This window comes from Budorcas taxicolor, chromosome 9 (genome assembly GCF_023091745.1).
Source record: "Budorcas taxicolor isolate Tak-1 chromosome 9, Takin1.1, whole genome shotgun sequence".
NCBI classification, from domain to species: domain Eukaryota; kingdom Metazoa; phylum Chordata; class Mammalia; order Artiodactyla; family Bovidae; genus Budorcas; species Budorcas taxicolor.
Genome location: NC_068918.1, coordinates 95,044,559 through 95,187,013, shown reverse-complemented (window position 1 = coordinate 95,187,013; position 142,455 = coordinate 95,044,559). Strand labels below are relative to the sequence as shown.

At 50.8% G+C, this 142,455-nt stretch overlaps 2 protein-coding genes across 8 annotated transcripts; one reads left to right on the top strand and one right to left on the bottom strand.

The window, feature by feature from the left end:
• Positions 1 to 44,235: 44,235 nt before the first annotated feature.
• FAM120B (family with sequence similarity 120B) lies at positions 44,236 to 112,470 on the bottom strand. Of its 6 annotated transcripts, none has more exons than XR_008199908.1 (12): positions 112,400 to 112,470; positions 94,090 to 95,307; positions 88,678 to 88,858; positions 75,612 to 75,713; positions 72,667 to 72,839; positions 67,336 to 67,428; positions 58,666 to 58,872; positions 57,332 to 57,440; positions 54,785 to 54,877; positions 53,748 to 53,974; positions 48,679 to 48,730; positions 46,669 to 48,512 (listed from the first exon to the last, which is right to left on the bottom strand). XR_008199908.1 is itself a non-coding variant. In XM_052645758.1 (11 exons), exons 2-10 carry the CDS (start codon positions 95,284 to 95,286, stop codon positions 48,690 to 48,692), a joined length of 2,196 nt encoding a protein of 731 aa, XP_052501718.1. In that variant the 5' UTR covers positions 95,287 to 95,307; positions 112,400 to 112,470; the 3' UTR covers positions 44,236 to 44,541; positions 48,679 to 48,689. The 6 variants fall into 6 exon arrangements, 3 of the variants coding, with proteins under 3 accessions (XP_052501718.1, XP_052501717.1, XP_052501719.1); XR_008199909.1 differs by lacking the exon at positions 112,400 to 112,470 and adding an exon at positions 111,642 to 111,680; XM_052645758.1 differs by lacking the exons at positions 46,669 to 48,512; positions 53,748 to 53,974 and adding an exon at positions 44,236 to 44,541.
• A 12,707-nt stretch (positions 112,471 to 125,177) lies between these two features.
• DLL1 (delta like canonical Notch ligand 1) lies at positions 125,178 to 133,241 on the top strand. Of its 2 annotated transcripts, XM_052645603.1 has the most exons (11): positions 125,206 to 125,271; positions 125,457 to 125,753; positions 126,406 to 126,466; positions 126,697 to 126,954; positions 128,637 to 128,697; positions 129,479 to 129,609; positions 129,706 to 129,875; positions 129,990 to 130,206; positions 131,282 to 132,077; positions 132,651 to 132,768; positions 132,861 to 133,241. In XM_052645603.1, exons 1-11 carry the CDS (start codon positions 125,218 to 125,220, stop codon positions 132,864 to 132,866), a joined length of 2,169 nt encoding a protein of 722 aa, XP_052501563.1. In that variant the 5' UTR covers positions 125,206 to 125,217; the 3' UTR covers positions 132,867 to 133,241. The 2 variants fall into 2 exon arrangements, with proteins under 2 accessions (XP_052501564.1, XP_052501563.1); XM_052645604.1 differs by lacking the exon at positions 125,457 to 125,753 and having other exon boundaries at positions 125,178 to 125,271.
• Positions 133,242 to 142,455: the final 9,214 nt, after the last annotated feature.

The window sequence follows — 142,455 nt, the reverse complement described above, 5'->3', positions numbered from 1 at the left end:
ATAGGAAAAGGACTACGTCAAGGCTGTATATAGTCACCCTGCTTATTTAACTTATATGCAGAGTACATCATGAGAAACGCTGAGCTGGAGGAAGCACAAGCTGGAATCAAGATTGCCGGGAGAAATATCAATAACCTCAGATATGCAGATGACACCACCCTTATGGCAGAAAGTGAAGAGGAACTAAAAAGCCTCTTGATGAAAGTGAAAGAGGAGAGTGAAAAAGTTGGCTTAAAACTCAACATTCAGAAAATGAAGATCCTGGCATCTGGTCCCATCACTTCATGGGAAATAGATGGGGAAACAGTGTCAGACTTTATTTTTTGGGCTCCAAAATCACTGCAGATGGTGATTGCAGCCATGATATTAAAAGACACTTACTCCTTGGAAGAAAAGTTATGACCAACCTAGATAGTATATTCAAAAGCAGAGACATTACTTTGCTGGCTAAGGTCCGTCTAGTCAAGGATATGGTTTTTCCTGTGATCATGTATGGATGTGAGTGTTGGTCTATAAAGAAAGCTGAGCACCAAAGAATTGATGCTTTTGAACTGTGGTGTTGGAGTAGACTCTTGAGAGTCCCTTGGACTGCAAGGAGATCCACCCAGTCCATCCTAAAGGAGATCAGTCCTGGGTGTTCATTGGAAGGACTGATGTTGAATCTGAAACTCATACCTTGGCCACCTCATGCGAAGAGCTGCCTCATTGGAAAAGACCCTGATGCTGGGAAAGATTGAGGGCGGGAGGAGAAGGGGACGACAGAGGATGAGATGGTTGCATGGCATCACCAACTCGATAGACATGGGTTTGGGTGGACTCTGGGAGTTGGTGATGGACAGGGAGGCCTGGCGTGCTGCAGTCCTTACGGTCGCAAAGAGTCGGACACAACTGAGGGACTGAACTGAACTGAAAAGATAATGATCATATTTTAAAATATAATTACAGTTTCATAATCATATTTTAAAAGATTAAATATAATTTCTTTAAACACTTTTTTTCCTTTTGGCTGTCCTGGGTCTTCGTTGCCTGCGCGCGCTTCCTCTCGCCGTGGTGAGCTCACCGCGGTGCTGGGGCTGCGCGCTGTGGCGGCCCCTCCCCTGGAGCACAGGCTCTGGGCCCTCGGCTTCAGGAGCCTCTGGGCCCTCGGCTTCAGGAGCCTCTGGGCCCTCGGCTTCAGGAGCCTCTGGGCCCTCGGCTTCAGGAGCCTCTGGGCCCTCGGCTTCAGGAGCCTCTGGGCCCTCGGCTTCAGGAGCCTCTGGGCCCTCGGCTTCAGGAGCCTCTGGGCCCTCGGCTTCAGGAGCCTCTGGGCCCTCGGCTTCAGGAGCCTCTGGGCCCTCGGCTTCAGGAGCCTCTGGGCCCTCGGCTTCAGGAGCCTCTGGGCCCTCGGCTTCAGGAGCCTCTGGGCCCTCGGCTTCAGGAGCCTCTGGGCCCTCGGCTTCAGGAGCCTCTGGGCCCTCGGCTTCAGGAGCCTCTGGGCCCTCGGCTTCAGGAGCCTCTGGGCCCTCGGCTTCAGGAGCCTCTGGGCCCTCGGCTTCAGGAGCCTCTGGGCCCTCGGCTTCAGGAGCCTCTGGGCCCTCGGCTTCAGGAGCCTCTGGGCCCTCGGCTTCAGGAGCCTCTGGGCCCTCGGCTTCAGGAGCCGCAGCGCAGACACGCGGACGCGGCAATTGCGGCTCGGGGGCTCTAGAGGGCGGGCTCCATGTTGGTGGCCCACAAACCCAGCTGCTCTGTGGCAGGTGGAATTTTCCCAGATCAGAGACGGAACCCAGGACCCCTGCTTTGGCAGGTGTATTCTTATCCACTGCTCCACCTGGGAATTCTCTTAAGTATAACTTCTCAGCCAAATTTCCAGTCTATGTTCAAATTTCCTCAATAGTTCTATGTTCAAAATAGCTCATTCAAATCTGGAACCAATCTCTCCATCTTCCTCTCTCGACGACGTCTCTCTCTGGGCATCAACCTCTCTCGGTCTCTTTCTCAGCTTCTTGAAACTCAGTTGTCCAGAAACTGGGTGATCTGTACAGCAGAGTTCCCCGCTTCCTGGTGATTGCTGACTGAATTCCTATAGTTTATGTTTTTGTCTTTTCCTATAAATTGGCATTGAGATTTAGAAGCTTGATCACATTCAGTTCAATTTTTCATCAACAGAGTAATCTATTGATAAGTTTATATATCTTACCATTGCTTAGATCGGCACTTATTATTTAAATAGTAATCTACTCTGATGAAATATCTGAGTGTCACTGACAGCTCTTGTTTATGCCATTAGAAGATAAACTTTGGTTTCTAAAAAAGCCACAGCCTTCTTTCAATCATAGGTCTCAAACTCAGACTGGGCAGAGCTTCCAAAGCCTTCTGCTGTGCAGGTCAGATGTTTCTTTCCACCTGCCCTGGGGTGGAGGGTACCTGGTCTCTGCACAAACTGCTCCAGCAATGGGGGTTCATCCACCCAGCCTGGCCCCTGGGCCACAGGAAGCGCCATCACAACATCTCAATTTCTCCTTCAGGGCAGTGCATTTTCTTCCAAGGTTTTTTTGTTGGTTCTTTGTTTTTAAACAGGCTTTTCTCATGTTACCCTGCTCTGCGTTAGTAATGTAAATATCACTTGCTTGTGGAACAAACTTCCCAGACTGTTCCCTGGACAGTCAGTCCCCTGGACTGAGGGTGCTTTGCTCGCTCTTGTGAATCTCCTTACAGCTCAGCCCCTGCGTCCACACTCTGCCCCCATGCCTGCCTGTGGGCACCAGCTTCGTTTGCACGTTATTCTGTGGGTGACAGAATGGCCCCCCTCTGCCTTGACCTTCACTGCTCCTGTTGGGCTGTTTGGGGAGCGGGCCTCAGGAAACCTGCCATCAGGGTGTCTGTTTCGGCCCATGAAGACAACTCCTCCGGGCGCGGGGGTAGATAGTCCATGTGGCTGGTACCCCTTATGGGAGGCCCAGGGGATAAGGTTCCTTTTAGAAACTTACAGTGAAAGTGAAAGTGAAGTCGCTCAGTCGTGTCCGACTCTGGGACCCCATGGACTGTAGCCACCAGACTTCTCTGTCCATGGGATTTTCCCAGCAAGGGTACTGGAGTGGGTTGCCGGTTCCTTCTCCAGGGGATCTTCCTAGCCCAGGTATTGAACCTGGGCCTCCCACATTGTGGGCAGATGCTTCACCTGCTGAGCCACCAGGGAAGAAACTTGAGACCAGCTGATGGCAGTGGTGAGTCCTTGAGCTCCAGCTGGCCGCCTGCTCCTTGATGGCAGGGCTCAGGTCCCTCGTGGGCTTAAAAGGAGGGTCAGGCAGTGGGCTGCACAGGCGGCTTCTCTCTGAAAGCGCCAAGGGGCTATGGTCTGAGAGAGTGAGAGGGTGCCTCCCAGAGCCTGGCCTCGAAATAGCCTGGTCGTCTTGAGCTTCCCTTAATAGCCAGCCATGAGTCAGGCATCCACAGTCTTTGTAAAGCCATTGCAAACCTGTTTGTATTTGTTTGTGCCCCTCTGAAGAGCAATTAAATTCAAACAATTACCTGATTATTCTCTCTTATTTTCCTTAAACTAAAACCATCTCTAAGTTTCGAGAGTGTCCTCTTTTCTCTCTGATCTGGAATTGGGTGGCAGGTGGCATGTCACACCCAGTTGGGATTGTGCCTCAGGGAAGCCCCGTGACACCAGCTCATTGCCACCTCCACCTTCAGATGGAATCCTCTGGGGGATTGCGTGTTGCCCAAGTGACATCAGTTTCTGGGCAGAAACGAAGTGTCTTGCCTTCTGGAGTCGATTCCATCGCTTCCCAGCCATGTGGCTCAGACATCCTTACCTGTGAAATGTGTGAAATGTCGGTGCTTCCTCCCAAGGAGGAGCAGGTGACGTAAGTACTCAGCCCAGAGCCTGCTGCACAGCAAGCCCTCAGTGAATCGCAGTTGTGACTGAGCCTCAGGCTGCTCCCTTTCTCCGGAGGGCCCACAGCCCCACCCCGTCTATCTGCCTAGAAACTCTCACTTGTCCTCCTTTAAACCCTCCGGATTCCAGCTCAGGGTGCCTCTGGGAAGCCGCCTGGCCTTGCTCCAGCCTCCTCCCTCCCCTCATCTCCCTCCATCTCCCCCTGCACCGTAGCTCTGCTCTGTGAGGGGTACCTGCTCACTGCGTGGTGACCTCTGGCTGCTGCCCTGGAGGGCAGAAACCTCACCCCTTTGCACTCTGTCTCTCCATCCATGTCTATCACTACTGCTGAATAAATACTTGTTAAAATAATTAATTAAACTAACTCAGGGCTTTCTTGCATAAAACTTTCACTGGAAGCTATAAATGTCTTTGATTCCTGAAGAATTCTTTGTTACTAAATGCAACTTTGTAAGGAAAAAACTCAACATAGGGTGTTGGGGGGATGGGGGTCAATGGGGGGATGGGGTGGAAAGATAAAAAGAATTCTTGGTGGTAGGAAGTCGGAGAAGCTGCTGCACCGGCCTCTCCTCCAATCCCACTGGGAGCTTGACTCCAAACCGAGCGCTTGTTTCTGAGCTTAGGCGGCAGCAGCTTCTGTGCAAGGTTAGGGTGCAGGGCTTTGCAGCTGGCCAGGGCCTTCTGTCGAGCCCGTCCTCTCTGCCGGGCGTGTGCCCCTGCTGGCCTCCTGAGGGCTGGCCTGCCGTCCCCGGACACTCTCCAAGGTACCTTGGGGTCAATTTGCTGTAAATGGCCCTCAGATTTGGGGCCAGCTCCTCTCACTTCTGCTGCTTGGTAGCTCATACCCTGCAAAATCTTATGAATAACCTGGCGTGATACGGTAACTATGTTTTCAGACCCTCAAACTGAGTTGTCAACCTAAGATTTATTTCAGCTTTGTGAACTGTTTTATACAAGAAGGCTTATAAAGTTACAAATATTAAATCATATTTTATGATGGTTTCTTTTCTTTTTTTTTTTTTAATGCGGGCTATCTGAAGAAGACTCTTGAGAGTCCCTTGGAGAACAAGGAGATCAAACCAGTCAATCTTGAAGGAAATCAACCCTGACAGTTAACTAGAAGGACTGGACAAGAGCTGGCTCACTGGGAAACAGCCCGGTGCTGGGAAAGGTTGAAGGCAGGAGGAGGAGGGGCGACAGAGGATGGGATGGTTAGACAGCATCCCCGACTCAACGGACATGCGTTTCAGCAAGCTCTGGGAAATAGTGAAGGACAGGAAGCCTGGCGTGCTGTAGTCCATGCGGTCACAAAGAACTGGACACGACTGAGTGACCGAAAAAGGAAGGAAAAAAGTCCCACTATCAACATCAACTTTCAGTATTTTTATTCACTTCTCTTCGGATTTCTGTATGTGTATTGTTTGCTTGTATGTTTTATATTTTTACAAAACTCAAACCAAACTTTCCATCTTCACTTCAAGTTTAAAATTTCATAGTGATTACGAGGCAGCAAGTCAGAAGAGCTCCCACTTATAATAAGAGTTTGTGCAGGAATCCCTGGCAGTCTAGTGGTTAGGACTCAGGGCTTTCATAGCTGGGGCCCAGGTTCCCAGAGTCAATCAAGAGATCCCCCCCCAAAAAGGACAGAGTGTGAATTTGTGACTCTGAGTTCCTAAAACTTGAACATCTGCGGACCTGATTTTATCTGTGGGCCTGTATTTTTGTGACTCTGAGTTCCTAAATCTTGAACATCTGCAGACCTGACTTTATCTGTGGGCCTGTATTTTTGTGACTCTGAGTCCCTAAAGCTTGAGCATCTGCGGGCCTGACTTTATCTCTGGGCCTGTGTTTGGATATCCCGTTTTGGTTCTACCTTCATATCATTATTGTTGCTTAGTCGTGTCCGACTCTTTGTGACCCCATGGACTGTAGCACGCCAGGCTTCCCTGTCCCTCACCATTTCCCAGAGCTTGCTCAAATTCACGTCCATCGAGGCAGTGAGGCCATCCAGCCATCCCATTCTCTGTCATCACCTTCTTCTCCTGCCTTCAACCTTTCCCAGCATCTGTGTCTCTTGCGATGAGTCAGCTCTTCCCATCAGGTGGCCAAAGTATTGGAGCTTCAGCTTCAGCATCAGTCCTTCCAATGAGTATTCAGGACTGATTTCCTATAGGACTGACTGGTTTAATCTCCTTGCTGCCCAAGGGATTCTCAAGCATCTTCTCTAGCGCCATAGTTTGAAGGCGTCAGTTCTTTGGCACTCGGACTTTTTTATTGCCCAGCTCTCACATCTGTGAATGACCACTGGAAAAACCATAGTTTTGACTATATGGACCTTTGTTGGCCAAGAAATGTGTCTGCTTTTTACTACCCTGTCTAGGTTTGTCATTGCTTTCCTTGCAAGAGGCAAGTGTCTTTTAATTTCATGGCTGCAGTTACCATCTGCAGTGATTTGGGAGCCCAAGAAAAGAAAGTCTGTCACTGTTTCCATTGTTTCCCCATCTATTTGCCATGAAGTGATGGGACCAGATGCCATGACCTCCATTTTTAGAATGTTGAATTTTAAGTCAGCTTTTTCACTCCCCTCTTTCCCTTTCACCAAGGGGCTATTTAGCTCCTCTTCAGTTTCTTCCAATAGGGTGTTATCATCTGTATACCTGAGGCTGTTGATATTTCTCTAGGCAACTTTGATTCCAGCTTATGCTTCATCCAGCCTGGCATCTCACATGATGTACTCTGCATAAAATTTAAGTACTCCTTTCACAAGTTTGAACCAGTCTGTTGTTCCATGTCTGGTTCTAACTGTTGCTTCTTGACCTGCATACAGGTTTCTCAGGAGGCAGGTCAGGTGGTCTGGTATTCCCATCTCTTTCAGAATTTTCCACAGTTTGTTGTGGTTTACATAGTCAAAGGCTTTAACGTAGTCAATAAAGCAGGTGTTTTTCTGGAACTCTCTTGCTTTTTCAATGATCCAACAGATGTTGGCAATCTGATCTCTGGTTCCTCTGCCTTTTCTAAATCCAGCTTGAACATCTGGAAGTTTCAGTTCACATACTGTTGAAGCCTCGCTGGGAGAATTTTGAGCATTACTTTACTAGTGTGTGAGATGAGTGCAATTGTACGATAGTCTGAGCATTCTTTGGCATTGCCTTTCTTTGGGATCGGAATGTAAACTGACCTTTTCCAGTCCTGTGGCCACTGCTGAGTTTTCCAAAGGTGCTGGCATATTGATTGCAGCACTTTAACAGCATCATCTTTTAAGATTTGGAATAGCTCAGCTGGAATTCCATCACCTCCACTAGCTTTGTTTGTAGCAATGCTTCCTAAAGCTCATTTGACTTCATACACCAGGATGTCAGGCTCTAGGTGAGTGATCACACCATCATGGCTATCCAGGTCATTAAAATCTTTTCTGTATAGTTCTTCTGTATATTCTTGCCACCTTTTCTTAATATCTTCTGCTTCTGTTAGGTCCATACCATTTCTTTCCTTTATTGTGCCTATCTTTGCATGAAATGTTCCCTTGATACCTCTAATTTTCTTGATGAGATCTCTAGTCTTTCCCATTCTATTGTTTTCCCCTATTTCTTTGCATTGTTCACTTCAGAAGTCTTTCTTATCTCCCCTCGCTGTTGTCTGGAACTCTGAATTCGGATGGATGTATCTTTCCTTTTCTCCTTTGCCTTTAGATTCTCTTCTTTTCTCAGCTATTTGTAAGGCCTCCTCAGACAACCATTTTGGTTTTTTGCATTTCTTTTTCTTGGGGATGGTTTTGATCACCGCCTCCTGTACAGTGTCACGAACCTCCGTCCATAGCTCTTCAGGCATCTGTCTGTCAAATCTATTCCCTTGAATCTATTTGTCACTTTCACTGTATAATCATAAGGGAATCAAGTTAGGTCATACCTGAATGGTGTAATGGTTTTCCATACTTTCTTCAATTTAAGTCTAAATTTTGCAATACGGATTTCATGATCTGAGCCACAGTCAGCTCCCAATCTTGTTTTTGCTGACTGTATAGAGATTCTCCATCTTTGGCTACAAAGAATATAATCAATCTGATCTTAGTATTGACCATCTGGTGACGTCCATGTGTAGAGTCATCTCTTGTGTTGTTGGAAGAGGATGATTGCTATGACCAATGTGTTCTCTTGGCAAAACTCTGTTAGCCTTTGCCCTGCTTCATTTTGTACTCCAAGACCAAACTTGCCCATTACTCCAGTTATCTCTTAACTTCCTACTTTTGCATTTCAGGCCCCTATGGTGAAAAGGACGCCTTTCGGGGGTGTTAGTTCTAGAAGGTCTTGTAGGTCTTCATAGAACCGTTGAGCTTCAGCTTCTTTGGCAGTGCTCGTCAGGGTGTAGGCTTGGATTGCTGTGATGCTGAATGGCTTCCCTTGGAAACTAACAGTGATCGTGCAGTTGTCTTTAAGCGTGCACCCAAGCACTGAACTTTGGAGTCTGGGTGACTATGAGGACTACTCCATTTCTTCCAAGGGATTCTTGCCCACAGTAGTAGATATAAGGGTCATCTGAATGAAATTTGCCCGTTCCTGTCCATTTTAGTTCACTGATTCCTAAAATGTTGATGTTCATTCTTGCCATCTCCTGTTTGACCACTTCCAATTTACCTTGATTCATAGACCTAACATTCCAGGCTCCTATGCAATATTATTCTTTACAGCATTGGACTTACTTTCCTAACCAGACACACCCACAACTGGGTCTTGTTTCCACTTTAGCTCAGCCTCTTCGTCCCTTCTGGAGCTATTTCTCTGCTCTTCTCCAGTAGCATTTTGGACACCTGCCGACCTGCGGGGTCCATCTTCCAGTGTCATATCTTTTTGCCTTTTCATGCTGGTCATGGGGCTCTCAAGGCAAGAACGATAAAGAGGGTTAACACTCCCTTCTCTGGTGGAGCGCTCTCCAGCATGACCCGTCTGTCTTGGGTGGCCCTTACACAGCATGGCGCATAGTTTCACTGAGTTAGGCAAGGCTGTGGTCCATATGATCAGTTTAGTTAGTTTTCTGTGATTGCGGTTTTCATTCTGTCTGTCCTCTGACGGATGAGGATCAGGGTCTTGTGCAAACTTCCTCATGGGAGGTACTGGCTGTGGGCAAGGCCATGCTCCGTGAGTCTTTAACCCAATATTGTGGATGGGCAGGGCTCTGCTCCTCCCAGCAGCTGGGCCTGTGTTCAGTCTTAGTAGTTGCAGCACAAGCTAATTGCTCGCTGGCGAGTGAAGTCATGGCTCCCCGAGCAGGGACCGAGCCCGTGCTGCTTGCATTGCAAGGCAGACTCTCACCCACTGGACCACTAGGGGGTCCCTCCTTCTTGCTAATCCGTACTAATGTGTAAGTGAGCAAAGACATTAAGAAAGATAAATGAAGTGAAGTGAAGTGAAGTCGCTCAGTCGTGTCTTGAATGGTGTCTGCAGCATTAGTTCTGGATGATACTGGGACCTGCAGCCACGTTGCAAAGCACTGGTGTCTTCAGTTTCTTGCCTCTTGACTCTTCTCCATGTCTTTTCTCGGAGCCCTTCTGATGTTCTCTCTGCAGAATGCACAGCGCTAGCTGGTCTTGCCCGAGTGCTCAGATTCCCAAGTCCACACTGGACAGCGAGTGCCCCCGTCCTCCCATGAGTCCTTCATGGGCCCTCCTGAGAGTCAGCCAAGACTTGCTGTGTGTGAAGACTGTGCGGCATTTTCACCCTGAAAAGGCACTTGCCTCTGTGAAGGGCCCTACCCTCTGAGGAAGGAGCTTGGGTGATGCTGCTGTGTGGCCCTGCTAACTTCACCGTGCCTTCCTCCAGGTTGCAGACGGAGGCTCTGGCTTCAGGACAGCTCAGGGGAAGTCCTCCCTCTTAGACCCAATTCCAAAGTGGATAAAAAATTTCTAGCCAAGTTTTCGCAAAGATGGAGGGCTGGAAGGCATAGTATATTAATCTTAGTGGTTGAGTCCCTCCCATATTCCACATCTTTCTATTATTTCTTACCCATTTCAAGTTCCCCACCAGTTAACTTGTAATTAAAGATTTTAATGAAAAAAAATATTTTCATTGGTACTTAATATCCTTGCATTTAAATGATAAAATCCTATTCTGCATCTCATAAAGTCAATTTTTCCCAAGCACATGGCTTTTTATATTCTGATTGGCTGGATGGGAGAATTCACACAACACACACACACACACACACACACACACACACACACACTTCTATGGAAAAAAATCTATTTTCTTGGAAAGACCACATCTATCTCTCTATTCTCAGTCCTAAAATAATCATAAGATTTATTAAAACTGCTTTCTCTTCCCTAGATCCAGCGAAACTTAATTTACAGTTCCTGCTTGTCTTGAACCTGGACGACTCCTGGGGCCTCTGCGCCACTCTCTGGGCCCCTGCGTCCTCCCTGGTCCTTTCCACCCTCCACAGACAACAGACGTAATCTTCCTATAATGCAGTTCTGACCATGCCAGTTCTGTCCTTATATTATTTATTGCTTTTTGCTTTTTATTCACTTTAAGAATATTTATAATCGATAAACAAAAGTAACTTGTGGGATATAAATTAGAAGATAACTTGGGATTAACAGATACACACTATTACACATGAAATAGGTGAAGAGCTAGGCCCTACCGTATAGCGCAGGGAGTGTAACAGGATATTAGATTATGTCACAATATAACCAATCCAGTGTGATAACCTGAAGGGAAAGAGTCTGGAAGAATACATACGTATATTCACGCATAGCTGAATCACTCTGCCACATACCTGAACCCAGCATCACACTGTAAATCGACTACGCCTCAGCAACAGAGCAAGACAGACAAGGCGCAGGCCGTCAGGCGCAGGTCTCTGTATCCTGACAAGCGGGCACAGCTGGCAACTGCCCCCGCCACAGCCCAGGTGTGGACTGCCGCTCCAACTCCCCACCCCCGACTCCCCTGTGAATCTGGCAACCACTGGTCTGTTTTGGGTTCCTTTAATTTTGCTTTTTCCAGAATATCATATAAATGAAGGCGACTTCCCAGGTGGCTCAGACAGTAAAGCATCTGCCTACAATGCGGGAGACCCAGGTTCAACACCTGGGTCGGGAAGATCTCCTGGAGAAGGGACTGGCAACCCACTCCAGTGTTCTTGCCCCCCTCCCCCCAAAAACGGGGTTCAAAGAAGTATTGTAAGGGCTTCCCTGGGGGCTCAGAGGTTAAAGCGTCTCCCTGCAATGTGGGAGACTCGGGTTCGATCCCTGGGTTGGGAAGATCCCCTGGAGAAGGAAATGGCAGCCCACTCCAGTGTTCTTGCCTGGAGAATCCCATGGACAGAGGAGCCTGGTGGGCTACAGTCCACGGGGTCGCAAAGAGTCGGACACGACTGAGCGACTTCACTCTCACTTTCACAGTATAGTAGCCTTATTTTGTAATTAAACTTTTTACTCTGAGGTAATCATAGACTCAACGCAGTTGAAGGGAACGACACAGAGGTCTCTGGACACTGGCCCTGCTGTGCTTCCAGCCCCAGCTTCCGTGCGGGCGCTGCCTGCTGGCCTCACGCACACTGGCATGGAAGCGCACTGTAGGGTCCCAGTCCCTATTCCCAGTCTGTGCTCCCGCCTGAACCTTCCTCTCGTCACCACATCCAGATAGAGCTGCAGAAGGTCTTCCCTCCTAACAAAGGGCAGTTATTTCACAGGCATTTCCGCCATCGCCTCTCACTGTCCAGGCTTCTCTCCTCCCATCACGCCTCTTCCATCCTGAACTACGGACCATCGCGCAGCACTTGGTTGTCCTCATGGCTGAACAGCTGTGCTGCAGGGTCCCCGTGTAGAGAAACGGGGAAGCTCCCCAGCCTCCCCCTGTCCAGCTACTGTCCCATTATCCTGGGTCTCTTTACAGCCACGTCGCCCCAAGCACGCTCTGTCAACACTGCTCGAGCCTTCCTTCCGTGTGCCCTCCTGCGTGCTGACATGCCGGAACGCTCCTGTCACGGCACCACGAATGCTCTTGGGCCAGATCCAGCAGAGGCCCCTTGCTTGGAACACTTCCTTTCGCCTGTCTGTGCTTTGTGACGCTGAGCTCTCCGGGCTTTCTCCTGTTTCATTCGTTGCTTGTTGGCTCTTGGACCCCTGGATCCTTTCTCATTCTCTATCCAAGTTCTGGCTGTGGGTGTTTCTTGGGGCTCTTGGAGGCCACTCTTAAGAAGGGTGGGTGTGCTTTTCTTATTTAAGATTTTTGTGATTATACCATGCTACATGGATATATCTTTTAATTTAAAATCCACCATTACATAAAGAGTCAGAATTCCACTGAGTACTCACACCAGCCCCATTCTCCTCCAGAACTAACCACATCCCAGGCCTGGGGTTCCGCCAGCCCCTCCAGCCTTCCCCCTCCCCACACAGATGCCTTCACGCTGTTAGGAAGAGCTTCCCTCAGCTCCCTAGGAGTTGGCTGTCATCTCTGTCATCTACCGAGTATTTATTCTTTTTCAGAGCAAACTGATTACTTTGTCCCTAGTAACTAGCGTAGTCTGCGATTGTCTATTGACCTCTCTAAGAGGGCAATCTTCCTCAGTCTTGGCTGTGAGAACAGACCCTCTGGAGGCAGCAACTATGAGCCTTCCAGCGTTTCAGTCCCAGTGCTTGGAGGGCACAGGGCACACGGAAGCAGCACAAAGCACACTGACAACTCCAGCGCAGCCTGTGCTTGATGCCCATCTCACACGCACACCCCAGGACTACAGGTATGTGCACATATGTGTACAGTCACTCATCACCCGTGGATTTCGTACTTGTGAATTTGTCCACTTGCTCAAAAGTTCCAAGGGAGGAGAAGATCGGAGATGCACACCCTCCCAGAGACAAAGGCAAGCGAGAAAAGCGACGCAGCACAGCACAACGAACCCACCACTGCCGCCATGGCCTGAGGCGCCCGAGCGGGAGCCCCGCTGCGCTCTGTTCCCCACGGTTGCTGTTGTTCAGTCGCTCAGTCGTGTCCGACTCTTTCCAGCCATGTGGACTGCAGCCCGCCAGGCCCCCCTATCCTTCACCATCTCCCAGAGCTGGCTCAAACTCATGTCCATTGAGTCAGTGATGCCATCCAACCATCTCATCCTCTGTCATCCCCTTCTCCTGCCTTCAAGCTTTCCCAGCATCAGGGGCTTTTCTAATGAGTTGGCTCTTTGCATCAGATGCCAGAGTATTGGAGCTTCAGCTTCAGGATCAGCCCTTCCAATGAATATTCAGGACTGATTTCCTTTAGGATTGACTGGTTTGATCTCCTGGCAATCCAAGGGACTCTCAAGAGTTTTCTCCAACACCACAGTTCAATACCATCAATTCTTCAATGCTCAGCCTTTATAGTCCAACTCTCACATCCATACATGACTATGGAAAAACCATAGCTTTGGCTAGACAGACTTTGTTGGCAAAGTAATGTCTCTAATTTTTAATATGCTGTCTAGGTTGGTCATAGCTTTTCTTCCAAGGAGCAAGCATCTTTTAATTTCATGGCTGCAGTCACCATCTGCAGTGATTTTGAAACCCAATAAAATAAAGACTGTCACTGTTTCCATTGTTTCCCCATCTATTTGCCATGAAGTAACAGGACCAGATGCCATGACCTTCATTTTATGAATGTTGAGTTTTAAGCCAGCTTTTTCATTCTCCTCTTTCACTTTCATCAAGAGGCACTTTAGTTTCTTTTTGCTTTTTGCCATGAGGGTGGTGTCATCCACATATCTGAGTTTATCTCTCAGCAATCTTGATTCCAGCTTACACTTCATCCAGCCCAGCATTTTGTGTGATATACTTTATACTCTGCATATAACTGAAATAAGCAGTGTGACAATATACAGCCTTGACGGACTCCTTTCCCAAGTTTGAACCAGTCTGTTGTTCCATCTCCAGTGCTAACTGTTGCTTCTTGACCTACATACAGGTTTCTCAGGAGGTAGGTAAAGTGATCTGGTATTCCCATCTCTTGAAGAATTTTCCAGTTTGTTGTGGTCTACACAATCAAAGGATTTAACACAATGAAGCAGATGTTTTTCTGGAACTCTCTTGCTGTTTCTATGATCCAATGGATGTTGCCAATTTGATCTCTGGTTCCTCTGCCTTTTCTAAATCCAGCTTGAACATCCGGAAGTTCTCAGTTCATGTATTGCTGAAGCCTGGCTTGGAGAATTTTGAGCATTACTTCGCTAACATGTTAGGTGAGTAATTGTGTGGTAGTTCAAGCATCCTTTGGCATCGCCTTTCTTTGGGATTGGAATGAAAACACCTTTTCCAGTCCTGTGGCCAGTGCTGGGTTTTCCAAATTTGCTAGCGTGTTGAGTGCAGCACTTTAACAGCATCATCTTTTAAGGTTTGAAATAGCCTAGTTAGAATTCCATCACCTCCACTAGCTTTTTTTGCAGTGATGCTTCCTAAGGTCCACCTGACTTCGCACTCCAAGATGTCGGGCTCTAGGTGAGTGATCACACCGTGGGTCATTAAGATTTCCCACGATAGACAGCCCCAAAGCCTTTCCACATGAAGAAACCTTCATTTCTTTTAGTTTCAACAGGCCATGTGTCCAGAACTTTTTGGTGTCTTTTATATTCTTTAACAGTCTTATTTTTATTTATTTTTGGCTGTGCTGGGTTTTTGTTGCTGTTCACAGGCTTTCTCTAGCTGTGGTGGGTGGGGACTACTCTTTGTTGGGTGCACAGGCTCTGGGGCACTCGGAGCTCAGTGGTTGTCACACATGGGCCTAGTTGGCCCATTCCCCAAGGCATGTGGAATATTCCCAGACCAGGTATCAAACCAGTGTCCCCTGCACCGCAAGGCGGCTTCTTACCCACCGGGTCACCAGAGAAGCCCTAGACTCACCTCTTTTAAGCTAAGCTAAGTCGCTCAGTCGTGCCCGACTCTGTGCAACCCCACAGACAGCAGCCCACCAGGCTCCCCCGTCCCTGGGATTCTCCAGGCAAGCACACTGGAGTGGGTTGCCATTTCCTTCAGAGGGAAAAAAAAACTGTGCCTAAGAACCCAGCTACTAGAGATCTAAGCCAGTGACATGTTTTCCTGGAATCTAGATCTTCACAAATGTGGCAACGATAGTGACGAAAGGCACAAAAAAACCTGAAGATAAGGTCGGGGGGCGGGGGTTACTGCCCTCTCCCTTTCTGGGGCCCCTGTGTCTCCCCAGGGGCAATGGGGGAAGCTCTCAGAAGACACTTTTGGAAACTGACACACTCTCTGTGGCATGCAGACTAGAGGACTGTTCCAGACATCATCGTTCCCACTGAGCGTTCTGTCCAGAGCGCCTGCCAGGCTCCAGGCCCTGTCCCCCTTCCGGGAGGAGACTGGGCCTTTTCCTGCTCTGTTGTGAACAGCAGGCACTCAGCGAGCCTGGGCTAGAAATACAGAAGAGGCTTCACACTCAGCAGGCTGGGGGAGTGGGGAGCCCGGCTCCTGCAGACAGGTTGGAAACTGCAATGCCCTGTGTGTGCTGCTGGCTTGGAAACGAGGGTCCCCCATCTCTTTCCAGAGCACCAGCCCTCTGCCCTTGTTTCCTGCTGTGGCGCCTTTGCAGTGTCTGCGGGTCATAATCTTGTCCCCTTACTGACTGCAGCCAAAAGGTAAAGCTTCACCTGTCTTGCTCGCTTAGGTGGGTGCCTGGCACTCAGGGTGCTCAGCAAGTACTTTTGGTGAACGAGTGGGTCCAGACACTGGACAGTGTGGAGGCAGGAGGGTGGCGTCCAAGGGGACAAGGGCCCCCAGAGGGTTAGGGTTCTCACAGTCCCTCGTCAACTCCTCTTAGCCTGGAGCCTCAGCACTGACTGGAGGGCCTATCTTCTGTGAAGATTCACTCCATTTATCCTGAAGGCAGCCCGTGCTTTGTCACATAGAGAAGCCTGGGACTCAGAGGACTTAAATCCTTCTCCAGAGTCATGGCAGCTGGTAATGGAAAGAGGTCCGAGCTGAGTCCAAAGCCTAAAAGTTTACAGATGTCTTAGCTCCAGACAGTTCCCTGAAAACCACGAAGGACAACGGTTGTTGGGAGCTCTGGCTCTGGGGTGAGGACGCAGGGCAGACGCCTGTCTGTGCCTCAGTTTCCACGTCTGTGAAACGATGGGGATGGTGATAGCGTCTGTGCATGGAGCCACGGGCACTAAACTGAAAACCACCTGATATGTAACCAGGAACCAAGAAGCATCAGATAGCACTGTTGTTAGTACACTCACAAAGCTATTATTAATACAATCAGGACACAAGCTGCTTTTCCTGGGTCTCCTCGGACTCTGTTCCAGATGAAAAATCGGTGTGGGCAAGGTGCTCAGCGGTCAGTGCCCGTCACCCGTGCCAGTCCGGGGTCCCCGCTTACCAGCCTCCGGGCGGAGGGAGTGAGGCAGCAGCGGGGTCATACCCATCACTGCTTCCAGCAGCACCTCATTTCTCTCAAGTTTGGGGATAAACTCATCAAGTTAATTTGTGCAGCCACTTTGAAGAAGTGAAAAGGACTTGTTCAGGACTGATTTCCTTTAGGATGGACCGGTTTGATCTCCTTGCAGTCCAAGGGACTCTCAAGAATCTTCTCCAACACCACAGTTCAAAAGCATCAATTCTTCAGCACTCAGCTTTCTTTATAGTCCAACTCTCACACCCATACTTGACTACTGGAAAAACCATAGCTTTGACTAGACAGCCCTTTCTTGGCAAAGTAATGTCTCTGCTTTTTACTATGCTGTCTAAGTTGGTCATAACTTTCCTTCCAAGGAGTAAGCATCTTTTAATTTCATGGCTGCGGTCACCATCTGCAGTGATTTTGGAGCCCAAGAAAATAAAGTCTGACACTCTTTCCATTGTTTCCCTATCTGTTTGTCATGAAGTGATGGGACCAGATGCCATGAATTCGTTTTCTGAATGTTGAGTTTTAAGCCAACTTTTCACTCTCCTCCTCTTTCATTTTCATCAAGAGGTTCTTTAGTTCTTCTTCACTTTCTGCCATAAAGGTGGTGTCATCTGCATATCTGAGGTTATTGATATTTCTCCCGGCAATCTTGATTCCAGCTTGTGCTTCATCCAGCCCAGGATTTTGCATGATGTACTCTGCATATAAGTTAAATAAGCAGGGTGACAATATACAGCCTTGACGTAGTCCTTTTCCTATTTGGAACCAGTCTGTTGTTCCATGTCCAGTTCTAACTGTTGCTTCTTGACCTGCACACAGATTTCTCAAGAGTTGGGTCAGGTGGTCTGGTATTCTCATCTCTTGAAGAATTTTCCACAGTTTGTTGTGATCCACACAGTCAAAGGCTTTGGCATAGTCAATAAAGCAGAAATAGATGTTTTTCTGGAACTCGCTTGCTTTTTCCATGATCCAGTGGATATTGGCAATTTGATCTCTGGTTCCTCTGCCTTTTCCAAAACCAGCTTGAACATCAGGAAGTTCATGGTTCACGTATTGCTGAAGCCTGGCTTGGAGAATTTTGAGCATTACTTTACTAGCATGTGAAATGAGTGCATTTGTGCAGTAGTTTGAACATTCTTTGGCATTGCCTTTCTTTGGGATTGGAATGAAAACTGACCTTTTCCAGTCCTGTGGCCACTGCTGAGTTTTCCAAATTTGCTGGCATATTGAGTGCAGCACTTTCACAGCATCATCTCTTAGGACCTGAAATAGCTCAACTGGAATTCCACCACCTCCACTAGCTTTGTTCATAGTGATGCTTCCTAAGGCCCACTTGACTTCACATTCCAGGATGTCTGGCTGTAGATGAGTGATCACACCATTGTGATTATCTGGGTCATACAGATCAGATCTTTTTGTATAGTTCTTCTGTGTATTCTTGCCACCTCTTCTTAATATCTTCTGCTTCTGTTAGATCCATACCATTTCTGTCCTTTATCGAGCCCATCTTTGCATGAAATGTTCCCTTGGTATCTCTAATTTTCTTGACGAGATCTCTGGTCTTTCCCATCCTATTGTTTTCCTCTATTTCTTTGCATTGATCACTGAGGAAGGCTTTCACATGTCTCCTTGCTACTCTCTGGAACTCTGCATTTAAATGGGTATATTTTTCTTTTCTCCTTTGCCTTTAGAGTCTCTTCTTTTCTCAGCTATTTGTAAGGCCTCCTCAGACAACCACTTTACCTTTTTGCATTTCTTTTTCCCAACCAAGGGAGTTTGGGAATCTTTTTGCTGGAGTTCAGCTACAGATATCTGGATCTATTTGAGCCAGTTTAAGAAGACTTAACCCAGGAGATGGTACTTCCAGAGTAGTCGGCACAAGCAGAGAGCAGGCTCTAAGCTGTGTTTCCAAAACAGCCCCTGCCTCACCCTTCTGGATGGGCCTGGTGAGACCGCTGGTGCCTCTGCTTCCAGCAGTGGCCCAGCCACGCCCGGCTTCGTGGTCAGAATCCAAGAACATCACATGACAGTGGGCACACAGACCTCAGGAGAGGGCGCTGGTAGTTCTGGCTTCTGGACAAGGCCTGTGTCCAGGGCTCTCCGGGCCCCACCCTCCTTGTTCTTTAAACAAAGAAGAGTGACTCTGGGACTCAGAGCTCCTCTGCTAAGTGACAGCAGCAGAGTCTGCACGATGGGACCAGAAACCCCAAGTCTGACCCTGGACACTCGCTCTGTGGCCGCTGTGCCTGCGTGAAGGTCTCCGTGCCAGGGCCGCCTTCTGAGCCGCCCTCAGCCATGAGCGCATGTGTGGTGTGTGCACACTTGAGCGTAGACCTGGGTTTGGATTATGGCTTGGAACTGTAACCCACCACTTGTTAGCTGTGTCATTTTGGTCAAAGGACCAGCTTCTCAGACCTCAGTCTACTCACTTGGGAAGCAGTGTCTGCCAGTTCACCACGGCACCAGGCAGCCGGAACAGGAGTCTGGGAATTTCCCAGGAATTGGGAGAAGCCGTTGGGGTCTCCGAAAGGCCTCTGGCAAAGAGCCCTCTTCTGCATCTGGTTCGACCAGGATGAGACACCCCCCTGGGTCCTGGGCCATTATGGGCTGTGAGCAGCTCCAGCCACACCAGTGCCACCCTCTGTGAAAAGACAAACCACATCTTGTGGAGAACCATGCTCAGACTCACAGACACAGGCTCTGCCACAGGGCTCCCGTGAACACAAAGGACACGGAAACGCAAGGGCCGAGCGGATGTGAGTTGTGTAGGGCTCAGTGACTCTCCCTGCGGGACTTGGGAGGCCGTTCACCGGGGAGGAACTGACTACAGCGCCAACCAAGGGGGCGTAGACGCCCCCGCCTCGCTGCCGAGACTGCCTTCCTCCCCTCCCCGTGGTTTCCTGAGTGCTGGGGTCATCTCTTCCAAGCACATCCCCGGGACACGCCCCGCCAGGTGGCCAAGGCGGGCTCTCATTCAACCTTTCTTCCAGTGCACCACTGACTGTGTTGCGGACTTCAGCTGAAGCTTGGGGCTGACCAGTGAGGCCTCACCTGCCAGCAGCGTGGGTGGGGGTAAGCGCTATTCCTGACTTCCCTTTCTCACTCTCTGGGGTCACCTGGAATGCCTCACCTTGCCGGATCACCACGCAGCCTCCTCTGAATGTTTCTGAGCGGGATGAGAGGCCAGAGCAAATGGTCCTCTTCCTTTTTCGCTGCCCCAGCAACTGGTCACTGACCAGCAGGACAGCTGCACCCCAGGTGGGCCTGGCTGGCGGGGGAGATGAAAGAGGGGTTGACATCCCTGAAACTGGCCTGCAGCTTCCATGACTGAAGATCACAGTGCATATTCAGGCATGGTCACTCGAGAGAAGAAAAGAAAAACAAGACAAGACAAAATGAATAAGCTAAAACAATTAAAAGGTAAAAGAAAAAACACCAGAGTCAATTATCTACTTTTCTTTCTCTCAAGTTGTCAAATAAAGGTCATTCCCCCACCATGTTTTGAAAAACCAAGAAAAAGACTCCTCTGAATTATGAGCGTTTGTAGCAAATTATCTAATATATGAAAAGTCGCCACGCGAGTGTGTCACTACCGTCACTAAAGCCCGTGTCCTATGCGATCCACTCAAGGACGTCCACATCCCTTCCCACTGATTCCATGGTGATGCTTGCAGCAAAGGTTGCTGGATGAGCCATCAGCTTTTTAAAATGAGGAGACTGAGAGGACTCATGATTTGTCAAGGTCTCTTTAAGGAACTTCAGCACATCTGTGGAGCCCATGAGTCCTTACAGAAACAGGGTGCAGACAGTGAGGAGAGGCAGGGACGCGGCTGGGGGTGCGGGTGCGAGGTGAACCCCGGGGTGAGAGCTGGGGTGTCAGCTGCGGCACTGGCAGGGGCTCCCTGAGAGGGAGGAGCCGTGTCCTTGCGTTGGAAGAGGGCTCCAAGGGGCAGAGGCGCTAAGGAGTTTGTCCAAGGGCACACAGCCAGCCCGGCTCACGCCAAGCCCTGTGCACTCCTCTGCCCTCCCCTTGTCCCTGCCCCAGGAAGGGCCAGAGTGCGACTGGGATCACGAGCCCAAGAAGCTGGTAGAACGTCGGGGACGAGGGCCTCTGGGGTCACCCAACCCTCGTCTCAGTCCTTTCTCCTGCCTGGTGGGCTGTGAAGGGAACCCCTGAGCCCCTGCCCACATCTTGGCCTGAATCACCAAGGAGCCCTGGTGTCCAGTCAGGCAGCTCAGACCAACCTCCACTGGCAGGAGGGGCCTTGGCCCCACGGGCTCCGGTCCACTCACGCGGTCTGTGGTCCTCCTGGCTGGGAGGGAAGGACAGAAGACACACCTTCAGATTCAGGTTTCTACTCATAACCAAGTCCTCACAGAAGAAGGAAGAGGGAATCAGATAGCGCTGGGAACTAGTAACAGGATAGGGAGCTTTGAACCTGTACAGACCACCTGTTGGAATCTGGCCAGCCAGCCTGACAGCTGCTTGCTGAGGGGGGGTCTCACCTGGGGCGGAGGGCAGCAGTATCTGGTGCCCACCGTTAGCTGGTACCTCTGCTGAGAAGCAGCCGAGGGCCGGGGTGCAAGCTGCCAGCCCACGCACGTCGGTTCTGTTCCTGAGTCAGAGGAGCAGCTAATGAACACCGGCCAGAGCGAAGCTGCCTCCCCGGGCAGAGGCAAGAGCCTGCAGCCTGTCCGGAGGGGGACCTGGCCCGGGATGAGGCGGGGGCCCGGAGGGAATGGCTCAGATACACAGTTGCTCCGTCCACTGCTAAAGGAGGGCTTGTTTGGAACTCTGTCCACTTGGCCTTCAAATTACTAAGGCCGCCTTTGACAAGCAAAGATCAAGTGTGAACAGTGTAGCTGTGAGTCAGGCTTCAGAAAAAATGTCAGAAACAAGTAATCTTGTGTAGGTATTTTTCAGGTTGGCAAATTTTGAATAGAAAATTGTCTGTTCTAGGAAGGGTTTTCTGTTGACAACTATCTCACTAGCCAATGGTGAGACACTTCTCATAGACAAAGATCAAGTTCTTTCTGAAACAGTATTTTTGCAGGATTTGGGCCACAGGGCTCAGGTGAACTACAGTTGTCTGCTGTTTGCTGGTTCTGGGAAAACTGCTCGAACATCTGTGGGGGCAAAGAGCCCAGATCCCTAGGTGACGCTGCAGGAGAGTGATGGGAATGAGCAGAAACAACTAGCACATGTTTGGAGCGTTTCTGGTAAATTTCTGTTCCAAGAGAGGCTAATCCCCAGGAAGGCCAAGCATCAGGTCGTCCGTTCAGCGAGCACTCATTGAGCACTGAGTGTGTGCGAGCGATCCTAAGAGGGCAGTCGCCCTACAGGAACAGGCACCCCAGCCCCACGCCCTGGGCACCTCTGAGAGGCGGTTTTGAGTGACTGTGCTCACGACTCCGGGGCTGCGGCGACACACTCCATGGCCGGTTCTTGGTTTCCCAACTGAACGGGAAACCTTCAGCGAGCCCGGCCACACAAACAAGTCCAGGCGCGTCCACCCCAGCCGCTGGATTAAGTTTCCACGTGTCCATGCAGCCGGGGCATCCACAGCTCTCCCTCCCAATGTGTCCTCCTCTTCCTCTTTATCCTTCAAGTCCTGGCTCCTTCTGGCAGAGTCTCATCAGTCAGCCCTCTTGGCTGGCTGGGGAGGGCGGCCAGGGGGGCAGTGTGTGAAAAGGATTAGAAGCGTCAAGCCGAGCACCTGTGAGGCAGGCCCGCTGCAGGGCAGACCCCACAAAAACCTTCTGTGCAGGAAGGCCCTCTCACCCTGGGAGTGGCTCCTGAAGGCCACTTCTGAAAGCTCAGACTCGTTCGCCTTTTCAGTGGTGCCTCTCTGCCATGGGGCCAGCCCCAGGCAGCGGTGAATACCCATCTGGGGGCGGCTCCTCTGATCTCAGACCCTCTTCAGGGTCATTTGTGCACTGAGATGGGGCCGCCTCACTTCTCAGCCTGCTGTTGATGGCTTAGTTCCCAGAGGTGTGGCAGCCCCAGAAGCCGAGAGCAGCCAGGCCCCGGCGTTAGCGCTCACAGTGGGAGGCAGGCGAAGGCTGAAGCTTCCGTTTGACACCTTCCTCCCCAGAGCTGCCTCCTGTTTCAAAACTTTCCACTTCACACCAGTCAGAATGGCTGCGATCCAAAAATCTGCAAGCAATAAATGCTGGAGAGGGTGTGGAGAAAAGGGAACCCTCCTACACTGTTGGTGGGAATGCAAACTAGTACAGCCACTATGGAGAACAGTGTGGAGATTCCTTAAAAAACTGCAAATAGAACTCCCTTATGACCCAGCAATCCCACTGCTGGGCATATACACCGAGGAAACCAGAATTGAAAGAGACACATGTACCCCAATGTTCATCGCAGCACTGATTATAATAGCCAGGACATGGAAACAACCTAGATGTCCCTCAGCAGATGAATGGATAAGAAAGCTGTGGTACATATACACAATGGAGTATTACTCAGCCGTTAAAAAGAATTCATTTGAATCAGTTCTGATGAGATGGACGAAACTGGAGCCGATTATACAGAGTGAAGTAAGCCAGAAAGAAAAACACCAATACAGTATACTAACGCATATATATGGAATTTAGAAAGATGGCAATGACGACCCTGTATGCAAGACAGGAAAAAAGACGCAGCTGTCTATAACAGACTTTTGGACTCAGAGGGAGAGGGAGAGGGTGGGATGATCTGGGAGAATGGCATTCTATCATGTATACTATCATGTAAGAATTGAATCGCTAGTCTATGTCTGACGCAGGATACAGCATGCTTGGGGCTGGTGCATGGGGATGACCCACAGAGATGTTATGGGGAGGGAGGTGGGAGGGGGGTTCATGTTTGGGAACACATGTAAGAATTAAAGATTTTAAAATTAGAAAAATAAAATAAAAAAAAAAAAAAACAAAACTTTCTCTGGCTCCAGGGCACAGACTTCTGGGGCTTGTGAGGGAAGCAACCTCAAAAGCTCATTCGATCCACCCCTCTGCTTCAGGAGGGACCACACGCGGGAGCATCGGGGACAGGCTGTGGAGGGGCAGCCCAGCTTGGTGGCCAGCCCTGCCGTGCTGGGTGGGGTGGCAGCTTTAGGCTCCTGCTGGCCCCTCGGTGCAGACCTGTGCTGGTGACAACCACGCCCAGGCTTTGGGCCCTGGTGACGGCTTCGGGCCTACAAGCAAAGCCATCCAAAAACGTCTCCTTTCCTCTTGCAGGTTTAAAAAGAAAGCATGCACAGTGGCGAGGGCCCTTCCCTCCTGCCCTGAAGCCTTGTCCCCAGAGGCCTGCTGAGGGTCCTCTGCGGCGTGGACACCGCTGCTGTCCTCACCTCCCTCTGTGAGCATGTTGCCCACAGAGGCAGCCCCCTGGCTGATCCTGGTTTTGCTTTTAATACAAGTTTTGCCTGTAGAGCAATATAATTTGACATCTGTACACACTACGGCATGCTCACCACCTCAAATACCATTTGCAGCCATCATGATACAGATGAGAACCTATGAGCTTGTTTTTTTGTTTACTTTTCAGATTCCACATATTAGTAAAATCACACAGTTTGTCTTTCCCCGTCTGACTTATTTCACTCAGCATAATCCTTTCATGGTCCGTCCATGTCGCAAACGGCAAATTCCCTTCTTTTTTATGGCTGAGTGGTATTATTCCATTTCATGTACGTGCCGCTCCATCTTTATCCACTCTTCTATTGATGGGCCCTTAGGTTGCTTCCATGTCTTGGCTATAAGGACAGACGCAGGGCTCTACAAAAACAGCTCTGACGAACACAGAGGCACATGTACACTTCTGAGTTCCTGTTTCTGTTTTCTTCAGATAAATACCCAGGACCAGATTTTCTAGAATATATGGCAGCTCTGTTCTTAGTTTTTTGAGGAACTTTCATACTGTTTTCCACGGCAGTTGTGCCAATTCACATTCCCACCAACAGTGGAGCAGGGCTCCCTTCTCTCCACAGCCTCTCCAACACTTGCTATCTCTTGCTGTTTTGATAGTAGCTCCCAGGCTGATTCTTGACTCCATTTCTGTAAGAATGTGGGGCACGGGGGAGGTAACTACCCCAGCCCCTTCTCCCCGAGTCCTCCTCCCAGTCCGGCTACGACACCAGCATCTGCCCCTCTTCAGGGCACACTGAGGGGACCCGTGGGCACAGGCGCTGCAATACTGTCCCCACGGCGCCAGGGAAGCCACTGTGAGCCTAAGTGACATTTCTGGGGTCTGGTCTCTTTCTCCCACACCATTCCTCTTCAGCCCTGAAGAGGCCCTGGCTGACTGGGTTGGGGGCCACCTCTGTTTATGGGCAGGATACCCCTACCTTCTATGTCAGGCTCCCAGGTCGACTCCAACAGCTCCCAGTTGCAGGCAGCCAGGGGACAGTTTAGCAGCAGAGAGAGAGGAGATCCTGTTACTGGTGGTGACGTTTTGCATGGCATATTATGTGTGGTTTTTCTCAGAAAATGACGCAGCATTTCTCAGGGGCTGCTGCGGGTGCTGCTCTGTGCCAGGGCCGTGGGAGATACACACACGGACAGCCACCGGGCTGCTTGTGGCATAAACAAGGAGGAGACGTGGACACACCTGTGACCGTTCTCAGTGACCACCCAGCAGGTTCAGCCTCTGTGGATGGGGCCCCTGAGCCCAGACTGCCCCGGGCCCGGGTCAGGTCCCCAGGACAGTGAGGGGGCCGGCGTGAGGCGCAGGATCTCTGGAGGGAAAGGCCCTCCCGGATGGCCTGTGACCAGAGGATCTGGGCCCGTGACGGGGGCTCACAGAACCACTGAGCATTCTGGGGTCACAGCCACCCCAAGCCAGCTCCTCACACCTGTGTCCACGGATCTGAGTCTCAGGTGCGGACTCTGGTGGCCACAACGCTGGGCTCCAAGCTCCGCTTGGCAGGACTGTTTGGTGGGCAGGTGACCGCACCCCTATCTGTGAGTGAGGCAACACAGCCACAAGCGACCACACTGTGTGACCGAACCTGTGGACTAACCCACAGAAACAGAATTCTGAAGGACTTGACCAAATTTTCTTCCATTCAGAAAGGATGGATTTTGCATTAGTACCAAAGGCACAGGCGAGCCCCCTGCCCTTAGCATGACTGAGGGGAACACGGTCACTCAGGAAGTTTTATGAGAAAAGCTGGGCATCTTCTCATGTGTTTATGGGCAACACACATCTCTAGCTCAGGTGGGCTCTTTGCCTCCTTTTCCTGATTGACCTATTAGTCTCTTTTTTATTGATTTATACAACAGAGCAACTATTCTTTGTTTCTGATATGCCTCATAAATATTTTTTACAGCTTACCATTATCTTCTGACTGGCTCATGGTGATGATTCTGACTAACACACCATCTTTTTCATTCTCACATAGTTTTTCTCTAACATTATGCCTCTTGGGTTCCGGCTGTATGTAGGCCTTCCACTGCTGCTCAGTTGCTAAGTGGGGTCCAGTTCCTTGCGACTGCATGGACTGCAGCATGCCAGGCTCCTCCGTCCACTGTTTCCCAGAGTTTGCTCAAATTCATGTCTACTGAGTAGGCGATGCTATCCAACCATCTCATCCTCGGTTGCATCTGCCTTCAATCTTTCCCAGCATCAGGGTCTTTTCCAGTGAGTCAGCTCTTCACGTCACATGGCCAGAGTATTAGCGCTTCAGCTTCAGTCCTTCCAATGCATATTCAGGATTGATCTCCTTTAAGACTGACTGGTTTGATCTTGCAGTCCAAGGGACTCTCAAGAGTCTTCTCCAACACCACAGTTCAAAAGCATCAATTCTTTGGCGCTCAGCCTTCTTTACGGTCCAAATCTCACATCCATACATGACTACTGGAAAAACCATAGCTTTGACTATACAGATCTTTCTTGGCAAAGTGATGTCTCTGCTTTTTAATATGCTGTCTAGGTTTGTCAAAGCTTTTCTTCCAAGGAGCAAGTGTCTTTTTCATTTCATGGTTGCAGTCATCGTCTGCAGTAATTTCGGAGCCCAAGAAAAGAAAATATGTTACTGCTTCTACTTTTTCCCTTCTCTTTGCCATGAAGTGAGGGGACCTGATGCCATGATCTTAGTTTTTTGAATATTGAATTTCAAGTCAGTTTTTTCACTGTCCTCTTTCACCCTCATCAAGAGGGTCTTGAGTTCCTCTTCACTCTCTGACATTAGGGTGGTCTCATCTGCATACATAAGGTTGCTGATATTTCTCCTGGCAGTCTTAATTCCTGTTTGTGATTCATCCAGCCCGGCATTTCACATGATGCACTCTGCATAGAAGTTAAATAAGCAGGGTGATGAACAGAGTGACAGGTACAGCCTTGTCGTCCTCCTTTCCCAAATTTGAACCAGTCCATTGCTCCATGTCCAGTTCTAACTGTTGCTTCTTGGCCTGCATACAGGTTTCTCAGGAGGCAGGTAACGTGGTCTGGTATTCCCATCTCTTTAAGAATTTTCCAGTTTGTTGTGCTCACACTGTCAAAGGCTTTTGTGTACTCAGTGAAGAAATAAACATTTTCCTGAAATTCCCTTGCTTTTCTATGATCCAACTGATGTTGGCAATTTAATCTCTGGTTCCTCTGCCTCTTCAAAATCCAGCTTGTACATCTGGAAGTTCTCAGTTCGTGTACTGCTGAAACCTAGCTTGAATGGTTTTGAGCATAACCTTGCTGGCATGTGGAATGAGTACAATTGTATAGTAGCTGGAACATTCCTTGGCACTGCCCTTCTTCGGGACTGGAATGAAAACTGGCCTTTTCCAGTCCTGTGGCCCCTGCTGAGTTTTCTAAATTTGATGGCATACTGAGTGCAGCACTCTAACAGCATCATCTTTTAGGATTTGAAACAGCTCAGCTGGAATTCCATCAGCTCCACTAGCTTTGTTCACAGTGATGCTTCCTAAGGCCCGCTTGACTTCATGCTCCAGGATGTCTGGCTCTAGGGGAGTGATCACACCATCGTGGTCACCCAGATCATTAAGACCTTTTTGTATAGTTCCGTGTATTCTTGCCAACTCTTCTTAATATCTTCTGTTTCTGTTAGGTCCTTGCCATTTCTGTCCTTTATCATGCCCATCTTTGCACGAAATGCTCCCTTGACATCTCCAATTTTCTTGAAGAGATCTCCAGTCTTTCCCATCCTATTGTTTTCCTCTATTTCTTTTCATCGTACCCTTAAGAAGGCTTTCTTTTCTTTCCTTCCTGTTTTCTGGAACTGCATCCAGCTGAGCATGTCTTTCCCTTTCTCCCTTGCCTTTCACCTCTCTTCTCAGCTATTTCTAAAGCTTCCTCGGCCAGCCACTTTGCCTTCTGGCATTTCTGTTCCTTGGGATGGTTTTGGTCACCACCTCCTGTACAGTGTTACCAACCTCCACCCATGGTTCTTCAGGCACTCTGTCTTCCAGATCTAATCCCTTAAATTGATTAATCACCTCCACTGCATAATCATTAGAAAGGAAAGGGAAGTCGATCAGTCATGTCTGACTCTTTGCAACCCCATGGGCTGTAGCTTTCCAGGCTCCTCCATCCATGGAATTTTCCAGGCAAGAGTACTGGAGTGGATTGCCATTTCCTTCTCCAGGGGATCTTCCTGACCCAGGGACCGAACCCGGGTCTCCCGCGCTGCAGGCAGACGCGTTTCTATCTGAGCCACCGGGGAAGCCCTGGCGTAAATGATTAGGGATTTGATTTAGGTCGTATCTGAATGGCCTAGTGGTTGTCCCTGTGTTTTTCAATTTAAGCCTGAATTTTGCAATAAGGAGCTCATGATCTGAGCCACAGCCAGCTCTGTCTCGTTTTTGCTAACTGTATAGAGCTTCTCCATCTTCAGCTGCAAAGAATGTAATCAATCTGATCTCGGTGTTGACCGTCTAGTGACGTCATGTGTAGAGTTGTCTCCTGAGTTTGGAAAAGGGTGTTTGCTATGACTAGCGTGTTATCTTGACAAAACTCTGTTAGCCTTTGCCTTGCTTTATTTTGCACTCCAAGGCCAAACTTGCCTGTTTTTTTGGGTATCTCCTAACTTCCTATTTTTGCATTTCAATCCCTTATGATGAAAGGGGAATCTTTGTGTGTGTGTCAATTCTAGGTGTTACAGGTCTTCATAAAACCGTTCAACTTCACATTCTTCAGCATCAGCAGCTGGGGCATAGACTTGGAGTATTGTGATGTGGAATGGTTTGCCCTGGAAATGGTCTGAGAGGACCATTCTGTTGTTTTTGAGATTGCACCCGAGCACCGCATTTCAGACTCTTTTGCTGACTATGAGGGCTACTCCATTTCTTCTCAGGAACTCTTACCCACAGTAGTAGATATGATGGTATCTGAATTAAATCTGCCCATTTCTGTCCATTTTGTTCACTGATTCCTAAAATGTCAATGTTCAGTCTGGCCATCTTCTGCTTGCTGCTGCTGCTGCTAAGTCACTTCAGTCGTGTCCAACTCTGTGCAACCCCATAGATGGCAGCCCACCAGGCTCCTCTGTCCCTGGGATTCTTCAGGCAAGAATAATGGCGTGGGTTGCCATTTCCTTCTCCAATGCATGCACGCATGCTAAGTTGCTTCAGTCGTGTCCGACTCTGTGCGACCCTACGGACAGCAGCCCACCAGGCTCCTCTGTCCATGGGATTCTCTAGGCAAGAATACTGGAGTGGGTTGCCATTTCCTTCTCTGCCATCTTCTGCTTCATCACATCCAATTTACCTTAATTCATGGACCTAACATTCCAGGTTCCTATGCAATATTGTTCTTTACAGCACTGGACTTTCTTTCACCACCAGTTACATCCACAACTAAGCATTCTTTCCGTTTTGGTCCGGCCACTTCGTTTTTTCTGAAGCTGTTAATAAGTGCCCTCCGCTCTTCCCCAGAAGCATACTGGACCCTTTCCAACCCGGGGGGTACATCTTCCAGTGTCAGGCCTTTTGGCCTTTTCATATTGTGCACAGCGTTCTCAAGGCAAGAATCCTGGACTGAGCTGCCATTTCTTCCTCCAGCGGATGAGGTTTTATCAGAACTCTTCACTATGACCTATCTGTCTTGAGTGGCCCTGCAAGGCATGGCTCAGAGCTTTAACCCTTTGCCACAAGGCTGTGATTCATGAAGGGGAGGCCTTCCATACTTCAACAGAAGAAAATCCTCCGGTGGTGGTTTCTTTCTGTACATGTCTGTTTCTCTTTTGCATTTAGACTGTTGATCTTTCTGGAATTTACTTTGATGAGGTATGGGCCTAACTTTTCAGTTTTCCATGATGTTTGCCCACATGACATCATTATAGGAAAATCATGTTGCCCAACGATTCAAACATTTTTATCATAAATTACATGTATTTGGGTCTGTTTTTTGGACTTCCTAATTATCCATTTGCCAGTAACAGAAGTTTAAAATGCAACTTCATAATGTGTTTTAATATCTGATGGGACTAATTCCTCCGTTATTTGTTTTTTCTTTTAGGTTTGTCCTGCCTACTTCTATTTTTTCATACAAATTTAGATTTAACCTGTCTAGTTAAAAAGGGTCAGCCCTTCAGTTGGGAGCGCACGGTGTGTACAGATTAACTTGCAGCAACTGGCCTTTCCACAGCACGCGCTCTAGCCCACGCGCACAGGCACTGCTCTCTCTGTCCCTGTGTTTCTCATCTCTTCCTAACCACAGCATCAGATAGTTCATCTTCTTTTTTTTTTTGATGCTGTGATAAAGGCAACCTTTTTTTCTATCATATTTCCTAGTGGTTTCCAGACAGGAAGGCTGCTGACTAATTACTTTGTCAAATTCTCTTTTATTTTGTACATTTTTTTCCCAGCTGCTTCTCTATGGTTTTCCAGATATTCAATGAAATAATGTGTAAGAAATCACTTTATCTCATCCTTTCCCATTGTGGTACTTTCGACTAAACTGCACGAGCTGGAGCCGCCAGAACAGTGTGAAGGGGGCCGCCGGATTCTGAGGGCCTGTCTTCTTTCTGATATTGGCAGGGGGGTGGGGTGGGGGGGGGGGGGTGGAGGGCTGTTTCCAGGGTCCCCAGGGTGCGAGCTTGCAGGCTAAGACAGCATTGATGACACTAAAGGCATACTCATCAACCTCTATTTCATTAGGAGCATTTTAAAAGGACAGTGTGTGTGAATTTCATTCAACATTTGTCAGCATCTACAGAGACGTTGTTTTTATCTTTTGCTCCACTAAATGGCGATTTATATCTAAAGACCTAGTTTTGACCCATTCCTACTTCATTGGAAAAAACGCTGAGTCACTCACTAGTATATAATCCTCTTAACACACTGCTGGATTCTGTTCTCTGATTCTTTATTTAGGATTTTCACACTGCTACTTATACATTAGACTAGCTGACAGCTTTCCTTTTGCCGATCTCTTTGGTGTCAATGCTATGTTTGCTCTCTTCCTATGTCTGCGATGGCTTAAACACTGTTGGAACAGACGGGCAAGCGGCACGGTGGGAGTTAGCCTTTTCCACCCTGTATCCAAGTAATCTGGAAATGGGTCTTCTATGTGCAGCTTTTAGACATTAGAAGGTATACAAGCTATGACAAAGAAATTTCTATTTTTAAAAGCAGGTGAGATAATAAAGTCTAAATAGGAGTTTTGTTTTTGGTAAAATTTCACGTTTGACTTGCTCATAAGGCCATTTGGTATCTAGCAATACTTGTTGGTTAATTTGGAAGCCCAGATTTTAATTTTATTTAAATAACACTATGCTCTCAAGCTGCAATGGTGAATGGCCAAGAAAAACATAATTTATAAGCAGCCAAGCACCTGCTTTCCTGTGTCCAGAAAGCGGCAGGACTTGCCTGCTGTCGCACACCAGGCAGTTGCTGCGGGCTTCGGGGAAGTCGGGTGACCAGAGGCTGAAAGGAGGCAGCTGGGGGCCGGGTCAGAGCATGGCTGGTGAGCCCTGGGCAGCGTGATGGGGAGGCCAGGCTGAAGAAACGACCGAGGACTGAGACCTCGCAGTGACTGAGCGCCTGGGTCTCAGAGGATGCCACATCCTAGAGCCACAAGTGAAACTTTACAGCAGATTCTGTGCAACTCTGGGGGCCCTGCCCCCAGCTACTGGTGCACACCAGACAGCCCAGGGCTCAATGCTGGGCAGGCACTTTGGGAGGGGCTTGGGGATGAGGCTGGCCATGGAATCACTCATCCCACAGGTGGCTTCTTCTTAGCCTGCATGGACTCTCTTGGGGGCCCTGACTTCCCAGTGACCCACAAGATGCCCCAGGTCTTGCCTAGGCATCCACTCCTTCTCACACCAGGTCCGGCCACACAAAGCACTGAAGGCCCCCAGAAATCCCAGGGTGGACCTCGTGCAGCCCTTCGGCCTGGTCCCGGCTCTGAGTGCTTGCATCAACACAGAGGATATGAGGGAGGGGCTGCCACGCTCTGCCCTCTTCTGATAAGTCTGGGGGGTGGGCTCCACGTGCAGGTCTGAGCAGGGCCAGTGGCAGCACCTTGGCCACACATGCCCGCCCCGACGGACACAAGCAGCTGGAGGCCAGAGCTGGTCCCTGAAGAGAGCCAGGGGGAGAAACAATCGACTCAGTGTCCTTCAGTTCTCAGGGCTCAAAAAATAAAGTAACTGTTAGTAGACAGGGTGGGCTTCCCAGGTGGCACTGCTGGTAAAGAGCCCTCTTGCTTATGCAGGCAGATGTGAGAGATGCGGGTTCGATCCCCGGGTCGGGAAGATCCCCTGGAGAAGCAAATGGCAGCCCGCTCCAGTACTCTTGCTTGGAGAATCCCACAGACAGAGGGGCCTGGTGGGCTATAGTCCATGGGGTCACTAAGAGTCAGACACGACTGAAGTGATTTATAAGGCAGGGATCCCAGGAGAAAGAACCAGGCATGGCTTTCTCACATAAGAAGCCATTTTTGGTGCAGATCTTTTGTGATCTGAGCCTGGACACAGTGCCTGCCTTCAAACAGGTCTCGGTATTTAATGATGTTCATGAAGGTGGGGAACGTAAGAACAAAGGGAAAGCAGCCAAGAAGCAACAGTCCAGCAATAAAACAGCCCATTCCTCCCGCGAGGTGTACGGGACAACCTGATGCAGGCTTCGAACTGCTCTGCAGGGACTGAGGCCCCAGCCCGGAGCACCGAGGGACGATGCTGACCCTCCCGCCTCCAGTCGGCTGAAGCCCAGCTTCTGTCCACCCTCGTCCCAGGGCTGTGCTGGACTCCCCTCCGCTCAAGGTGCGTCACAAAGGTGCGGGCTCTTAGCTTGAAGCTCCCCGATTCTGCTGCTTTGGGAAGGTCCCTGGTGTTCTCCTGACTTGTTGCAAGTAAGAAATCCTTCCTTCTCTTCTGGCACAATGCTCACCAGGAAAGGAACCCAGTTTGGGGGACTTAACAGAGGTCTAGTTTTGCCTCAGACCCCTCCTTCCCGCTGGGGGCTCTCGTCCCGGCCCCGACACCCGGGTGGAGGAGGGCCGAGCCTCCTGTGGGGGCTGGGACCCCCGCATTCCCTTCAGCAGGGTCTCAGTCCCACCTGAAGCACCGCAGCTGTGCCCCCAGGGAACCTCCGCTGGCGGGACGTGGCCCCCACGACAGGGCCTATGCAATGGTCCTGCTAACGGCTGACGGAGCCCACCCATTTGTTCCATTAAACCAGCTCCCTTAACCGCACGGGTGGCAGACGTTCCCTGGCCGAGGGGCAGTGTCCCGGCAGCTGGCGCTGTCCCTGCGGGCAGAGACGCACCCTGACACCGGCCTGAAATATGCGGAACGGTCCACTCTGGAGTCACCTGCCAGGTGCCAGGGGAACAGAAACTCACCGCCACCCAGCTCTCAGGTTCGTTAACTCCCAACTGTAGCTGCTCCGCACGAGGTGGGGGGTGGGGGGTAGGCCAGGCCAGAGTTGGGGGGGAGCACTGAGGGAGGGGGCCGAAGGCTGGGAGGCAGCCTGACCCCTCGCAGCCCCATTCCAGAGCACAGATAAAAGTGAAACCTGAGCCGGGAGTGTTTGTGTTGCCACCGCCAATCAAGGCCTCTGTCGTCATGGTAACAGGGACACTTCGGCAGCTCGAGCAGATGGTCAGTGAGCAACAGGCGGCATATGCTCCTCAAGCCCAGCCGCGGCACAGATGGAGGCTGGGGGGGCGCTCCTCGGTGACCGGACGTTTCCTCCTCTGCTCCCCGTCACGGGGATTAGCGCCGTGTGTGCAGTTGGGCCTCGGTTAGCAGAGCTGGCCGCAGGACAGCCAGGGCCCAGAGCCTTGTTAATAGTCCTGCCCATCCTGGGCTGGTTCCTGCAGCCTTTACAGGAGCAACATACTTCCCTTCGGGATGGGGTGGGGGACGGATTAAACACCTCTTGAAGCATTTCCAGGGTGGCGGTGGGGCAGAAACAGGTCCTTGTGGGGACGTTTTAAACTCAAGATTGGGACATACGTGGTCAGCCACTTGGCCACTAGCTAGTGTGTGACCCTGAGATTCTCTGTCTTCTGCTGTTTGTAAACATTCACCGCATTTGGTTATTGAACCTCCTTTCTGGGCAGTTTAATTATCAGCCTCCACTCTGGCCTACAGAAACCCGTGTGGGGAGAAGGGGCCTCAGAATGGCTGGTGATGACCAACAGCGTTACAGCAATTGCCCTTCAGGGTGCACTGGCTACACCCAGACACTGGAGACACCTCGGGCCACCTGAGGCAGAGGCGAAGCTGGGATGGCCATGTGGGCCCCAGAGCTTAGGGTTACGGGGCCCCTCTCCACCAGGCCTGGGCAGCAGTCACACTGTCACCTGGCCCCGGGTCTCGTCTCCTGCAGCCCCTGCACGGGTCACACAGTAGTTGCTCATCTGTTGTTGAAGTGTGACCCTGCAACCCCACGGACTGCAGCCTGTCAGGTTTCTCTGTCCATGAGATTCTCCCAGCAAGAACACTGGAGTGGGGCTGCCATTTCCTTCTCCAGGGATCAAACCCACGTCTCCTACAGCGGCAGGCATTATCAGTGAATGAACAAGTGACCATCCTCAGGGTTCCTAAAGCTAAGCTTCAGGTAAAATTCGTGCAGATGATACTGAATTGGAAATGACTATCACCAAGAGAGACATTCTGGACTGAAGTAAAAGTTCTGGAAGCAGACATATCTCAGGCATCCTGGCCACCACGGTGAACCCACCGGGACTGGGATCCTGCATGGGCCAGAGGCAGGGGAAGAACAGCTGTCAGAAGGCCTGAGAGCTGCCAGCTAGAAAAATAAACAATAACATTTATTACAGGTAAAGAGGAGGCTTGTGTAGTCCCCGCGGAGAGGGAGACTCAAACAGACAGAGACAGGAGGCAGGAGGGAGCTGAACACCCACCAGGCAATCAGGGAGGGTCCATCAACACATGCTTGTGATACGCCTCAGCGTCAGTGACTTCAGTAAACTCCATCACGTTTACTAAAGCTTGACTTTAAAAGCCTGCTATAAGCTACTATATACTGGATGATAAACAAGGCCCTACCGTATAGCACAGTGACCTATATTCAATATCCTGTGGTAAAGCACAACGGAGAATGTGAAAAAAAAATGTACATAAACATGCAACAGTCACTTTGCTGTGCACCAGAAACTAACAACACTGTAAACTACACTACACTTAGATTAAAAAAGATAAAAGCAGCATGTGTCGCTTTCTTACTGGTTTGTTTTAGATGGCTATTAGGCTTTGCAAAAAAAAAAAAAGAAAAAAAAAGAGCCCACAAAAGTTTACTAATATCCATCCCTAGTAAAAATGATGCAAACAGAATGCTTTGAACTCAGCAGCATGCGGGAGGAAGCAGTCTTGGTGTGGCCTGCACTGAGGCGGGAGGCAGACCATCTCCCAGCTGCCGCGGGGCCCGCGTGGAGGCGTGCAGCGCCCTCCACAACCAGACAGCATACCTGCGCGAGAGCGAGCTCTCCAAGCAGAAGTGAGGCCCGGGCAGGGCAGCAAAACCAGGTGGATCTAAGGGCTGGGCTGCCATGGCTGGGCTGCCTTCTTAGCAACAACCCGACCTGCATAACAGTCTGAAGCCAGAGGCGGTTCTGAGTCGGCTGCCCCGGGTCTCCCATGTAACCTGAGCCACCTCACAGCCCATCAGAGGCCCCTGAGCTCAGGCTGCCATTTGCTCCCACTCGACGTGACCGTGAGACAGAGGGAGCCGCGGCACAGGACAGTCCCCTTCTGAGAAGAGACCAGAGTCCTGCCCCACTCCCTTCCTCGGCTCCTGGGGTTGAGGCCGCTGCTGGCGAGGTCTCAGGATGCCTTCTGTCTCCTCCGCAGGGAACTGCTTGCTCCTCCCTCGCCCTCAGTTCTGATGCTTTCTGTCCAGAGAAGTCAGGCCGTGGGGGCTCTGACCACAGGCCACGGAATGGACTCACGCGGTGTGGGCATGTCGGGGCCGAAGGGAAAGAGCCAACACCACATAGCGGCCCCACAACAGCACACGGCCTCTGCAGACATGGCCCCTGGCAGAGTCACCAACTCCTACAGGCCCTGCCGAGTCTGCCCAGCGGCTGACGAGCCTTGAGTGCAGAGGGGGCGCACGGCCCCAGGCCAGGCTCAGAGGCAAGTTCCCTGGCAACTCCTGGTGGCCCCAGCACCTGCCGGGCGAGCGGAGATAAAACCTGACCCCAGCAGCCCCACCTCAAGGGCCTCCAACACCTTTGCTTCTCAGACAGCGTTTCTAAGACTCAGCTCTCCTGAGAAACTCTAGACAGCTGGGGAGCCCAGGTCTCAAGCGTCAGGGCTCCAAGGCCAGGTGTCAGCAGCCACCCTTCCCAAAGGCGCCCCAGAAGCAGAACACACCACACGTTCCTCTGTTCCACTTACTCTGAGCCCCAAGTCGGACACTCTCTTCCCCTGGGCTACCTGGCTCAGAAGCAGCTTTGCACAGACAGGAGAGTCAAGTCTTACCTGGACCCGGGGGACAGAGTCTCCCACACAAGTGTCACGTCTGCCTGTCTGCCCACAGAACGGCTGCATCATGCATGTGCCCACCCCCTCCCACCCCCACTGCGGTCCTGCACCCTGGGGCTCCGACCCCTCTATCCAGCCTCCTCCAGGCTGCCCTGCATGAACTTTTGGACCTTCTGTTACAACTTACACAACTCTTTCCATATTCCATCTCTAGAGGTGCTAAAGTTGTCATCTCAGGAAAGCAATACAAAAACAGTTTTGTTGCCAACGATGAAATTTGAGATTTCAAACAAAAATCAGAGCTCGGAGTCCTGTGAGAGCTACAGCTGCCGGAAGTTGTCTACACAGAAGAGACCTCCGATGGGGCTGCCGACAACGTGGCCAGTGTCTCTCGTGAGGGAGCGTGCTGGCGTTCGGAGCTGCAGGGCTCAGCAAGCCGTGTTTTCTACATGACCAAGCAGGTCACACACCTGCGCACCCAGAGGGCAGGGCAGACCGCCGGCTATCACACACACCCGCTGAGGTCACTGAGGGGGTTTGGGTTCTATGGCAGCTGCCTTCAGAGAATTCCCACCTGCGGAGTTTGGGGTCGTTTCCAGAAGACTGTCCACACATCTCTGAAGAGGCCACGAGGGCCACCTGTCCTTGAGCCACAGGCCCGTGGCTGGCCCTCCCCTCAGAGAGCAGCGCGCTCCTGCAGACGGGTGGCCGTCTTTCCTAAACCCGGACACTAAGTGCGTCTGCAAAAGAGCGACTGCTGCTCTTCTGACTTTGGGGGGCAATGCAGGGGTTCCACTGGGAATAAAAAATGTTCTCGTGTAGTTGGTGTATTGTTATTTTAAATGAATTAATAAATACACATTTAAACTTTTTATCGTTTTAAATTTCTAATACAGTAACTGAGAGTCCTCCGGTTTCCAGATGTAAAGGGGCCTAAGACCAGCAAGAACTGTCCCTAAGGGGATGACAGGCACGTTTTCCATGATCTCCATGCACTTGCTGGGGTCCAGCAAGCCTGGGAGCCCACCGCGACGACAGCTGCTACTCCGTGTATGAGAAAGCTGTCAGTATCCGAACATAAGGACACTCCTGACACCTGTCCACACGAGCTCAGAAATACTGACAGCCAGCTCTTTATAATGTGCTGTGAGCACGTTCATGAGAGTCAAAGGCTGAACCTCACTACCTACCAGCCTGGATAAAAACAACTTTAAATCAGTTTTAAGACTTGGAAAGGTCCAATTTTCAGAAGGAAGTATGCTGAAACCTAGAATATCAGAAAAGAGCAAAGAAGAGAAGGATATTTGAGGGGAGTAAAAGGGTATGACTCTCTGGGGAAGACTTTTCAGGATGAAATAAAATTCTGTAACCTTAAGTTGGTGATTGTCCTTTAGGACGTAAAAAATACTGCTGAGTCACAGCCCCTTCAGCACTGGAGCACTGTCTTCTCAGAGGCAGCTTGTTTCGGGGCTAACGCCAAAGCTTCTAAAGAATTCCCTTCTTTGGAGGCGAACGTGCACTCCCCTCCCCTGAGCACACATGACCTGTCTTACCACGCTGCACCGGGGACAGGAAGGTTGGGGTCACACCAGATGCAATTCAGTGGCTCAGACTGTCTCAATCTCTCTTCACAATTGAAAGGCTTTTATCTTCATTTGGATCTGATGTTAAGGGCTGTGGCTTGATTCAATAGACAGATTGGTGGCCTAATCACATTATCTGCTTTTCCTGTATCCTAACAACTACACAGATCAGAAAAGGAGAGTATACCTCATGCCACTTTACACAAACATGAGTCAGCTGCTAACAGAGGGCTGACAGGATGAGTCAGACCAAGAAACGGGCCTTGGACAGTGTTTCACTCTCGATGCTCGATGTGCCTCAAAGAGCTCAGGTTTAGAAGACAGCAGCCAGTGAGAAAGCCTATGGCCATCAAACCTTACTGGACTGAGTTTTACTAAATTCAGTGGATCTAGTGGAGACCAGGGCCTGCATGTGAGGCTGCGGCCTGGGGCCCGCCCCTTCCCCTCACGCCCCCTTGCCTCCAGCTCCCATCTCCAGGCAGAGGTGGGCTCCAAGCTGCTGTCCGTGGAGGCTGGTGGTCAGCACTGGCACGTGGGCCCCTCATGACCACCCCGTGTCTGGCCTGCCTGTGACCTAGATCTCCAGGAGAGCAGCTCTCCAGGAACCATGAACATGGAGACCAATCTGGTTGGCAGAGGTCGCTGCTTCTCCTTCTTTTTAGAAGAGATGACTTGCCCAACAGAGAAGGCTCAAGGTAATTCTTTCATCTAACCTCTAATAAAGCTGGTTTTCACTATGTGCTTTCTCACTGAGAACTATACACGTCCTGCAGACCAGGACTGTTTCCACAGGAGGCAGGCTTAGCTGGAAGCTGCTTGGCCTGGCCTGGGCCCTGGGGACAAGGCACGAATCACCGTCTGGAGTGTAACCAGAAACTGGGAGTCACTTTTCTAACACAGGACCTCCTTGTGCAGGTGGCTAATGTGAGGGAACGTTTGCCAACTGTAGGCTACGTCACCTTCGTGTGATGAGACCAACTCTGCAGAGCCAGCCTCCAGCCCTTAATGCTTCCCAAACGGCTCCTGGAACGTTTGGGAGACGAAGCCATAGAAGAAAAAACATGAGTCAGCTTTTGCTAGAGTAACAAGGAGGCAGCCAGCTTGGCTGTGGGTCATGTTGGCATCAAATAGGAGGAGGTTACTGCCAGGCGCCCAAACACACCTGGCGGGCAGGCCGGGTCCCCTCTGCCCACATGGAGCTGCAGCTTTCCCAGGGATGCAGTTCCTCGTCTGACATCACAGTCTGCACGGCCTTGAGCCTGCTCGTCCCCAAGCCAGCAGGATGGGTTGAGTGAGGAACCCACCGGGCGCCAAGCCACGCTGACACTGCAGACCTGGTGAGGCTGTCTGGCCACCTGCATGTTGCCTGCTGAAGCTCCGGCACCACAGACAAAACACAGCCTCGCTTCACACGTGCTTTGTTTTCCTTCTGCAATTTTTTTTTCTTTCTTTTTTCTGTGAATCAGGAAATATTGGTTTCTATTTATTTTTCTTCCTAAGTAGTGACAGAGGCCTGGAAGAGCTTTAAACAAGTTCAAAGAATGGGAAAAAAGTGAACATAACCAAGTTTCGGTTCTGAAACCTGAAATCAGATTTATTAAACCCAAATAATGAGTACTTTGGGTTTCTCTGGTGGCTCAGCAGGGAAAGAATCCACCTGCAATGCAGGAGGCGAAGAGATGTGGTTGGATTCTGGGGTCAGGAAGATGCCCTGGAAGAGGAAATGGCAACCCACTCCAGTATTCTTGCCCGGAGAATCCCATGGACAGGGAAGCCTAGCGGGCTACATGGGGTCACAAAGAATCAAGACATGACGGAGGGACACCACCATGATGAGTACTTTAGAAACACACACTTTAACTGAAGACAGACACAGCGTCCCAGCCCCTCAGGTTCCACACGCACCTGCCGCAGAGGCTTTTGCTGCATGGCTCCGGCAGGAGCTCTTCTGAAACCCAGGCCCCAAGCGCTCCAGTTCAAGGAAGCAGCGGCGAGGCTGCAGCCCGGGTGCTGAGGGGGTGAAGTGAGGATGGCTCCGCACCCCAGTCGCAGGGTGCGCGGCCAGCCCAGGCCCCGTCCGGGTACCATGGCCAAGCCTTGCTCCCTGCAAGGCCCTGATGCCCCGGTGCAGTGCCTGCCTGGGGCCGCCCACGCCATCCCATCAAAGCCCGCCTCTGAGCACGGCCCACAGGGAGCCGCTGAGGCCGTGACATCGCCTGCTTTGTAGCTCAGTTTCCTTCCGCACACAGGACGCCTTAGATGGGAAGCTGTGTGAAGGAAGAGCTGCTAAGCTTAAGGAGCCTAACATGTGTCTGCAAGTATTCAAATAACGTTAGAACAATAAATTGGCACAGGGAAGCACCTTTTTCCGCTTAAGAACACATGACTTACAATTCTTTCCAACGGTGACAGAAGAGGCAGGTGTTGACTGGACTGCCTGGACCACAAGCCAAGTGAGCCTCCCTGGCACCTGCACTTTCTGGGGCTGCCGGCCCTTCCTGCCAGGACCTGATGGCTTCCTAAGCGGGAGGGCCTGGGTGTGCAGGGGGTGGGCAGGACAGGAGGGACAGGAGGGTAAGCTGCAGCTCCTCCTTGGGGAGCTTCACACCCTCAGGTGTGAGCCGCCTGTGTGCTGCACGAGTCTGTGTGCTGTGCACATCTGTTTCACATGTCTGTGCATGTGCTGTGCACGTCTCCACGTGTGCTGCATGTCTGTACACGTGCTGTGCAGTCTGCATGTACGCTGCACGTCTATGTGTGCTACACACCTGTGCATGTGGTATGCAAGTGTCTTTGTGTACTGCACACGTCTGTGCACGTGTCTGCGTGTCCAGGTGGACAGACGCACGCCCGCACCCTCCTACTCCGCATCTTCCGACATCACTCTCCTCCCATGAATTGTAGAATGTAGCACTTTCATCATTTCTAAAAGTTATTGTGATTTTTATTTCCTCAATAAAAATGTGCTTGCCCTTCAAAGAGTGTGTGTGTGCACAGAATGTACAGCAAGCAGAGCTGTCACCTGTGCCTGGGGATCAGGGAGCGTGGGGAGCTAAGCAGAGAGGCCTGGGAGACCATGTGGCTGGTGGGGCCTGGGGCCGAGTTCCTTGAGGCTGGTGAGCACTGAGTGCGCGGCAGGGCTGGCAAAGGCCACAGAAAGGGAGCACGAGGGATCAGCATCAGGCTGCTGGAGGAACTATCGAGTCAAGGCTGCTCAAATCATCCCAAGAGGCGTGCTGGGAAGACTGAGCCAGGAGCCCCCATCTGGAGAATCGGAAGGACAGCAGGAAGCGTGGTGGTGGGTACACGGCACGAGAGCTGAAGGTCATGGTTTTTATGGCGGGGGGGACGCTCTGTTCAGGAGACGGTTCCCACAAAGGGTCGCAGCGCTACGCCTGCCTCCTATGCTCTTGCAGACCCCACTCCTCCCACTGAGAGGGAAGTCTACCTCATCTCCGCCTGACGCTGGACGCCTTCCTGGCTCCCTTATGGCAGAGCCCGGCAAAAAAGCATGACTTACTAGGCTATAAAAGGTGACGTGGCTTCTGCCTGGTTCTTTAGCTCGAGGGGCACTTACCTTGGTATCCAGCTGCCATGCCGCAAAGAAGCCCAAACAAGCCCCTGCGTGTGCACACATCTGTGTGCTGCCTGTGTCTGTGTGCTGCACGTGTGCCGTGTCTGCCTGTGTGCCGTGCACGTGTCTCCGTGTGCTGTACGTGTCTGCATGTGTGCCGTGCATGTGTGCTGAAGCATCACTTCACATAGTTCTCATTTGCGTGTGTGTGTGTGTGGAGTGAGAACATTCTATTAGCAAATTTCAAGTATACATTATATTATTATCAACACAGTTGCCATGCTACACATCACATCCCAGGAACTCATTCATCTCATAACTGAAAGTTTGTTCATTTTGACACGTATCTTCCCATTTCCCCAACCTTCCAGCCCCTGGCAACCACCACTCTATTCTCTTTACTAGCTCAACTTTTTTAGATTCTACATGTAAGTGGTATCATGTAGTATTTGTCTTTTTGTGTTTGGCTTATTTCACTTAGCGTAATGACCTATAAGTTTATCAACACTGCTGCAAATAAAATTTTTTTTTAAAAAAAACTGGATAATATTCCTTTCATACATATATACACCATAATTTCTTTATTCATTCATCAAATGAGTGAATAAAGGATGACCAGGGTATTTCCATAGCCTAGTTCTTGTGAACAGTGTGGAAATGAACACTGGAATGCAGATGTCTCTCTGCGATACTGATTTAGTTTCCTTTGGATATGAATAGATAATTGGGACTGCCGGATCATATGGTCGCTCTATTCTTAATTTTTTGAGGAAACCTCTAGTTTTCTACAGTAGCTGTGCCATTTTACATTCACAGCAGTATACAAGGGTTCCTCTCTCTCCACATCTTCACTGACCTTTGTTGTCTCGTCTTTTTGATGATAGCCATTCCAACAACTGTAAGGTGGTATCTCCTCGTGGATTTGATCTGCATTTCCCTGATATCAATAACACTGAACATCTTTTCATGTACCTGTTGTCCATTTGTATGTCTTCTTTTGATAATAGTCTATTCAATTCCTTTGTCCATTTTTTCAATTATCTGCTTCCTTGCTAATGAGTTACAAGAGTTCCTTACATATTTTGGATATCACCTCCTTATTAGGTATGGTTTGCAAATACTCTGAACCATTCTGGAGGCTGGCTCTCCATCTTCTTCAGTCTTCCTTGTGCCTTTGTTTGATGTACTTCCACTTGTTTATTTTTACTTTTGCTGCCTGTGCTTTTCGGTGTCATATCCAAAAGAAAAAAACTACTGCCAAGATGAATGTCGTTATTACCTACATTTTCTTCTAAGAATTTCAAAAATTCAGGTTATTTAAGTCTTTAATCCATTTTGAATTCACTTTTGTGTATGCTGTAAGGGTTCAACTTCATTGTTATGTGACTATCCAGTTTTCCCAACATCATTTATTGATGAGACTTTTTGGAGACCTTGTGGAAGATTAGCTGATCATGTATGAGGGTTTATTTGGGGGCTTTTTATTCTGTTCTACTGATCTGTATGTCAGCTTTTATACCCAAACCGTAGTTTTGGTTACTTTACTGTGGAATATAGTTTGAAATCAGGAAATGTGACCCCCCAAGCTTTATTCTCATTTCTCAATATTGCTTTGGCTCTTTGGGGTATTTTGTGGTTCCATGCAAATTTTAGGATTGTTTGTTCTACTTCTGTAAAATGCCATTGGAATTTTGTTAGAGACTGTATTGAATCTGTAAATCACCCAGGGAAGAATGGACATTTTAATAATATTAATTCTTCTAATCCATGAACATGGGATATCTTTCCATTTGTTTGTGTCCTCTTCAATTTCTTTCATCACTGTTTTTTAAGTTTCAGTAAACAGATCTGCTACCTCTTGGTTAAACTTACTTCTAAGTACTTCATTCTTTTTGATGCTATTATAAATGGAACTGTTTTCTGAACTTCTTTTTTTGATACTCCGCTGTTGTTGATCAGTTGATAAGTCGTGTCCAACTCTTTGCAACCCCATGGACTGCAGCATATCAGGCTCCTCTGTCCTCCTCCACTATCTCCCAGAGTTTGCGCAAATTTGCCCATTGAGTCACTGATGCCATCAACCATTTTATTCTCTGCCGCCCCCTTCTCCTTTTGTCTTCAATCTTTCCAATCATGAGGGTCTTTTCCAATAAGTCAGTTCTTCACATCAGGTGACCAAAGTATTGGAGCTTCAGCTCCAGCATCAGTCCTTCTAATGAATATTTAGGGCTGATTTCCTTTAGGATTGACTGGTTTGATCTCCATGCAGTCCAAAAGACTCTTTCGAGTCCTCTCCAGCACCACGATTTGAAAGCGTCAATTGCTTGGCCCTCGGCATTCTTTACGGTCCAACTCTGTTAAGTCAGTGTACAGAAATCCGACTGCTGTTTTGGACGCTGATTTTATATCCTACAATCGTTTACTAGTTCTAACGCTTCTTCAGTGGCGTCTTTAAGGTTTTCTATATATGAGATCATGACATCTGCAAACAGGCTTCACTTCTTCCTTTCCAATGTAGGTGTCTTTTATTTCTTTTTCTTGCCTAGCTACCCTGGCTAGAGTACTATGTTGCACAGAAATAGTGACAGTGGACACCCTTGTCACATTCCTGGTCTTGGAGGAAAAGCCTTCAGCCATTCACCATTACGTATGGCGTTAGCTGTGGGTTTGTCATATACGGCCTTTATTATGTTGAGGTACATTCTTTTTATACTTAATTTGTTGAAAGTTTTTATCATGAAAGGATGTTAAAATGGACATATATAAATAAGTATAAATGTAAATACATAAGGAAAATATTAAAACTAAAATATTAAAACTAAAGAGAGGACAGATAGCAATGTAATAATATCGTAATATTAGTACTGACAATAATAATTGCTTTTAACAATGGGTAGTAGAATCATCCTGGAAGAAAATCAATAAACACTGAACTAGAACTGTTTTATATCAAGTGGGCTTAACAGACATATGTAGCACATTTCCATCCAATAGCAGAATATACAGTCTTCTTAGGTAAAAACAACATAATATTCTCTAGGACTGGTATGTTAGTCCACAAAATAAATCTTAAAAATTTAAGGCTAATGTGACATTAAGTGTATTTTCTGATAACAATGGTGGTTGTTGCTCAGTCACTAAATCACGTCCGACTCTTCGTAATTCCATGGACTGTAGCACACCAGGCTTCCCTCTCCCTCACCAGCTCCTGGAATTTGCCCAAGGATAACAATGCTATGAAACTAGAAATCAGTAAGAGGAGGAAAACTGGAAAATTCACCAATCTGTGGAAATTAACACATTCTTGACCAAACAATAAGTCAAGGGAGAAATCAAAAGGAAAATCAAAATGTATCTTCAGGCAAGCAAAAATGGAAATACAACATACAAAAACTTAATGCAATAAACGCAGTTCTAAGAGTGAAGTTTATAGCAGTAAATCCGTATATTAAGAAAGATCTCAAACCATGTAACGTTACATTTGAAAGAACTAGGAAAAGAAGATACCAAGTCCAAAGACAGCAGGGAGTGTGTGTGTGTGTTGCTTCAGTCTTGTCTGACTCTGCGCAACCCCATGGACTGCAGCCTGCCAGGCTCCTCTGTCTACGGGATTCTCTAGGACAACACCAGAGTGGGTTGCCATGCCCTCCTCCAGGGGATCTTCCAGACCCAGGGATCGAACACATGTCTCTTATGTCTCCTGCATTGGCAGGCCGGTTCTTTAACACTAGCACCACCTGGGAAGCCCCAACTTACCAAGACTGAATTACAATGAGACAGACAATCAGAACAGACCAATGAGTCAGTAACTAAAAACATTCCAACAAAAGCTCAGGACCAGATGGCTTCACTGGTGAATTCTATTAAACATTTTTTAGAAAGAATTAATGCTAATCCTTCTTAGACTCTTTCAAAAAACTGAAGGGAAAGGAATACTTCCAATCTCATTTTACAAGGATAGCATCACCCTAATACTGAAAACAGCCAAGGATACCACAAGAAAAGAAAATCACAGGCCAATATCCCTAATGACTACTGATGCAAAAATCCTCAACAAAGCTGTGTGTATGCTCAGTCACACAATCATGTCCAACTCTTTGCAACTCTATGGAATGGACAGTGCAGTGGCGGTGCAAGAAGCTGTGCAAAGGAGACAAGAGCCCTGAAGATGAGGAGCGCGAGGGCCGGCCACTGGGAGCTGGCCATGGCCCGCTGAAAGCCACCACTGAAGGGGACCTTCTTACAACTACATAAGCAGTTGCTGAAGAACTCATCGACCATTCCACAGTCATTTGGCATTCAGCAAACGGGGATGGTGAAAAACACAATAAATGGGTGCCTCTTGAGCTGACCAAAAATTAAAAACTCGTCGTTTTGAAGTGTCACCTTCTCTTATTCTGCACCACAATGAACCACTGCTTGGACTGTGACATGTGATGAAAAGCAGATTTTACACCACAGCTGGTGATGTGCTTCCCAAAGCCAAACCTGCACCAAAAAAAGGCCATGGTGACTGTGGGCAGCATTTACCATGGTGGTCTGCTGCTGGTCTGATCCACTACAGTTTTCTGAATCCCGCTAAAACCATTATATCTGAGAAGCACGCTCAGCAAATTGATGAGATGCACCGAAAACTGCCACGCCTGCAGCCCACACTGATCAGCAAGGGCCCAGTTCTTCTCCATGACAATGCCCAGCTGCATACTGCACAAGCACCACTTCAGAGCTGGAGGGACCGGGTTATGGAGCTCTGCTCACCCGCCACGGTCACAGCAGGCGGGTGCCAGCCAGCGACCACTTCCTCACGCATCTCAACCCAGTTTCGCAAGGGAAACACTTCCACAGCCAGGAGGCGGCAGAAAATGCTTTCCAAGAGTTCATAAAATCCCAAAGCATGGATTTCTATGCTACAGAAATGAGCTTATTTCTCACTGGGAGAAGTGTATTGATTGTAATGGCTCTTATTTTGATTAATAAAGATGTGTCTGAGCCTAGTTACAATGATTTAAAATTCACAGTCCAAAACCGCAGTTACTTTTTCCATCAACTTTATATTAGCAAACTGAATTCAATAGTACATTAAAAAGACTGTACACCTTGAGCACCTGGAACTTATCCCAGGGATGCAAGGATGGTTCAACATTCCCAAATCAATCAATGTGATATACCACAATAACAAAATGAAAATGAAAAATTATATGATTATCTCAATAGATGCAGAAAAGGCATCTGACAAAATTTAACATCCTTTTTCTTCACAAAGATCCCAATATACTGGATGGTAAAATGTCTTCCAAATAATTTTTAAAAAGTGAAATTACATTTCATTATGAATAATAATACTTTTATTTTCATTTTAAAACTGATATATGGAACCTTCATCAGAAGACTTAACTGCAGAGATAATATAACACCACCAAAATTACCAAAAAAAAATCACAGCACTGGTTTTCCAAACGTAGTAAAGATTTTATCAATTCACTTATGAAAGGGGAGATGACATTCATGGGGGTCTACTCTTCTAGTCTAAGGAGTGAGAGATTTATTTCAAAGTTATACAAATAAGCAACAAAGAAATGAAATTTCTAGAAGCAGTAGTGGTATCAAATTAGCAAAAACAAAATGAACAGAATGTTAAAATTTTAGACAGGAAACCTACATATAAAAAAATTCTATTTCTGAAATTGGGAAATAAGGCTATAGGTCCTACATGACTACATAAAAAGTGACTAGACATGCAGATGTCCTAAAGAAGGACCTGCAGGAAATGAATAGGAGACTATATTTCTTTTTGGTGAAAGTGAAAGTGAAGTCACTCAGTCGTGTCCGACTCTTTGCGACCCCATGGACTGTAGCCTACCAGGCTTCTCCATCCATGGGATTCTCCAGGCAGGAATACTGGAGTGGGTTGCCATTTCCTTCTCCAGGAGATCTTCCCAACCCAGGGATTGAACCCGGGTCTCCCACATTGTAGGCAGACACTTAACCATCTGAGCCACACATATTACCAAATGAGATTCTAAAACAAAGTAAGGAGCCTGCACACACAGCTGTCAGTCAGGCTAAAGCATCAAGAGCTAAGATACAAAGTGCACTATGATTTGTTTAGGGTTTATTTTGTTTTGATGACATCAGCTGAAGGACATGTCTTGTGAGCGCAGGCAAGCACGACTCAGAGGCTCTCCTGGGTGCGGGTGCAGCCTGGAAGGTGGGTTGGTAGTCACACCAGCTCCAGGCCAAAGGGAGACAGCTGCTAACCTAATCCCTAATCTAGATTATTTTCAATTGTCAAAATACCCAGGGGCTGAGGTCAGGACAATCTGGGGCTTAAAATTTCAATTCTTAGATTATGTGAAAATTCTTTCATGAATAGAATGTCTCTGAAATTGGATTCATTTAGAATATTTTTTAACAAGAGCCCTTCAGGGCTCACAGATGAAGAGCAACAGATGTCCCACTTGTTAGCGGCATCATAAATCAGGCGTCCTGACACTCAACTACTGCTTCTCCCTACATGGTTTGCAGGCTTCCTGTCTGATGCCTAGCGTGTGCTGAATCCAGGTGTCTTCACAGGCACAGGCTCTGGGCTGGAGCAAATTCTAAATAAAAGGGTGAAACAACTGAAACAGACCCATGCGTCACAGGCAATGTCAAGACCGTGCAGTCACCTCTCCCACCAAAAAGGTGAGAAGGAAGCTGGTACATCTTTCTCTGTGAAGGTACAGCTGGAAACTTTACTTCTGGTTACAATTTATGATTAGTAAATAATTTCTGGAAAATGATACAGCTTATTAGACATCATGTCTTAAAAGATAAGATCATCTGGGAAATATCCTCACAACTTTAATCCTCTAGTATTAAAGTTAAAAAAAAGTGGGATATCATAAGATTTCAATTCATTAAAAGAATCAACAGATGCAGACCGGCATGAAGACGTTAACCATGGCTGTTTGGGGACGTGGAGTCAGGATGACATCTACAAGTAAGCCCACAAAGGCGTTCTAAAGTTGAATGAGGAAGAAGGCTGACATAGACGCTTTTCCTCTTGTGACTCTGGGTCTGGAAGCCCCGGTGAGCCTCTCCTCAGATGACTTCACTCTGAAGGAGGGCCCAGAGGATCCAGAGGCTTCACTCTGGTTTGACAGCCAGATTCTGCAGCTTCTTCTGTGCACACTTTTTCTAGAGAAAGCAAACTTACCTTGAAACCAAGTTGGGAGGTTTTAACATCTGAATTCTTTTAAAAGTTTGGTACTTGATATGAAAGATTTATGGTATAAAGACAGATATTTTACTTCAATCTTTGATAGAACTGATTTATTCTGAAGATGTTGAGTGGTGGACTTACCCAGAAGATGACTAATATCTTCTCCACTGGTCAGGCTCATACTGTCTACTTCCTGTACCAAACAGATAACAAAACAAAAAATAAGAATTAAATTTCTCTAAAAATCAAACAGAAAAAATTGACACATTTCTAAGTATGTACAAAAACATCTGAGCTGTATTTGGGCCAGAACTTTATTGTCTTTTTAGCTGTGGCCACCTGTCATTAAAATTTTGTTCCATAATTATTCATTAAAGTAGGAAGCAATTAATTAAGAGGCAGTCCTGTTGGTGGAAGGAAGCACTGTCAGAACTGTTCCCCTCAACTCCAGGGCCACCGTCTGCAAGGCATCTACGCAGCCACTGCTGCCAGGGATGTTTGCAAACGGCCCTTCCCATGCAGATGGCACCTGGGATGTTCTGCCAAGAGCAGGAAAGCACCAGGGTGGCTCCCTCCGCAGTAGAGCTCAAGGCTTCCCCACCCCTGCCCTCGGGGCTGCTGCCCACTCTCTGGCATCGCTAGGGGCAGAAAAGAACCATTCTGCAAGTAAAACAGGTGATGGCTTTTCACATTTAAAATGTAACACTTTTCCAGCAAAAGTGATGGGCAGCCTTGTCACCTGCACCCCTCAGGAGGGTGACAAGAGAGGGTCACAGCAGTGGCCAGAATGAGGTTTCCAGGCAGCATCCTTGTTATCACAGATGATCAGAGGCAGCTTTACAACAGCCCAGGCCTCCTAGGAATCACCACTGAGAAGTGAAAATCTGAAGAAATCACAGGCAAATTTGTAGCTACCAACTGTGGAATTTAACACATCATTTCTCACCAACAGCATGAAGAGGTTAAACGTTCTCACTTTAGCTGCCGGCTAGCATTTTAAAAGTTCCGAAAGCTTTGATGTCCACCCCTTGGTGAATAGAGGTTCACACCTCTGCAGGTCCCAGGTCCCCACCCTTGTCTCATTGGCTCCCAGCCCAGAAAGGCTCCCAGCCCTCAGTTCTCACCTCTCTGCCCAGCCCAAATGGAGCAGCTCAGCTCTCATCAGGTCAGGGGCCCTAGGGGCAGCCATGGGAAACCTGCTTGTTAACTCTGTCCTGAAAACAGTGACAACTTTCTGCTTGGACTGCTTGAGTATCTCCAAAAAATACTATAAAAAGGGCTCAAAAGTAGATAAAACACAGCAAAAAATGTGCTGGCTAAGTGAAGACGACTCATTCAACCACATTAAGGAGGTGAAAAAATGGATTACCTCACCTGAAAACACGTGTTCCTGTTCTAATAAAAGACCGAATGCACACATGTGTGTGTGTATAAAACACATTGTGTGTGGAAACATACGTGCACTGCAAACATTTTTTGAGCACCTTCCGTATCGGGCAACGTGCAAGGACACAGTCTGCTTGCTTGTATGTGTCCAGTCAGACGTTCCAGTTTCTCCCCCAACCCCAACTCCTAAACTGCCAAGTCTGATACCGAAGCAGCACTCACCACCTCCTCTGCCTCCAACCTGAGGCCCCCAGAGAAGTGTTTCAGCCAAAACCCTCTGGCACTACCACCCCTGGACTTTGGTGGGGCTCCTGCAGCACCCACAGAGCAGGGGTTTCCTCAGAGGCCACCTGGCAACCGTCTGCCCTGAGCCTGCAGGGAAAGCACCCCAGGGTGGCGGGCCAGCGCGGGAACCACCGGCACCCGACCTCCGGCTTCGCTCGCAGAGCTGATGGTCCCTCAGGTCCACAAGTCGACCTGGGCCCGAGACCTACAGGAGGTTCGGCAGTGGGACCCGCAGGGCCCAGAGCGCAGGTCACCAGCAGAGTGGAAGGACCGGGGAGACAGCACATCCCCCCCAGGGCCTCTGCTCTGCCAATGTGCTCGATGCCCACAGGCGGGCTGGACGACTCACCAGACACATAGGCCTTGCTGGCATGCGTCCTCGAACCCTCTTGTCAGCCCAAAGTGGTGACAGCCCTGGCCTTGTGCTCCGGCAGGTGACACCTCCTTCCCTGGCCTCCCAGACCTACCCCTTCCCAGAACCTCAGACCCTGCCAGACCGACGGGGGAGATCGGCAGGCACCAGCTTCCCGTCTGTCCTCTGGTCCAGGCCCAGAGGGACACCAGGCCCTCAGCGCGACCTGCCCACTCTCTGACCCGCATCACCGACAGCACTCAGCCTGACCTCAGCCTCCACGGGGCCGTCCATACACGCAGGGCACGGTACATGGGCAGCTCCCTGGGGCTGCCCCCAAGACCCCTGCCGTTTAGTTACGAGGGCACCGAGAGAAGACCCTTGCCGTCTAGTCGCGAGGGCTACTAGCGAAGACCCCTGCCATCTAGTCATGAGGGCTCTCAGGAAAAGATCCCTGCCCAGGGCACCAGGGCTGACGTGAGGGTCTGCTCTTCCACCCTAAGGAAGTCTGTTTTCCAATCTGCATGAGGAGGGATTCCTAGACACCACTGTCTGCCAACACAATCTGGAGAGACTGTTCACTGTAGAGCCAAGGAAAGCAGTTCCTCCTTTGATGTTAACATGCCCTGACAGCTCTGGGAAGTAAAGAGGAAGCCAATATTCCCACCTCCCCTGGCCAGTGACCAGAGGAAACGCTGATCAGGCCAAGGGCAAGGGCCTGGGGAGGGCTTGGTGTTTAAGCGATGGCTTCTGGTCGCGTGCTTAGTGATGGCTGAAACCACACAGGCCAAGCCTGCAGTCAGTGTGCTTTGTTTCCTTGCTTTACTTTGTGATTAAAAAACAGCTGTAACTGAGGTATAATTGACTTTTCTTTTTAACAGAAAAAAACTCTAACAGGACAGGTCAATGTACAAATATTAAGAGAAACTCTACAGTCAATGCAGGAGAAGAGCAAGATCAAGAAGAGACCACTCTGACACGTGGAGGCCCGGGATATCAGTCTCTTCCCTCCAGGTCAGAGGTCAGGGAGAGCCCTGGGGGCACTGCCTTTGCAGGATTTCAGGCAGCGTCTACTTGGCTGGACCCGAGTGAAGTAAGAAAAGAAAGGCTGTAGCCTGTACTGTTCTGCAGGCTTCAAATTCAAGGCCCACCGGGTCCAAGTTCCCCAGTGCGGGCAGCACAAGGCCTGCTCCTGACGGTGTGTCCCCAGGACACGGCCCGCCCCCTGCACTCACCCCGCAGGCTGTCCCGACGCAAAACAGCAGCAGCAAAGACCTTGGGGCTCGGAGCAGAAGGACGCCAGGGCACCAGGCTGACGCCCCTGAGGCGGCGCAGGGAGGCCCGTCAGTGGGCTGCTGGGGTCAGCCACGCGCGCCCACAGGCACTGCTGGTCCCGGGAGTTGTGCCCCCCCGTGGTCACACCCTTGCCCACCTGTGCCCAGCTCGGCCTGCAGCCTCCCCACGGGGCTCTCCCGAAGCCCGAGCCAAGGAGTGAGGAAGGCGGCTGTTCTCACGCACTCGACGGGAGCTCGACCGGGAGACGGCCAGGCAGGCGCTCTGGGCGGCCTCCCCTCCGCGTGCGAAGCGGGGGCGCGGGCTCTGGAGGAGGGCCGAGCCGGCCGCGTCGGGTCGGGCAGCGGAAGACGACCGCGGCCCCTCCTCGCTCCGCGGGGCCTGGTTCCGGGGGTCGGCATCTCACTGGTACAGGGATGGGGCTCGGAGCCGCCACTGCTCCTCAGCCCACTGCACACGCCGAGGCCCCCGGGCCAGCACAGAGGCCAGGTCCAGTGAGGACCGCGTCGCCTCCGCGCGCAGCGCCGCGGGCTCTAGGCGTGACCGACCGCCGCCTCTCCGGCTTCTGCCCGGGGACCACTGCGGCAGCAGCTGCTGCAGCTCCCGCCCCAGGCCGTGGCCCCGAACCAGCCCGCACCAGCCCCTTTCCTCAGAGTTCCTCTCCACCTCAGAGGCTCTCTGCACCTCACAGCCCCTCTCCTCAGAGCCCCTCTCCTTCTCAGAGCCCCTCTCCTTCTCAGAGCTCCTCTCCTCAGAGCTCCTCTCCTCCTCAGAGCTCCTCTCCTCAGAGCCCCTCTCCTCTGAGTTCCTCTCCTCCTCAGAGCCCCTCTCCTCAGAGCCCCTCTCCTCCTCAGAGCTCCTCTCCTCAGAGCTCCTCTCCTCAGAGCCCCTCTCCTCAGAGCCCCTCTCCTCAGAGCCCCTCTCCTCCTCAGAGCTCCTCTCCTCAGAGCCCCTCTCCTCCTCAGAGCTCCTCTCCTCAGAGCCCCTCTCCTCAGAGCTTCTCTCCTCACAGCCCCTCTCCTCAAAGACTCTCTCCTCACAGCCTGTCTCCTCAGTGCATAAGGTGGCGGAGGCCGGGGTGAGCCCCTTTCTCCTTCCGGGCTTACATGTCTCCAGGTCCCTCTTTCTCTCAGAAACCCCTTCCCCGGACTTCCCTGCTGGTCCAGTGGTTAAGAATCTGCCTGCCAATCCAGGGACGCGGGTTCGACCCCTAGTCTGGGAAGACCCCACGAGCCGCAAGGCAGCTGAGCCCGCGAGCCCCAACTAGAGAAAGCCCTCGCTCAGCGACGGTGACCTAACGAAGCCAAGAATAGATCAATAAAATTCAAAACCAAAACCATCTTGCCCTGGCTTCTCTAAGGAGGGCCGTCAGTCTTAAAGTTACCAGCTGAGATTCCCCACGCTCCACTGCCCAACTAGGGGCCGTGTCCTTACACACCATGCGGGTGTGAGGACAGACAGGGACCCCCCTCCGCCCCCACCCCCGTGTCAGAGGGACTTGCCCTCAACTGTGAGTCCACAGCACTGGGGTCCCCTCTGATTCCAGGGTGGACACAGACCTGCCTACATGTGGGGGCCCTGTCTGTGGTTTCGTCGTCAACCTCAGCCCCTTCTCAACTGGAAATCCTCTCAGACACACTCGGAACCATGGAAAAGCTGGTATTTCCCTACTCTTGGTGACACTGTGCTACGTAACTGTTCAGACAGCTTGGCTGGCACCGGGGGAGGGAATCCGTGCTTACTCCAGACCGCGGCTCCTCAGGGGTGGACGCCACCGACTGACTGCTCAGCCAGCCCGTCTGGAGGCCTCGGGGGGCACTGGGAGGCATGATTGGAGAGCAGAGGCTGAAGGGGAAGCAGGGTGAAAGGAACAGCTGCAGCAACTGTGACTCACTGTGGGGGCTTTTCTCCCCTCCAGAGGTGGGGCCTCATGGAACCCTACTGCGGACCCCAAATATCCGCTAAGTGTGCAGATCCTTCAAGAACCAGCAGGAGGAACACAGCCCTCAGGCCACCCACGGGACCAGGGTCACCCCAGGAGTCCTGGGTCACGCCGCCGTGATGACTGGCAGCAGTCAGGCACAGCAACGAGAGGCCGGAGCACGGCATGCACCTCAAAGGCTGCAAAAGTAACAGGAAGATTACAGGTGTTTGCATTTGCAAAGGTAAAAGCAGCAATCTTAGGAGATTCAAAAGTCTATACAGTTTGGCTCTCAAAACTGCACAGAATCTGAATTTAAAACCTGATATGAGGGTTTCAGTGCTTTTAAAGTGTAGATTACTGTATATGAAGTTCATCCTCATGTTTGAAACCAGGTGTCTGCATCAAACATGCAGGAAAAGACTCACCCTGCTTCCTAGGTCACATTCTGAGGCTCCTCGGTTCCTCACAGGACATAAGGAGATGCCGATACTGGCAGAATGCTACTTTCTGCGTGACCTCGTTAGAAGGATGTGCGTGTATACAGGGGCTTCCCGGGCAGCACTAGTGCTGGAGAGCCCACCTGCCAATGCAGGAGGCCCAGGATCCATCCCTGGGTCGGGAAGATCCCCAGGAGGAGGACACGGCAGCTCATTCCAGTATTCCTGCCGGAGAGCCCCAGGGACAGACAGAGCCTGGCGGGCTACAGTCCATGGGGTCACAAAGAGTCAGACATGGCTGCAGTGACTCGGTACGCACGCACGCACACGCGTATGTAACCTTCACAGGAGCTTTCTTGTGAGTAAATTATGAAACTGGGTCTTGGGCAGCTGAACGAATTAACAGAAGATGAATCAGGCGGCAGGCTGGTGCCCAGCATGGTGATTGCCTCTGCACTTGAGCAGGCGGGGCTCCCAGGCCTGTGTATTTTCCTGCTCACTCACTTGCAAACATACAACCTACTCCCAAGCAGCCATGAGGCAGGCCCAGAACGCCCGTGGGCCTCTTACCTGGCCCCTGGTCCCTCCAGTGCTGTCCGTGGCCAGACCGGCTGTACCCGGAGCTTGTCCCGTGGGAGCTGGATCCCTGTCGGCCCCACCGCCCTGTGGGGACACGCGATGGCATGTCAGCAGCTACACGCGCCTGACCCCAAGTGGCAGTTGTTCTTAGGAGTGAGCAAGGTGGCCCTGGGCTGGTAGCTTTCAAACTCCTGGCGTCCCTTCCATCAGCGGGAAAGCCCATGAAAAACACAGGCTCTGGGGCCGGCCTGGGTTGGGGCTGCTTTAAGCTTATGCCCAGGAGAGTCTGTGTTGGTGATGAGCAGGGCGTTCTGTTGGGTTCCTCCAGGCAGGGCCTCCTCGGTCAGCTGCTCTGTGCAGTGGACTAGACACTGCTGTGCCTGGAGCTAGAAGCCCAGGCCCACAACACTGGCCGCCACCCCGTGGGCTCCGGGACACAGCGGGCCTCAGCAGGCGGCCCTCTCCCAGCTCTTCATGAACCCCACCAGCAGGTGAGCCACTCCCCCTCACTTCTTCTCCTAAAGCCCTACCCCTGCTGCCCTCTGCTTGTCTCTGCTGGGACGCAGCACTAGCGACTCTAAGTGCAAATTTAAATGTGGTTGTAAACAGTGTCTCGGCACTTCCTGCTGCTCTACGAAGGAAGGAGGCCGAGCCTGCCCAGTGCTGGCCCCAAGGTGAACCAGCGCTCGGCGGACACAGGCGGGAGGATCCTCACTGGCCCAGCACCGTGACCGCTGCCCTCCACATACACTCTGACCTGGGCGCTGCCTGGAAGGTACCAGGACAAGTGTCCCTGGCACAGCCCTGTCCAGGAGGAGGAGGCAGCGTTTGGTACAGGTAACCGAGAATGCTGGGCTGGGTTCAAGGGGCTCAGTTCTGCCACCAAGAACCTGCATGGTGTTGGTGGGTCACTGGGGCATAGAGGACTGAACCAAAGAACCTCAGGCTGTTAACAGTTTCCTCCACAACCTGGGATAACACGACAGGCCCACCCCAGGCTGCCATCTGTACAGACACTTCGTCAGAGAGCAGTCACAGTTTCCTATCCCTACTAGGAGCCACTGGACGGCAGCTTTAAGCGCACACCTGACATCTGTGAGACCACAGGCCTTAAACAAAACCTGTCCCACACGTGGGCCTCCTGGGCCTGAGCACCCGACTCTGACGTGCAGAAAGAGGTTCAGGAGTTCGCCTCCCAGCGACCACCGTGGCTGAAGCAGGCCGCACCCTGCCGTCTGCATGTCTGTAGCCAGCCCGCCCCTGCTCTGCAGACAACCGCACCACTGACGGGAATCCTGGGCCAGAGCTCACGGGACACATGGTCTGAGTGACGCTGCCAAGAGATGCAGGGAACAGGTGATGCAGAGAGAATGCTGCCTATTTACTTCGCAAGGAATCAACTTCTGCTTTAGTCCAGGCGGCAGGAGAAAGGTCACAGACGGCAAGAGGGTGAGGCCAGGGGGGTCTGTCCCACAGGAGCCAGGAGGGGCTGAAGCCACCACACACGGTGCTGACGGGCAGGGGCAGGACAGCACCCCGGGGCCTCACTGACCTCAGGGCACAACGTCTCTGGGAGCAAAATGTGCAAGGCTGGGGTGAGAACCAGGACAGTGTGCAGGTAGGAAGTTGGGGTAATTCTCTTATTCCGTCACCGCAGCACCAGGACAGCTACAGTGGCAGTTACAGACCCCACCCAAACGAGGACACGGGAACATGATTAAACTGAACTCATTAGCACGACAAGTTACTGAACAAGATGCCCAGCTCCACAAGTGAAGGAGACAGGCTTTTCTATCTATCAAATTACTGAGAAAAGCAAACGCGAGTGATGTCAGGATGCACCCAGCAGAAACCCTTAGTCCTGCTGGTGAAGGTGTGAAGCGACCATGCGCTTTTAGGAAACAAGCTGGCAACGTTAATCTAAAATCCGATGATGTCTGGATCTGTAACTCTGTGAACAATGGAACTCTACCCTAAGGAAACACACACACAAAACCATCATGTGTAAAAAGAAGCCCAGAAGCTTGAGGCAGGGAAGCTATCAGGCAAACGCCACACATGCAGAGGTGGGGATTCTGTGGAGGGGAGCCTGAGCACCATGACTGTGCTGGAAGGCGAGTGCCCAGGAGGAGAGGCCACACACCGAGCACTCACAGTGAGACAGACACTGTCAACAGCAAACATCTGTTACCTTCAGGGACAGATTTAAAGGTTGTTTCGCTTTCAATGTAATTAAAACAACCCTTTTTAGTTATGTTCTTTATATTCTGAGTTCTTCTCATATCATGAGAAAAAATAAACCCAAACCTTTGTCAAATAAAGACCCATCAACCCAGTGGCGCGCACTCTAGGGCCTCCTGGAGAGCAGGCGAAGCCCCAGGGCAGGGGCCTCAGCCCTCTGCACACGCGGCCTCTGCAGACTCTCTCCTGCGGGGCCAGAACCTAACCACTCAGCAGCACACGAGCACCTCAGTTCCGCTTCTTCCCACTACGCCAGCCTCCCTGAGCTGCACACAGGGCCAAGGGGCCAGGACCCACCTGCGTGGTGTGGACGCCAGTGCCGCCTGCTGACGATCGGTCTGTTCTCCTTCCCACAGGCCTTGCACACGACCGACTTCAGGGTGTGGAATCTGGTGACGTGGGACCTCTGCAAACAGATGGGTCGGCAGAGCACCATCAGACACAGCAGGCGCTTGGGAGACACGGCGATGGGGAGGGCAGCGCCTGCCCGCCACGCTGCAGCCGGCAGGAGTCCCAGACGCTGCTCCTCGCCCGCGCCCTGCTGGCGGCAGCGCACACCTGTGTCTGCAGGGAGACAAGGGTCTGCAGGAGGGCCTCAGGCCCGCGAGGGCGTCTACACCCTACCACCGACGGCACCGAGGACATCCCTCTGGCGACGTCATCACTTCAGTCCCCGCCAGATCCAAGACCGCAGGCAGACAGGGCGATGCCGCGATAGCACAGGGACGGGTGACCTTCCCAGCCGCCTCTGGGCGGCTGTGTGCTCGCCCGTCTGTCGGCACCTTCCGTGGAGCAGAAAGTGCAGCCCCTGACCGTCTGTGCTGGCTCCAGACATGAGGCAGGTCTGCGGGGGTGGTGTGTGGGCAGTGGCGTGAGCCCGGCCTACTGTCACCTCTCACTGATTCGGTTCTAAAGCCACAGCCATGAGGCATTTTTGCCAGCACTCTGCTTTTGCTGACTGTGCCTAACTTTGGCTGCTTCTAAATTCTGAACACTTACACTCCTGTGACGCCCTGAATTGTCTCTGCGTGAAACAGCGATGCCAACACATCAACATTTTCTGCCTGATGCCTAAGGCGTGGAATGCCACCCCGTCACTGACCGGTCAGCTCTGGCCCATCACAGGGTCCTGTGGGTGCTGACACTTGTTTCAAATGAGCCGGGCTGTAGCTTGACTTGGAAATCTTCCAGGAGCCATTCAGCGCAGGGTGGTGGTGAGCAGCCCCACTAAACTGCTGGCCTTAAAGGAACACATCGCCGCCACGCTGCCTGAGCCGCCCCGACGCTGCGCAGAGAGGTCTGCAGGGAGTGCGCGTTCTTCACTCTCACGGGGAGGGGAAAGGTGCTCGGAGGCATGAGGTGTGCACGCCGGCGGGGCGCCGCTCGCTGCCCCCACACAACCTCGGGGGAGCTCGTGACGTGGTCCTCAGGCCAGGGGCACAGCCTGAGCCGGGCAGCCGCTAGCAACCCTGCCTATTTCTGGGGTCACCCCTGAAGGAGTGACCGTGAGGACAGACAGTGCTGCTGACCCCTGTGACCTCCAGCCAAGGACCCTGAGGTTTCACGATGCATTTGAACGACTGACTTCAAACCTACTACCTTCTCTAATGTGAAGAGGACTGTGGACTCACGTTCTGCTCCACGAGCACCTCTGCAGTGTACCCTTTCTCGGACTGCAGGTACTTCTGATGAAACAGCTTCCCGTCGAACAGGTGCCAGGGCATGAAGTCAGCCATCTCCCAGGGGGAGCCGCAGGCACCATTGACCAGCACCAGGGTGGTGAGACCGCGCACCAGGAGGGTGGCCAGCTGCACAGCTCTGGGGTCGATGTGGTCAAGCTGCAGAGGCAAAACGCAGGGAGAAGGTGAGGAGGCAGCCCTCGCACGGGGAGCCAGAGCTCCCTCAACACGGCCAGTGGCTCAGGCACCGCACCGACAAGGCCAGGATCAGCTCTCCACACAGACGGCCTTGGGGCAGCAAAGCTCTGTCCTGCCAGGAAGGTGATGGGATCGCAGCGTTGGGCCCACCAGGAAAATTTCTTTAAAAGCAAAGGCAGGAGCTTCCCTGGTGGTACAGAGTCTGCCTGCCAATGCAGGGAACATGGGTTCGATTCCTGGTCAGGGAGAGTCCACATGCTGCAGAACAACTGAGCCCACACCCTGCAGCCCGAGGTCCACAGTAGGAGAGCCCACCACTGTAAGAGCCCACACATGCAACGAAGAGCAGCCCCTCACTGCGAAGGGAGGAAGCCTGCGCACAGCAGTGAAGACCCAGCACTGCCGAAAAGAAAACGAACTCCATAAGGGAAGAAAAGAGAAAAAAAGGAAAAGCAGAGAGGCCAAGACAGCGTCATTCTGCACACTGATGAGTCACTGAGTTCTAACCATGAGCATTACTATAAAATTTCACATAAATGTCTGTCATTCAAGAACAAAATGGCTTATTATTGCATAGGGTTGATGGGCTGGTCCAGTTTACTTGCTCAGTGGTGTCCAACTTTGCAGCCCCATGGACCGCAGCACGCCAGGCCTCCCTGTCCATCACCAACTCCCGGAGTTTACTCAAACTCATGTCCATTGAGTCAGTGAGAACATCCAACCATCTCATCCTCTGTCGTCCCTTTCTGCCTTCAATCTTTCCCAGCATCAGGGTCTTTTCTAGTGAGTCAGTTTTTTGCATCAGGTGGCCAAAGTATTGGAGTTTCAGCTTCAGCATCAGTCCTTCCAATGAATACTCAGGACTGATGTCCTTTAGGATGGACTGGTTGGATCTCCTTGCAGTCCAAGGGACTCTCAAGAGTCTTCTCCAACATCACAGTTCAAAAGCATCAATTCTTCAGCACTCAGCTTTCTTTATAATCCAACTCTCACATCCATACATGACTACTGGAAAAACCAAAGCTTTGACTAGATGGACCTTTGTTGGCAAAGATGGGCTGGTACTTCTTACAAATTAACATCACACCCATACAAAATTTTTATTTTGTTGTCAAACCTCCTTCCTATTCTTGGACACTGTGGGGGCTCCGTATGGTAGGAACCTGCAGAGATATCATTTGCCTCAGTCGCTCATGTTTTCGGCATTTGTGGTCTGTGCTGACCATAAACAGTGAACTGACCACAAGCAAGTGTCCACAGGGCTTTATTAATGAGGGAAGTTCCACTCCATCTGTCAGCAGCCAGTGGGTCTGTGCCGTTCAAAGAAAACAGCAGCAATTTCCAACACCCTTACGGACCGCACAGAGTTCACAAAACTGAAACAAACCAGGAAAAGGACCGACCCGTTTCACTTCCCTACTGAAAGAAACGTGGTCGCGAACCCTCAGTGGATCAGTGTCTCACCAGGCTACTGAGCGCTCGCTGCCATCAGCATTCTGCCCCCACCGCCTATTTCCAGCCACGGAACCCGCCCTGTGTGCCCACACCCGGTACTGTCCATCTCGAAAGGCACTGCCCGGGCCAGCGGCGGGGCCCCAGGGGGACTTGAATTTAAGTGCAGAGCTGGGGTTTCTACACTGCTCACCCTCTACACTGTTATACACCACTGCATACAGTGCTGGGGTTGCTACACCATTCACCCTCTGCGCTGTTATACACCACTGTATACAGTGCTGGGTTTCTATACTGTTCACCCTCCATGCTGTTATACACCACTGTATACATTGCTGGGATTTCTACACCGTTCACCCTCCATGCTGTTACACACCACTGTACACAGCGCTGGGGTTTCCACACCGTTCACCCTCTGCAGTGTTACACACCACTGTACACAGTGCTGGGGTTTCTACACTGTTCACCCTCCGTGCTGTTATACACCACTGCATACAGTGCTGGGTTTCTACACTGTTCACCCTCCGCGCTGTTATACACCACTGTATGCAGTCCTGGGGTTTCTACACCATTCACCCTCCGCGCTGTTATACACCACTGCATACAGTGCTGGGTTTCTACACCATTCACCCTCCGTGCTGTTATACACCACTGTATACAGTGCTGGGTTTCTACACTGTTCACCCTCCGTGCTGTTACACACCACTGTATACAGTGCTGGGTTTCCACACCGTTCACCCTCTGTGCTGTTATACACCACTGCATACAGTGCTGGGTTTCTACACCATTCACCCTCCGTGCTGTTATACACCACTGTATACAGTGCTGGGTTTCTACACTGTTCACCCTCTGCGCTGTTATACACCACTGTATGCAGTCCTGGGGTTTCTACACCATTCACCCTCTGCGCTGTTATACACCACTGCATACAGTGCTGGGATTTCTACACCGTTCACCCTCCGTGCTGTTACACACCACTGTATACAGTGCTGGGTTTCTACACTGTTCACCGTCCACGCTGTTATATACCACTGTATACACTGCTGGGATTTCTACACCATTCACCCTCTGCGCTGTTATACACCACTGTATACAGTGCTGGCGTTTCCACACTGTTCACCCTCTGTGCTGTTATACACCACTGTATACAGTGCTGGGGTTTCCACACTGTTCACCCTCTGCGCTGTTATACACCACTGCATACAGTGCTGGGGTTTCTACACCATTCACCCTCCACGCTGTTATACACCACTGCATATAGTGCTGGGGTTTCCACACCGTTCACCCTCCACGCTGTTACACACCACTGTATACAGTGCTGGGGTCTTTACACCGTTCACCCTCCGTGCTGTTATACACCACTGTACACAGTGCTGGGTTTCTACACTCCTCCCCACCCTGCGCTGTTATACACCACTGTATACAGTGCTGGGTTTCTACACTGGCCCCCCTCTGCGCTGTTATACATCACTGTATACAGTGCTGGGTTTCTACACTCCCCCCCCCCCGCGCTGTTATACACCACTGTATACAGTGCTGGGGTTTCTATGCTATTCCTCTTCCATGCTGTTATATGCCACTGTATACAGTGCTGGGTTTCTACACTGCTCCCCCTCTGTGCTGTTATACACCACTGTATACAGTGCTGGGTTTCTACACTGCTCCTCCTCTGCACTGTTATACACCACTGTATACAGTGCTGGGTTTCTACATTGCTCCCCCTCCGTGCTGTTATACACCACTGTATACAGTGCTGGGTTTCTACATTGCTCCCCCTCCGCGCTGTTATATACCACTGAATACAGTGCTCGGTTTCACATTGCCCCCTCTCCGCGCTGTTATACACCACTGTATACAGTGCTGGGTTTCTACACTGCCCCCTCTCCGCACTCTTATACACCACTCTGTGCAGTGCTGGCTAGGGCACTCTTACATGTAATCACTCTGGAGACAGTGGCACCTTTCACAGACAGCCTGTTCCCACCCAGAAGTGCATTCTGTCAGCACAGCTTTACGGCTCTCAGAGTGGGTTTCTGTCCAACTGCTGCTTTTCCTAAATATTTTGCTTTTTCCTTTCATGTTAAGCGTAAACACAGCAAATGTGGTGGTCATCTTTACTTGTTTTTGTAGAATACACTTGAATTATGCGTGTCAAGTCTGCACTAGCCCCTGATAAGTTTGTGTAGTGAGTCTAATCGTTGCTCTGTAGACTTGGATTCTCATAAACACAATCACACCACCTGTCAATAATGACAGGTTTAATCTATTCTTTCAGTGTAAGGGAAGTTGGTGAAAGAAGGCACCCCTGACTCACGCACAGCACAGTGGAAAAACTTCCACTATTTCACTATAAAGTCTGACTTTTGTTTTAGACACGCTTTCTTAGATTAAGAAAACTCTCTTCCAGCCCTAGTCTACTGAGACTGTTCACCACAAACAATAACTGAATACAACCAACACTTTCTCTACAGCATGCACGGTGCCAATGGAGGCAAGCACACTGGTTTTCAAACGTTAAACTAAGCGTGTATTCAAAAAGTAAATACTTGTTTGTGTCAAAAGAGCAGAATGAAAATATGAGGCTTGAGGGCCTCTTCTGGCAACTGGGAGAGTCACACAGCAACTCTTCTTCCCGAAAGAACCAGGATTTGGGGACAAGTCAGTGTGGCAGAAGCCTGGCCCTGAATCCAGAGTAAGCGTCACTGGTGAGCATGGGCTGACTCCATGTGGCTAAATGAGAAGAGGATGTGACCCATGTTTCGGAAATAGGAGTTAGGCATGTCTTCATGCTTTGGAATGAAGACAGGGAGGAGCTGCTTCCTGCTGAGGTGATGGACACGAAACCAGAAAAGCCAGTTTACTGCTGCAAAGCCTCAGGGTGAATACTGAGCAGTAAACACCCCATCTGTGGTGTTCATCACACCTGCGGCTCACTAGCAGTTATGCATACACTGAAGCTGAAGCCCCCTAAGTCAGCCATTTCAGGCATTGCTTCAGCAGAGCGACCGTCTTAAAAGCAGGTGGAAACCCAGCCAGGGCGAGGAGAGTACTGCAGACATGCCGCCACTCACCAGACAACAAAGCAAGAGCACACGCCTGAGTTTCCCTGGCCTGAAGGGCCAGCCCGATGTTACAGGTTCTACACCGAGTTCTCTGCGGCTATGATTGGGCACGGCTGTCCCACACAGGCCCGAGGAGGCCTGAACCTCACCGGCGGGCACATGAGGAGCAGCGGCTGCTCCCAGCCCTCTGGACTGGACAGGGTCCCACAGCTTCTGAGGGCAGAAGCCACCCAGCCACCGAGCTCCTCCCCTGGAGGTTTCTCATGCTGTACCTGTGCCTTCTCCTTATACTTTTCATTCTCCAAAGAAAGCTTTTATTTACTGAAGGACACTGTCTGGCACATGCCCACCTGAGTGTGTGAGTCACACTCAGACCCTCAGACGCTCTGTCCTCAACAGGGGGCACATGGGCTAGAAAATACTGCTGGCTCAAATCAAATACTGGTATTCTCCTGGAGCCCAGCAGCTCCCCAGCTTAGACTTCCAAACCTACCATCCCTGTCCGGTGCCACCCCCTGCCATGAAACAGGATGTGATACGGTGAGAAAGCGGCGTCCAAAGCGGGAGGCGGCAGCCTGAAGCGGTGGGGCCAGGGGCAGGCACCTGAACTCCAGTCACACAGCCACGGCCTAGCACGCGCCCTCAGAACAGGGAGAGCTGTGGGCCAGCAGGCAGGTGTGTGAATGCTCAGGAGACAGGCTCATCTGTGTGACACACAGCGAGCATGCAGGGGAGGAAGACGGGAGCCAGGGAGCAGGGCCCACGTCTGTGCCAAGGGCCTGGACATGGCGTGGTGGCCGTGAGCCACGTGCCTGTGAGTGGAGAGCAGTTCGCCCACGTCTGTCTGACACATGAGCCTGTGAGAACACGGTGGGGCAAACATGCCAGCCAGCTCACTGCAGGAGGCGTGCCCCACAGTGGGTACTTTAAAAATAGCTGTTGGGCTCACATATAAATAAGTGACATGTAAAGGCTGTGTGGGGAAACCTACCATCTTCTGATCCTGTCTCAGAGGGGAAAAGAAATCAGATCGAGGTCTGGTTTAACAAGGAGCCCAGCAGGAGTGCATCCAGAAGCCTCCCCCTCACAAGGCGCCGGGCAGGGCTGGGCCTGGCGAGCATGGCGCCTCCATGAAGGGCCGGCGCTGCGGTGAGAACGCCGAGGCCTGGGCGGGCGAGCGCTTGTTACACAGCTCCTGCCCCCTGTGAGCAAAACAAACACCAGCTCTCCTCTGTGCGGTCCATTCCCATCCAAGGTCACTTTCATGCTTCACCTTTAAGCCAGGTAAATGCAAACTGTGTTGAGATACACTCCTAGAATTTAAATCGATACGAGGAACAAAAGGAGGAGAGGGTAAAATGAAGTAAGAGACACACTGGCAAGGTTTGCCCGTCACAGGACCAGGCTGGCTGCTGCACCCTAAAAGATCACTAAAATATCACAGTCCCAGCGGAAACAACTGCAAGTTTTCTGAACTCACCATGGGCAGCAACAAAATCTCCCCCCAGCCAAAGTCAGTGGCTGTCTCAGGTGAGCTGGGTCTACCAGGACTGACAGGCCTTCCAACCGTAACTGTCTTACCTGCAGCCTCAGGGCGCAGGACACTGAGGAGGCAGCCTCTGAACACACACGTGACTTCCAACTTAGTCCTGACCCTCGTCTGAGGTTCAGAGTGGAGGACCCCGGACAATAAACAGGGAAAACAACTTCCACTGGAGTGTCTGCCAGCTTATAGAAAGAACCCAGAAACACCGGCAAGAAGGGAGCATGCAGCTTGGCCTGAAGCCGAGTGTCTTCCTCACGAAAGACTACGTGAGAGAGGAAACGACTCTGGGGGCAGCAGAGCCCGCGCACGGCCTGCGGCGTGAAGCCCGCCGTCCGAACCGTCTCCCCAGCCCAGCTCTGACGCAGACTCACCTCCTCCATCACCTCTCCCCCGCCGTCCGAACCGTCTCCCCAGCCCAGCTCTGACGCAGACTCACCTCCTCCATCACCTCACCCCAGGCAGCTCGTCCAGCCACACGTGCCCCAGTCGGGAGGAAGGGTGATCCAGGGCCATGGCCACCACGAGGTCTACCATTAGGTTTACAAGTAGAGAGCTGCAGAAAGGACCCAGGACTCAAAGGACGGCAAAAGGCAAATCTTTACAAGACGCAGTAAGAGCAAGCCTGAAGCAGTAACCCTAACCCCACCCTCCTCCCCTCTCTTCGGTCGCCTAAGACTTGGCGCCATCAGTAAGCACACGGGGCAGGGAAAGGCAAACCTGTCAAGTCCTGACCTCCGAGTTTCAAAAGCCCCACCCCTAGGAGAGCCTGAGATGCCTCAGATCCGCCCCAGGTGTGAAGAGTCTGAGCAGAAGGAAGGGGCAGGAGCACATGGAGCTCTGAGCTCAGAACAGCAGGACCAGACAGCCAGCAAGCTCTGCCTCCAGCCCTGGGGCTGGGAAGAGGCTCTACACCGGCTGTGTGGGCTTTGCTGCCTAGCCGGCCTGGGAACAGGCATTCCACAGGGCAGGGGCTGGGGAACAGGCTCCCCCAAGCAGAGTGAGTGGGGCATGGCGTCTTGGGATGCCCAGCCGCCCAACCCAGGACATACACCACAACCTATCAGATGGGGTTTGTAAAAGAAACAAGTGAGGGTACCTCAAGCTACAGTGCTTCTGCAGATTCAAAGATACCAAAAAAAAGATATGAACTATTCCGTACAAAAATAAATGGGCTGTAAGGGTGTACTGTGCAACACAGGACATAAAGCCAGTATTTTACAGTAACTATAGAAACTGTAACTGGAGTGTAACCTTTAAAACTGTGAATCACTGTGGTGTATATGTGTAACTTATATAATATTGTACATCAACCATACCTCATAAAAATAAAAAGGAGAAAAGGAAAAAAAGGCTTCTACACAGCAAAAGAAACCATCAACAAAATGAGAAGAAAATGCACTGAATGGGAGAAATTATCTGCAAAACATCTGTCTGATAAGCGATAAATGTTCAAAATGCATAAATACCTCCTACGACTCAACAACCAAAGACCGAACAATCTGATTTAGGTTCAGCAGAAGACCTGAACAGACCTTGTTCCAAAGAAAACATGTAGATGGCCGACAAGCAAATGAAGAGACGTTCAACACTGCTGATCATCAGAGAGACGCAGATCGAAACCACAGTGAGCTGCCGCCTCAGACCTGTCAGATCTGTCAGAATGGCCATCATCAAAATGACAAGACACATCAGATGCTGGAGAGGATGTGGAGGAAAGAGGAGCCTTATGCACTGTTGGTGGGAATATAGATCGGTGAGGTCACTGTGGAAAACAGTATGGAGGCTCTTAGAAATTAAAAACAGAAATACTATACGATCCAGCAATTCCGCTCCTGGGATTTATCTGCAGAAAATGAAAATACCATCTTGAGGAAACATGCACTCCCGTGTTCACTGCAGCACTGTTTACAACAGCCAAGACAAGCAGGCCAACCTCAGTGTACATCAATGAGTGTGCGTGCACTGTGCGTGCGCGCACACACACACACACACACACGACTGAACATAAAAAAAGAATAAAACTTTGTTATTTGTGACTACATGAATTGAGGGAATGATGTTATGGGAAATAAGTCAGAGAAAGACAAACGACACACTTTCACTTCTATGAGGAATTTGAAAACAAAACAAAAAACAAACAAAAAAACACACAAACTCACAGATACAAAGACCAGAGTGGCAGCTGCCAGGGGGAGGGGTAGGAGGCGGGCCGAATGGGCCCAGGAGCTCAGAAGGCAAGCTTCCCAGTTACAAAGTGAGTGCGTCATGGAGCCTTTCCTGTGAACACCAACCAAACTTATGGAATGCTGGCAAGTGTCACCCTGTGGCCAGGCGGGCCATCCCCAGGGTGGCGACAGTCAGTACCTGCAAGTCTGCGAGCTCCACGGCAGGCTTTCCTTGGAGGCACAGGGCCTGCGCAATGAAGGCGTGCAAATCCTCCAGACAGAGAGTGTCCACCTGCATGGAGAGAGCCAGCATCAGCCCTGGGAGAACACAGCCACAGGACAGCGCGTGCATACACATGCACGCACGCACACTCGGCAGCTAAGGGCACACAGGGCTGCATGTGCGCGCGTACAAATGCACACACACACGTGCATACACGCTCAGAACAGCAAAGCACACACACCAATGTGTGCACATGTACACTCACACACGCATGCGCCCAGGGCAGCAAAGTGCATGCGCGCACACAGGCACACACACACATGCACGCTCAGGGTGGCAATGTGCACACAGAGGACAATGTGCACACGTGCATACACACACATATGTCCACGCACACATACACACGCATGCATGCTCAGGGCGGCAAAGTGCACACACACAGGACAGCATGTGTGCACGTACTGCACATGCACACACACATGCACACGTACAAACACACACATGTGCACCCATACCACATGTGCACACTCAGGGCAACAAAGCAGAGGGCAGTGCATGCACGTGTACACACACACACACAATACACATACATGCGTGCATGCTCAGGGCAGCAAGTGCACAGACAGCACATGCACACACACGTGTGCGTGCACATGTACACACACACGTATGCATAGTCATGGCAGCAAAATACACACCTACACAGCACAGTGCATATACACATATACACACACAGATACATGCACGTGTGCACATGCTCAGGGCAGCGAAGTGCACACATATACACACACAGGACAGCATGTGCCCACATGCACACACACAAACATGCACACTCGGGGTGGCAAAGCACACACACAGGCTCTGGACAGCACATGTGTGCATACACATACATGCATGCTTGCTCAGGGCAGCATGGCACACATACACTCTCACATGAACAGCCAAGCATGCACGTGTGCACACACACACACACACACACACAATGGGGGAGGCAAAGCACACACACGCTTGGGGCAGCAAAGCACACACACAGGCACAGGAGAGTGCATGTGCACATATGTGTGAGCACACATGCCTCAGGCAGCAGAACATACACATGACCATGCACACACATGCACACACCCACGACAGTAGAGCATACACACACGCCAAGGGCAGCAGAGCGCACACACTCTCATACACACACACACACACACACACACACCCAGGACAGCAGAGCACACACACACGCCTAGGGCAGCAGAGCGCACACACTCTCATACACACACAAACACACACACACACCTGGAGCAGCAGCGCACACACTCTCTCATACACACACACACACACCCGGGGCAGCAGAACATACACATGACCATGCACACACATGCACACATCCAGGACAGCAGAGCACACACACACACCTGGGGCAGCAGAGCACACACACACGCCTAGGGCAGCAGAGCGCACACACTCTCATACACACACACACCCAGGACAGCAGAGCACACACACACGCCTAGGGCAGCAGAACATACACATGACCATGCACACACATGCACACACCCACGACAGTAGAGCATACACACACGCCAAGGGCAGCAGAGCACACACACTCTCATACACACACACACACCCAGGACAGCAGAGCACACACACACGCCTAGGGCAGCAGAGCGCACACACTCTCATACACACACAAACACACACACACACCTGGGGCAGCAGAGCACACACTCGTATATACACACACTCACACCAAGGACAGAAGAGACATCCTTGGAGGTGGGCGGGGTCTTTTCTCCCCCCATCCACAGTCCCTGGTGTATAAATCTCCATGTCAACCAGAGCCAGGCTGGGCAGCAGAGTCTGGTACTCATGAGCAAAGCAGAACGCTCCAGAATGCCTGTGGGAAGCCTGAGCTATAGCCAAATCTGAGCCTTGGAGCAATGTGGGTCATCAAGGGTTAACACAAATTTCCAGAGCTGACAATTGCGGGGGTTTCCAGACAGAAAGCACCCACAGCTAGTCTGAGCTAGGGTGATCAGAGCTGGGATGAGCATGAGCTTGTGAGCCCCAGATGTCAGCTGTGTCTTTGCATCCCCATTTACAAGAAACCAGGATTCCCCAAATATGCATCTCCTCCAATCCTCTGTGAAATCAAAAAGTCCAACCAAAGTGTGAGTGAGAAGCAAGGAGAGACAAGGACACAGAGAGACAGAGCCTGGGAATGAGGGGGCGGAGCACAGAGATGGGTGGGGCCCGGTCACACCAGCACCTCCACGCCCTCCTCACAGGGTCAGGGGCTCAGCCACCAAATGCTACACTGGTCCCATCACCATCCATCTCCACCTTTATTCCAACTTTATACAAAGCTGCCTTTGTATAAATGAAGCTATAATTATGTTGCAGAAAAAGTAAGAAATCTGCAAATGCTCAGCACTTATGATCAAGAAAAAAGATCTCAACCTACAAAAGCAAGACCAAGGGTTCAAACTCGTAAGCCCTCACCTCTCTCTTAGACAGGTTTGTTGGCATATAGTTAGTTCTACTTCTTGCCTTTAGCAGCTTTTGCAGAAAGCTGATTTTAAAAAACCAGCCTACAAAAAACCAATCACTCCTGGACTTCCCTGGTAATCCAGTGGTTAAGACTCTGTGCTATCCACAGGGGACATGGGTTTGATCCCTGGTTGGGGAGCTAAGATCCTGCATGCCAACAATGTAGCCAAAAAAAAATCTTTTATCGTACTTTTTCAGCTTATCGATTTCGTACTTTTTCAGCTTATCGATTTCGTACTTTTTCAGCTTATCGATTTCATACTCTGCAACCATCTTTGTAATTAGCAAATCTACGCTTACTCCTTGGCAGGAAAGTTATGACCAACCTGGACAGCTTATTAAAAAGCAGACATTACTTTGCTAACAAAGGTCCATCTAGTCAAAGCTATGGTTTTTCCAGGAGTGATGTATGGATGTGAGAGTTGGAGCATAAAGAAAGCTGAGTGCCAGAAGACTGATGCTTTGGAACTGTGGTGCTGGAGAAGACTCTTGAGAGTCCCTTGGGCTGCAAGGAGATCCAACCAGTCCACCCTAAAGGAGATCAGTCCTCAGTGTTCATTGGAAGGACTGATGTCAAAGCTGAAACTCCAATACTTTGGCCACCTAATGTGAAAAGCTGACTCATTTGAAAAGACCCTGATGCTGGGAAAGATTGAAGGCAGGAGGAGAAGGGGGCGACAGAGGATGAGATGGTTGGATGGCATCACCAACTCAATCGACATGGGTTTGGGTAAACTCCAGGAGTTGGTGATGGACAGGGAGGCTTGGCGTGCTGCAGTCCAGGGGGTCACAGACAGACAGGACTGAGCGACTGAACTGAACTCACTGATAACATATCAGAGGAGCAAGATTCTTAGTAATACCAATTTTTTTTAAACTTCACATAGTGGAGATTATCGGAGAAGGCAATGGCAACCCACTCCAGTACTCTTGCCTGGAAAATCCCATGGATGGAGGAGCCTGGTAGGCTGCAGTCCATGGGGTCGGTAGGAGTCAGACACGATGAGCGACTTCACTTTCACTTTTCACTTTTATGCACTGGAGAAGGAAATGGCAACCCACTCCAGTGTTCTTGCCTGGAGAATCCCAGGGACGGGGAAGCCGGGTGGGCTGCTGTCTATGGGGTCGCACAGAGTCGGACACGACTGAAGCGACTTAGCAGCAGCAGTGGAGATTATTATGATAAAGTATTTGCTCTACCACGATTATAAAGAATATGCAAACTTTCTATGATGCAAAATTACCCTTTCAGAAAAGCTTCTCAAATAAGCCTCTAATAACGCTAACTTGGAGGCTGGACTCCAAGTGAAACATGAGCTAACCGAGTTAGGATCCAACAGTTAGCAAATAAGGGCTTTGTTTCTTTGCATGCTCTGTGCACTCAACAGTATGCATTCATCCTGTGTGGCACCTAATTTAAGCTTAACTAGGAGGAAACGGCAACCCACTCCACGGTTCTTGCCTGGAGAATCCCAGGGACGGGGAAGCCGGGTGGGCTGCCGTCTATGGGGTCGCACAGAGTCGGACACGACTGAAGCGACTTAGCAGCAGCATACAAAAGTATACTATTTAGCCTTACTAATCTAAACAGATTACAGTTATTAATCTAAACAGAGAATAGTTATCCTTATGGATAACAACACAGTACAGTACCTTTACTCTAAGGGATAACACTGACGCATTGATTTGTTTTCTATTTTAAAAGCTCCAATTTGAATGTATCCTTTAAAGTCAACCAACAATGAGCCTATCTCATGCTGACTTACACTTAAAAGACTTCATTTAAAAGGTAATTACTAGTAGTAGGAAGGTAAAAGTGGAAATTTTCCTTCTGATACTTGTCTAGCCTCAGGCTTATATAAATGCGTGAGACGTAAAGTGGCTGTTCTGTGATCTGGGGCATTTTCCTTCTGGAAGTGGATTTTCGTCGCCAACGGGCACTTGCACCGCTGACAAGAGGGCAGAGCTGTGCCAAGTGGCTGCGAATGGGCTCGAGGGCCTCTCTCTCCTGCTGGAAAAGGAAGTGCAGAATGTAGTTCTGAGAGTGCTAACACAAGGCTGTCCAAGGGTATGTCCATATCCAAATATCAGTATCCATGTATTCACACACAGTCCTGAGAAGAAAGCTGCCTATTCTCCTGGAGGAGAAAACTCAGCTGCTGGCCATCGACCAGCTCCCCACCCACAGTGTCCACCTCGGCCGCCTGCAGACTCACAAACACAGGAAAGAGGGCACTGACTGATAATACATGCACGCACAGTTAGTAAAAGTAGCAAAAGAATTGCATTTCTCATTTAAACATTAGATAATCCTGCGATCATTTACCGATTTATCCTTTGCTGAGGCTGGTGCAAATAAAGGAAAGTTCTACTCAAAACAAAAGTTCGGCCTGGTGCATGTGAAACCAGTGAGGAGGCAGTAAAATTGAAACTCACTAAGGGTGGTCTAACTACCCCATGTTTGTGGTAACTACCATCCAAACGGGGACACAGGACAGCCCACGCTCTACAAAGCTGGGCCATCGTGGGCAAAGTGCACCGTGGCCTGGACCTGTCAGACACCTCAAGCTTCTATCACAGGGAGGTGCAGAGCCCACTTCTATGCCAGCAGCCGACAGGGCTCCTCAAATGTACAGCCACACAGAGACCTCACTTTTTATGAAACAGACACTGGGAAGAGATGGGACACCCCAGACCGCCACACCCCCCGAAAGTCAAGGGCCAGAAGCGAGGGGTGAGTGCAGCAGCCACGGCCAGGAGCGAGGTTACCTGCACGAACAGGTAGGCCAGGAGGCAGCACAGCGCCTGGAAGGGGCGCTCAACCGCCTGCAGCTCTTCTCGTGAGGATGAAAGGTCGAAGCAGGCCAGCAGTGTGTCCAAGCGCTGGGCCTGGATTCCTGGCTCTTGGCTCAGCCACAGTTGTCTCAAACTAGGCGGTCCCCCTAGTTTAAAAAAAAAAAAAAAAGTCCATTTACCATTACTCTTTGTACTAGCAAGTTATAAGACGCTTCTCAGAAACAAAGTAAAGAGATAAAGGGCACTGACCTCTTTCCTTGCTGACTTCCTTGGGCTTTTACACTTAAAGCGACTGGGAAGTACACATTAACAGAACTTCCTGATTCCAACAAGCAGAAACCCTAAAAGGTCAGCATGCATGTATCTCATTGGAAACATTCCTCTTTCTTTAAACGGCTATACTGTGTGGGAAAGGGGGGGGCTTTCTCCTCCTGTGCTCAGCTGTGCTGTCCGAGGGAGTGAGACAGATGCGGCTGTGAGGGGTGCCTGGTGAAAACACCACTGGTCTGCTCTGGTAGTTGGCTCTCTTATTTTCCTGGACTAGTGGTTTTCAAAGTACACTGTGCAAAAGAAACAGCTGCCAAAATTGTGTAAGATACATTTCCCTGGGTTTTATATGCAGAAATTATGAATGAATAATTTTCACATTTTTAAATAGTCAAAAACAGCAACATGAAAACATTTCACTGAGAAAATCGCATGACTCTGCCAGAAAGGATCAAGGGTGGCCCCCACACTTCACCCAGAGTTCCATGGGCAGCTGAGATTTCGTCTATAGGTCCCAATTGCATTGCTCCTGAAACATATCAGCTTCAAAAGTCAAGTTATGTCCTTACTTGGCAAAGGCTTCTGTGTGAATTCATGGACAGGGAAGTCTCAAGAGCTTCTCAGAAATGAGCAAGCCCAAAGAGTGCTGCCCGGAGGGACAGGGAAGGAGGTAATTTCTGTGAATGACAACTTGTTTCATTTTATAAAACAATCGTCTAAGAGGATCTGCAAGGTGCTAGTGAGTCACATCTTTAAACAGCCAAGAAATACTAAGCTTACTCCAGGATTCTTGAATGCTTTGAAAATCGTTCCAGATGGAGAAACTACCAATTAGATGTGTGAATCAGCTTTCTGAGGTTTATAAAATAAGGATATGCTTAAAATGACCAAAAAGAGGCTCTGCAAAGACAGAAAAAATCACCAAATGTTGCCTAAAGAAGAATATCCAGTTTGGGAGATAAAAAGCTATGTCAGATGCTTGCCTGCTGTGTGGTCCAAAACTTGCAGCACAAAGTGCAGCGTGTCAGTAAGGGAGGCGGCTGAGGATGACGCACAGACGCAGGGACCCTGTGAGGGACAGGCTGGGGGAAAGGAAGCCAAACTTCAAGGCACACCCTTCCAAGGGCCTGTGGAAGGCAAGGATCAAGCTGCAGGAGTCCACTGCTCTTAACATACACGTCGTCAGGGTGCTGGAAAACCACGAGATAGGCACCTGGATGGTCCAGCTTCCAAATGAGTCCAAAATAAAAACCATCCGGCGTTTTTATTCATGGATAGAGGGAAGATTCATATATAAAAATCCTATCATTTTGTATTGTTTACAACATAAATGTGAACAGTCATTCATCTGAATCACCCGCAACACAAGTTCAAGGCCCCACCTCCAGGGTCCTCGTGATGGCAGATGCTCGCCAGCCCTCTGCGGGTGGGCGGGGCTCCCGCTGGAAGCACAGGCCCCGTGTGCAGTCCCAATGTGCAACACGCACACACCTGCGGCTCAGCAGTGCCAAGGAGCACATGCCCACAAGCCTCAGAAGCAGTCTCTCCAACAACTGAGTGAACTTTAGAGTTTATTAAAACCTTATACTGAGTGGCCTCTAAAATTAACTCATAATATAATAAATGAAAGGCCAAATATTCCCTTTCTACATTATTTCTGGAACGATACTATAAAATGAAAATTACATATATATATATATTAAAACACTTCTGGGAAATGATTTTGGGTATTCTTTAAAAGTACTTCTTGCTCTAAAAGGTCTCAATTCATTCTTAAATTGTTTTTGTGATAAGTACCTTTAGGTTTGAAATACTAAAATACTAATATTAAGGTTTGAGTCTATCACTTACCAACTGAGAGAATTAGGAAACGTTCCCTCAGCTTCTCTCCTCGTGCAATCCCACTTAGAAGGAATGCGCCTCACAGTGCTTCTTATCTGGCAAACTACAGGCTTGAGTGACAGAGCACAACAGTGCCTTGAGAGAATCTGAAGCAGGTGAGAGTGGAATCTTAGGGCTGTGGAGAAGTATCTGTCTGTGGACCAGTGAGAAAGCCCACTCAGATAAGCCCGAAACTCTCCTCTCTCGAGCGTCTGTATGTGGAGCCCTGTCTCCTACAGTCGGACGTGCTTGGCCCTCTTCAAACACTAAGAGCCCACAGGGAGACTTTACTTCAACTCATGTTTAGGAGAACCCTGTTTTCTCCTCCCCTCCCACGATGTGTTTTAAGATATGGCCCTTGAAAAAAACTTATTTTTACAGTTGAACACTTTCCTTCACCTCCTCTTCCTAGTTCATCAAGCCCACTTTCAATCGTGGAAGCAAGACAAGAATCGCCCCAAACAGCAGCAAGAGTGCAACCGTGCTAACTCGAGCTGCTTACTCCAGCGGCCCTGGATTCCTGCTCCCCCTGGCGTGGACCCTGGGCAGCAGGCGGGGGAGTGAGGCAGGGCGGCTCGGAAGACTGGCCTGGGGAGGCCTGTATGCCGCCCTCTCCTCTGCTGTATCTGAGCTTCACGAGGCGCAGCTCCCGGAGCCACGGCAGGAATGGGAAGCGGTGTGTGTGCAGCGCCGGGAAAGTATGCTTCCACAGGGATCACTGTTGCATCATGTGGTGAGCAGCTCTGACATTCAATCAAGGCTGTCTGTACCTGGAAGGTTCATCTGCAGAGGCCTGACGAGGTCTGGCTGCCTCAGTGGGTTCCCAGAGTATACAAACCACTCCTTGACAGCGGGGCCGGTGCTGGAACCACCTGAGTAAAGACAGCTGCGTCAGTGGACGTGCGTACCAACCCATCACCAGCACTGCACGAGAGCCACCTCGGCAGGACCGACGGCCCGCCGGTGAGCACGGTGAGTTCTCACATCCAAGGTCACCACGGGGCCTCGGGCGCCCAGCAGTGGGTCTCCTACCCTCTGATCAGATGGTCATCCATCCGCTCCCAGCAGCATGATAGCCTTGGGTGGGGGGTGGCAGGACAACCTGGACAGGTGGTCACTGGGGGCAGAGGCAGCCTCTCAGTCTCCACTGAGACGGCTCCTACAGCACCCTGCTTTCCTTCCCCGCCACCCTCACGCCATTCCAGAGAGCATTTAGGGAGCAGGAATATGGCAGTCCTTTCTGCTCTTAAGTTCACGACTTTACGCAACTATTAAGACTAGGGTTATGTCAGACAAATCAGAAAGCTGGCGGGAATGATCCAGAATAAAGGCACTCCTGTCTGTGGCTGGGTCACTGACTGCTGCGGAAGCTCAGGCGGCTCAGTCAGCCGCCGTGCCCCGCTCAGCCGCAGCTCACCTCGCCCTTCCTCACCTCTGTGTTCGGGCCTTCGGGCCACGCCCTGCTCTGCCCCCACTCCCCTCCACCACTCCCCCAGCGCGCCGCAGACACCACCTCCTGCACCCACACTTGGCAAGCCCCCCTTCCCTCCCTCTCAGCTGAGCCTCCCACGCTCCCCAACCACTGCGCCTCACTCAGCTAGCACTCTGGCTGGAGTCCCGGAAAACTGAGCTCCAGAGAGCAAACACCATTCTCCATAAAACACAAGGCCCAGAGCAAATGCTCCTTAACCGCAGCTTTAGGAGCAAGTTCATCTTAGCCTAAATTTCATACACACAGAAAAAAATTTTAAAAAGAAGATCTGAGTATTCTTAATGTTGTTAAAGATAAAACAACCCAATTTCTATGTAATCCTCTTGGCCAAGATTTTCATTACATTCAAAAATAGCCAACTGAGTGAATGCTGCCCTGCTTATGCCAAGAGACAGACGTTACTAGGTTCTGCACTCCCACCCAGCCACTGCTATCAAGGGGCCTGGCCTGCCGAGTGACTCCTTGGGAATCACTAAAACAGTCACAAAACCACATCTGACACTGCGTGGAAATGACCACCTTTTATCTAAGACTGTTCACAGCACAGAGGTTCAGAGGCAATGTCTCAGAGCTTTAACCCTCGGTGACACACAAAAGACAGACAGAGAGGCTCACGGTGGGCGCTGGGGCCCGCATCTAAACACCCGGCAGTCCTCCCAGCTCCCGTGAGGACCGAGGGAGGCAGTCTTCGGACCAACATTCCAAGAGACACACAGCATCATCTCAGTTCAGTCGCTCAGTCGTGTCCGACTCCTTGAGACCTCATGGACTACAGCACCCTAGGCCTCCCTGTCCATCACCAACTCCAGAAGATTGCTCAAACTCATGTCCATCGAGTCGGTGATGCCATCCAACCATCTCATCCTCTATCACCCCCTTCTCCTCCTGTCTTCAATCTTTCCCAGCATCAGGGTCTTTTCCAATGAGTCAGTTCTTCGCATCAGGGGGCCAAAGTATTGGAGCTTCAGCTTTAGCATCAGTCCTCCCAATGAATATTCAGGACTGATTTCCTTTAGGATTAACTGGTTTGATCTCCTTGCAGTCCAAGGAACTCTCAAGAATCTTTTCCAACACCACAGTTCAAAAGCATCAATTCTTTAGCACTCAGCTTCCTTTATGGTCCAACTCTCACATCAATACATAACTACTAGAAAAACCATAGCTTTGACTAGACAGACCTTTGTCAGCTAAGTAATGTCTCTGCTTTTTATTATGCTGTCTAGGTTGGTCATAGCTTTTCTTCCAAGGAGAAAGCATTTTTAATTTCATGGCTGTAGTCAGCATCTGCAGTGATTTTGGGGCAAAAGAAAATAAAGTCTGTCACTGTTTCCATTGTTCCCCCATCTATTTGCGAGGAAGTGATGGGACTGGAAGGCATGATCTTCATTTTCTGAATGCTGAGTTTTAAGCCAACTTTTTCACTCTCCTCTTTCACTTTCACCAAGAGGCTCTTTAGTTCCTCTTTGCTTTCTGTGACAAGGGTGGTGTCATCTGTATATCTGAGGTTATTGATATTTCTCCCAGCAATTTGATTTCAGCTTGTACTTCATCCAGTCCAGCATTTCTCATGATGTACTCTGCATATACGTTACATAAGCAAGGTGACAATATACAACCATGACATACTCCTTTTCCAATTTTGAATCAGTCCTTTGTTCCATGCCCAGTTCTAACAGTTGCTTCTTGACCTGCATACAGATTTCTCAGGGGGCAGGTAAGGTGGTATGGTATTCCCATCTCTAAGAATTTTGCACAGGTTGCTGTGATCCAAACAACTAAAGGTTTTAACCTAGTCAATGAAGGAGAGATACATGTTTTTCTGGAATTCTCTTGCTTTTTCTATGGTCCAATGGATGCTGGCAATTTGATCTCTGGTTCCTCTGTCATTTCTAAATCCAGCTTGAATATCTGGAAGTTCTCGGTTAACGTAATATTGAAGCCTCGTTTGGAGAATTTTGAGCATTACTTTGCTAACGTGAAATGAGTGCAATTGTGCGGCAGTTTGAACATTCTTTGGCATTACCTTTCTTTGGGATAAGAATGAAAAATGACCTTTCCCAGTCCTGTGGCCACTGCTGAGTTTTCCAAATTTGCTGTCATATTGAGTGCAGCCCTTTCACAGCATCATCTTTTAGGATTTGAAATAGTTCCGTTGGAATTCCATCACCTCCACTACCTTTGTTTGTTGTGATGTTTCCTTAGGCCCACTTGACTTCACACTCCAGGATGTCTGGCTTGAGGTGAGTGATCACACCATCATGGTTATCTGGGTCATGAAGATCTATTTTTGTATAGTTCTTCTGTGTATTCTTGCCTCCTCTTCTTAATATCTTCTGCTTCTGTTAGGTCCATACCATTTCTGTCCTTTATTGTGCCCATCTTTGCATGAAGTGTTCCCTTGGTCTCTCTAATTTTCTGATGAGAACTCTAGTCTTTCCCATTCTATTGTTATTCTCTATTTCTTTGCATTGACCACATAGGAAGGCTTTCTTATCTCTCCTTGCTATTCTCTGGAACTCAGCATTCAGATGGATATATCTTTCCTTTTTCTCCTTTGCCTTTCACTTCTCTTCTTTTCTTGGCTATCCGTAAGGCCTCCACAGACAACCATTTTGCCTTTTTGCATTTTTTCTTCTTCTTGGGAATGGTTTTGATCACCATCTCCTGTACAGTGTTACAAACCTCTGTCCACAGTTCTTCAGACACCCCATCTATCAGACCTAATCCCTTGAATCTGTTTGCTACTTCCTCTGTATAATCATAAGGGATTTGATTTAGGTCATACTTGAATGGTCTAGAGGTTTTCCCTACTTTCTTCAATTAAAACCTGAATTTTGCAATAAGGAGCTCATGATCTGAGCCACAGTCAACTCCTGTTCTTGTTTTTGCTGACTGTATAGAGCTTCTCCATCTTCGGCTGCAAAGAATATAAAGAATCAGACTTTGGTGTTGACCATCTGATGGCACCCAGGTGCAGAGCTGTATCTTGTGTTGCTGGGAGAGGGGGTGTGCTCTGACCAGAGCGTTCTCTCGGCAAAACTCTGTCAGCCTTCTCCCTGCTTCATTTCGTACTCCAAGGCCAAACTTGCCTATTACTCTAGGTATCTCTTGAGTTCCTACTTTTGCATTCCAGTCCCCTATGATGAAAAGGACATCTTTTTTTTGGTATTAGTTCTAGAAGGTTTTGTAGGTCTTCACAGAACCATTCAACTTCGGCTTCTTTGACATTAGCGGTTGGGGCATAGACTTGGATTACTGTAATATTAAATGATTTGCCTTGGAAACGACCGGAGATCATTCTGTCGTTTTTGAGACTGCCCCTAAGTACTGTGTTTGGGACTCTTGTTGACTATGAGGGCTACTCCATTTCTTCTAAGGGATTCTTGCCCACAGTAGTAGATGTAACGGTCATCTGAATGAAATTCGCCCATTCTGGTCCATTTTAGTTCACCAATTCCTAAAATGATGATGCTCACTCTGGCCATCTCCTGTCTGACCACTTCCAATTTGCCTTGACTTACAGAGCTAACACCAGGTTCCTATGAAGTATTGCTCTCTGCAGCTTTGGAGCTGGTGCTTCCATCACCAGTCACAGCCACAACTGGGTGCTGTTTCTGCTTTGGCTCAGGCTCCTCACTCTTTCTGAATCTATTTCTCCACTCTTCCCCGGTTGCATTTTGGGCACCTACTGACCAGAGGAGTTCATCGTTCAGTGTCAGATCTTTTTGCCTTTTCGTGGGGTTCTCAGGGCAAGAATACTGAAGTGGTGTGCCATCCCCGTCTCCGGTGGACCACGTTTAGTCAGAGCTCTCCACCATGGCCTGTCCATCTGGGTGGCCCTACACAGCATGGCTCATAGTTCCACTGAGTTAGGCAAGGCACCTCAGCAGTATCTGCCCAGCTACAATTCAGGAAGATGGCACTGCCCATGGAGGTGAGTCCAACAGGAGCAGCAGGCCTAAGGGAAAACAGGCTTGAGACCAGCACCAACACCAGGAGCTCGTCTCTCAAAATTTAGACCAGCACTTCAACCCAACCCCCTCTTTCCTCATTATGCAGACCAGGACTGACGCCAAATTCCCTCTTTTCTCCATAACGTGGACAACAGAGGGTCTATGTTCCTGGGCTCCAAAATCACTGCAGATGGTGAATGCAGCCATGAAATTAAAAGACACTTGCTCCTTTGAAGGAAAGTTATGACCAACCTAGACAGCATATTAAAAAGCAGAGACATTACTTTGCCAACAAAGGTCTGTCTAGTCAAAGCTATGGTTTTTCCAGTAGTCATGCATGGGTGTGCGAGTTGAACCATAAAGGAAGGTGAGTATGGAAGAATTGATGCTTTGAACTGTGGTGTTGAAAAAGACTCTTGAGAGTCCCTTGGACTGCAAGGAGATCCAACCAGTCCATCCTAAGGACATCAGTCCTGAATATTCATTGGAAGGACTGATGCTGAAGCTGAAGCTTCAATACTCTGATGAGAAGAGCTGACTCATTAGAAAAGATCTTGATGCTGGGAAAGACTGGAGGCAGGAGGAGAAGGGGATGACAGAGGATGAGATGGTTGGATGGCATCACCAACTTGATGGACATGAGTTTGAGAAAGCTCCAGGAGATGGTGATGGCCAGGGAGGCCTGGCGTGCTGCAGTCCATGGGGTCGCAAAGAGTCAAATACGACTGACCGACTGAACTGAACTGGGGGTTATGTGCATATTAATTCCAAAGTATTTCTTAACTAACAAAGAAAAGCTTTTGCTTTTTAAAATGATTAACTGAACACCTGATGAGTTTAACTGACCAGAACAAGAGTGAACTTTGCCACATAAACTGTAGCACTTGTAGCTACTTACTTACAGAGCCTTGAATAGGGAACTCTTACCTTTCAAATAAAATTAGCTAGCCAGAAGATGAAAGTTCAATTGGAACTGCTAATCTTAATTTTCACTCCCTAAACAAAATTTTATCAGCAACTATGGGGAAGGACACAGGAACAGAGACACGAGGCGCATCTTCTCCGAAGCGGAGGCCAGGTATCTGCAGGCTCTTCCGCGCCCTGCCGCTCCCCTGGTAAGCAGGCAGGTGACAGGGACACTCAGTGCGCCTGCCTCCTCCTTCTGCCAGAAGAGGGCAAAGGGCAGTGCAGAGAGGACAGAACAGCCTATCAACACGCAAAGAGTAAGTCTTTAGTCTGAATGAGGTCTCTGTCCAAACCGAGACATTCATTTGGAAGCATTTTCTCTGTTAATTCAGATTACCCCTACCATAGACACAGTTACAGTTCCCTGCTTCTTCCAAAAGCCACAGCTAGATGCAAAGTGTTACCTGAAATCTTCTTAAAATAAACGCATTTTGCTGGAAAATCAGCCCATTCTTTGGATGTTGTTGTTCAGTCACTAGGTCAAGTCTGCCTCTTGCAGCCCCTTGGACTGCAGCACCCCACATGCCTCTGTCCTTCACTATCTCCAGGAGTTTGCTCAAGTTCATTTCCATTGAGTCAGTGATGCTATCTAACCATCTCATCCTCTGCTGGCGCCTTCTCCTTCTGCCTTCAAACTTTCCCAGCATCAGGGTTCAATGAGTTGGCTCTTCAGATCAAGTGGCCAAAGTACTGGAGCTTCAGCTTTTGCATCAGTCTTTCCAATGAATCTTCAAAGTTGATCTCCTTTAGGACTGACTGGTTTGATCTTGCAGTCCAAGGGACTCTCAAGAGTCTTCTTCAGCACCACAATTCAAAAGCATCAATTCTTTGGCATTCATCCTTCTTTATGGTCCAACCCTCACATCTGTACATGACTGGTAGAGAAACCACAGCTTTGACTGTATGGACCTTTGCCAGCAAAGTGATGTCTCTGCTTTTTAATATGGTGTCTGGGTTGGTCATACCTTTCTTTCCAAGGAGCAAGCGTCTTTCAGTTTCATGGCTGCAGTCATTTTAGTGGGGAGCCCCCAAAAGAAAATCTGTCACTGCTTCCACTTATCCCCCTTCTATTTGCCATGAAGGGATGGGACCAGATGCCATGATCTTAGTTTTCTGAATGTAGAGTTTCAAGCTAACTTGTTCACTCTCCTCTTTCACCCTCATCAAGAGGCCCTTTAGTTCCTCTTCGCTTTCTGCCGCTAGAGTGGCTTTCTCTACATGTCTGAGGCGGCTGCCATTTCTTCCAGCACCTTGATTCCAGCTTATGATCCATCCAGCCCGGTAGTGAGCATGAAGTGCTCTGCAGAGAAGTTCAATGAGCAGGGTGACAGTATGCAGCCTTGTCACTGAGCTCCCCTTTCCCCATTCTGACCAGTCAGTTGGTCCATGTCCGGCTCTAACTGTGGCTTCTTGACCTGCACACAGGTTTCTCAGGAGGCAGGTCAGGTGGTCTGGCATTCGCTTCTCTTTAACGATGGATTTTCCAGTTTGTAGTGACCTATACAGTCAAGGGCTTCAGTGTAGTCAGAGAAGCAGTTGCTGTTTTTCAGTCACTCAGTCGCTTCTGACTTTTGTGACCTCACGGACTGCAGCTTGCCAGGCTTCCCTGTCCTTCACTATCTCCCAGAGTCCATGGGAGAAGGGAATGGCAAACCACTTCAGCACTCTTGCCTTGAGGGTCCTATGAGCAGTGTGAAAAGACAGTGAGGCAGAAGCAGATGTTTTTCCAGTCCTTCCTTGCTTTCTCCATGACCCAACAAATATTCACAATTTGATCTCTGGTTCCTCTGCCTTTTCTAAACCCAGCTTGTACATCTGGAAGTTTTTGGTTCATGTACTGCTGAAGCCTAACTTGAAGGATTCTGAGCATGCTACTTGCTAGCATGTGAAATGACTGCAACTGTACCGCGGCTGGAACATCCCTTGGCAATGCCCTTCTTTGGAAATGAAATGGAAATTGACCTTTGCTAGTCCTGTAGCCACTGCTGAGTTTTCTCTGAGGTACCACATATTTTCACAGATTTAATCTGGTATGTATTTGGAAACAGCAGAAATGTTGGCAATAATCTAGTTTGTCTGAATTAAAATAAAATAATCTTCTTAAATGCCCACGTAATGAAGAAAAAGAGAAGAGGAGATTGAGTTTGATAATTCCTAAAAGGAAAGCTTGATTTTCTCATTTGAGCTTTCGATTTGCTGGTTTCCAAGTTCAAAGAGCAAAGTAAAACTGAAGTGAAAGTTCTTTGCTAGTTTTACTCTATTCACACTATAACATTTTATATGGAAAACAAAAAAATAACAACCAAAGTTGTTCTGCTATGTCCAAAGGACAGACACATCACACCATTTATAAAAGCTTCTGTGCATAACTAAGAAATGTTCCCTTGGGAGCAAAAATGTGGGTCTGCCTACATGCCCAACCCTCCTCCCATTAACCTCTTGGCTCCAACACACAGACTCCCAGAAGTGCCCACTCCTCTCACACGATCTGGCAGGTCTGTGGGCACCGGGAGGGGCAGAAGCAGCAGAAGCAATGTCATCTACAACCTCTCAGTCACAGGGACTTCAAGCTTGATAACAGCTCTCCAGGCTTTCAAAAGTTTGTATTTGTCTTTATGACCCTACATTTTTTATATTGCTGGATTAATCTATAATTATGTGTGGCTTGAGTCCTTAAAAAATAGAAAACTCCCCCAAACTTTCTTTTTTGTATATATATTTTGGAAGAAAGGATTACTTTTTAGGTCAACCTCTAGGACTCAGAGCTGCTGCCCTGCAGGCGCTTTGCAAAGGTGTCCGTCACGGGTCTATCAGCCTCCTGCAGCTCCCACTGGATCCCTGGAATGTCTGCGCGGTGAAAATGAGGGGAAAGTGACAAGGAAAAAGGAAAGTTAATATTAACTGTTAAAGAGGGCCACAGGCGTGGGCCATTCTGAGCTGCAAACCAGTGAGGTGGGAGGGGGAAAGCAGACAGAGTCTGCCTTCTTGCACCGTTTTGAGTTTCTTTTATCTCTTAAGACGCATCATGCTTCTCGATGACTTTATCTAAGGTCATCACTAGGGAGACTGAGAAACAGACAGTGTAAAATCAGGGGTAAGAGCAGGCGTGAAGCCAAGGGCGGCTGAGGACTGAGCGACTGCAGGGCTTCTCCCGTTTTGGCCATGACGCCACTGAGCTGTCTAAACACCATATGCTCAGCCACATACACACGGGGAGGAGTGACAGAGGCTGAGCACTCCCTAAAGCGGCGCCGCCAACCCTCCAGACTGGCTGGAGCAGCCAACAGGCCTGGTATCCAAGTCTTGCCCATAATGAGGAACTTTGAGGGACGAAGTCATCAATTTGATGCCGTGCTTTGGCTCAGATCTCCAGTGTCCACAGCTGCACACCTGCAGGAGCTCTGGTGCGGAGAGTCAACGACTGTGGAGCTAAAGGCACCTTTGATTCTAAACCTCACTCCGAACAAGTAGCTCCCGCCTGCCCATCAGACAGGGCTTAGAGACAGCTGCTTGTGTGGTGGCGCTTGAGGGGCCATTGCTCTCCCTGTGTCTGAAATCCAACCATCAGAGTAAGCCTTTTCCAAGGAGTGCCTTGCCAAATGCAAGCACTTCTGAAGAGGCAGTATTTCAAACACACATATCGCTCAGTGATTCACGCTGAGACATCTGCCAGGGGCAGCAGAATGCCCCGACCAGGCCCTGCTCAGCCCGGTGGGGAGGCAGCCACAGACAATGCGCAAGGGCAAGTAAAAACCGAAATCTGCTGAAGAAGGAAGAGCACAAGCGCCCTCAGAGAGGAAACTACTTCTTTTCCAGGAAGGAAGAGGAGACACTGGGTCAGTGGCCCTCTGGGGAACCTCCTTCCTCCCCTACTTCCCCGCCCAACCACCCCTCTCCCACACGCAAGATGGTCCCAGTGAGTGATGGGAAATCACTTTTGATGAGGGAAGAAGGGAGGAATCTGGGGGAGTTAGTGTTTAAGGGCCTGAGGGATACAGAGAACTTGATCAGAAGGATGGCTTGAGTCGGAAAACGCATTTCGTATCTGTCAACATGGATTCGATTCTTAAAGCAACGCAAGTGAAAGAAAGCGCCTGGGTATAAAGGGGGCGAACCCACTTCTGCCAGCCCCCCACCAGCGAGGTTCACGGCTTCCAGCAGGAATTCCACTTCCAGCAGAAGCGTCAGTAAGACGAGCAAGGTCTCAAAGGAGAGAGGAATGAGACAGGAAGGAGAGAGGGAACCCTCTCAAAAAGCTGAGAATGAAGTGGTGAAATGTTCCCCAAATGCAGGAAAAACAAACCGGAAGTAAGGATGAAGAAACGAAACATCAGTCCAGGAGGTCCAGCATCATTTCTGAGCAGCTTCAATAACACCACAGACATATGGATGGGAGAAAAATGTACCAACATGCAGGACACAACCCTCCAAGGGCAAAGAAAAGCCACAAGAAAGGTGCAAGCGCCACACCAGCACTCACCTCCCTCGGCACCCACAGCAGGAGAGAAGGGTGGGTGTGGCCGAGACGGGGGCTGCGGGGCTGCAGCCACGACCCTTCCCGTCCTGAGGACCCGAGAAGCGCCTTAGGACCCAGGGCGCCGTGCAGATGGCAGCTGAGGCTGTGAGAGCCCAGAAGAGCAAGAGAGCAGAGCAAAGCAGAGCTAAGCAGGGCTCGGAGAGGACAGGCTGCCCTGACAGCAGAGCTTCGAGCAGAGCCAGCGCCAGCGCCATGCAGAAGAGCACCCTGAGGTTCCGAGGGCTGGAGCGTGTCACGCCCAGGGCAAGGCTCAACGAGGCCAGGCAGACGGCCACGGGCCATGCGACCCTGGGGCCACACAGGGCCAGCGTGTGCAGGGGCTGCGCCAGACGCCGGCACACGGGGACAGCCCAGGAGGCCCCGGCCTCAGGAACAGGGCCCCTCCATCTCCTGAGGTTCCCCAGACCGCCTAACAAGGCTTCAGGCAAACCCTGCAAGGATCAGGTAAATGACCCCTAACAGGACAAAAGGCAAGACTCTTCACAGATCCAAAACCTGCTAGAGTACAGTACAATACTGGACACGAGGGTAAGCAGAAACACGTGGATCCCCCGGAAGAAGAAAAGGCAATAAACAGACAGGCCCAGCAATGACAGGGATGATGGAATTAGTAGATAAGGACTTGAAAACAGGCACTGCAAACAAGTTTAAGGATTTAAAGGAAAACATGAAGACAGGGAAGAAAGAAATGAAAGATTTTTTTAAAATGCTAAAAACACAACATCTGAAATGACAGTTTCACTGGATAGGCTAGTAGCAGATTAGACACTACAGAAGAAAGGCCCTGAAAACATGAAATCAGAGCAACGAGAGCATCCAAGTTGAAGCACAGAGAGAAGAGGCTTAACAAACGAGCCTTGGTGCCTGAGGGGCACTGTGAGGTGTGAGCCAGGCATGTTATATGGGCCTAGAGGGACAGAGAGACACAGAAGACAGTGTTCCACGAAACGGTGCTCTCAAAGTCAACAGGGAACAGAAACTCACAGACCCAAGGAGCTCAAGAGCTGGAGGAAATGACTCCAAAGTTCAGCTTCAACAGGGGATGAAAACCAGCAGTCAGCAGGAAACCCAAAGGACAGCCAGAGAAACACTCACAACCTGCGGACCCAACAGTCAGAAGGACCACGGGCGTCTCCGGAGAAACGCAGCTAGACGACAGAACAACACCCTCAAAGCGCCGGACAGAAGTATTTAGAACTCTGCCCCCAGCAGAATTCTATTTCTGCAATAAAGAGCACCAGAAACAGCACACACGGCAGACATCAACTCACCAATTGACTCCTTTCCAAAACAACCAAAAGCACAGCTCCCAGGCCAAATGTGGCTGGCTTGCCTTTATTCAGTCTGAAAGCTAATAATGCTTTTCATATCGCTTTAAATGATTAGAAAATTATTGAAAGAAGAACATTCTGTGACACAGACCAATGGCATACAGTTCAAACTTTGTGACATGGGAAAACTAGACAAAGCTTCAGTGGCACAACCACGCCCTCCTGGATTTGCGTCTAGGGTGCCCGCCTCTGCAGAGTTCATTAGCTGTTACTGACTGTGGGGCCCTCAAAGCCTAAAATATTTATCACCTGGTCCTTCACAAAAATGTTTGCCAACAGCTTAAAAATAAGAATCATGTATTTATGCTTAAAACATATGCATAATCTCAAAAGGCTACCCACTGCTATGTTTCCATTTATGTGACTTTCTCAAAAATGACCGAAGGGTTGAGTTGGAGGACGGACCACTGTTGACCGGGGACAGGGACAGAAGGTGGGTGTGAAGAGGCAGCAGACGGAGAGCCGCTGTGGCCGTGCAACACACCTGTATCTTGCACGGATGACACATCCGTATCTGCATGTGGGCACCTGCACATCCACGCCTGTATCTTGAATGAATAATACTGCACAGAATTACACACACACACACACACGAATGGGTGTAAAAAATGCTGAAAAGTGAGTCACAGCTATAGTCTGCTTCACAGTATTGTACTGATGTCAAGTTCCTGGCTTTGATACTATACTTTATTATATACAATGTCATCTTATAAAGGATACATGAAATCCTATATGCTATTTTTTGCAACTCCCTTGAGTATATAATTATTTCAAAATAAAATCTTTAAAATATACTGAATAGTAAAAATGATGGGGGAATGGAAGCACACTGCTGTAAGGTTTTTACAACACGCCTTACATGGTATAATACTGAAGCCAAATTCTGACAAGTTAAAGACATGCATTAGAAACACTAGAGCAACTGCTAAGAAAATAAGCAAACACATAAAAACAAATACATCTAATAATTCAAGTCCAATACTAAGCCAATATAAAGCAAAATACTAATAATTATTCAACTGTTCCAAAAGAAGTCAGAAAAGGGGAAAGTAGGGGAAAGAGGACAGAGCAAAGAGCACAATGAAGAAGTAAACCCAGCCGCGTCAGCCGGCACAGCAAACGCAAATAGCCCAGGCAGACATGCTGCTCTAAAGAGAAACGCTCCAACCATTAGGAACAGTTTAAAAGTAAAAAAACAGAAAGGAGATATACCATACTCACACGGAAACGGTCTCCTAATAGCAGACACACCCTGCATGAACTTCTACAGGAGGAGGAAAGAGTTTCCAAAGTTTTAAATTTCTTAAATCCTTCTAAGGAATAAAACTACAACTACTTTGCAACAGAAACAACGCACTTCCCTTTCAATGCGCTCTGGTCAGCCGCCTGCTGATCAGGTAAACAGACACCCCGTGCATTTGCCCCTAATCCTGGGCAGATGTGAGCGGGCGTTTGCCATTTCGGACTTCACAGAGAAACAAATCCTGAGTGCTGAAAGCATGCGCTCGTCCCATCCGGCCAGTTCTCAGCTCCAGCCCCAGCTCCAGGTGCACTCACCTCCGCCACCCCCCAGCAGAAGGGAGTAGACGCGCTGTCGCACGGGGCGGTAGACAAAGGCCTGGCTGGGCAGGGCCTGGTCCGTGGCGTCCTCCAGGCTGCTGCTGCACTCCACCTCGCCGCTGCTCATCACGCTGTACACCAGGTAGCTCTCCGCCCGGACATGCTGCGCTCTGGCGACCTGCCCAACAATCAGATGCAGCTGGTTTCTCCTTGAAAACAATGCCATGACCTTCAGCAGGAAACCCAAGGCCTTCTAGGGCTCAGAGGCAGAGAAAATGTCACTCAAGCTCAGGACGTCAGCTGGCCTCTGTGCTTCCGGCTCAGAACTTTCTATTACCGCGTTCCTCCTCCAATTTCCACCCACCAACCAGACTTCTGACTCACCTCTGCCGTCACTGAACATCCTGTCCACCCGACAGGGAGATGGGCAGCCCAGGGCTCCAGCCGCCCCCCTCCAGGCTCTCCAACCCACCCTTCACCCCAGTGGCACTGTCTTCCTAGAAACAGAGGCCCAATCACTGCACTCAGGCCGGCTACCAGACTCTTCAGCCTGAGTTGAAGAGGCCCTGTGAAGACCTCCATCTCCTCCCGTGTACCCCTCATGGACACTCTGGAACCCAATCTCCATGACAGAAACTGACCTCTCTCAGCCCTTCCCAAAAGCCACTTCCCAGGCTCTGCCCTGTCAGGCTCCCCTGAGGTGCCACTTCTCCAGGACCCTGCCATCCTCTGTGAGCAAGAGCTCATCTCCCCGACCTAAGGGGCTCAACTCACATTTACTGTCCAGTCGTTACCCTGCCTCATCTCTCCTATTAAACCACAGATTCCTTGGGATTAGAAACTGTGTCACTTTCATTCACCTGTTCAGCACTGTTTTACTGAGCAGAGACTGTGCCCGAGCACTCGCTTCTTTCTGCTCTGAATGCAGTGCGGTGCCCCCACTGGGAGGTGAAGAGATGGATGATGGAAACGGATGCCATGTTCCCACTCTATGAGGAGCTGAGATCAGACGGTCTGTAATAACCGACACACAGGTTTCATGCTTCCGCAAAGAACACTCTCACCACTGCAGGATTACTCTTCATAATTTAAAGCCACCCTACTTCTGATGGCATGTAAAACGCGCTCTGACAACCTGCAGGGTTACTCTTCATAATTTAAAGCCACCCTGCCCCCGATGACATGTAAAATGCGCTCTGACAATAGCCTGGAGCATCAGAACCTCTGCACATCAGCGTCCTGCTACCGACGCACGTGACGCACTCGCTCAGGCCCATTCACTCCGGTGACTTGAGTCTTAATATCTTCAGTGCCTGCTTCCTTTACGTGTAAGATAGGTTTAATAAAGGTGCTGTCCTCACAGAACTATCCATGAGGCTTCAATGAGCTAATCAGAGGCTGGCAAACAGTGCATGGCCAACAGGCGGCCACGGCTACTCTCTGGCTGGACATTCTCCAGGGTCTATCTCATGGCTAAATGCTTCTTTAAATCAGGATGCCAGGCAAGCTAGCAGCGTTAAAGTCAGCAAGGATCCCAAAAGAGTTATTACTCGATGCTCTAGCCAATGCTCTAACCAAGAGCATTAGAAGTAACATTATTTCTCTATAATGCCCCTTTTGATACAGAATCTATCAGCAACAATATGGTTAGATATTTCATGATTCTTTTAAGGTACAATACCCTCTAATGTATTTTCCTATACCTTCCTACGTTTCTTCCTCTTTTTTTAGTTCAAAAGTGTTAGAATTTTGACAAATTTATCCATAAAATTATAACAAATTATATATTCACTCTATCAAAAAGCCTCCTATTTTGGCAACTGTACAGAGTTGAGATGTAACATTCTTTTCTGGGTATACACAGGGTTTTCAGAGAAGTTTTCTACAATTATAATATTAATTCATCAACTAGCTCATCACCTCAGCATCTTTCATCTCTGCCCTTACTGCAGATATTATATAGCATTCCACACCTGGAAAAACTGTAACATATCCACCTAATCTGAACATCCTAAAGCAAGAATTCAGCTTATCCAGGTGCTGGAGGAAACAGCAATAGCTGTGTGCGTGCACCCAGGTAATTGCTACACTCAGCTACTTGGCACCAAAGGGCTTCTAGGGTGACTACATGTCCCCAAAATGCACGTCTGAATTCTGGTTATCTATTGTCAGTGCTAGAAGATGCTACTGCAAAAAAAAATTTTAAGGAATTTTTAAGGGGAATTTAAGAAACTTCCAAATTATTTTCGAAGGGGCCTCTAAGCTCAAGAAGTCCAAGTGTCACTGATGCAGGACACGCTCTGTCCTCTCCCCGCTCCCCCCACCACCGCCCTCCACCTGCTCACAGGCCCAGAAGACTCTGCTGGGCTCCTTCCACCAGACTTCCACAAAGAGCAACCCCATTCCCAGCTTCTGTCTTTTTTGCCTCCAAATTGCCACCAAATTCCTGTAATCTGATCTCCACCAAGCCTATGGGTGACCACAGCTCTGTACAGCAATCCTGACGACCTCCGAGCCCCGTCCACGGCCGCTGCAGCATCGGCAGACCCGCCTTCCTTCTCACCCTTGAACCTGCCTCCCAGGCCCTTGTCAGCTTACTCTCACCTCGCCCTCCTCCCCGTCGGACGCCCTTCACCCCTCAGGGCATCACTGCTTCTACCTGGAGGGTCTCCACTATAGGCAGAGCACACATTTGAAGCATCAGATGGTCCCTGTGAAGCCTTCCTTCTGTTTGGCTCAGGCCAACCCCACCCCACCAGCCTGAGCACAGGAGCTTCACCTGTGCAGCAGGATTCTCTTCTGAAACACTGCCTGAGTTGCTTCTTTTACTCCGGTTCCATTTCCCTAATTCCAGCTCATAGCCACACTGGTCCATTCTCTGCTGTGTTTCAGAAAATAAGTATCTGATCTCGCCACACCTCCACTTGCTATCCCATGCCTCCTAAAAGAGGCTAAGAACTAAGTCCTGAACTCTCTCAGCACACAAATGCTTGCCCTCTGTGGCTGGACCTAACTTTCCTGGACTCCCCGTGGAGGAAACCGGGTGAGATGCCAGGCCACCACGCCCAGTGGGTATGGGGCAGGCATAGCAAGCGCAGCCAGGATGCGTGAGGAGGAGCCCAGCCTGACAGGTGCAAGGCACACAGACGGAAGTGAACGCTGGGGACCAGCAGGAGCCAGAGCAAACAGAAGCGAGCAGAGAGGGCCTGGGACAGTGCTGGAGGCGTGGCAGGGGACTGCTCTGCGTCCTGGGCTGGACAAAAAGCAGATAACGCCCAACTCTCGAATGAGACCCCGAGCAGGGCAGCTCCCTCTCAGACTCTTCCGTTCTCCCACTTCCCAACTCCTGACCATGACGCGTCCCTCTCCCAGTGCCGATGGACTTTCAGACCCCAGGGAAGGCGGGTACGATCTTGTGAAGCATGGAAGGCTTGGGCTCAAACTCGGGGTCTATAAGAACTAGCTGTGTGACCACTGCAGACATGTCATTTAGCCTTTGCACACCCACGGCCTCACGTGAGCGGGAGACCAGGGCGTCCAGCAAGAGCTGTGTTAGCAGAGACAGTGAGGAACAGCCGAGAACCAGGAACAACTACGCAGAGGTGGTTGCTGGAGAACCAGCGGCGCAACCACACTGAGCACCACGGAAGCCGAGCGCAGACTGGGCTCCGTCCTTCCTCTGCCCGCCTTTCTCCTCGGGCCGCGCTGAGGCCCATCCTTCTCCAGGCTGACATGCTCCACCCACCTCCCACTGCTCCTCGGGACCTCCACGTGCAGGGCCGCCTCCAACCCTCCTCCAATGTCCATTCACATTCTTTACCCTCTAAAAAGCAGTTAAGAATGTTTCCAGGTAGAATACATTTCTTAATGCTTTTTCACCTATAACTCTCTTGAAACATGTACCACATTCGACCTCTCACCTTATCACTATGATAAGAAGCTACCCTCTCTGTTACAAGGCACGTGACAGAGAGAGGGGAAGGGTCCTTGCAGTTGTGCAGGACGGAGGGGAGAAGTCACTGACAGAGCGTAGAGACAGAAGAGGTAGAGGACAGTTCCTGAGACCACGGCAGGGCAAGACAAGAACCAACAAGGCCAGGCCCTCACAGGACCACCTGGTCTGGAAGGAAAGACCTGAACCGGAGAGGACATTCTGGGGGCACCTGCGGCAAACATCAGTCTCTCACACAGGGTGGGCGGCCTCTCTGGGTGTGAAGGGAAGGCCCAGCAGGCACCGACCAGCGGAGGGGCCGGAGGGCCGTCCAGGAGAGGGGCAGGCAGGAGGGGCAGGTACGGCTGGAGCAGCAGGCAGCAGCCAGGACGACGGCCCGCTCTGTGCAGGTCACTGCTTCCCTCCGAAGAGCTAGCAAACGCAAATCAGGGCTTTGTTTCTGCTTGCAGCATGACAAGGGGGCTGGAAGGGGCAAAAGCCTGTTTAGGGAGAGTTCCCAGACGTCTGCAAGTCATCCACGCAGGGCGGTGAGAGCCCAGGGTGGTGAGGGCCACTGAGACGATCAAAGGAGCAAGACTTAAGAGAGACTGGTTATGAAAAATGGGAGAGACGGTCCCAGGTTTTTAACTTGGAAAGATGGTGACACTCGACCCAAGAACAATGAGAAGCTGTGACTGAAGTCCTATTTGGCTCCGCGCTTGCTGAGATGCCTCAGGGCATTAGTGTCCACACACACCTCCTCTGTAACCCAAGGATAACGAGAGCTTTCGATGAGATAATAGCTACACTGCAACCAACCTACACCGAGCGGGCAGTTCAAACTATCATGGCTCTGTATCATTTTCAGGACTACATTCAAATCCCTAGGGTGGCGTGCAGGAATATCCACCGTCTGGCTCTGTCTGTCCTTCCCAATTATCTTCTACTTACTTAGCCCTTCACACCCCAGGCCTCAGCTACTTGTCCAGGGCTCTGCTGAGGGCACAGGTCCCATCTTTGTCTGTTCACAGCAAACCTCGGCCCAGGAAGGCCTGGCTCCAGTTGTAACTAGTCCTCTGGGGGCTTGTCTCTGTCCTTAAGCCACAGCGATCACTCTCTTCAGATCCCTAGCTCTCTGTAACAGCCACGGAACAACACGAGGCAGAGCCCACAGTGTAGGAAGCTCCTAGCTAAACTCAAGGGTTTGGCTCTGTGGCCCTCACCATGTCTTAACCACTGCAGGCAGTCAATAAATATTCACTGACAAATCCATCATTGGGTACATTTTCAATCATGACATATTAGATTCGGGTGGGCACGTCCATCGTGAAGCTCCTAGCTAAACTCAAGGGTTTGGCTCTGTGGCCCTCACCGTGTCTTAACCACTGCAGGCAGTCAATAAATATTCACTGACAAATCCATCACAGGGTACATTTTCAATCATGACATATTAGATTCGGGTGGGCAGGTTCACCTACCTTTAAGATTTCAGGATCCGAAACCACAGTTCCTTGATGTTTGGCTTCAAGCCCCATATTTACAGGGTCTTCCTGTTTAACTTCAGCGTTTGCACACATGGCTGCTTCTAGGTTACATTCAGGGTCTGTACCTACAGGTAATTTCTGCCTGGATTCAGGGTCCATACACATGGGAACCTCTTGCTTAGATTCAGGATCTGAACTCATGGATAGTACCTGCTTGTCCAAAGTTACTACATCTTTAGGTTTTTGGATAAACCATGGAGATTTCTGTCCTGGCAAAAGATACGATGCTACTCCTTTATAAAAAAGAGCTTTGTTTGGTCCCAAAGGCAGCATCTCTTCCAGCTTTTTCTCACCTTGATGCAACCGAAGAACTTTAGATATGTGGTCTGCTACAGCTAAGATAACATTACCTTTTCTGTCACAGCTCTCTCTCACAGAGGCATAGGAAGTCAAGCACTTGTACCGAAAGCTCTCGAACATGCCTTCTGGAACGACGTCATTGCCAAGCAGGCAGGCCAGCAGAGGTAGGTCGGCCAGGCGGAGCCCGAGGCTCTGAGAGAGCTTCTCCCGGCAGAGCATGACGGTGTCCAGACTGTCCAGGGAGAGCTCGCTGATAGAAAAGTAGGGACAGGTGTCATAGATTAAGTAGTCAGTGTCTTCTCCAAGAATCCCAAGGCAGTTGTTCTGGAAGCCGTAGGAGGCCACCTCGTAGTCGGCCTCCTGTAGCGAGCACAGAGTCTCCTGACCCAGGGCCTTCAAAGCAAACCGTGTGAATACGGCCAGCCCGGAGGGGATGAAGAACATGTTTCTGCCCGGCTGCTCCCTGTGGGACTTGATGTGGTGGAAGATCTTGGCTATCTCCCTATTGTTCTTGAGTCTGCGTTTCACCCACTCGCCTCTCTTGGACTGCTCCACCATGCCATCGAAGAAGAAGATCAGCTTGATGCCAACAGCGGTAAAAGCGCTCACGAATTCTCGCAAAGAAGAGTAGTATTCCCGCCACTGCCCGCCGCAGACCCAGGACTCCGGCGTGTACCAGTACCTGAGGCAGCACATGGCGTCGACCACAATGGCGGGCGTCCCTCCGGGGTGCTGGCTCCGGTGGCGCTCTGCCAGCTCCTTGAAGTTCACTACGGTGCATACATGTGGGCAGCTACTTGCCACAAACCCATGCAAACCTCTTACGCCCATAATGGAACTCCTGGGAAGGATCTAAAAAGGAAAAGAAATGAGTAAATACGGCGTCACCGGGACACACGGCGCCTTTCAAAGCACACAGTCAAAGTTTCACATTCCCTCCGTCCTCATCATAACACAGGGCACACCGTGCTCTCAGGAGCCCGAGAGCCCTCCTCGCACACACCCGCAGGGCTGGACCCGAGCGAGGCGCTGAGCCGGGCTCTGACCAGGACAGTGCGGGGCAGGGTTCTCTCAAGATTTTCACTATGACTATTACTCAAGAGATTTCCCAACGAAGTTTGAAAACAGGCTGATAGTTTCACAGAAGTACTGCTTCCCATCTAGGAGCGCAGACAGAAGTGAACTCTGAAAGCTTAACACGCAAAACCGATACATGCAACACTGACGTTTCCCCAGACCGTTTCGCTGAGAGAAAGGGGCGGGACGGAGGCACGCACGCCGCTGCCGCCGCCGCCCGGGCAGCCGCAGGGGCCAGAGCCGCGGGGTCGTCTGCGGTGGGGCAGGAGGGGGAGCTGACGCTGCGCAGGCAAAGTGACAGACACGTTCACTACCTTGGCTGTGGGGTGGTTTCACAGGTAACCACAGGCTCGAAGTTTCCCGCACATCAATGTATCTCCATAAAGGTGTTAAAAAGATGATGTGAAAATTCTCTAGGCCAAATATCCTCAACATTTGAGATGATGACTGACTGTAGATGAAAAACTATCTGTTCTAAAACGTAAAAACACACAAAATAGTTCGAAGAGTTAGAATTTACAATCTGGAAAAAAAAATTTAAGCAGAGTCCTTTATGAGTATGATGTCCTTGCACATAGTATAAGACACCCATTGGTGGTCAGACATCTTTTATCTCAACAGCCTATTCTTCTCATCAAGGCTTCATGTCCTCTGATAAAACAGAACAAAAGAATCCTTATCATGCAAACAGCAGCAGAGAGGAAATGGCCCTCTCTCAGGCCAGGGGCTGAGGGCAGACACCCCAGCTGCCCCCACACAGCAGAACAAGCTCCTGCCCACCGCCTACGAGCACTGGGCACTCAAAACACACGTCTCCACTCTTCAAAACCACCATGGTGGGTAAAAATTATAAGCCCTATTTCACAAATGAAGAAATGATAAGCAAATTACTAGGCTGGGAAAAGGCCCCCTTGTGGATTCCCTTCTAAGAATGTACCCCTGTTAATGGACAGTGGCCTCTAACAGAATCTAAAATTATCTACTTAATTGCTCCTAATAATAAACACAGGGCTTGCCTGGTGCCTCAGACAGTAAAGGACCCACCTACAACACAGAAGACACGCGTTCAAGCCTCGGGTTGGGAAGACCCTCTGGAGGGGGTAACGGCTTACCCACCCCAGTATTCTTGCCTTGCCTGGAGAAATCCATGGACAGAGGAGCATGGTGGGCTACAGTCCATAGCGTCGCAAAGAGTCGGCCATGACTGAACTTCTCCCTGGTGGCTCAGCAGTAAAGAATCTGCCTGCCAATGCAGGAGACATCGGTTCGATCCCTGGATCAAGAAGATACCCTAGAGACGGAAATGGCAACCCACTCCAGTATTCTTGTCTGGAAAATCCCACAGACAGAGGAGACGGGCCGACTATAGTCCACGGGGCCACAAAGAGTCGGACATGCCTTAGTCACTACACAACAATAATAAAGAATATCTAAAAGCCGAGGGGACACAAACAGCACACTGAAGCTGAGACCGAGTGAGGCCGTCTCAGCAAGTATGATGGACCCACACTCCCAACCACTGCAGATCCTGCCGGCACTGGGCTGGCCTGGGAAGCTGTGCGTGTTTCTGATGCAGAAGACGGACTTCACAGAACAACCCCCTCAACCGCAAGTTCGTTCCCAGGCACGCCCCTGGGCCTGGCGGGAAGGCAGCATGTTTCAGAACACAAAGAAGGGCTGTCAGACGGAACAAAACCAAAATGGATTTTTTTTGAAAAGGAAAGGTTTGTGGACGATGAGAGGACCCAAGGCAGAGCTCGCCCAGCGGGAGTCTGTGGGGCCTGAGGACCCTGCAGGCCGCGCCCGCGAGGAGGCCGCGCCCGCGAGGGGGCCGCGCCGGCGGGCGGGATCCGGGCCGCCGCCTCTCCCACCCGCAGACCCGCCTCGCCCACCTGCCTCGTTTGCCTCGGCTGCCTTCCCTCGCTAATAGAAAAGCCATTTTTGTTCCAAGCGCTTTTCTACTGAAACTGCAAGTGGCGACACTGAGTTTCGTGAAACACTCGCCTCTCTATTTCGCAAGAAGTCGGGCTCGGCCTCTGCTTTGGTTCCATTCAAATGGTTTTCCTCCTCGCTTACCTCGGTAGTAAAAAGCTCACTATTTTCTTAAACAGGTACTGGTTTTTCCTGTATTTTACACTGCCAATTTCTCACAGTTTGAATCACAAATTACCTTAGGAATGTGCTCTTCTACGGTATTTACAAAGAACACTTTGGATAGGTAAAGATTTGGGAACTTGGGACATTAGAGGATGCCTTCTGGCATTTCAGGTCCCCAAAGCGTGAATGCAGTGTTAACCTGCCATCAATGCCGTGTGTGGTGTAAAAAGAAATGCTTAAAAAGAGAATCTGTCAATATTACCTTGTTCAATAACTTTCTTCTGTTTTTTAAGCCTTTTATTTCTAAGAGCATATACTAAGGATTTACATTCTTTAAAGGTAGTTTTTAAGATGACTGCAAATATATATATACAAAATACACATTGTAAAATCACATATATATACACACATACACACATAGAAAGTTTTACTTATTCTACCTGCAAACTATACAGGGAGCTGCCATTACCTAGATAACTACTGTTTGGAAAGAAAACAAAAGCTATTCTCCTCAGAGAGGAGACTTACTGCCCAAAGGAGAATCTGGGGATCCTGCCCATCACTGTGGGCCTCAGGCCAGGTGTCACCCCGTCAGATCCCTGACACCCAGCAGAGTCAGGTACGTGAGACCTGGCAAGCATCTGTGAGGGAGTGATAGATGAAGGCATCACAGGGCAGGGATATAAAGAGGAACCAGGAACCAGCAAGTCTACAGACTCAGCTGTGGGCAAAGCGAGACTACAAGCCAGAGTCTGACTTGGAGAGAAGGCGTCAGGGCAGGACAGCTTAGGAAGGAGCCGGCAGGTGCACAGCGGGGTGGGGCAGGGGCTGCACAGGGGGACCAGGGGAAGCCTTGCTCTGGCCATGCCCAGCTCAGTCCCGAGGTCCGGGGTGACGAGCAACTGAGGCCTGGAGAGAAGAGGTGAGAAACCCAGAAACTCCTTTATTTACCATCTTTCTACTGGCAACACTTAGAGAAATGGAGAGGCAGGCCTCAGCAAAAACACATACACCCCTACCTACCACTGAGAGATCAAAGGTGATGCACGGAGGGTCACTCAGAGCACAGGACAGTGGGCCCACGACAGCCCTGGGCACGCCCTCATGGACCATGAACAGCCTCGGGCACACACCCCACGGACCACGGACAGCCCTGGGCACACCCCACGGACCACGGACAGTCCAGGGCACACTTCCCATGGACCCACGACAGCCCCGGGCACACCCCCACGGACCCACGACAGCCCCGGGCACACACCCCATGGACCCACGAAAGCCCCGGGCACACACCCATGGACCACGGACAGCCCCGGGCACACACCCATGGACCACGGACAGCCCCGGGCACACACCCCATGGACCCACGAAAGCCCCGGGCACACACCCATGGACCACGGACAGCCCCGGGCACACACCCCATGGACCCACGAAAGCCCCGGGCACACACCCATGGACCACGGACAGCCCCGGGCACACACCCATGGACCCACGACAGCCCCGGGCACGCACCCCACAGAACAGCGTCTGCAGGACAACCAGAACCAGCAGCTGTGGCCGCATCAGGGACACCTGGCGTCCCAGAGGTTCAAGGCATAACATTCAAAGGTGAAAAGACAGCATGCGTGCAAAGGCAATCAGTGAGGAGAGGCAAGACAGGAAGCTGGTTCCGAGCACATCTGAAGAGCTGGCTGCTAAGCTGGCTGACAAATCAGACTAATATTCTACAGAAGTAAAACCATAACCTCTCGACAGATCTCTATCAGACAGAAATAATGTCTCTACAAGACAGAGATCTACAAATTGACATGCATCATCGTGATACTTGGGCTGCATCAAGAGGAAACAGCAAACTAAAAGAGAGATGGACATTCTTTTAGAAACCTGAACTATCTCAGGTGTAACTCTTGGAAATGGCCTAGGATTCGGGGAAGGATGCACAGTCCTCCTTTGTCCTGGCTTCGTGTCTGAGTCTTGGGTAACTGCTCTCAGCGGGAGCTTGCCGCCTGGGCCCGCGCCCCCTCATGAGGCCCCCAGAGCTTGAAGTGGAGGGTCTGAGGTCCACTCTCTCCTCTTCCACCCGAGAGCCCCAGCTAAGAGGAACTTATAGGGACCCTTACTACACAGCAGAGTTTAAGAAAAAGGACTGAAAATTCAGAGATGAAAATGTGTCCCTGCTCAGCGTTCACCGGAATTCAGAAGCACAGCCTCAGGGCAGCCCCGGCGGGGGCCCCACACAGGACGTGGGACGATGGGCCAAGCCAGCACCCCTGTCGCCACTCCAGCGGATGCGAGCTGACCGAGACAGACAGGGCCCTGCCTTCGGCAGCTTACACACTGGCAGGAAAAGCCCCAGCAAACGGTCGTCACTGAGGCATCACTTCAAGACAGACAAAAGCAGACAGCGTGAGAGATGGTCAGCAGGAAGACGCAACCCATCCTGGGATCCGCAAGGGCCACCTGAGGAAGGGGACGGCACCCGAGGAAGAGGACGCCACCCGGGCAAGGGGACGCACCTGAGGAAGGGGACGCACCTAAGGGGATGCCACTTGATGAAGGGGATACACCCGAGGAAGGGGACGCCACCTGAGGAAGGGGATCCACCTGGGGAAGGGGATGCCACCTGAGAAAGGGGATACACCTGAGGAAGGGCGTGCCAAGGGCCTGACAAAGGCAGCCAGGGCAGGTGGCACAGCCAGAGGGAGCAGGAGGGCAGGCGGACGGGATGCATGAGGCAAGAGCGACAGGGATGCCTTTATTTAGGTCCAGGGTGTCTTTTTATATTAAATCCATGTTTCTAAAGTCCTTAAAAGATCTGTTCTATTATGCAGTTTAACCTGCAACTTTACTTAGCATATGATAAATGTATTCTTCAACACAGAATATGGGGGACAAAAAAAACCCAAACCCCTGGGCCTGGCAGAGCCTCTGCTGGAGGGAAGAGTATGGACAGATGTAGTAGGAGGCTTCTGCAACAGCGGCTTCCAAACCCACACACGCGTGCACACCTGGTTCTGAGGGGAAGTGGGTGTCACGCAAAGCTCTTCAGCAAGTGTATTTTGGAAGCACTGCCTTGCCTGTGCTGTGGAAGAGGGATGGAGGCGGGCCAGACATCCAAAGCCCTCTCTCGCTGGGAAGAACCCCAGCTCTGGAGGGGTGCAAAGCCCTGTGTCATACTGCAAGACAAAGAGGCTAAAGAGAGCCTCTGTATCCCCTTCCCCCAGGACACCGAAGGCATGAGGTCCCGCAGCTGCGGACACAGCAACGAGCAAGACAGACACCTACGACGTGCACCTTGAAAGGAGCCCAGGCTCAGGGTCTGTCAGGAAAGAAGCAGACCTGGGCGCGTGCAGACGTGTCCAAGCGCACCAAGCTGTACACTGTGAACCCACAGTGGACGCCCCTCCAGCCCCCCTGGTGCACTGTGGGGGTTTGTTCAGACTCCACTGCGAGGCCTGCACGCCAGCAAAGAAAGCAGGAAGAGCCGGCGGCTGGGGGCAGTCAGCAGTGTGCACTGAGTCACCTGCTGAGGTCACAGACAGTAACGGCACAGCCAGCTCCTCTCTCGAGCGGCTGCCCACCCCGAACACCACACTTCAGAGATCTGGTGGCGGCTGGGCCCGCAGGGAAGACCACCGCTGGCAGAGAAAGCCCTGGGGCGTGCATAGCCACAGCGCTCCTTTCTGGAAGCGCTCCCAGCCCCAGAGGGCCTAACGGACCAGTGGGACTGAAGCGGCACCCAGAGGCTACTTGACTGCAGCTTTACAAAGCGCCTTACAGGTCAATGAATGCAGAAAAGGAAAATGCCTGCCATCTATAAAAACTTACGCCTCATTGATCCAGAATTCAGAATAAGACTCCAATGTAAGTTTCAAAATTCGTAAGTAAAACTGAAATAATCTATTCATAAGAGACTTCTCGGGCTCTGATTTATCATCTGTGAATCACTCTTCTGCATAATTCTAACAATGAGCTCCAAGTCCACAGTAATGGAAAGGGCACGAGACAGGTGTGCCCATGCTGACGAGGGTTGGAACCTCTGACAGCGGACCCAGGAAACTCAGGGGACAGGAAAACGCCACATGAACAGCAGGGAAGACCGGTGCACGCGCCTTAACAAGCCCTAACACTATGCTCATCACAACAAGGTGTGTTTACAATGTTTACTTGAGATCATATCACAGGGATCAGGCAAAGTTCCTACACATTTAGCACCTTCTATTAAGAAAGCAGGGAATGGTGGCTCACTGGTGAAGAATGCAATTCCAATGCAGGGGACCCAGGTTCAGTCTGTTTCGGGAACTAAAATCCCATAAGCTACGTAGTGTGGCAAAAAAATATAGATTTTTAGGAAAGCAGGCAAATCCTCTATTTCAGAAAGATTTCCAATCTAAATGTGAGATTTTTCTCCTTAATGGGCAAAAATCCAAAATTAAATTATCCAGAAAACTCTGCTGTTCAGAACTAGTATCCCCTTGTCCCGATGGCCAACCACTTTACCATGCATGACTTAAAGTAACTTACATGAATCTGTGCTGGGCCAACTATCTTAGCTAAAGCACTGACGTGGGGAGCATTCGCCACTGCTGTGCACCTTCCAGAGCCCAGCGTGCACGCGGGCGTGCAGCCGGACAGGTGTGTGTTTAAGAGCAGGTGTTCTATAAGAAGAGCTGACATCAACAGACTCCTTGAGTAACACTTGTTTATAAGGAAAAGGGTGCGGAGGACCTGGCTTTTTAGCTAGTAATGGCCCTGACTTACTGGCTGACTGAAAAGAAATCACTGACTCTTTGTACACCACTGACTTCTTCATTTGCTCAAGTGACAATGGTTTACCTCTCAATTTGGCAGATTTTAAACTAGTACTATAAAATCCTTTAGTAGTTTATATTGTTATATCTATACACATAATTTAAACCTTAAGTAACATGTTTTAATTCTCTGAAAACTTTTCCAACAGAACACCTTACAAAGAAATAGAAAATTACTTATAAAAGCAAACGAAAATGTAAAAGTTATTCACATTTGTTCCTCTATAAAAGTAACTGATAGTGTAAGGATGCCTCACTTTCAAACTAATAAAATTAAGATGAAATTAATTTCTCTGAGTGAATTCCCAGTGTGTGACCCTAATTTCAGTGGAGGTAAGAGCTGCTTTTATGATCTTAATTAAGTGGATTTCCCGTATTTTCAACCTTTTCTTGAAGGAAGTGGCAAGGCAGCAATGAAGCAAATCAAATACATTGTTGCAAATGTTCTGCCCCTTGAGCTCAGCTGTCAATCTCTGACCTCCCTTCTTCCTGAGGCAAGAGCAAACTAAAGCCATGTTACAACAGGAAGGTGATCAGCCCCACTCATTCACATTTTCTTTTTGGCATCATTCAGTTGCTAAGTCATGTCTGACTCTGCCACCCCATGGACTGTTGCAAGCTGTCCTTCACTATTTACCAGAGTTTGCTCAAATTCATGTTCACTGAGTCAGTGATGTTATCAATCCATCTCACCTTCTGCCTCTCCCTTTTTTTGCTTTAAATCTTTCCCAGCATCAGGGTCTTTTCCAATGAGTTTGCTCTTTACATCGGGTAGCCAAAGTATAGGAGAAGGCAATGGCACCCTACTCCAGTACTCTTGCCTGGAGGGTCCCATGGGCGGAGGAGCCTGGGAGGCTGCAGTCCTTGGGGTCACCAAGAGTCCGAGACGACTGAGTGACTTCACTTTCACTTTTCACATTCATGCACTGGAGAAGGAAATGGCAACCCACTCCAGCGTTCTTGCCTGGAGAATCCCAGGGACGGGAAGCTGGCGGGCTGCCGTCTATGGGGTCACGCAGAGTCGGACACGACTGAAGCGACTTAGCAGCAGCAGCCAAAGTATTGGAGTTTCAGCTTCAGTCCTTCCAATAAATATTCAGAACTTATTTCCTTCAGGCTTGAACGGTTTGATCTCCATGCAATCCAAAGGACTCTTTCTTGGCAAACACCACAGTTTGGAAACATCAATTCTTTAAAGAAGGTGTTCAGCTTTCTTTACAGTCCAACTTTCATAGCCATACATGACTGCTGGAAAAACCATAGCTTTGACTATACAGATTTCTTTGGCAATGTCTCTGCTTTTTAATACACCATCTAGGCTTGTAATACCTTTCCTTCAAAGGAGTAAGCATTTTTAAATTTCATGGTCGCAGTCACCATCTGCAATGATTTGGGAGCCCAAGAAAATAACACCTACCACTATTTCCATTGTTTCCCTATCTATTTGCCAGGACGTGCTGGGACCGGATGCCATGATTTTAGTTTTCTGAGTGGTGAGTTTTAAAGCAGCTTTTTCACTCTCCTCTTTAACTTTCAATCAAGAGGCTCTTTAATTCCTCTAGCTTTCTAGCCATAAGGGTGGTGTCACCTACATATCTGAGGTAATTGGTATTTCTCCCGGAAATCTTGATTCCAGCTTGTGCTTCATCCAGCCCGGCACTTTGCATGATGTACTCTGCATAGAAGTTAAATAAGCAGGGTGACAATTACAACCTTGACATACTCCTTGCCCAATTTGGAACCAGTCTGCTGTTCCATGTCCAGTTCTAACTGTTGCTTCTTGACCTGCATACAGGTTTCCTAGGAGGCAGGTAAGGTGGTCTGGTATTTCCATCTCTCTAAGAATTTTCAACAGTTTTTTGTGATCCACACCATCAAACGTTTTAGCATAGTCAATGAAGCAGATTTTTTTCTGGAATTCTCTTGCTTTTTCTATGATCCAACAAATATTGGCAATTAGATCTCTGGTTCCTCTGCCTTTTCTAAATCCAGCTTGAGCATCTGGAAGTTCTTGGTCCATGTACTGATGAAGCCCTAGCTTGGAGAATTTTGAGCATTACTTTGCTAGTATGTGAAATGAGTGCAACTGTGCAGGAGTCTGAATATTCTTTGGCATTGCCTTTCTTTGGGGCTTCCCTTGAAGCTCAGCTGGTCAAGAATCCACCTGCAACGTGGGAGACTTGGTTTCAATCCCTGGGTTGGGAAGATACACTGGAGAAGGGAAAGGTTACCCACTCCAGTGTTCTGGCCTGGAGAATTCCATGGACTGTATAGTCTATGGGGTCACAAAGAGTCGGACACAACTGAGTGACTTTCATTCACCTCTTTGGGACTGGAATAAAAACTGACCTTTTCCAGTCCTGTGACCGCTGCTGAGTTTTCCAAATTTGCTGGCATACTGAATGCAGCCCTTTCACAGCATCATCTTTTAGGATTTGAAATAGTTCAGTTGGAATTCCATCACCTCCATTACATTTGTTCGTAGTGATGTTTCCTAAGGCCCACTTGACTTCGCACTCCAGGATGTCTGGCTTTAGATGAGTGATCACACCATCGTGGTTATCTGGGTCATTACGATCTTTTTTGTATAGTTCTTCTGTGTATTCTTGCCACCTTTTCTTAATATCTTTTGCTTTGTTTGGTCCATACCATTTCTGTCCTTTATTGTGACCATCTTTGCATGAAATGCTCCCTTGGTATCTCTAGGTTTCTTGAAGAGAGCTCTAGTCTTTTCCATTCTATTGTTTTCCTCTATTTCTTTGCATTGATCACTTAGGAACACTTTATCTGTCCTCCCCATTCTTTGGAACTCTGCATTCACATTAACATATCTTTCCTTTTCTCCTTTGTCTTTCACTTCTTTTCTTTTCTCAGCTACGGGTAAGGCCTCCTCAGACAACCATTTGCCTTTTTGCATTTCTTTTTCTTGGGATGGTTTGATCACCGCCTTGCGTACAATGTTACAAACCTCCCTACATTGTTCTTCAAGCACTCTTATCTATCAGATCTAATCCCTTGAATCTACTTGTTACTTCAACTTATTATCATAAGGGATTTCATTTAGGTCATACCTGAATGGCCTAGTAGTTTTCCCTACTTTCTTCAATTTAAGCCTAAATTTTGCAATAAGGAGCTCATGATGTGAGCCACAGTCAGCTCTCAGCCTGTTTTTGCTGACTGTATAGAGCTTCTCCCTCTTTGGCTGCAAAGAATAAAATCCATCTGATTTTGGTATTGACCATCTTGTGATGTCCATGTGTAGAGTTGTATCTTGTGTTGTTGGACGAGGATGTTTGCTCTGACCAGTGCATTCTCTTGGCAAAACTCTATTAGCCTTTGCCCTGCTTCATTTTATACTCCAAGGCCAAACTTGACTGTTACTCTGGGAATCTCTTGACTTCCTACTTTTGCATTCCAGTCCCCTATGATGAAAAGGACATTTGTTTTTGGTGTTAGTTCTAGAAGGTCTTGTAGGTCTTCATAGAACCGTTCCACTTCAGCTTCTTCGGCATTAGTAGCCGGGGCACAGACTTGGATTACTGTGATACTGAATGACGTGCCTTGGGAACTGAACAGAGATCATTCTGTCATTTTTGAGATTGCACCCAAGTACTGCATTTTCGATTCTTTTGACTATGAGGGCTACTCCATTTCTTCTAAGGGATTCTTGCTCATAGTAGTAGATATAATGGTTATCTAAATGAAATTCGCCCATTCCGGTCCACTTTAGTTCACAGATTCCTAAAATTTTTATGTTCACTCTTGCCATCTCCTGTCTGACCACTTCCAATTTACCTTGATTCATGGACCTAACATTCCAGGCTCCTATGCAACACTGTTCTTTACAGCATCAGATTTTACTTCCATCACTAGTCACATCCACAGCTGGGCACTGTTTTTGCTTTGGCTCAGCCTCTTCATTCTTTCTGGCTCTATTTCCCCACTCTTCTCTACTTGCATACTGGGCACCTACTGACCAGGGGAGTTCATATTTGCCCTTTCATTCTGTTCATGGGGTTCTTAAGGCAAGAATACTGAAGCGGTTTGCCATTCCCTTCTCCAGTAGACCACAATTAGTCAGAACTCTCCACCATGACCCATCTTTCTTGGGTGGCCCTCTACAGCTGGCTCATAGTTTCACTGAGTTAGACAAGGCTGTGATCCATGTGATCAGTTTCGTTAGCTTTCTGTGATTGTGGTTTTCAGTGTGTCTGCCCTCTGATGGATAAGGATAAGAGTCTTGTGATGCTTCCTGATGGGAGGGACTGGCTGTGGGGAAATCTTGGTCTTGCTCTGATGGGCGGGGCCATGCTTAGTAAATGTTAATACAATTTCTGTTGATGGGGCAGGGGGGTGCTGTGTCTCTCCCTGTAGTTTGTCCTCAGGCCGAACTATGGTAGGGGTAATGGCAACCTCCTTCAAAACGACCTATGCCAGCACGCCAGGACTCCCAAGACTGTTGTAGTCAGTGCCCTGACACTGCAGCAGGCCACTGTCCACCCACACCTCTGCCAGAGACTCCTGGACACCCACAGCAAGTCTGGCTCAGTCTCTTGTGGGGTCACTGCTCCTTTCTCCTGGGTCCTTGTGTGCGCAAGGTTTTGTTTGTGCCCTCCAAGAGTTTGCTTCCCCAGCCCTGTGGAAGTTCTGTAATCAAATCTCAGTGGCCTTCAAATTCCCTGGGGGCTCTCAGTCCCTTTGCAGGATCCACAGGTTGGGAAATCTGTTGCGGTCCCTAGAACTTTGGCAACAGCGCAAGAACATCTTTGGTATAATTGTTCTCCAGGTTGTGGGTCGTCTGCCCAGTGGCTCTGTGGTAGGGCTAACGGCGACCTCCTCCAAGAGGACTGATGTCATAAGCTACACCACCCACATCTGCTGCAGCCAGAGCCCTTGTCCCTGTGGAAGGCTTGCTGGTCTGTGCTTTCACAGGACACACTCAAACACTCTAAGGCAGGACTGGCTCAGTCTTGTGTGGCTCACAAGGTTTTGTTTGAGCCCTCTGAGTATCTCTGGTGGTTGTACAGTTTGATTCTAAACGTAATTTTGCCCCTCCTACCCATCTTGTTGGGGCTTCTCCTTTGCCCTTGGTCATAGGGTATTTTATTTTTATTTTTTGGTGGGATCCAACATTCTCCTGTTGATGGCTGCTCAGCAGCTAGTGGCAATTTCAGAGTTCTCACAGGAGGTGAGTGCACGTCTTTCTGCTCTGCTATCTCGAGAGTATCTAAGCCATTAGGGAAGTCCTGAATGGAGCAGAAATAGACGATTTTCTGGAATTCCCTTGCTTTCTCCATATTCCAAGGAATGCTGGCAATTTCTGGTCCCTCTGCCTTTTCTAAACCCAGCTTGTATATCTGGAAGCTCTCAGTTCACATACTGATGAGGCCTAGCTTGAAGGATTCTGATCACAGCCTTCAGTTCAGTTCAGTCACTCAGTCGTGACTCAGTCAAGTAACTCACTCTTTGCGACCCCATGAATCGCAGCACGCCAGGCCTCCCTGGCCATCACCATCTCCCGGAGTTCACTCAGATTGACGTTCATCGAGTCAGTGATGCCATCCAGCCATCTCATCCTCTGTCGTCCCCTTCTCCTCCTGCCCCCAATCCCTCCCACCATCAAAGTCTTTTCCAATGAGTAAACTCTTCGAATGAGGTGGCCAAAGTACTGGAGTTTCAGCTTTAGCATCATTCCTTCCAAAGATATCCCAGGGCTGATCTCCTTCAGAATGGACTGGTTGGATCTCCTTGCAGTCCAAGGGTCTCTTAAGAGTCTTCTCCAACACCACAGTTCAAAAGAATCCATTCTTCAGTGCTCAGCATTCTTCACAGTCCAACTCTCACATCCATACACGCTGCTGCTAAGTCGCTTCAGTCGTGTCCGACTCTGTGTGACCCCATAGACGGCAGCCCACCAGGCTCCTCAGTCCCTGGGATTCTCCAGGTAAGAACACTGGAGTGGGTTGCCACTTCCTTCTCCAATGCAGGAAAGTGAAAAGCGAAAGTGAAGTCACTCAGCTGTGTCCGACTCGCAGCAACCCCATGGACTGCAGCCTACCAGGTTCCTCTGCCCATGGGGTTTTCCAGGTAAGAGTACTGGAATAGGTTGCCACTGCCTTCTCCCGTCCTTACATGACTACTGGAAAAACCACAGCCTTGACTAGACAGACCTCAGTCAGCAAAATAATGTCTCTGCTTTTGAATATGCTATCTAGGTTGGTCATAACTTTTCTTCCAAGTAAGCGTCTTTTAATTTCATGGCTACAATCACCATCTGCAGTGATACTGGAGCCCCCAAAAATAAAGTCTGACACTGTTTCCCCATCTATTCCCCATGAAGTGATGGGACCAGATGCCATGATCTTCGTTTTCTGAATGTTGAGCTTTAAGCCAATTTTTTCACTCTCCTCTTCCACTTTCATCAAGAGGCTTTTGATTTTCTCTTCACTTTCTCCCACAAGGGTGGTTTCATCTGCATATCTGAGGTTATTGATATTTCTCCCAGCAATCTTGATTCCAGCTTGTGTTTCTTCCAGTCCAGCATTTCTCATGATGTACTCTGCATATAAATTAAATAAGCAGGGTGACAATATACAGTCTTGACATACTCCTTTTCCTATTTGGAACCAGTCTGTTGTTCCATGTCCAGTTCTAACTGTTGCTTCCTGACCTGCATACAGATTTCTCAAGAGGCAGGTCAGGTGGTCTGGTATTCCCATCTCTCTCAGAATTTTCCACAGTTTATTGTGATCCACACAGTCAAAGGCTTTGGCAAAGTCAATAAAACAGAAATAGATGTTTTTCTGGAATTCTCTTGCTTTTTCCACGATCCAGCGGATGTTGGCAATTTGATCTCTGGTTCCTCTGCCTTTTCTAAAACCAGCTTGAACATCAGGAAGTTCACGGTTCATGTATCACAGCCTTCCTAGCATGTAAAATGAGAGCAACTGTACAGTACTTGAAACATTATTTGGCCTTGCCCTTCTTTGGGACTGGAATGAAAGCTGACCTTTTCCAGTCCTGTGACCACTGCTGTTTTCCAAATTGCTGATATATTGATGCAGCACTTTAACAGCACCCTCTTTCAGGATTTTATTAGTAGATAGCTCAGCTGGAATTTAATCTTTGTTTGGAATTTAATCACCTCCACTAGCTTTGTTTGTAGTAATGCTTCCTAAGGTCCACTTGACTTCATTCTCTAGGATGTCTGGCTCTAGGTGAGTGACCACACTATCACGGCTATCCTGGTCGTAACACCTTTCTTGTACCAGTCTTCTGTGTATTTTTGCCACCTCTTCTTAATCTCTTCTGCTTCTGTTAGGTCCTTAGCGTTCCTGTCCTTTATCATGCCCATCCTTGAGTAACACGTTCCCTCGACATCTTCAACCTTCTTGAAGAGACCTCTAGTTTTTCACATTTTCTATTGTTTTCCCTCTATTTCTTGGCATTGTTCATTTAAGAAAGTCTTCTTATCTCTCCTGGCTATTCTCTGGAACTCTGCATTCAGTTGGGTGTATCTTTCCCTTTCTCTTTTTCTTTTTCCTCAGCTATCTGTAAGGCCTCCTCAGACAACTGCTTTGCTTTCTTACATTTCTTTTTCTGGGGGTGGTTTTGGTCACTGCCTCATGTACAGTATTATGATGTTCCATCCATAATTCTTCAGACACTCTGTCTGCCAGATTTAATCCCTTGAATCAATTCAGCACTTGCAGTGTATAATCACAAGTGATTTGAGTTAGGTCATATCTGAAGAGCCTAGTGGTTTCCCCTACCTTCTTCAATTTAAGCCTGAATTTTGCAATAAGGAGCTCATGATCTGAGCCACAGTCAGCTTCAGGTCTTATTTTTGCTGACTGTATAGAGCGTCTCCATCTTTGGGCACAAAGAATATAATCCGATTTTGTAATGACCATTTGGTGATGTCCGTGTGCAGAGTCGTCTTTTGTGTTGCTGGAAAAGGGTATTTGCTATGACTAGTGGCTTCTCTCTAAGCCTCAGTAAGAAGCACACACAAGGTGGAATGGGAGGTGGGGAAGGGAAAGTAAAGGACAGGAACACAAAACCAAGACAATAGGAGGTAACTAAAGGGATCCAAGCACTGTGGGGGGCTGAAACTTCAGAATTTGAGGCCCTTCTTTAAAACACACACACAATTATAAACTAAAAACCACTGAAGCCCTTCCCAGTGCCTTGGAAGGGGCCCGTGAAAGTGAGGACTCTGAAGTCTGAATTTTATTAGCTTTACAGTAAAATCTGCCCCATGAATGCCACTGATTCAGGCTTAGGGAGTAGGCAGAACCTCAGAATAGTAACAACCGAAGGTGACCTCAGCCATCACCTACTTCGGTCTTCTCATTTCTCAGGTGAGAAATCTGTCAGCCAGAAGTCATTAGATATTTCTGTGTCTGGAAAGCTGAGTGGTTAGGAGTTACACAAAGAAACTGGGAGGCAAGGTAGTCAGAAAGCAGTACGGGTGGCAATGAGCAGTGTGACACAACCAAGGAGGTCTCACTGCTTTACATGAACACAACACACTAAGGAAGGCACTGCTAGATTTCTGAGTGAGGAATGGCCAGGTTGGGAGAAAGCCACTCCAGTGACCTGAGAGATGGCAGACACTGGGGAAATCAATACACAGAGAATGTGTGAAGCTGTAATGGGGCAGGGGGTAGCTCCCAAAAGCAAGGTCCAAACATGCGCAGGTCAGAGAGCACATGATGCTGGGAGGCCATGGTTCAGAAACGACAGCAACAGAGCACAAAGCACAAGGGTCACACCAGACACCGAGGACACAGAGCATAATACATTTGGGAGGTGAGAGGTGAGGAGCCTGATGCTGCAGACCTGCCTCCCGTTCTCTGAACTGTCTCAAGTGCTCAAGTCAAAAATGTGGAAGTAACTTGAAATACCACCTCACTTTTCCCCACATCAAACTCACTTCCAAGTTCTCCCCACTACCATTTCCAAATTTTCAGTCCTAAAACTTCTCTTCCCTAAATGACTGCAAATGCCATCTTATCACACATAGTCATCCCAGACCACCACCAGTACACCTGCCAGATGACTCTTTTAATACTAAGATCTGATCACTTATTTGATCACATCTCTTGTTGATCCTAGTTCTCCCAAAGGGGCTTCCCTGGTGGCTTAATGATAAAGAATCCTCTTGCAATGCAGGAGACTCAAGAGACATGGGTTTGATACCTGGGTTGGGAAGATCCCGGAGGAGAAAATAGCAACCCACTCCAGTCTTCTTGCGGAAAAATCCCACGGATAGAGGAGCCTGGCTGCCGGGAATATCCCATGGACGGAGGAACCTGGCAGGCTATAGTCCATAAAGTCGCAGAGTCAGACAGGACTGAGTGAGCACAATTCTCTCAAGCTTCCTGCCAACCCCAACTCTAAGCAACCTATATTTTCCAGAATATGTCCGACAGTCTCAAACCTGCATGTGGTAAGCACCGTTTCTGCTGCAGTAATGAATGGCCTCTTGCCCGCAGCACCTCTCAACTTCTACTTATTCGAAGCTCAGCTAGAATCCCCCCTCCAGTACAGAGACTTCTGTCCCCTCCTTGGCCGTCTAGGACAAACCATGTATGTTCTCAGCCACCAACGCATCATCCCGCAGGCCTTTCTTTCCCCGAGGGCATGGTGCTTGCTGGGTGCTGGAGCCCCAGCTCAGGACTGATGGGTGACTGGGGGGAGGCGGTCAAGTTCGGAGACACTCGTGCAAAGGTTAGAGGACGCCTCCCCGAGCGACGGCGGACAGGGTCACCGGGGACCCGGAACCACACGCCTCTTTCCTGAGGGGTCGGGCCAGGGTGGCGCCGGGGGGGGAGCAGGCAGGGCGCACAGCTGTGGGGGTCGAGCGGTCAGGGAGACGCGGCTCAGGGATCGCGACGGCGCCGAATCGCGAGCGCACCCTCAGCGCCGAGGCGACAGCCCCGCAGGCCCAGCCCTACCTAGAGACGCGCCAGGACACCGGAGACGCGCCCACGCCGCCCTCGGCCCTCAGCAGCTGTGCGCACTTCCGCTTCCCGTCGCGAGACCGCCCCGCCCGCGCGGGGGCGGGGCCTGCGCAGCCGGCCGGGAGGCGCCGGGAGCGCCACGCGCAGGCGCCTGAGAGCGCGTGGCGGTGCCGGCTCCGGCTCGGCGCCCGTTGCCGCGGAAACCGCGCTGTGCTTCCGAGGTCGGGGTCACGACTCGCTCGGCTTCCGCAGGCGTACCCGTTGGCGCTGTGGGCGGCGCAGCGGCGGTACGCCAGGTCGGGGTCGTATGGCGCAGTTTGGCATGAGAGCGCTGAGGTGATGAGGTGATCTGCAGGGAGACGGGAGGCTGGACCTGAGCCCTGGGCCTGGAGGAGCAGGCGGCGGGGGGTCCTGAACGGGTGGAATTTCAGGCTTGGCGCTCTGTCCACCTTGCCATCTGTCCGACTGGGAGGAGGCCGGCGCTTCCCAGCTGGGGCTGAGCAACGACACAGTGGAGCACGGCAAGCCCTAGGTAGAGAGGAGCCACGCTAACATGGCTGTGACGGCCACGGCCCCCCGAACTATTCTGGAGCCTACGGTTCTTCGCAGACCTGCGGTTTGGAATGGGGCGCGAGCCCAGGGCAGCCGCCAGGGCAGGGGAGGAAGCGAGGATGCGTCTGACGTTAAGGAATTTGGACTCTGGAAGCCATGTTGTTGTTTAGTCCGACTCTGACCCCATGAACTGCAGCAGGCCCGGCTTCCGTGTCCTTCGCCGTGTCCTGGGAGTTTGCTCAAACTCATGGCCATTGAGTCAGTGATCCCATCCAACTATCTCACCCTCTGTCTCGCTCTTCTCCTCTTGCCCGCAGTCTCTTCCAACATCGGGGTCGTTTCCAATGAGATGGCTCTTCCGGAGCCAGTGGCCAGAGTATTAGAACTTCAGCTTCAGTATCAGTCCATAAAGAAGGCTGAGTGCTGAAGAACTGATGCTTTTGCATTGCGGTGCTGGAAAAAGACTCTTGAGAGCCCTTTGGACTGCATGAAAGTCAAACCAGTCAATCCTAAAGGAGATCAACCCTGAATATTCATTGGAAGGAAGCCGCCATCTCGGCCTTGTCTTGGCAGCTGCTTTGAGGCCAGTAAAGTTCATGTTAAGGACATGCTCCCCTGGGCTGGGAGATAGGCAGCCTTCAGATTACACACGATTCCCATTCCTCTAGTCACAACGCCAGTCTTTTATTTACAACCAAGGGAATATTTTGGTAGCCAAGTGTGATGACAGAATAACTTTGAAACCAATCTAATTTATTTTTAAATACTTGGCAAACTTCAATTAATAATATGAAGTTACTTAAGACGCATCTCAAACCCTGTCTTTGCACATGCCATATCTCAGGAGGGCTGCTGCAAGCCCCAGAGAGCTCGCTTTCCATCCGGGAAGTAAGATGGTCAGATGTTGTTCCTGCTGAGCCTCTTGCAGACCAAGCAGTCAAAACCATGAGCAGATTGGTGGGACTTCCCTCCTGACCCAGCAGTTCGCCCGCGGCTACCACTGCAGGGGCGCAGGCTGGACCCGTGGTCAGGGAGCTAAGATCCCAAATGCTGTGGCATGGCCACAAAAAAATTACCAAATTGAAGTAACACCGTAGGTATGTATTAATTTAGGAAGGGCTCTCTCCATTCCGTCTATAAGACTTTTATTTCTTGTTGATATTTTTTCCTAAAATCAAACAGTACTTGCTCCACACCTAATACTGGTTGGGTGCCATAGGGTCAGACAAACAGTGTGTGAAATGGTCTCTCGTCATGAGTGCGTGTGTAGCTGGGGAGACGAACACTTTAAATATCAGGGAACAAACAGAAGAGTGGGTTTTATAACGTGGATGAAAAAGGCAGCAAGGAGACAACGTGAGAGTTGAACCTGGAAGGGAGGGTAGGATCTCAGGCTGGGTGAGAAGAGGAAGGACTTAGAGGCAGAAAGAGCAAACCTAGGAAAGAGGTGGAGAGAGGGACTCAGGTGCTGTGAGGGAGCAGCCAGGCAGCCCAGACTTCAGGAGCAGGAAACACACGGTGCAGACACGGGGCCAGATTGTGGAGGCCGAGGTGGCAAGCTGACCAAAGCTCCCTCTCATTGCCCTGTGTCAGTCCTTACCACTTAGCAGCACTTGGTTCTACCCCACAGAACTTCAAATAAACACCTCTGCCTCCCTCCTAATACAGATGATCAAGGGTCAACAGACATTTGAGAAAAATGGGAAGGATAAAGAGGAAAAAACAAACTTCGAAGAGGAAAAATATTAAAAAGTTTATTATCTGCAGCTTTTGGAGATAATAGTGAAAGAAAAAGTATATCAAAGAGCATTCAGAAAATAAGAGCTCTTGAGAATTTTTTTAAAGCAATAATTTAATGTTAAAAATTGATTCAAGAGAAGATAAATTTGATGAAAACATAAAAAAGACCCAGCAAGGCCCAGCACAACAAACCTATGAAGATTCTGAGGATGGCACAGTATCACAAAATGTCAGGACACCAGGGATAAAGGGCCTTAAAGAGTTTCCATAAGGAAAAACAGGATACATTTAGGGATTGGAAACCAGGATGGCATGGAAAGTCTCAACAGAATTCCAGGAAATTGAAATTCAGTAGAGCACTAAGTTTCAAAATTCTGAAAAAAAAAAAACAAACATGGAATTCTACTCAAAATCAAAATATTAGTTATAAGTGGGGGGGTAAAGATTTTTTCAGATATACAGTTCAAAAAAATTATCTACCAAATACTTTATCTCAGATACCTGCTGGAGGATACTCTCCAAAATTTAAGAGGCCAAGAAAAAGGAATATTTAGGATCCAGACAGTGGGGAATCCAAGTGAAGAGAGATGGGAAACCTCAGGACAAAATCTAGACACACATCTCCGGGAAAAGTCAGTCCATAGAATGCCTGGGGTGTTTGAGTAGTTTAAGAGGAGATCTACAGAGTTTGGTGACAACATGTAATAGAGACATAAAAAAATCTATAAGCAAATTAGGCAATTGTTGAATCCAGTAAAGACAAATTGTACAAAGAAGAAAATGTAATCATAGCATATGCCTCAACTGTGAATAATGATTCCATAATTTTAATGAGGTAAGTAATGGTAACCTAATGAGAAGGATGCTGTAACTTTTTGAAAAAATTAGAGGTGATCCTCTATGGATTCATAACTGTGTGTGTCTAGGAAATCCTGTGGAAGTGTTAAACCCTCAGTTTCTAGAGTTGGAAGTTTATAGACAATGTGCACAACTGAAAAAGATACAGCATTAGAAAGTTTCTCTTAAAGAAATGTGAGTAAATTTCAAACAAAATAGCTATGAGGTAAACAGAAAGGGAAAAATTGGGAATGCATGGTGTGGGAAATACCTATGTTCTTGTTGTAAACCTAGAAGTACTATTTGAATTTTAAAATCTGTAGGCATATTACATTGATAAAAGGAAAATATATTAAGTTTTAAAAAGTAAGTTGCATGTACAGTGATAGTAAGTTGCACAATTATTACTCAAACTCAAATCTGTCTAAATTCTAACAGTTTCTTAAAAATTCTTATGACTACGATACATTACAGTGAAGGGGAGGAGAAGCCAAAGATTATTTCCAGGTCTCTTTCCTGGGATATTAAAAGAAAAGTTGTACGTAGAAATCAGTGTAAAAGGAGCACAAATATTTACATGTGACTATTTGCATCCTTTTCCCCGCCTTCTGTGTCATATCATCTATAAACACTTTGCTGTGCCCTATTGTACACATCAGATTTATCAGTTTGGGGAGAATCTAAAAACAGAGGACGAAGGATTTACATAAAACAGAAAAACGGGAAAAAGGAAGAAAATTGCAAGTAGAAAGTAGGGAGAAGTTAAGGGAGAGTAAAATGTTTCCAAAAATTTTGGCAAGAAAAAAGGCCACAACCATAAAAAAAATCCTACGTGGGTGATCGACATGAAATATAGAATTGCTCTAGCCCTGAAAGAGTGCCCCTTCCTCTACCCGCTACCCTCATGTCTGTTTATGACTGCTTGGATCCCTAACGGGCTTCATGCAGCCACTAGAGAGAGCTCATCCATGCTGGATGCCAACAAGACAGGGAAGGTGGGGCAGACAGATGGGGGTACTCTGTGCCTTGAGATGTGGTTGAGCCAAACTAACTCAGACCACTCTACCTCCTTATCCTGTGAGATGAAGTCTTTTCCTTACAGTTAAGAATATTAGAGTTTTCTGTTACCTGTAGCCCGAAGTACTGTGACTGTTCCAGCTTCTGTCCATGAAGGAATAATTACTACAGAACTGTCTCTTCCACTCTAAACAACAAGAAAACTAGATAAAAATATATGAAATTACCATTTTCAGACATTAGGCAATAGGAAGTGAAGGATGAAGATTCTTGAAGACTGATCTTTGATAAGATCAACTAAACTGATAAACCTTTAGCTAAATTGATCATGATAGAAAGGAGACATGGGTTACCCATATTAAGGATGGAAGAAATGGTACTGCAGATTTACTAACATTGAAGAGATTAAAAGGAGGCTATTTGAACACCTTTAGATGAGATGATGGAAAAGGCAATGGCACCCCACTCCAGTGTTCATGCCTGGAGAATCCCAGGGACGGGAGAGCCTGGTGGGCTGCCGTCTATGGGGTTGCACAGAGTCAGACACGACTGAAGTGACTTCGCAGCAGCAGATGAAGAAATTCCTTGAACCAAATGAATTACCAAACCTGAAGAACAAATAGAAAATCTGGGTAACTTTATATCTCTTAAACCCTATATTAAGTTGAATTTGTAAGTAAAAATATTCCAACGAAGAAAATTCCAGACCCTGGTGGTCTCAACTGGTGAATTCTATTCAAACATTGAAGACATTAATCCTACACAAACTTTCTGAAAATTAAAGACCAGGGAACATTTCTCTCCTTGGACCATTCATCTAGTGGCAGAAAGCAGGTCTGATTTCACTCTGGACCTCCAGCCCCTTGAGCGGTGAGTGGGTGAATGAATAAATGACTGAATTGGCCTTCTCATTGCCATGTGCTTTGGGTCTGGGAGTAGCCCCAGCTGTGAACTCTGATTGAGATAAGACAGTCGTGGTTTCCCATGTGCCTTGACAGTCTTTGGTTCAGTGGTGACCTATGACTTTGTTTAAGCCCATGAGAAATGCAGGTGGTGGTGGTGGGTCATTCCCTCACGTACTCAAGCTGTTATTTGACCTGAAAACAGCTACATTTCTTGCTTCAACTAACCTACCTATGTTAATAGGAACAGTTCCAACTACCACAAGAACAATTTATGGTTTATGATTGTTCCTGAAGTATTGAGACTCACCAACCATGCCCCTACGTACCTGGCAACACCTCCATGCATCCCTTTTGAGAGCAGTTTACAATCATTAGTGATGATTATTGAGAAACAGCCCTGGGCCCCATTCTATTTTCCTACGACAGAATAGAATTTTGAAAACGTCTCGATGGTGAGCCAGTGCTGTCCGCACTCCGGGTTTCCTGTGCGGTGGGGGAGGGGAGGGAGCAAGAATTAAAATGACAAGAAGGAAGGAAACTGTTGAAAAGCTCGAAAGTATGTCTTACATTTGGAGATTAGGAAATGTGCTGATGTGAAGGTGAAAGAACACTTGCCTAAATTTGTCCCCCATTTTTCTCCAATACTTAGGTTGTTTATTGGGGTCCCTTTCTCTCCAGACCATTTACTGGAGTAGGGCTTTGCAAAGCCGTTTCCTAGCAGCAGAGTGCAGAAGGCCCATTCACAGCACAATGGACGGGAAAGGAAAGAAAGAGCTCCGTTTGTTTAAACTGCCTCTGTCTTCATTCACAGCCTGATGTCCCTCCGCGTTGTGACACCCACAATGGCACTAAGGGAATCATTGTGACCGAAAACAAACCAAAACAGAATACGAGATGCTGAAATAAAAGAGTCACACAACAGTATTGCTAAAAGGAGTCTAAGTCATACAGCCGAGGTTTATGTTCGCTTTTGGCTATGCTGCCTATTGGCCGGTGTCTATAATGACCATTAGAGTTTAATAAACAAAAAGGTAAACGGGAACTTGTACATTTTTAAGTTGCTTCCACAAAGAGGATGAATATGCTGAAGGCTGTTTAATAGTCATTGGTCTTTGTTTGCACAACATTCGTGAGCCACCCTGGCACGTTGTGTTTATTTTCCTTGTAATACTCGTGCCCTGGCGGTGCCCATGTGGCCCAGCAGCGTCTCCCGCACAGTCGCCCCCGCCGGCTCCCACCCCCCACCGCCACCCCCAGCCCAGACCGACATCAGACGTTGCAGGAACCCACGCCCAGTTCAGCAGGCAACAGGTGGAAGGTTGAATAGCTTCACACGTTTTTCGGGAGGGGGTGGGGAGAAAGAGGAGAAAAAGGAGGGCGGGAGAGCAGGCTTTTGGGAGCCGATTTAAGGATTAGATCAGATGTTATTGCTAGTGAAAAATTAAACAGCCCGGTGCTCTGGGGACTGCAGATTAATATATTTAGTGGCTGTGCGCACAAAGGCCGCTCATTGTGGCCGCGTCTGAACGCCTGTGAATAGGACGGAACATATGCGGCCTGTCTCCGCAGGTGCCCACATCTGTTCCTGGGCGGGCAGATGCTCGCAGAAAGGAGGTGGGAGGCCGGGCAGGACGGCGCAGCCGCGCGGAGCCGCTCGGGTCCGGCGGGGACAAGCGGGCGGGGCGGAGTCCGGGCGGTTCCGGCCCAGCCTGCGCCCCGCCCCGCGGGCCGGTGATTGACGGGCGCCGGGACCGGCGACAGGTGCCCGCGACCTCCGGGTGGGGCGTGTCCCGGAGCGAGACCTCGGGCGGGCCCGGGTCCCTCTCGCCGCCCTTCCTTTTCCACCCGCATTGTCTGACACGGCCTCGGGCCGGCGACTCCCAGGTGGGGCCGCGCCTCGGTGCAGGTGACCGCGTGCGCCCCTGTGCCGCGCGCCCGGCGACCAGGGCTGGCCCGTCGACCTCGCCTTCCCAGCCCGCGCGCATGCCCCTGCGACGGGTGCCCGCCGCCGCCACCCACTCCAAGCCACCCTCTGGAGCGCCCACCGGCGCCGCACCCCCTCCAGGCAGCCCTCCGGGCAGCCCTCCGGAGCGCCTGGCCCGGCGCGTTCAGTCGGGGGCCGCTCGGGCGGGAGCGCGGAGCAGCTGCGCGGTCATCTGATCCTGACAAAGGCGCCCGGAGCCGCGCCAGGTAAACAGCGCTTTGTCATGGAGATGAGCGCGGACCGCCGGGCAGATGATCCCGGGGTCGGAGGAGCGGCCTCCGCGCCGCCAGCTGAGCCACGCGACCGCCTTTCTCATGCAAACCAGCGCATGCCTCCGCAACCCTGGCCCGAGCTGCGCCCCTGGGCATGGGGGTCTCCGCTCCGGACCACGTGGCCGGGCCGTCCTTCCACACTCGCCGCGGGTGGAAGGGAGGGCGGAGGGGAGGCCTCAAGTCCACTGGGTTTTCCCAGGGCTCTGTCCTCCGGTCCTCGTGGCCTCTGACCCGCGCCAACCTGCTGACCGCAGGTCGTGGCCCTGGGTGTCTGCGGGCCGCCCCTCCTCCGGGGAAATGCTCCTGCGAGGGCAGGGGAGGCCGAGCTGCGGGGCCTCCCTGGGCGTGCCGCGTACATTTTTATCCTCAGCGAGAGGGAAGCCTGGGAGCCTAAGTATAAACTAGATCGGCCCCTCTTTCCCGCCGTGGACCAATGGACGGCTCGGGTTACCGTGTATCTTCTGTAGAGTGATCCAGACGCAATGGAGTGATCAGGTGCGAACTCCGTGCTACATTGGAGTCAGTGTGTCTTGTAAATGTCCATGCGCCTCCGGGGTTCAGTCCTTAAGAAGTAAGGAAATATCTCTAACGGCTACCCGGCACGGGTGAGGTTTTACACACAGCTATCTCTAAGAGCTCCCTGGACGCCCAGCAAGCAGGCCAGTCCTCTGTTCCCCAAGGGCTGGACGATTCCAAACCTGTGACTGATGGAGACTGGGCACAGGGCATGTTGGTGGAGATGTGATACTAATACCAATTAATAAACTTGCTTTAGGTGCCCTTCATCATCTTCTTCTTTTTCAAGTAAGCTGGCATGTTTGGTCAACACCAGATTTGCTGCCTGGAAGTTTTTCATTTTCTTGTTCTGAACAAGGACCCTAATTCTTCTTAGGAATAAGAGAACTTGTCTGTTGGGTATACAGCATTCAGTTGGCCTAAGAAAACACAAACCCCCTCAAGTCTCCAGACTTGTTTACACAGAAAACTGAACCTGGGGCTGGCTTAGAGTCTGGAGCCTATTCCGGGCATTGTTCACTGCAATCTGCCCAGACCCTCCTCCCCCAGCCACAACCTCCACCACACATGTTCCGCAGGAACAGAACCTTTCTTTGGGCAAAGGGGATGGAAACAGGATTGGTTGACCACAGTGTCAGCTCACACTCTGCTGACAGCGGCATATTTAATTTGATAAAATGATGGTCATAAGCTTTCATTCCCATGAGGCCTAGTAAAAGGGTGGGTAAAATAATCAGGGTCTCCAACAAATAGAGATCTCAGTTGCAGTTGTTGTAGCTGTGGTTCTGATTATACAACTGAGCCTACCCTGGTCACTGGGGTCATTCAGGCTACAAGCTATGCATGCCTGGCAAAAATAAAACACCAACACCAGGCGGCAAATCCCTCTCTCCACTCCTGTGTCTGATATATCGGGTGCCTTCTAAGCCCTAATGAGCCTCACTTTGTACAGTAAATTTGCTGAGACATCAAAAAGTATTTAAAAGAAAGTTTTCTGCTTTTTCCTAATGAGCTAGGTGAGGATTTATGGAGTGTGGGGGAGGAGGGAATCTGGCTGCCACAGCCAACACGGGGCAAGTCTATTTAACATAGTCAAGCTTAAGCTCCCTCCTGCATTTAGGGGGTTCAGAGCGCTTAGTTGCGGGAGTATACAGACATGCAGTTAGGGAGTGAAAAAACGCCATTTGGTTCGGAGCAGATGGCTGGCTAGGGGGCTGATGGCGTCTAAAGGCGTGTCATCCCCCTTCAGCCTGAATCCCTAGGGGCTCCCCTTGTCTTCCCAATCAATGAAAATTAAAGAGCAAAGAAAGGGTGAATGGTTGGACCTCGAGTCTCTCTTTTGTTCATCTCAGCTACTGGTGTGCAGGAGTTAAACTACCACAGACTCCTATAGAAACACTGCAGTTAAACAGTCTCCCGTTAGCTCCACTTTGCAAGGAAGAGGGGGAGAGTGGCCAACGTGGAGGGGGGCAGAGAAGGAGGAGAAGATGGAGAGAGAACGGGAGGAAGAAAGTGGAGGGAAGAAGAGCGAGAGGAAGAGAAAGGACAAGAAAAGGGCTTTCTGCTTGATTTCCCCAATACAGAATCGCGTGGCATAAATTAAGCTGGAAAAGAATGAACGCTTTGGGCAGGATTCTGATGGATTTTACGATGCCTTTCAGTTCCGCTTTGCCGCTGTAATCGAGAAATCTGTGCCATGTCAATTTAACAAATACTTGATACTGAGGGGGGTTTGTTAAAGATTTGGGGCAAGTCTTCCCCCCACCCCAAGGTTTAAGCCCTTGCGCGTGGAACTTTTTATTTCCAGCTTTCTAAACAGTCATTCAAATGGGCCTGTTTCTCACTTCCATTTTCTAATTAAAAGGTTCCTGATATTTCATTTCTTGCTGAAATCTACTCTCAGTCTGGAAGCACAGAGGACTTAGATCTCATGTTCTTTTCTTTGCCCCTCCTGCTCCCAGAACCCTCTCAGCTCTCCGCACCCACCTCTCTCCCTCTCCTTTCTCCCTCCCTGCCCACCCCCCCGCCCCCCACCCAACGTGTACACACCAGCTTCCATGCATTAGGGAACAGAGTTCTGAGAAAGTAGCTTTCAGAGGAAACATGGACATCGTGAAAGAAGGATGCTGACACTAGGTGGCAAGATTAAATTAGGATTCGCGCTGGCCCAGCCCAGTGGCGATGCCGTGAGTCCTCACAAAGTCCCCAGCAGGCAGCCACACTGGGGCCGCCACCGTCGCGGGGCCACAAGGAGGTGTGGAGTTTCCATTTGTTCTGAGCCACAGTGTGGGGGGTTCTGGCGGGGTCCAAACCTGCCTTTCTCACCTCAGCCTTGGATTACATTACTTTTGATTAATTACTTGCTTCTCTGGCAGCAGTGGAAAACCTAAAATCTGTCCTGAAACTTGACAGGTATTTGGGAGCCTGTTGCCTACCAGCTGGAGGGATGACCTTGGAGGACTTCAGCTGACTACCGGTCTTTGAGGATTTTCCCTCTCCCTGGGCGGTAGGTGGTCACTGTGATCTCAACATCTGCCTCAATGAAAGTCACGTTTTGCCAGGACAGTGCAGTCCTTACGGAGAGGCCGGCTGCAGCACACCTACAGCGAGGCCGCAGTGACCGGGCGCCCTGTGCGGTACTGCTCATCAACGTGACCTTTACTCCACGCCCACACCTTTCACCCCGGATGACGGTGCCCCGGGTGTTGGGGGTGGGGGAGGTGGAAGCAGGAGCAGATAGGGGTGGGACAGAGACCTCAACGTGAGCCCTGCGCGAGGCTGGATGCCAGAGTGGGAGTCCCTGCCCCACCTTAATTCTGCACTGTGCCCGCAAGCTTGAAAACAACTTAAGATAGCGCATTGTGAGATAACGTGCGTTTTCGGCCCTCCCAATAAACTCATTTCCCTTAAAAAAAAATGAAAACAAAAGTTCTAGTGTCTGATGGACGTGTAAAAACCTAATAAGGTGATGGTTGTGCGAAGGTGGCGGGCTGGGGGGGCCAGGCTGGAGAGGCTGTAGAACATGTGCCGGACATTGTTGCAGAGGCCGCGGCGCGCGCGGAGGGGAGCTCTTTCTGTCTGCATTGTGCGGGGAGCAGGTGCGGTCTGCATTACCATACAGCTGAGCGCACAAAGAGCCACTGATTCAGCCGCGCACAATAACAGACCGCCTTAATGACAGCCACGCGAACAACTCACACCAAACTCACTTTTCACCAAACCGAGGGGGACCGAGGGGGGATGCCCAGGAGAAAGGGGCCGGAGGCCCGGGCGAGGTGGCGGAGGCCGCGAGCCGCGCCCAGAGGGGGGCGTGTGTGTGCGTGCGTGTGCGTGTGTGTGCGTGTGTGTGTGTGCGTGTGCGTGTGTGTGTGTGCGTGTGTGCGTGTTGGGGGTGGAGGGGGGGCGGCGGTTGGAGACGTCAGGATCCCCGGCGCTACCCGGACCCCGCCCCCAGCGGCGGCCGACCCGTGCGAGGACACCCCGAGCTCGAGGAAACGGGGTCCCCGAGGGCGCCGAGCTCACCTCTGCGTTTCCAGACGCAGAGTCGCTGCCCGGGAGGCGTCGGGGTGTCAGAGCTTCCCAAACTTCCCGAAACTGCCGTTGCCCTTTGGCCACCCTCTGCCCACCGCTCACACCCTCCCCTCCCTGCGCCCCGGTCCCCCGCCCCGGAGACTCCTCCTTAGGAAGAGACTGCCCGGGCGGAGGGGCGGCCCGCCGGGGCCTGGGCTTCCGACTTCCACTCCCCTCCCTGCACCGCCCCCCCGCACCCCCGCCCCGCAGGACCCGGCCGCGGCCGGAGAGGGGACGGAGGCGGGCGCCGCGGCGACCGGAGGGTTCCCAAGGCCAGACGCGGCCTCACCCGCCGGGCGGCTCTCGGCCGGGCTAGGGCGCAGCGCCGCCCCCGCGCGTCCCGGGCCTCCGCGGGCCTGCGGCCGGAGGGCAGCGCCGAGGAGCCCGGGCGGCGGCACCCGCCTCGGGCGCAGAGGGGATTCTTGCGGTGAACGTTTTGCAGGAATGTAAATGAGTGCGTTTCGGGCGGCGGGGGCTGGGGGCGGGGGCAGGGGAGGACCAGGGGCGGGGAGGGTGGGGGCGGGGAGGAGGGTTGCACATTTTACAGCTCACTGACCATTTGGCGATCCATTGAGAGGAGGGTTTGGAAAAGTGGCTCCTTTGTGACAGCTCTCGCCAGATTGGGGGGCTGCTCATTTGCATCTCATTAGCTATGCGGGCGGCCAGCGGGATATAAGGCGGCGGCGCCTGGAGAGCCCGAGCCCCTTCGCGCCCGCGGAACCCCGGCCGGCAGCGCACTGGACTCACAGCCCGGCGCGCAGCTTTCGCCTCGACCCGGTCCGGGACCCCGGGCGTTGACCTGGATGGCATTGGTTGGGTCCCCGGGAAAGATTCAGGTCCAGGGCGCTGCCGGGACCGCCGCCCCGGAGTGAGCCGGCCGGGCCGATCCTGCTCCACCGCCCCGGATTACCGCCTCGCGCGTGGGATTTCCAGACCGCAGCTCGATAAACGGACTCGCGAGGAGCCCTGCAGCTCGTTGGGAATCGGGCTGAATATCTGGACGCTTTCTCTCCCCTCTATCTTTCTTTCTTTCTTTTTTTTTTTTTTCCCTGCCAACAAGCTTGAGACAAAACCAGGAAGCAGACGACCCCTACCTACTTGCGCTTTGGAAGAAAGAGGGGAAAACCGAAAGTTGCCGCGCCAGGAGCTGCTTTCCGGAGAGACCCTCCCCCCCTTTTCTCTCGCGCATCCCCGGGGTCGCTGTCGCCTCCGCAAGGCGGACCTAAGGAACCTGGGCCTCCGAAAGAGCCGGAGCCGGACCCTTCAGGAGAGAAGTCCGCATTATCTCGGCCCGAGGCAGAGCGGCGGCGCTTTCCTGCCCGAGCTCCCGGGGACACCCTCCTCCTCCAGCGTCCCCTGACGACTTCGGAAGACAAGGCGGGGGGACGCGACGAGAGCCAGCGCCGCGGGCGGTGCACCATGGGCGGGCGGTGCGCCCTGGCCCTCGCCGTACTCTCGGCCCTGCTGTGCCAGGTAAGATGCCACGCGGGACCCCCGGGCCGCGCCGTCGAGTAGGCTGTCAGCCGGGCGCCCCGGCGGCCTGTCGCGTCGGGGGGCGGACCCCGGGGAGCAGGCCACGCGGGGGGCAGTGCCCAGGGCAGGACGCGGCCGGGCGGGCTCCCCGCGCCAGGCGCCCCACGCCCTCGGCTCGCCCGCAGGTCTGGAGCTCCGGGGTGTTCGAGCTGAAGCTGCAGGAGTTCGTCAACAAGAAGGGGCTGCTGGGGAACCGCAACTGCTGCCGCGGGGGCGCGGGCCCGCCGCCGTGCGCCTGCAGGACCTTCTTCCGCGTGTGCCTCAAGCACTACCAGGCCAGCGTGTCCCCCGAGCCGCCCTGCACCTACGGCAGCGCCGTCACTCCGGTGCTGGGCATCGACTCCTTCAGCCTCCCGGACGGCGCGGGCGCGGACCCCGCCTTCAGCAACCCCATCCGCTTCCCCTTTGGCTTCACCTGGCCGGTGAGCGCCGCACCTGCGGGCGCGGGGCGGGCGGGGAGGGCCGGGAGGCCCCGGCGCGGCGGGGGCGCAGGGCGGGGGGCGCAGGGGGGCCCGGGCCGGTGGGCGCCACGCTCTGCGGGGCCCTGGGGCGCAGCCTCCACGCCCGGGTGATTCACAGCCGGTGGCAGCGGCGAGGGGGTGTTGCGCGGGGTGACAGCCCGGGTAGAGAGAGGCGGAGAGGCCAAGGACCCGGGACGTTTCCGTGTCCGGTCTGCGCGCCGAGCCGCGGAGCTGAAAGGACCCCTTCACGTGGGAGAGTCCCAGTTCCGCAGCTCCTGGACCGGTCGGTTGTCAGTCGCCCTTGCAGCCTGGCAGCCCCCAGCGCCTCTCCCTGGCTCCTTCCCCTGAAGACTGCATACAAGCCCCTCCAGCCTGCTCCGCGGCCTGCTTTCTTTCCTTCAAACGCGATATCCTGTATTAACAGACTGAAAAAACCTATCAGGAAACCACTCTTGAAAGTTGTTCCATACGCTTAAGGAAAGTGAAATCAGGCATGCGAGGCACACAGACCCTCCCCACAACACGCTGCGAGCAGACCTGCAGCCACTGGGTTGCCCTGAACCCTTAGATTCTTCTGTAAACAGTTCTGGTTTGCCTTCTGTTCTTCCTCCAGGGAACCTTCTCTCTGATCATTGAAGCTCTCCACACAGATTCTCCGGATGACCTTGCAACAGGTAAAAACAATCCCCCCACACTCCTAAACTATGTGAACTGCTTCCCTAGTTAGTATGTATTTGACTTCAAATCTTCCCGGAAACAAGTGTCTACACCTTTCATTCTGCCAGTTCCTCTGGGAGGTCCAGGAGAAGGGTTAAGCCTCCCTGCCTGGCATCCTTTCCTTCTCCCCAATTCCCCAAGCCTCGGGGTTCTCGGCCAGAACCAACGGGGCGTCCCCTTTCTGCAGAGAACCCAGAAAGACTTATCAGCCGCCTGGCCACACAGAGGCACCTGGCAGTTGGGGAGGAGTGGTCCCAGGATCTGCACAGCAGCGGCCGCACGGACCTCAAGTACTCCTACCGCTTTGTGTGTGATGAGCACTACTTTGGCGAAGGCTGCTCCGTCTTCTGCCGCCCCCGAGATGACGCCTTTGGCCACTTCACCTGCGGGGAGAGAGGGGAGAAAGTCTGCAACCCTGGCTGGAAGGGCCAGTACTGCACAGAGCGTGAGTCCCCGGCAGGGAGGCCACTGCCCTCAGCTTGCTCCCCCAGGCCTGCACTCCTGAGCAGGGGGGCATATTCTCGGGGCTGCTGGGATCCTGCGATTTTAGCCCCAAGGAGACGTTCTGGGGGTAGTGGAAACTGGGCCAGGGAGCCAGAGAGATTAGCTGAGACCTCACAGTCAGCCAGAGGCGGGTTGGGGTCGACTCAGACGTTGTAACTTCCGCAATGGGAAGCTGCCTTTCTTAATCAGGGAGGATTTTGGACACAGGGCCAGGGGTCAGGAAGTAAGCCAAAGGGAAGGGAGGGAGGAAGGAAGGGAGGAACAGAGAGGAGGCTGTGTGCAGGGCATGCTTTTACCAAAGGAGTTCTCTTTGCGAGACAGCGTCTCATTGAAGAGCGCTTCATTCTCTCCAGAGTTGGTGTGCTCGGCCTCTCTGCAGAGCCAGTGTATTTAAAAGCATCCCACTGTCTGTGACGGTTCCCCTTGTCGGGACGGGAGTCTGCTAGCTCGGCCGGGGAGGGGCCCGCTTGCCCTGTTGTGGGTGCTCGCAGAGCGCGCTGCCCGGGAAGGGACTCCGGCCCGGCCTGCCCACAGCACTGTGTTCTCATGGGCGCAGGCCACGGGACTCCTGGGCCTACTTCAGCTGGGCCCCAGGTGCCTCACTGCCCCCCAACTCCAGGTCTCCCCAGAGCCGGGTGGGGAGCCCCCAAGAAACCCCAGGGCGTCTTCCTCCTGCCCAGAGCCCAGGAACCTTCTCCTGTAGGGTAGAACCTCTCGCTGGGAGGTGCACTTTCTCAGTTCTGATTTGATCCTGTCTCCAGCGTCATGGTTGCTCAGCCCGCTCAGCTTTCGGCTCCTTTGAGCTCGCCTTGGCCCGAGCTGGCTCTGTTGTCCTGAAAACTTGTGGGGCGGCTCGTTAATGAGTCTCCACTCCAGGAGAAGGAAGCCAGCCCGGAGCCTCAGCCACCAGGCTCCCCCCTCTCTGGGACCTCAGGCTTGCCTGCTGCCTCCCTCCTGGCTACCCGCCCTCTCCTTCGCCGTGGGGTAGCCATAAACTTAAACTTTTTTCTTCTTATTCAAACACTGGAGTCTCTCCCTGCCCCCAGCTCGCGCGTGCCATCGATTAGATCTCCTCGGGGATAGGTGGCTGGGACGCACGCCTGTTCCCATTGGCGGAAGGGTGCACGTGCGTGCGTGCGTGCATGCGTGTGTGTGTGTGTGTGTGTGTGTGTGTGTGTGTGTGTGCATGCTAGGGGTGTGTGTGAGGGGTGGGGCATGGGGTGTGAGGGGAGGCTGGTATTGTTGCACTGGGGCAGCTGCTGGGAGAGGACAGACAATAGAGCAGCTGTCTTGCCCTGGTACTCTGCATACCAGCTGTCCACCCTTATCTACACACACACTTTCTGGGTATTAAGAGGTGGAGCTTTGTGCATAGAATTGGGAAGTGGGGGAGGAGGAGGGGGAAGGACTTCTGACCCTCTCTTAGAAGAAAAGGGGCCTGTGGGGGTGGGGGCTTCCGAGCTCTTTTGTCCTTGAGCTGCTGTGTTAAGCAGAATGCTCCTCTCGCTGAGTAAAGTCCGATGCCAGGGCCGGTGGGCTCCCTGGCTCGCTGGGGACAGCTCGTAGCCCCCTCATGCTGGAAGCACTCTGGTGGGCTTGACCCTGTGCCTTTTCCTCCTGCAGCCATCTGTTTGCCAGGGTGCGATGAGCAGCACGGATTTTGTGACAAGCCAGGGGAATGCAGGTAAGTTTGCAAAAGTTGCATTTTTCTCTCTTTTTCTTGTTGTCCTTTCACACCTAGTGTACTAGCAACGTGTCTCTAGATGACCCTTTGAAAAACGAAGGTAAGGTCAGCTGCTTGCCGGGTTGGGGAGCTGTTTTTCTGGTGTTTCTACTTAATACATACCTGGACAGTTTTTGGATCAAGGTAGTCATTCACCTACGGAGAAGGCGATGGCACCCCACTCCAGTACTGTTGCCTGGAAAATCCCATGGACGGAGGAGCCTGGTGGGCTGCAGTCCATGGGGTTGCTAAGAGTCGGACACGACTGAGCGACTTCACTTTCACTTTTCACTTTCATGCATTGGAGAAGGAAATGGCAACCCACTCCAGTGTTCTTGCCTGGAGAATCCCAGGGATGGGGGAGCCTGGTGGGCTGCCGTCTATGGGGTCGCACAGAGTTGGACACGACTGAAGTGACTCAGCAGCAGCAGCAGCAGCAGTCATTCACCTAAGCTACTCAGTGGCTGTGGAACTTGCAGATGATATTTTAAAAGAATTAGCAGAGAAAAGGAGAGTATTTAGTAGGTTAGAATCACCTAGAGATGCTGCCCTGGTTGACCCTCATGCCCAGAGTCAGACCCTCTGAGGCAGGACGGAGCTGTCCTTGGGGTTTAGAGATCCCAAGGGCTGCCCAAGCCTCGTTGAGGACCAGCAGCGCTGATGCTGTTGGCGGTGATGTCTTGTGCGCGGGGAAGGAGCCATGTGAGCCCAGCAGCGCGCACTGACCCTCCTCTCTCCTAAGGTGCAGAGTGGGCTGGCAGGGCCGGTACTGCGACCAGTGCATCCGGTACCCAGGCTGTCTCCACGGCACCTGCCAGCAGCCCTGGCAATGCAACTGCCAGGAGGGCTGGGGGGGCCTTTTCTGCAACCAGGGTAAGCATCCGCCCCCGCAGCCTGCCCGCCTGGGCTCGGCCACAGGCGAGGCTGCCTCCCGCATCTCTCCTCCTCTCCCCGCCTCCACCCTCACAGACCTCAACTACTGCACACACCACAAGCCCTGCAGGAACGGGGCCACCTGCACCAACACGGGCCAAGGGAGCTACACGTGCTCGTGCCGGCCTGGGTACACGGGGGCCAACTGCGAGACGGAGGTGGACGAGTGCAGCGTCGGGCCTTGCAGGAACGGAGGGAGCTGCACGGTGAGTCCAGCCGCCGCGGGCGGTCCCGCCGGGCCGGGAGCCCTGGTCTGAGGCAGACTGTGTGGGTCCTTGGGAGCGACTAGGAAAGCTTTCTTCGTCTTCTCCGTTACTCAGGACCTTGAGAACAGCTACTCCTGCACCTGCCCACCCGGCTTCTACGGCAGGGTCTGCGAGCTGAGTGCCATGGTGTGTGCCGACGGCCCCTGCTTCAATGGGGGCCGGTGCTCCGATAACCCGGAGGGCGGGTACACCTGCCGCTGTCCTGGGGGCTTTTCTGGCTTTAACTGTGAGAAGAAGATGGATTCCTGCAGTTCCTCGCCTTGTTCCAATGGTAAGGGGGCTGCCTGACCCACCTGAGACTTTGTCCAGGGGTCCACACTGATGAGAAGCGTGTGGGTTTAGTTTCAAGCTGAGTTCATCACTGTGAGCTGCCTCGAGTCTCAGAAGCCCTTTTGTCTGAACAATGAGAAACTTCACAGAAGTCTTACCCTTGAGCCTGGAAACACCCAGGGGGCTGGAAAGGCAGGCAGGAGTGTTCCTTCCCTGCAGGACCTGCTCGGGCGGAGATGCAGTGACTCGATTGCAGTCCTGCGGCTCCTCAGGTGCTCGAGACCCCAGTGTCCATGGGCCCGCCTTCACGACAGCCCAGCCGCTGCATGTTTGGGGGCCAGCCCAACTCCGCTTGGTCTCGAGGCAGAGCCGGCTAGTGAGGCTGCGTGATCTCCACGAGTGGGAGGGATGCCCCACGGAAACTCATGGGTGGGGAAGCAGGGCCCAGACAGCCTGGACCATCTCGGGCGCGTCTGCACTGGACGTGACCGTGGGCAAGAGAGGGACGGTCTCGCTCTGCTCTCCGTGTGCCCCACAGGCAGTGCTGGGGCCGAGCTCTCTCTCCGGCTTGTTTCCAGCCATTGAACAGTATGCACTGGACGCTTCATCTTTAGAGGAGACCAGGCAGGGTCGTCAGACTTGGCTCTGGAAAGACAAAGACCCATCCCTAGCCCCTCCCTGCGTTTCTTCTCTTCTCTTTCTTTCTGTTTCAATTCTTGCTCTTCACTAACTGAAGCCACGGCAAGTGCACCACCCTCTTTAAGCCTTGGTTTCCTCATCTGTGAACTGGGTCCTCCGCTGGCTTGCTGTGAGGATGAATTCAGCAGTGCAGGCGAAGCGCTTTGCTCGGTGCATGTCAGGAGGTGTCAGCCTGTATTTTCTACATAATTTGTGGGTTTTGACCAGAACCCCGCCCCTTGCCCACCCCTGCCGTGGGCTGGCATGTGCCGCGGGCTGCCTCAGTGCTGGCCTCTGTCTGGTCCCCCGCCTCTGCTCTGGTGTGTGGCCCGGTGGCAGGGGCAGCAGATGCTCCAGGATGCCCCCGGTGACGAGCTGCCACGCTGTCTGTGCCCCAGGTGCGCAGTGCGTGGACCTCGGCGACGCTTACGTCTGCCGCTGCCAGGCCGGCTTCTCTGGGAGGCACTGTGACGACAACGTGGACGACTGTGCCTCCTCCCCGTGTGCCCACGGGGGCACCTGCCGGGACGGCGTGAACGAGTACTCCTGCACCTGCCCCCCCGGGTACACGGGCAGGAACTGCAGTGCCCCCATCAGCAGGTGCGGGCACGCGCCCTGCCACAACGGGGCCACCTGCCACGAGCGGGCCTTCCGCTACCTGTGCGAGTGTGCCCGGGGCTACGGGGGCCCCAACTGCCAGTTCCTGCTCCCCGAGCCGCCCCCGGGCCCCGTGGTGGTGGACCTCACGGAGCAGTACGTGGAGGGCCAGGCCGGCCCACTCCCCTGGGTGGCCGTTGGGGCGGGAGTGGTGCTGGTCCTCACACTGCTGCTGGGCTGTGCCGCCACGGTGGTCTGCGTGCGGCTGAGGCTGCAGAAGCGCCGGCCCCCTGCAGACCCCTGCCGGGGGGAGACGGAGACCATGAACAACCTGGCCAGCCGCCGGTGCGAGAAGGACGTCTCCGTCAGCGTCATCGGGGCCACGCAGATCAAGAACACCAACAAGAAGGCAGACTTCCATGTGGAGCCCAGTGCGGAGAAAAATGGCCTCACAGCTCGAGACCCCGCCGTGGGCTACAACCTGCTGCAGGGCCTCAAGGGCACCACAGCCACAGCGGAGCCCCATGGCAAGCACGATGCCAAGTGCCAGCCCCAGGGCTCTGCGGGGGAGGAGAAGGGCACCCCGACACTCAGAGGGTGAGTGCTTCGGCCTGGAGGAGGCACATGGGGAGGCCAGCTGGTCAGGGGGCCAGCTGGAGAGGGTGCCCCGACACCCGAGGGATGAGCAGGACAGGCTGGGAATGGGGGCCATCCCGGGGAGGGCACCCCGACACCTGAGGGATGGGCAGGACAGGCTGGGAAGGGGGGCCTTCCCGGGGAGGGCGCCCCGATACCCGGGGGATGGGCAGGACAGGCTGGGCAGGGGGACAAGCTGGAGAGGGCGCCCCGACACCCAAGGGATGGGCAGAACAAGCTGGGCAGGGGGGCCAGCTGGAGAGGGCGCCCCGACACCCAGGGGATGGGCAGGACAGGCTGGGCAGGGGGGCCAGCTGGAGAGGGCACCCCGACACCCGAGGGATGGGCAGGACAGGCTGGGCAGGGGGGCCTTCCCGGGGAGGACACCCCGACACCCGGGGGATGGGCAGGACAGGCTGGGCACAGGACAGGCTGGGCCGGGGGCCCAGCTGGGTGTGCTCCTCCAAGCTCTGGTCGTTTTCCTGTTCACAAAGGTGCCCACGTGTTGACTGTGGCTCTTTAATTTTCCTCTAGTGGAGAAGCGTCTGAAAGAAAAAGGCCAGACTCTGTGTACTCTGCTTCAAAAGACACAAAGTACCAGTCGGTGTACGTCATATCCGAGGAGCAGGACGAGTGTGTCATCGCAACTGAGGTCAGAGTGGGCTTGCGGGGCCCGCCTGCAACCGGGGAGCCAGAACTGGGCCTCCGGCCGCACTAACCTCCCCCGTCTCCTGGGTCCTCTAGGTGTGACGTGGAGGTGACGGGGCAAGTTCCGTTCCTGCAGAACAAGGAACTTCCGAGCCCCGACGATGCTGCTGGGAGGAGCGGACGTGCTCCTGACTGCTGCTGGAAGCCAGGTCCTCTTCCTGCCGGGGGCGGCGGGCGCTCCCGCAGCCGCTGCTCTGCCTCTAGGACGTTCCCATTGCACTATGGACAGTTGCTTTTAAAAAATATATATTTAAATGAATGGACTTGATCACTACGTAAGAAGCACGCACTGCCTGAAGTGTATATTTTGGATTCTTATGAGCCAGTCTTCTCTTGAATTAGAATCACAAACACTGCCTTTATTGTCCTTTTTGATACTAAAATGTGTTTTTCTAGGTGGAAAAAATGTGCGTTATTTTTTGGACTTGTAAAAATATTTTTCATGATATCTGTAAAGCTTGAGTATTTTGTGATGTTCATTTTTTATAATTTAAATTTTTGGTAAATATGTACAAAGGCACTTCGGGTCAATGTGACTATATTTTTTTGTATATAAATGTATTTATGGAATATTGTGCAAATGTTATTTGAGTTTTTTACTGTTTTGTTAATGAAGAAATTCCTTTTTAAAATATTTTTCCAAAATAAATATTATGAACAACATCCAGAGGTGTGCTTACTCACCCCTCCTCCAAGCGGACTTGTGATCACCCACACTCGTCTAAGACCCTGAGGACAGACGCGGCCTCTGCTCTTTGGGTAGTTTCGTTGGATTGATGATGGGCAACTTCCCTCACTCCTTTGCCCCTCCAAGAGCCCTCCAGGAGTTGCCATCAGGACGAAGAAGGGGCAGGTGCCTTGCTGCAGACAGTCTTGCTACCGGCAGCCCCTGGACTCCAGGGCAACGCGGGGCCCAAGCCCCTGAGCCTCCTGTCTGGGCAGAGCCGAGAACCTTGAAGCTGGTCACCTTCCTCTGAGCCTTACTTCCATCAGGACTGGAACAAGCCTCATTTTGGATTAAATGCCTGCGAAGCACTTCAGTGTTGCCGTGGCAAAAGCTTTTGGTCCTAGAATGCCACTTACCCATCCATTTGTTTGTGGGCTTATTTGTAGTGAATTCAGCCTCAGCACAGACAACAGCACGGACAGGTACCCTGTCTTCCTGAGGGGTCGGCCGCTACCTGCCAGGTGCCTGCTCCTCCTGAACTGTCTCACGGATCCCCCAAGAGCTCCGCCGTGGCTTCCTTCGATAGCCAAGCAGACAGAGGCTTGGGGTGTGGACTTACTCGGGGCTGGTCAGGGGCAAAGTCGGTTCAGAGCTGGCATCCGTCTCCAGACCTGAGTGCCATCATTGTTTGTCACAAACACAGCTTCTTGTTGAGGATGAGATGGGAGTTAACAGACTCCCAGGGCTGGAGCAGTTCGGTGGTTCTGAAGGATCTGTGTAGATTGTCAGCTCTCTAAGACAAGTTACTGTTGGGGAGGAGTGGTTCATTTCTGGGGTTGGAGGGAACAGTCAGAGGGAAGAAGCTGCCTTTGCCCAGTGACCATGATGAATTTGTTTCTGGACTCTTCCTGCAGAGGAGGGTCAGTCTCCAAGCCCACCCTCGTGTGCATAGAGGGTGGAGACCAGGAAGCTGCATCAGGCCAGACAGTGCCCAGAAGCCACCTGGCTGGGGCTCCTGCATCTAAGACACAACCCCATCCATCCCATCGCTCTGGCTGGTTGTTGTGGAATAACTGCTCAAGGACGGACTCCAGCAGAGTGACCTCATCCATGGAGAGATGTCAGCATCAGGCCCGAGTGTGGCCAAGGAAGACTTAGGCTTCTAAACCTCCTCTGCCTTCAGACTGCCCCCTGCTTCCTCTAAGGGGTAGCAGCATATTCTGGAATACGTGAGGTCGCCAAGGTTTCTTTCAACAGTCTACAGGACCTGGTGGAAAAGTGGGGGACACTCAGTCCCATTGACTCGTGCTAACCTGGAGTCATTCATAGCTTCCTCTCCCCTTCATAAGTGACGTGACTTGGAGAATAAATGCATATCTATTTTCAAGAATATGGAATTTTCTGGGATTCTTGTGTAGTCCATTCCATGAAAGAACCTCCATGTAGTTAAAAATAATCTCACTTTCATCTTCCCCACCTTCTAGTAAAACCAGGGAATAAATTCATCTCTTATCTGGGCGAACAAGTAACCTGACTGAGAGCAAACTGGAGACTCAGAGACGCAGCTTTCGAACTGCCAGCTGTCTGGGCACGTGCTTCCCGGGGTCCCTTCTGAGTCTGACGTTTTAATTTGACATTTAACCAGATGGTCCCTCAGCTTTCAGGGTTTATGTCATTTGCAATGGGAAATTTAGGTACATTGATGAAAAACATCCATATAAACACATGGGTGTTTATAGACCAGCTGTGATCTGCCACACAAGCGATGCCCAGCATGATCAGCCTTGGGGCACGTCCTCCAAGGAGACCGCTGGGAACCAGGCAGGCAGGAGCAGTGACAAGTGAGACAAGGAGGTGAGAAGGCGGGTCCCTGCGGCAGGGGTGAAGCTGGCGCTGGACCTGGGTCTCGAGTTCAGAGGAGCACCCGAGCGTGGGTGACCCCCGCCCAGGGGCCCGCCTGTAGACCTCAACCCCACGTTCCACGCGCCACCTTCTGGGGCTGCGGTGAGACCAGTAAGGTGAGGCTCACGTGCTTTGGCCTTCTCCTTCAACTTTTCACCTGGACTTACAGAAATGTTGCAAGCGTAGCGCAGAGTTCTCATGACAGGGGTTGGCACATCCACCCTCCTTCTACTGGTCGTCCTCTGCAGTGGCGGGCGGTGCCTTCCGACCCGCAGTGTAGACGCTGCTCTTACTCTTATTCAGAGGCTCACAGGCCATTGCTGCCCAGGGTTGGGTGGTTCCCGTTCCTGCTGGCTCCTCGGTCACCCCACGTCTCTGGGTGTGTCTTACCTTCAGGCTCACAAACCCTCCTGGCTCGGCCCTGGAACCAGCTGCTCTTAGTAACCCCGGGTCCTCACGTGGCTGTGTGTGAACCCGAAAGCAGTCAGTGGCTGAGATGCAGATAGTACGACCTGCGATCAAACCCCAAACAGGCCCAGGAGAGAGTGAGACCCACACGCCTGCTCTGTGTCGTTGAGCAGTCAGCCAACAACACCCTTGCTCAGCCGCTCAGTTGTGTCCGATTCTTTGTGGCCCCGCGAACAGCAGCATGCCGAGCTTCCCAGTCTTTCACCGTCTCCCAGAGTTTGCTCAAGTTCACGTCCCCTGAGTCGGTGATGCCATCCAACCGTTTCATACTCTGCCACCCCCTTCTTCTGCTCTTGCCCTCAGTCTTGCCCAGCATCAGGATCTTCTCCAATGAGTTGGTTCTTTGTATCAGGTACCGAAGTATTGAAGCTGCAGCTTTAGCACCAGTCCTTTCTTCCAGTGAGTATTCAGGGTTGATTTCCTTTAGGATTGACTGGTTTGATCTTCTTACTGTCAAGGGACTCTCAAAACTCTTCTCCAGCTCCATAGTTCAAAAGCATCAATTCTTCAATGCTCAGTATTCTTTATGGTTCAGCTTTCACATCTGTACATGACTACTGGAAAAACCACAGCTTTGACTATAAGGACCTTTGTTGGCAAAGTGATGTCTCTGCTTTTTAATACACTGTCTGGGTTTGTCATAGCTTTTCTTCCAAGGAGCAAGTGTCTTAATTTTGTGCCGGCAGTCACCATCTGCACTGATTTGGGAGCCCAGGAAGATAGAATATGCCATGTTTCTACTTTCCCCCCTTCTATTTGCCATGAAGTGATGGGACCAGATGCCATGATCTTAAGTTATTTGAATGTTGAGTTTTAAGCCAGCTTTTTCACTCTCCTCTTTCACCTTTATCAAGAGGCACTTTAGTTCTTCTTTACTGTCCACCATAAGGGTGGCATTATCTCCACACTTGAGGTTGTTGATATTTCTCCCAATAATCTCGATTCCAGCTTGTGCTTCATCTAGCCCAGCGTTGCTCATGATGGACTCTGCATAAAAGCTGAACAAGCAGGGTGACAACGTACAGCCTTGACGGACTCCCTTCCCAATTTTAATCAGTCCGTCATTCCCTGTCTGGCTTTAACTGTTGCCTCTTGACCTGCACACAGGTTTCTCAGGAGGCAGGTCAGATGGTCTGGTGTTCCCATCGCCTTAAGAAGTGCCATATTCTGCTGTGATCCACATGGTCAAAGGCTTTAGTGTAGTCAGTGAAGCAGAAGTAGGTTTTTTTAATTCCCTTGCTTTCTTTATGACCAAATGGATGTTGGCAATTTGATCTCTGGTTCCTCTGCCTTTTCTAAACCCAGCTTGTACATCTGAAAGTTCTTGGTTCATGTACTGCAGAAACCTAGCTTGGATTTTGAGCATTACTTTGCCAGCGTGTGAGATGAGCCCAACTATGTGGTAATTTGAGCATTCTTTTCCTTGCCTTCCTTTGGGATTGGGATAAAAACTGACCTTTTCCAGTCCTGTAGCCACTGCTGAGTTTTCCAAATTTGCTGGCATATTGAGTGCAGCACTTTCACAGCATCATCTTTTAGGATTTGAAACAGCTCAGCTGGAATTCCATCACCTCCACTAGCTTTGTTCGTAGTGATGCTTGCTAAGGCCCACTTGGCTTCGAACTCCAGGGTGTCAGGCTCTAGGTGAGTGACCATACCATCATGGTTATCCGGGTCATTAAGACTTTTTTTGTATAGGTCTTTCTCAACACCACTGAGGAAGTATTTTGCCAAGAAAACTGAGCTTGACTCTGGTCAGATCTAGTTACCAGCTTACGAAGCTCAGGGGCTGAGGACCCAGTCAGGACATCACTAGGATCTACTCAGCAAAAGGTGGAAGACCAGGGAACCCACAGATTAGAAGCAACTTGGTTAAAGAACAGTTTAAAAAATTCACAAGCCACCTGGATGAAAGTAAATGCCGATTAGGCGTTTTAATGATATTAAACAGCACTTGTAAATGTTTTAGATGTGAGAGCTCATTACTGCTACGTTGAACAGAGAAGGGTACTTAACTTTTAGAGAAAACTCTGAAATATTACGGATGAAGTAATACTATGTCTGGGACCTGCTTAAAGACAACAAGAAAGGTTGCTGGCAATGGGCAGGGAGCCCGTGAGACGAGGAACCCGGCAGTGGGCAGCAGCGGAGCGGAGTGGGTGTGCGAGGGGCTGCACTCTCCCGTGCACGGGCAGGGGCTCTCCACGGGGGAAGCGCTGCGATGGCACGCTCAGTGGTGTGTGTGACGCTGTCTCTCATAGAGGGGTGTGCACTGCACAGTGCTCTTGAGGGAGCCTTTCTGTCTCTGACGAGAAGCCTTGTGAGACCAAATGATCAAATCCAGCAGGTAGAGATGCAGCGGGCTTGCTCAGGGCTTTCGGGCCAGACCCAGGCTCTCCCCTCACCGGCCGGGCTTGGAGGCCATCTGTGCTGCTGAACAGTGATGCTCTTCCTCGGGCAGTTCTGCAAAGACCCTGCTCTCCATGCGGCTCCGGAGGCTCCCAAAGCACAAACCAAGAACATTGCTCCTGCTAAAACCAGCTGATGTCTTCCGGCTGCTTTTAGCATGATCTGCACAGACCTACCTTGGCCTGTCGTCTCAGTGTGACCCGGCTCCTGAGGGTCTCTCTGCCTCCCTTTATACTGTCCCCGCCGTGGTCCATTCAGCTTGTGGCTCTGGCCCCTCTGGTGGCTGGACGTGGCTGTGCACTGCCCGCCCCCCTGTCCCAAGCCTCCACCGCCACCTCCCACCTGCGGGCCCTCGAGCTGGCAGCACCCTGGGCAGCGAGAAGCCCACCAGGCCGCCCGCCAAGGCCCCTGGGCTGGCCCAGCACTGCCCTCCAGCCAGCCCGCAGCGGAGGTGTGTGAGCAGTGCCTGTGTGGGGCGCGTGTCCCGGGGCCAGCCAGGGCTCTCCCTGCCTCCAGACCCACCGTGGAGCTCGAGCGAGCGCTGTCGCGTGTGCGCACACTTGCCTGCGCGGGAGGGAAGTGAGTCTGAGTCGTGAGGACTGGTCGGGACAGAGGTTTTATCCCTCCTACTGCCGCTGGTACTTTGGGGCCACAGCACGAAGCCAGACAGAGATATTATCTGAGTGGGAGACTATATTTCTTTGTTTTTATATAAACAAATGGTCACCTAGACACAAATGTGCTATGAGGATATTTGCTTGGTATCCAGCAAACAAAGCCATATGCATTTGGTAATTTCTCAGGGTATGAATTCTGCAGAAAAAGTGTAGGGAAGTTAAGTATTTTTCCTGAAGGGCAGCTGGGTGTCTACAGAAACATCAAGAAGAGTAGGGCTGGAACTTGGGCTGAGCTGGGGCCTCGGACGTGGGGCGTACAGGTGTCCTTCTGCTGACATCACGCCTCTCGTGGCAAGTGTAGACACCGCATGCACTCGGCAATGTCAGGCGTGTGTCGTTTGGAAGTGACTCAGAGGCAAACTTCCCAAAGATGGTATGTGTCCAGGCAGAATATTAGCATTTCCCCCAGAACAACCTTGAATGATATCCATTTGCTCAAATAAACATTTCCATTTTGGAGACACCTATCTGGCTGGCATCACCCTGGGAGGTGCGGCTGATGTCATGCTTGCCTTTTCTTGCTAATAAAACTTGAAAAACAACACTCTCCCTTTTTCATCTTTCTCGTTTCCTAAGGAAACATCCACTGCCCCACATCTGGCTTCTCTGATTCCATATTCTGGAGCTGTTGCTGAGTCACTTCAGTCGTGTCCGACTCTGCGACCCCACGGACGGCAGCCCACCAGACTCCCCCGTCCCTGGGATTTTCCAGGCAAGAGCACTGGAGTGGCGTGCCATTGCCTTCTGCACATTCTGGAGATGACAGTCTTCAAAGAAAGGAGAATGGGGTCCGTAAGGCGCCAGCATGACGCAGTGTTTAAAAAGGACGGCAGCACTGACTCTGGGGCTTCCTCTCCTAACGCACGCAAAGCAGCAGCGAGGTGTGGGTGGCGGCGGTCCCGGCAGGAACTGGGCCAGGGCAAGAGGGGAGTGCCCACAACTGTCGCGGGGCCCGCGTGGGGTCGGAAGGCTGGCTGGTCTGGCAGCGGGCTGTTGGGGTGACTGCATTTCCTTGTGACGCGACCTCTGAAAACCCCGGGAATGTCGAGTGGGAAGAAGCATGACGACCTAGAACGCTACAAGGTCCAGTCTGAATTCTCTGCCATCAACTCCTGCTGGCGGCGTCTGCGCTCTGTACGTGCTGGGTTTCCCCTCTAACGTGCTCACATCAATATCAAAAAGTTAGTAAATTTTTAAGTTAACTTGGATTTTAACATGACTGGATCAGAAGGGATAATGTGCTCGTCTTGGACACTTGACAGGAGGCTTCATGAATGTGAATACACCTGCGGAGACGGAACTGGCTGAGGGTCTCTGCTGCTTTTAGGGCGCAGGAGTGCCGCGCACGGCTCTGGCCAGCCTCGAGGCACCTCCCCTTGTACAGAAGCGACCTGTGACGTGCTCTCGCAGCATCAGCGACGTTTCCAGCGTCCCCTCGGGCTGTGCCCCTGCATCTCAAGTGGGAGGAAGTACTTTCTGTGTTTGCCACTCACGGACACACAGCCTGAGCATGACTCCAAGAATTAGAGTGGGTGCCCAGGACTTGCAGCTTTCAACCCTTCCTTGGAAGCGTAGAAACAACTTGAGAATCAAACGTCAAGTTCAGTGCGATATTTAAAAGAGCAAACTTATGAGTGGAAAACATTCAAAATTCAGGAGGAGTTTCAGTTAAGGTGAAAAAGGCAGGTGAGGTCCCTTTCTGTCTCTCTTGGCAGAAAGGGAAGAGAGGAGGCTGGTGCGCCTTTGCGCTGCTGCCCGGGTCAGCAAGAGGGAAGGGTCCCAACTGCATGATCCTGGCTTGGCAGAGTCATGGGCACTGGGCTGTGGGGGACAATCTGACTAGGAGACGCGGGGTGAGGGGTGGGGTCCCCAACGCTCTGAATGCAGCAACAGCCCCTCTCGGCCATTCTTGCATTCTCAGAGGAGGCGCTGCCCTTGGTCCTGGTTTTCAGGCCTTTCTGCTGACTCTCACGCTGGTCTGATGGCATAAACTTGCTTCCCAGCCCCAAGGGGACTCTGTGGAAGGTAGGGCTCCTCCATATTACTGAGGAAGGGAGGTGGGCTCTGTCCTCCACGGCTTGTGGTGAAGCCACCTTGTGAGTCAGTCCTGGCTGCGTTTCCTTGAACGGATTTGGTGTGTCCCCAGGCGAACTCACTGATACTAACAAAACTGACCCAAGCAGAACTTGGAGCCTGTGTGCTCACCTTTCCTTTCCTGCTTGTTCCAAAGCCAAGGGTGCTATTTTTATTTACCTACTGTTCCAGGTGACCTTTGGGTGGCTCCCTTCTGACGGCCTGGGAGATGTCCCCCTGGCAGGACCCTCCTGGGCTCCGAGGCGCTTTTCTGTCCTCAGTGGGATGAGCCTGGCAGTTGGAGGAAGACTGTTCTCCTCAGCTGTGCTTGCATACACTTGCTCTCCCCATTTGTAGACATCTGATGGCTGTCGGTCTAAATAATGTTTCAATGAACATCTTTGTACATAAACGCTTGTGATTGTGTCATTTATTCGTTATGATAAATTTTTAGATTTGAAATTCATTTGCCAGAGGAAATTCACGCTGAAAGACTCTAACCGTCTATAAATTTCCAGTAGAAAATTTGAACCGATTTATAATCCCGCCAGTTCTTCACCAACAAAATAAATCATGATTAAGAAATTGATTCCCCAGTTTGATTGGTGAAAATAGTGATCAGAATTAATCTACGCTATCTGTTCAGTGGTGGCACCTGGCGCCTGTTGTCCACAAGGAGGGCCACCGCGTGTTGCGTGTTTCATAGACATTTTAAAGGGTGGAATAGTTCCCTCCTTTTCCCATGACCCAGAAAAGTCTCAGGTTCAGTGAAGGGCCTAGCAGGCCAACCATGAGCAGTGAGGGCCAGTGTCCTGGGAGACCATCCCTTCTGCAGACCCTCCCAGTGTGTTTACAGTCTGCGGTCTGTGTGGCTTGCGTTTTCTTCATAGGTGGGTGTACTTTTGTCTTAATTTTTCTAAACAACCGTATTTGCAATATAATCAATATGTGATATGGTAGACTCATGGTAGACCCGCTGTTGCATGAGTTTCGAGAAATGTGCACGTTTACGAGCACGGCTGCACGGGCGAGATGGAGGGCCCGCACCCTGCCACCCCAAAGGCTCTGTGCACAGCCTCTGCTGTGGCTCAGCTGGCTCCAGTAACAGCGGCTGGGCAAGTCCACGCATGTGGACAAGTTCACTTGTCCTTGGTGTGGGTGCTGGTCCTTGGTGTGGGTGCTGGTCCTTGGTGTGCGTGCTGGTCCTTGGTGTGGGTGCTGGTCCTTGGTATAGATGCTTGTCCTTGGTACGGACGCTGGTCCTTGTCTTGGACGCTGGTCCTTGTCTTCCTTCCTACTGTGCTGAACTGTCTCTGCTCACATGTATCATATGTCTCTTTTCCTTGTTTAGAAATTTTGTAAGAATTTTTCCACCCAAGCCTCCCACCTGGGGGAGGTAAAGGGACTCCTGCCTTACCTCTGCCCATGTGGAAAT

Excerpts from the sequence above, each read along its gene's own strand:
- FAM120B (XM_052645758.1), bottom strand. The coding sequence starts at position 95,286 with ATGGGCGTAAGAGGTTTGCATGGGTTTGTGGCAAGTAGCTGCCCACAT. Across the intron at positions 88,859-94,089 it reads CGGATCCTGAAATCTTAAAG|GTCGCCAGAGCGCAGCATGT; the intron begins GTAGGTGAACCT and ends ATTGTTGGGCAG. Across the intron at positions 54,878-57,331 it reads CTGGCGTCCACACCACGCAG|GGCGGTGGGGCCGACAGGGA; the intron begins GTGGGTCCTGGC and ends GTGTCCCCACAG.
- DLL1 (XM_052645603.1), top strand. The coding sequence starts at position 125,218 with ATGGGCGGGCGGTGCGCCCTGGCCCTCGCCGTACTCTCGGCCCTGCTG. Across the intron at positions 126,467-126,696 it reads TCCGGATGACCTTGCAACAG|AGAACCCAGAAAGACTTATC; the intron begins GTAAAAACAATC and ends CCCTTTCTGCAG. Across the intron at positions 132,078-132,650 it reads GGCACCCCGACACTCAGAGG|TGGAGAAGCGTCTGAAAGAA; the intron begins GTGAGTGCTTCG and ends ATTTTCCTCTAG.